The sequence below is a fragment of the Festucalex cinctus genome, chromosome 19 (assembly GCF_051991245.1).
Source record: "Festucalex cinctus isolate MCC-2025b chromosome 19, RoL_Fcin_1.0, whole genome shotgun sequence".
Classification (NCBI taxonomy): domain Eukaryota; kingdom Metazoa; phylum Chordata; class Actinopteri; order Syngnathiformes; family Syngnathidae; genus Festucalex; species Festucalex cinctus.
The window spans coordinates 7,594,338-7,738,516 of record NC_135429.1 but is presented as its reverse complement, the minus strand read 5'-3'; the positions used below and the strand labels follow the sequence as shown (position 1 = coordinate 7,738,516).

Here is a 144,179-nt window from a genome sequence, read left to right as displayed (position 1 = left end):
GGTGCGTCAAGCAAAACCGCCTCGAACAACAAACGACAATTCAGCAGGACTTTTAATTGAAATCGAACAATCACCTCAGGTAACTCTTCAGATGTGTGGCGGCCAACGCCGCAGCGCTTGCCGGCTTGTGGCAAAACAAGCCGCATATGTGTTATGTCACCCGGTGTGGAGTCATTGCAGGTGAGAAGGAAATCCGCTGATTCAGACCAGAAATAGATCTGGCAAGCAAGTTGCCTTAAAAAGTTGAATATTGTCCTTGTCGTGATGATACTGCAGCACACACTCACTGGACATTGGATTAAGTACACGAGCACAACCTAATATCATCCAATACAAGTTAAAGTTAAGTTTTGGTAGTTGAGTAAATAAACTTGAAGTTTTGAAATCAACGAGTAATCATATTTATTAATTGTGATTTCATTATCAATTAAAATAATCCTGATTGTGTTTTGAGAACATTGACACTTAACATGGCAGTTTTTATCAAACTGTTAAGCTAACACGATTGAAGGGTGCACTTCCTGTTAGTACTCTTATTTTGAAATCTATTCACCATTTGGAGTGCACTATTTAGCTGACCTACGCTAACTTTACAGCATCAATAGTAATCGGAAGAGGCTTTCGTACCATACTTTGTCTTTGTTTTGTTTTTTAAAGGATGATGCAATACCGATTTTTGGCAGGAAAAATTGATTATTACTCACTGGTTGATTGGTTTAATATATATAAATGCATTTTTTGTTTCCAGACAATGCATTTCAGTGTGCGTCAATTATACAGGGTCAGGCAAAATTATATGACACATTTGTAAGCCTAATAAAAGACAAATAAAGTAAAGAAACAAAAAAGTGTTTTTATTTTCGAAAAGTACGTATATTGCCATTTTTTTCCCCATATAATGCCTTTTTGTTTTGTTTCTGTATAGTGCCATTATTTTTTTGTTTCTTTTCCAGTTGATGCCATGAATTGGATTGGTAGAACATGGCGCTTTCATTGTGGAAACGTTTATCAGAACAAACAAATCTGTAACTGCAACACAACGAGCGTTCCTTTTGCATTTCAAACTTGGTAGACATGATCCCGGACCAGCTCGTAACACTTTACTTTATTTGTCTTTTATTAATAAAACTTACAAATGTGTCAGATCATTTTGCCTGACCCTGTACATCTATTTTCACTATTTGTGGACCAGCCTGGTCTAAATCAACTGTAAAAAAATATATACTGTTAAAAAACAACAAAAAAAAACTTTGCAGCGCGAATGTTGTGTCGCAGCCAGCAGGAATTTGCCAGAATGTCTCAGATAACTCACTCCAGGCTCACCCATGATGACCGCAATAAGGATAAGCAGTAGAGAAGACGGATTCTCGTACACGTGTACTTGTGACTATTTTTGCTTTTATCTGACTGTCTGCCAATAGAAACAGCTCACATGTGCACTGCAGTTTCTGGTGGGGACCAGTAAGAGAGTCAACCTCATCACATGAGGAAAGCGCTCCCATTTTCGACACGTCCCCTCCCTCTTTGCGCCAAGCTGCGCATTTACGTTAACGACACACAACTGTAGCACGCCGTTGCCTCAGCATCACATTACTGGAGCGTGATGTTCCCAGCTCCGGGGCCAAACTCTGTGACCGTGTGTGTGAGTGTGTGTTTGCAAACTGCTGAGCACAAGCCAGAGACTGGGTTCACACCGGATTAGCTGTGAGTTGGCTAAACACCAGATAGCAGAGATAACAATGTTTGTGCCCGTAGGTGTGTTTGTGTGCTGGATGAGAGGTAGCGAGTGGGGAGGGGTGACAGCTGATATCAGCAGGAATAAACCAAAACACTGATAAGGCTTTTTCAGCATCGGCACTTCTAATGGTCGGTTGGATGCTAACGAATAGGGATGCTGTTTACTGACCTTTATTTTTGATCGCCAAAGTGAGTGGAGAGTTTATAAAGAAAGAAGGATGGTAGAAGGGAACGAAAGAACCAGATTTCTTTAAACCCCCTCCCATGAGCTGAACTCCGGCGGGAGGACGCCGTCTTCACTTTCCCCCTTCCCCCCCACTTCCTCTTGTTCACCTTTCCTCCATCGTTCCTCCCCAGAATAAAGCCTGCGAGGATGAGGATTCATCCCGCCTCGCCGTGGGAGGTGAAGGTGAATCTTTTAAAAGGCTCCTCGTGTTCCCCAGCCAATCGATTGATGTTGAAGTGTTTAACTCGCAAAGGGGCCCTCACATAAACGCCTCAGCCGCCTCCTTTCATGCGCGGGAGCGCCGCAAATCTTCCGCGGGACCGCATTGATGTTGCTTGTTTTACCTGTGAAAGAAGACGCTAATCCCCTTGATGCTCGCCAAGGTGATGTATTCAGGGGGCGAGAGGGGAGGACCGCCTGTCTGTCAACGCCACATAAACAAAGATGCCGCTTCTTAGCCAACATGGAAATAAACAGAGGCAAGACGTCTCCTACAGGAAGCTAAATGGTACGCGGGTGTCGAACATCCTTCCTGACATTTGAATTGTGGGAACGGAGCTGCCCCGACTTGAAACAAACACTAAGAGGATTGGCAGCCTCTGCTGGCCTCTGCACCGCCGTACAAACGTTGCTGCAATTCAAGCGCTATTGCGAGTAATACAAATTGAGGATCATTTTCAATAAGCGGGAGATTATTTCGGTGGCTTTGGCATAAAATGATCTTCAAACGACCATTGTTGGCTGAGAAAAGCGCACGGAGACAGCGAATATGATATCAAAGCAAAGAAAGAAGCTTTGTCATCTATTTAAAGCAGCTGTTTTTAGACAAGCCCTTATATGCTTTTCAGTCTTGTGGAAGGAAAAATAATAAAGAACCTTTAGGTACATCTGTAATCTCCAATGCGAGGGCTGGATGAAATATTATATTATATATTGAAGTCCCAAGTGGGACTGGGCAGACTGTCCAAACTGCTACTTCACCACACAAGGAGAAGCAACACATGCACAATGAACATACCAGAACTTAGCTGAGAAACATCTCTCTCTTAATCCGCACTCTTACTTGCGTTGCATCTCTACCATTACAGCTCAGTGCTGCCAGGCATGTTGTGGCACAATATGGTACTACGCTGCCGGCAGAGTCACTCGTATATTTTAAAGAAAGCCATCACTTATAAATCTGCAGTACAACTGGGACACACAAAAAAAAATCAAAGAAATTCATCAATAAAAAAAAGGACAGTTTACTGTCAGTTTTCACAAACACAACTCACTGGCTTGCTAAGATTAGCAGCAAATTAAACTCTCCATCTTTGTCACCTTCACACATACACATTAATAAGCACACACACAAACACACAAGACTCATCTTCATGTGGGAGTGTGAAAAGAGAAGGCTCCAGTCTCCTCTAAATCCCGAAAAGCTGACACTGACTTCAAACATGCACACACACATACACAAGTCTTCACAGTAGAGTGCCTCTGCCAACGTCTGGCTTTATTTTTCTATAGGATTCTTTAGATATGGGCCCTACAGCCCAGACCTGCCGCACTACAAAGCACCACTCACTTCATTTCATCTCAATTTAATGTTCTATATACATCAAATAAAGCAGTGCCCCTAAAGTCACATTATTCCAAAGTTAGATGTGAAAATGCCTTCGTTTTTTTAATTTGACCTTAAAATGACAGAAGGTAAATCTTTTTGATGCAGTTTAAGTGGTTTGTATTAATCATTTTGGTTTCAGTGCCAAAATAAGAGTTGTACTTATATTTGATAACTACGTTTTTCACCAATCAGAAACAAGGTGGTGTCTTGAGATATTATTTTAATTCATTCCAAGACCATGCTTGTGCCAAAAAAGTATCTCAAATCATATTTCCCCATTGAAATGAATGGAAATGCCATTAATTTGTTCCAGTCCTCCCCCCAAAACGAGAAAATTTATTTTAATGAGTTTTGAAGTGATAGTATGACGAGAGTAAGACAGATAAACGGATACACGGTTTATTGAGAAGTCTCAACTACTCTCAGCTAATCAATCAGTACAACACCATTATTAGTTGTTCAATGCAAAGGATAAAGAATATTGCCCTGTGAGTCATATTGTTTGTCTACATGCGTTTTTGGGCCTGCATGTGTCCAATCACGCCACAATAGACACTATTTAGCATTAGCATTAAGCTACCAGACTCACTCTAAGCTATGTGGTTGTTTTAAATACACAAACTGCAATTCTCCGTTTTATGTTTCGCAAATTTCAACACAGAAAAGCCCATATCAGTATTTTTCCATTTTTAAATAGTGTGTAACTTTTCATGTCTGTAATCTTGCGGCCTGGGATGTCTTGTAGATAAGGTCTCCGTGTCAAAGTGACACAGTGTGTTCATGTGCATGTGTGTGGGGTGAGGGAGCATATAATCTATTCCGTGACCCACATTTATGTGTTGAAAGGCAACAAAACTACACCGCAGCCCTCCCATCCAATTTCATGGCACATCACTGTCAGCGTGCGTGTGCGCGTGTGTGTGAGAGAGCGCGATAAAAGGACTGAGTTATCCATCTTATCCAGAGGAGATGTTTTGAAAGAAACTATTAATAAATGTATGAGAGCCGAAAGAAAAGGGATCATTCTGCGGCTTTGCAAAAAATAATAGCAAGAACAGGAGGGAGGTTTAAGAAGAGAAAAAAGAAGAAAAAAAAAAATCACTGCTTGTTAGCATTCTACGAGCTATACGTCCTGACGGAAAGACGTTATCTGTGGTCAGCTTTCCGATTTATTATTCACAGCTCGGTGAGAGAGAATAGTGGCGAGATCAACAGCAGTCACTTACAATATGTCCCGCAGCGACGGCATCCTATTCATGCGCAAAATAAAGATTAATAAGCAGTGCCACGCACCGAGAAAGGCTGCAAAGTTGGCAAAAGCCGGCAGAAGCTCCCAGCTTTGATTTTGAAGGCTTATATCAAATGCAAACTAGATTATGGGAAAATACCACAAATGATTTTTGATGTATAATTCAATAGCAGGTGATAGACGATGACTAACCAAAATATTAGGAACGCTGAAAGCTCTGTCTTTTAATAAGAATGAGTTATTACGGAAATGTGGAACTGCCAATGTGGAGTAAACATTTCTACAGACAAGTATATTTGAATGTATTTAAATACGCAAGTACGTTCAAGCATACTCATACGTTCGAAAATAACGATGCAACAACATATTCTCCATAATGCCATATTCAGCCCCTTGCCGTATGGTAAAATATGATGTCTTTGCAGCATTTAACCATCAAGTATGTTCTAAATTTGAAGTTAGAACATACTCGCCAGTCAACATTTTTTTTACTGAGCATTGGCTGGCGTCCGTAAATTATAGACATTTTAATGTTTATAAACAGTAGATGAGACGAGTGTAGACGAGCATATAGTCAAATACTATACATTTGACTACTCCCTGATACAACACTTACAATAAAATGCCAATAAATGTCTTGCAATTTGCTGAAAATGTGTTTTTTTTTAATTAGGGATTCGCAAGTACCGATAAAGGTGTCAGTTTTGGGCCAATACCCAGCCTTATTCTAAGGTGTTAGTACCTGCCACGGCGGCTAATAACAGTATCGACTACTCTCATGTAGCTGTTTTACAATCAGGAACTATAAATTAGTAATTAGAAGAATACAAAATCACCATTAATTTCATGAGTCCAAGATTTTGGGTCCCAAATACATGAAAGAACTGCTGAATGAATATGCTATATATAATCTAACAGTGTGCTATATCTGCAAATATAAATGTAGACACTTAAATGAGAGTATTTCACTTCTTTGTATTCCTTGGCTACCTTTTGTTGGCTACGCTGTATGTTGCCGTCCATCACCAACTTGCAAGAGCTTTCTTCTCCTCTTCATCTTTTTTCATGTCTGAGAGAATGTGCGGACTTTGTTGGCAGCCTGAGGAGATTTGGCTCACTTTTTCTTTTTGTTGTTCCTCATTAGGTGAAAGCACCACTGAAAAAGTCTGGTCCAGCACAGTCTACTGTGTCAGAGGGGGTTTCAAACAGGTTTAAAGCCCTTAGCTGTTAGGTTTGACGTCCATTCGGGCATGCTATTGCCTTTTGATATTGCTTTTTTTTTTTGTTTTTTTGTTTTTTTGGTAATGAACGTGTGCGTGCGAGGGGCGTCAGTGGTCCAACATGTGAACCTTCTCCGCATCTGGCGGTGTCAGACTGAAGCTTAGCCACGCATACAAGCCTAGAAGGGCCTTTCGGAATCAGTAGACGGGATCGCGGAGACCTTTTCAAAACACATTAAAACAGGGTCACCTCACTGAGGTCCAGGTTTGTGGTAAAGCGACACATCCGAGGGGAAGCGGACGGCGCACATGGGGGGGGGCAGGGCTTTTGCATGTGAGTGCACTCTTCACTAAACCTTGGGAAAATGTGCCCTTTCACTGTATTTCCATGTGCATCTGTCCATATGTATTTGTGTTTGCCGGCCCTGGAGAAAACACGTATACCGTACATAGTCACGATATGTTGTCGTGTAGTAGAGAGGTCTGATGAGACTACACAGATCAATCAAGATGAGTGGTTCTTAACCTTGTTGAAGGTACTGAACCCCAACCAGTCTCCTACGCGCATTCACTGAACCCTGAATTTGTTTTCAAATTCAAGACATTGGTATTTACTGGTAAACAAAATGAACAGCGAGAGTAGCGTTTTCATTGAACCGGTCTCTCTTCACCTTGAACAGTAAATTACGTTGAGTAAATATTACTCTAAAGAAGACTATATTCGGTCCAACTCTAATCAGAGTAAACTTTACATTTGGAAGAGTGTAAAAGACTGAATAAACAAACAGCAACAAAATAACACTCAAGGGTTGAGGAACAATCCAACAACCTTCAGCATGGAAGGCAGCCACTCTACCACTTGAGCTATGCCAGACTTGTCTCCCAACCTCAAGGTTCTGTGATTTTTCCTAAACTGCTGAGTTTTTTTTTTGCATGTTTGTTTGTTGTGAATATTCCGAGTATACAGTTTACTCTGTCTAGACTGGAACCGAATACAATCTTTTTCAGAGTAAAATTTACTCTACAAAATTGACTGTGTAGTTGTGCTGGAACTAGAACTGCTCAACTCAGCAGTGCAAATCATGCAGTTTGGAGGCCGACTCCCATTACTCAAGTCAACTATATTTATAGAGCGCTTTAAAAACGAGCACCGATTTGTGAACCCAGGAGCAACAGATACAACGAAAACACAGAGGCGCCAGAACTGAACCCTGTGGCACACCATATGTTCACTTTCATTTATGTAAATTCATAATTGCATGTACTCATCAGACAATTTTCTTTAACTACTGGGTGTGTGTCTTGACGTCTGCTGAACCCCTGAAACTGGCTCACTCAACCCCTGGTGTGGAATGTTAACCCAGGTTAAGAACCACTGTTCAAGACAAAGCACCACAGTTAAGAGGATTTTGAGCACGCAGATATATTTGATTGGATTGATAAGAGAACCACCGCTCGTCCAGTCAAACCACTGTCCTTTTACTCCCTTAAATGAAAGCACGCATGAGTGAACATCTCCTACCTCAGCAACAATCTGTACGTGAATGTCTGCACATATCAAACTAGTTGTGTGTGCGTGTCTCAGTGCATCAGACTAGTGAAGAAAAGGATAACCCAATTATACAGACAGTCTGCCTCCTCACAGGCGTATACTACGGTAGGTAGAAAGTGTGTGCATGCATGTGTGTGTGTGCGTGTGTGTGTGTCTGTTCGTCTGCAGAGCAGACAAAGATGATCACAGTGAGGGGAAAAGTGATTTCTGATGAGTCGCGCTGAAGAGGAGGCGACCGGATGAATGCCGAATGAACACAATGTGCTCGGCACAAAGACGAGGCCATAAAGATTCAAGCAGGCTGCTTAAAAATGTGAGGAAATGTCAAACGCATCAAAATGTTGGAATTTCTTCTAATGAGGAATCTCCTGAGTGCACACCTCAATTCATGTTCCTTTTCTGTGAAAGGAAGGGTGGAGTAAAAGAGGGGGGAATGTAGCCCTGAACCTGACACTTTGGAGGATGCTGTTGCATAGCAACTGCTGAGTACCTAAAAAGTAAAAAAAAAAAAAAGAAAAAAAAGCAAGGCTATTTGGCTTGTTAAATATTCCCTGCCTGCCAAAGCATCTCTAAAATCCAAACGTGTTATCATAGACAGTAACACAAAATTGGTCTCCACACAAGCAGCACTTCTGCCTTATTTATTGACATGTTTATCTATTCAATATCGAACACGAATGCGACTCATACTTTCAAAGATGGACATTCTACACAATCTCCACTCTTCTCAGCGTCTTGTGCCGCATTTCATTGTCCGTGCCAAAGGCACATATTGCATTCACATATTATCTAATAAGCCCTTGCACAATGGGGAATTAGCATTTGAAATGCCAGTGGTGTTTTCGCAAGCTCCGACATGGGCCGGGGATCAAAGTTGAACCATTTTGTCATATTACAGATAAACACAAAGCAATTTCCCTTCGAATTTATTAACATTTCAGACAGGACCCATCATTCTGTGGACACTCACTGATGCGTACCACAGGTCGCACTGCTGTGTACATTTACAAATCTGTGTGTGTCCTGCAGGATGGACAATTTGAATAAAGCAATAAGCTGCAGCAGTTGTCGGTTGCTTGTAAAGTCGAGGAAGGCGGCCCCCAAAGGACAAACAGGTTTTGTTTTTATTGAACTTGCCTATAATAAACAAACACGCACTCGCTGGCCAACTCATTAGGTACACATGCACTCATCCAGGTGGGCCTACAAATAACATTTTTTATGCCATTATGTGAGATGGCGTGCAGGGCGGCGAGGTTGGGATGTTTCACTACTTGGCCGGCGTTGACTAAATTGAACTTTTGGAACCATCGCGTCAGCCAATCGGTGTCGAGATAATCCCTGTCACCAAACACGTCACACAGCAGGCAAAACACAGGAAGTGGTTGTGTGCAGAACATGTATCATAGCAATGGAGGATAGCTTGATCGTCGTGGTTTGCAGGCACCTGGCGCTGTAAAACACGGCGATATACGAGTACCGGGGACCGGGCCAAAAAGGTGATTGCTTGGGGGAAGAAGTGTGGAGGTCGGCTTATCTGGTGAGCTCGTTTGTTTAATTGTTGAAGTGTGACGCAAGTTAGCAATGGTACAATAAAGGTAGCACCACATACCGAAGCGGAAATCTCTCCTCTTCCTCCGCGAACTAACAAGCGTGAGACCAGCGTGGTGTCGCGATATTTTCGGTTCGGTCTTAATGGAGCATTATGGCTAACTTCATTTCTGTTGGCAGTGTATTCCATTTGTGTGTAGCATAACATCTAAATGCCGCTTCACCATGTTTGCTTCGAGCTCTGGGCCCCACCAATTGACACATGTCTGCAGACCTCAGACCACAAATGGGTATACGTTATATTTACATGCACGTACTGGAAACAGTTCAGTCAAAAGAATCGTGACATAATTAAGACTCATCACTGGTGGAAATAAGTGTTATGTTAAGATATTTTCTTCTGTGACAGCGCCAACTACTGGCCTGTTATACAAATTACAGTTTTGACAGCTTTTTACAAATCCGTACGAACTTGGATTGTCATGATGGCTTATTTATTTATTTCGTATTTAATGACTGTGTGCAACACATTTTACAGTATTTTACTTTCCATTTTTTGACGTGTAAAAAGTTTGAGAACACCGAATTAGGGCATACCCTCAATTCGTCCTTTGACAGATATGTGCAACACAGTGAGGGCATTAGTATGTATTAGCTCGCAGATGGACTGCAGCGTTCCCCTGGTGCTCCCTGTGATGATGAACCATGTTCCCGCTTATCAGACAGGACACACTCAACACTCTCCCTCATCTGCGTTGGTCTCAGTCACACACAAGAGAACTGCCTCGCCGCCAGCCGCGTGCCAAACACGCAGTACCCCTTTCAAACCGTCTCCCCGGTGAGCCAAACCAATCAGGAATGCATCGGTCTTTAACTTCAAACATGCTCATCAAGCATACGTGCGCATATGGGAAGTCTACCAATGCGGCCGAGCCTGCATGGCGACGTCGTCGGGCTCCAGGGAAGTCGCTTAGCTGCGCTAACAACATTATGGGCTGCGTTAATTACCGTTCGCGCTTGATGTGTTCCCGTCAGCACGTGTCCCTTAAGGAACTTAAAGTCTCAAAGTCCTAACACACATGGTTGAATTGCAGCAAGAAAAATGTGCGAAACATATAGCTGTGACAGTGTTGTCGCCTTGGGTCTGATGTTAATTTGCGTCTTTGTTAGTAAGCAAGAAAGTGACAGGCCGTAAATATTCCAATTTCAGATTGATACCTGTGATTGGCTGGTGGCCAACCGTGGTCATACTGAAGTAGATTTTTCAGCTAACTGTATTTTACTTGAGTATTTACCCAGTCTAAATAAATAAATAAATAAATAAACAAAGTGTACATGCCCGGGCAAGAGAGGGTACTTCTTTTAACAGTATCTCTACAAGTACAGTGTGAGTACTTTAGCTGCTGCCCTTGATACTGGATCAAAACCTGAATCTTAACAACCCCATTAAATCAATAACATCAGAAGCTTTTTAGCATCTAAAAAAAACATTGCGAAAATCAAAAGGAAAAAAGTGTCTTAACCTGACTTGGAGAAACTAATCCATGCGCTTGTCTCCAGCAGGTTCGACTACATATTGTAACTGCCTGCTCAACTACTCACTCAACAAGCTACAAGACAGCTGCAAAGCATTAGGATGCTGCTGAAAGGCGTCCTGGCTGCTCTACCAAAATTATGGTAGAATGAGCTTGTCATCTTTAATGTAGATCAATGCATTATTACTGTACATGTCACGGTCTCATCAATGACGCAATGATGAAGCCAAGCAACAACAGGATTTGTCCAACTTGATGCTTCCCACACTGAAATCTCATTTGTTGTCCACCGGACACTTTCTCACAGATTGGCTTAGAGGCAGTGCAAACATAGGCAGACTGATCTCCAAATAAAGTGTGCACCCTACAACACATTTTTTTTTCTTCTCACCCCTTACTCTCTTGACCTCCATCAGCTAACTATTCGGCAGGTTGACCACCCTTCCCCCGTTCCATTGCTCCGAGCAGCGGGTACAGCCTGGCTTTGAGTGATTATCCCGAGAATATCCTGACATGCCTCCCCGGGCTACGCTTGAGTCAAGCCGCGGAGCTCCTGAACCAGAATACCTTTCCCTGCACTGCATGCACGCCACTCCAGGGCCTCTCACTTCCAACCATCACAGAAGCCAGGAAAATATATATATTTTTTTGTTGTAGAATGAGAGGAACTGTAGATGGTGGGGAATTCATAGACAGTCAACTATAGTTACGGGGGGGAGCTAAATTAGCATCATACTGGGACAGATGGTGGATGTAGCTGCGGGTTGAAACATATGGGCATGCAAAAGCACGGCAATTGGCTATCAATTTAAACCTGTACACACGCACAGACATAAACAGGCCGGCGTGTGCATGCATGAAAACACACATGCATCTACCGTCTGTTACCTCATTTAAGCGCGCCGTAGGGCTTGAGAAATGTTGCGTGGATAGATGATGCAATAATGTCATATTATGGATCATCGATGTAAATGTAGGCCAAGAAAAATGTCACCGCTCTGACTGAGGAAAATACATGAAGAGAATATTAGTAGAAGTATCCTACGTTGGTCTTCTAGTTCTTTCTTCCCCCGTCACACTTCCTCATCTTTCTCCCTCAATTTCCTACATCTCCTTTTATAAAGCCTAATTGAGGGGAAGTTATCATAATCTATATGTCTTGGTGATTGACACAAATGCATTTTTCTCCGCAGCCCAATCCCACTCACACACACACACACCATTAAACACACAGGATCTATATATGTCACGACGATGGAGCAATCACTCCCCACCTTCAGCGTATACAAAGGAACGAGGTGGCGTTCTCAGCGAGGCAGTCATGGCAGGGGGCGTGATGCGTTTGGCATGTAAGGGCTGTCAACTAAATGGCTATATAGCATATTGTTATGTGCATTCATGGAAACTTCAGCCAAGTTGCCGCCACTTCGGAAGTGAAGATGAAATGCTAATCGGTCCCGTGAAAAACTATGAAAACCGGACATTTTCCGGACATTTGGTCACTCTATTTAAGGGTATATTTTGTGCCGTAGTATAAAGATCCTATTCACTCAAACGCAGCACTAAAATGAGTTCTGCCGCATTTGCCGTTCACCTGAAATGTACTGAAAATGCACCACTCGGTATGTATGAAAGTTTAATGAGCGTGTGTTATCAGTGAGCAGTATATTGCTCGCACAAACACGCCACAAGCACACAACATACATGAATTTGGCAGGCCATCCTGAGCATGAGGAAACACAAATAGAGAGACTGAGGAATCAAGGCCTAAATTGGGGTTGACACGCTTTTCCCTCACAATCCATTTCCCTTTTAGGAACGGAGACACCAGCAGCTAATAATCTCCCTCCATCTCTCCACTAGGTACAAATGGAAGAAGACACCAGCAACAATATTCATTTCGCTTCTGTCTATCCCACACAACCGGAGATGCGGGGCCACCGCTGACCTCCTGCCTGAATGCTGAAATGACTCCCGCTGTGCTGGAGGAGGAACGCCAACTGCTGAACCCCGTGGACAGTTTCAAATCCAGTATCATTAACACATCCCAGCCGGTTATGAGGAGCACATCTGCAGAGAGAGCGGCGAGCGAATGGGAGAGAGCGCGCGAGTAAACGGGAAACAGTAAGCGAGTCACGGCCTGGCAGCGCTCCCCTTTACAGATTAGGGCTTGACATTTGGAGTCCGAGCTGGTGAAATGTCAGATGGGTTATGACAGGAATGGTGATAGGCAGATTATGACTGACCTCTGACCCGCGACGTCTGAAAGGTCACAGCTCACTCAAATGCCGGCTAGCTAATGTGCGTTAACATCAGGAAACGAAAGGGGCGAAAAGAATTCACAGGGAACTGTTCGATGCAGATTGTTATCACTGAGGATTGACAGTTCAGTCAACTAAGCCTTGAACCATTTAGTTGCCATTGCCTTGTCAATCAAGCCTATTGGTACATAGATAGACTGACACGAGTGGATTTATCACTTGAGATAATAAATTTCTGCTTTAAGTAAGATAGATCAGACAAGAGTAAGTGGCAACTCATTTCTTTTATTGTCTGAAATGTCAGAACAGAGCCGAGACACGATTAATGGAGTGGAATCTTGGGACGGGCATTTGACTACATTTCATTGATTATGGTGAAAGTTACATAGTAGATCAATTAATTTGTACACATTTTTAAGGGGAACGGAGTTATCCTAATTGGAAAACAGAATTCTGAAATTGTGTTTTGATACCAGAGAACCAGTAGAAAAGACCTGCCCTGATCCATGTGGTCATGAGTAATCACTCCCAGGTCATGGTCGGCTAGCTGTCACGGTTGGCAAAAGCAGGTCCTGCACTGAGGTTTGAGGTTTGCCTTTTGGGTAGGCTGGCTGGTTGCTCAGCCGGAGTTAAAAAAAAAAAAAAAAAAAAAAAAACTCTCAAAAGGGGGCCACAGATGAACTCTTCCCCAATGAAGAAGACATCAATGGTGAATCAGGTGGCAGCAACCACTAGAAAGACAGACAAAGCCAATCCAGATCGTCTGGGCTTCCCACTCGCTGGGCCCGATAGAAGGCAGTCAAGATGGTGAGTTTCTCTGGGTGCAACGAGAACTCCACGTTAAACTGATGCACAGGCATCCCCAACGAGATATCCTTGGACTTAACTGGAGACCACTATCCTCAATTGGAGGTTTAACTAAAAGAGGTTCCTATAGAGAAGAACTGCCTATATGTAGCACAGTTTCCCAATCACTGCCAACGTCATGTCAAGTCGGAATTAATCATTAAATTCCACACAAGTGACAGAACTCCCCTAAAATAAGAAGTGAATCCATTATTTGCACTGCTGAAATGTAGTCTTCGGGAAAAGTGCTGATACTTCACTGAGTCTTCATCCAAATTGTCCTGACTGATCATTTTGTTACCGTAGATGCCCTTCCGGGATTTTGCCATGATGAATCTCTATCAGTTCATCAATCTTTCAACTCAAGTCCAGTGACACAACAGTCACCTTAGTGCAAACAAAAGCAGAAATCAATACCATAGACATTTTGGATGTGTTTCCACCATTCAGAGGAATGCCATACAAACTACTTTCTGTACACAACATAGCATCATTCCATAAGAGCCGATTAATATCCTTTATCATTGGCTGCTTGCTTGCTTGCTTGCTTGGCTTTGGTCTGCGGTAAACAACTAATTGATTAGGATTTAGCAGCAGCAACGCGTGAAGGACTAAAGAAAGAAATAAGGGAGCCTTAAAGCATTTTCAGTTCAGCAGAGTTCAATCTCTCCTTGGGTGCTATGATACTAACCAGATTACTTCTGCCATTGCATCAGCCTGCAGCAATCAATATGAACCATTAGTGCTAAACACACTTTAATTAGTGATGGATGCAAGGTCTCTCGCTTGCCGTCGTTTGTATCAAAGATATTCACAGTGAGAGGCCTTGCAGGAGACCCGAAGACGCTCTGACAGCAGCAATCCCTCGCCTTCATCTAGAAACGAAATTAACAAATCATTCCATGGTGAAGTCAGGAGATTCTCTTTCTCGTGGAACTAGACGTCCCTTTATAAAGATACAACAATGATCAACTGGAGGCTGGCTGAGGGTAGAGAAGGGAACGTGTCAGGCCGCTCTTTGCTCATTGAGAAAGGCGTTAGCCATGTCTTTTTATATGCTATGAATGATGTTGGGCTCACACCAAGAAGGGAGACACCGTTCGCCTTCGGGCGTGAAAGTGACAAGCTTTGATTATTGATTCAATGTTTCTTCTCGTTACACATAACGTACAGTTTTGACCTTAAACAACTCAAACACCCACACAAGACACAGAATGTGCAAATGAATGAATGAATCACTAAAAATCTAATAAACAAGGAATTCTCATCAAGATATTTTTCAAACAAAATCAATCGCTAGTCAATCTGGTTGTGTTATTATTTCACATCATATTAAATGCTATCTTGGTTGACAGTTCCACAGCTGTAAATATTCAATCCCCTCATCACACTATTAAACCTTATTTGTCCCAGCAGCATATTGGAAGTCAGTTGTGCAGATTACCTTGCGCCTGTCCCGCATTGTAACAATGGAAATATGCCGCCAGAAAAGCTCATCTTGCGTTGGGTCTGACCGGCGACCTCAGTATTAGGCTAGTACATTACATTTCCCATGATTCTTAGACACGGAAGCTGGAAGTAGTTCTAATTCTGATATGACGAAAACATGCCTGCTAGCGACGTAATAGCTAACCTTATTAATTGGTTTACCATACGAATAGCTATGACAGTTGTGACTGGCTGACTGGGCTAAAGACCTCCGTAAAAGTGGGACAAAATATGGAGGCTGGCGAAATCCGCCAGGACTGGTGGCATAAGGTTCAAAACCGGGACCGTCTCTGATAGCTCAGGACATCTGGTCACACTAGATATACTTCCATCTCTTAAGAGCATAAAACTTTTTTTTTTGCGATATTTGAGAGGTTTTTCGGAAATTATGTGGTACCAGTTTGCTATTGCGCAATTTGCATTTTGCACATTTTTTAGGGCGATGGAAACTGGAAATCTAGCTATTGTCTAGTGCCGACAATCGCCCACTTGCATTTTCTGGCAATGTGAGCACATGTTTTGATAGAAGACATAGACTAGTGTATCAGTTGTTGACAATGTGAAACATTGATTGAGCAACAGAAAGTGCGCCTCTGTGCTGGCTCATGGCCCCCGGTTAGACGCCAACACTATGGAAAAAGAATCAGACCGAAAAAGGCATCAGCAGATTTAAAAACTCATGCTGAATTGAAATTTAACAGTTAGGATGAATATAAATTGTAGCATAAATTCCATTGCACTCTTTTTGTAAGAATTACAAAACAAAAAATAAGCACGGAAATTCAATTCAGTTGCTCATTGGCATTTGTCAGCGTTGTGTATCCATTCTGTTTCAATGGTGTGCTGCATTTAAATGAGAAAACAGCTCAGCTCCCTGAAGAGGCGGTAATGATCTCTGGCTGTCTGATTTTATGTTGCTGCATTTACATAAAAATGTTATGCCAGGAGATGAGGAAAATTAGCCCTTTTTGAGGAGCATTGCTAAAAATACTGTGGATGTTGCAACACAACGGCAACATGTGTTGTTGAATGCTGATTTTAGATGCCCCGCAGCGCGTAGAGCAGTTGAGCTCCTTTTTCGCTTTCATAAAAACAATCGTACTAAACCTCTGAAAGAGAACTCTGAAAACTGACCAGATACCGGCGTCATTTTGTTGATCCAATTCAGCTGCTTGTTTTGAACGCAGTTGGAGGAGATTAAAGTGGCTGAAAACCACAAGATGAGCTCCAATTCATTCCCCTCTTTAATGTTGAGATTAAAATACGTTCTTGTATAAGATGATTTTTTTTTTTTTTTGGAGCGGTGCAAAATACTGTGGAAAATATATCCACGTTATGTTGGACACACAATGGCGAGCCCACGTTCTTGTGAGGTGTTAAAGCCAATTTTGAGGCCACGCTGGTCCAAAAGAAGGCTTCTAAATTCAATTTGCTTGAACAGAGATATTGTGTTGTCACACTGGCCTTGGTTGCATTTATTTCTTTGCTTGATGGTTCAATACGCTGCTGCTCAAGGTCACCGTCTTTGTGTGTCTGTGCAGGTCGGTCACTCGCTGCTTTCTTTGCTCCCTTTCTTTCTCACAAACACACACATTCCAAAACAAGCCAGGACCAGGAAGTGAGTGACAAGCCGTGTTGCTGAGCAGAATTGTGCGTGTAAGCAGGAGTTAGGTTCGGGGGTGGACGTCAGGGCAAAACCTATTAATATGTCTGAGCCTGCATCTCCAAATCTTGTTACTCTGAACTGATGCAAGAGGAATGCAATAGGACGACCCCCCTTCCTCCCCTCCATCCATCCTCCCTGACTCTCTCTCTCTCTCTCCCTTCTCCAAGGCTTTCTCTGCCTCTCTTGCCCACTTACTCGCCACCTGCACTATCGCTGCGCTTCTTTCCTTGCCTCTGGACACACTATCTTCCTCTATTGTTCCAATTCCCTTCTGAAAATCTCTTTCTCTCGATCCACAGCACTGTTGCTAGGCACCCTCAAAGCCTTTTCATTCCCTGTCTTCCTTAAGTAAAATGTTTCTCCGCTGTTTTTTTCCCCCCTGCATTTAGTTTCTTATAATTTCTTGGAAAGAACCTGAGAGGAAGCCTTTTTGTAGTGGTGTATTTTAGTTAGATGTGAGTATACAACTGCCAATGCAATTATGAGGTTCAAAGGAAGTGACACAAATCAAGAGAAACAATGCAAGGATAGATCAAAAGACTAAAAAAGTAATTTGCCAATGAAAAATAGCACGGTGGGAAATGACGAAACACAATGAAGAAATGTGGCTGAAAAAACTATTCAAGAAGAGACTCGGGACTGCGAGAAGCAGGACTGCCATGGCAAAATGGAGACTGCTGACTCCCCAGCCACTTCATCCAGTTCTTCTGCAGAGTACTGCCGACTACTTTTGTATACATGAAACACCTGAACTCACTTAAAAATTCATTGGCACCAAGATACCACATGCTGTCGGCAACTGCTTTAGTCGGAATGAAGCTCCTAAACATCCTTCACTTTAATGATGCCCCCAAAAACGTTTTTAATTGCTATAGATGCCAAGAGATGGAGAGCAAAGGTTTACGTTTGTCTAAATGGAAAATCCGCATCTCACTTGACCATAGATCCTGAGCACCAAAAGGCCTCAAGATGGCACTAAAGTACTTATTACTTTAGCCAAAGCACAAAAACAGTAAATAGTCATGACTGGGTCATGCCGGGGTTAAGTTTGGGTCATGCAAGGGTTACGTTTGGGTCATGACCCTGAGGTCAAGTGTCTGTATGGAACTGATGTAACCATCATCTGGTTTCAACTGGAAAAATGCTATGTGATGTCAGGAGCTATGTAATGTCAAGAATCTTTAATCTCTTTACTTGGTCAACAGCCAATCAGATAATTCCATGTCAGTCCTGTTAACCACATGTCTAGCCACAGCCAATCCGACCCATTCACTGTCTATTTAAGCCAAACCGAGACATGTGTATTTGTCGGATTATTACCTCTGTTCATCTCCACAGCCCAAGGGGGCTTGGCGTCTCTGATTGATTCTCGATGCATTCTCGTTGTTTCTGGTCAAGTCAAGTTAGTTCCACGCCTTTTGATGTTATGCGAATAAAGTGTTTTTGAACAAATCCTGATAATGTTGGATGAAAAGCACAGGTACCTCCACATCACCCGGCCATGTTACTAATATATGTCGGCTGCTATCTTTTAGCCTCTGTGTCAAGTCAGAGCGATGTCAAAGACACACTGGTGACATATCTTTCTTCCCAGTGGGGAAACCAGTCTGTCTTATTCCTCCCGCACTTACAAGAGACTTTGCCTCTTTGCCTGGAGTCTCGCCACTGTAGGGATTTCGCTAATACTCTGTATTCCCAACATGGATTGCCAGGGTTTTCCTTAAGGCACATAAATCCCCCAGTGGTGAGCGTATATGCGCAAGCTACCATCCATTGTCACAACACCACGAGACCGTTGCTCTCTCTATGGGGAGCAAGAGGGGCTTGTCTCACTTAGAGTTGGGTAAGTTATGAACAGTGCCATCCTCTTCTGCAATTAGAATGCACGGGCAGGGTTGGACACTGGTGAGGGCTATATCATTTTTTATTTTTTTTTTACTGATCTCAAATACTCGTATGCATTGAAATCCATTGTCCTGGCCAAAATGTGACATTTATTAATGATGAACTACTTCATCATGTTCGTAGAGGCTGTGATTAAATGTGTTGTTTTATGGCGATGGCATAATTGACGGAAGGGACGATAAAAGTTGCCTCAGGCTTCCTTTTCAATGGCAGAATGTATACGGTGATAAGTAAGACGTGGGCTGCTAGAAATAAAGAGCTCCTTACAACTCCCCTGGCACTCCTGCAATGCCGCAGCTCTGAGATTTGGAATGTGAGCAGGTATCACACACAGCAGCTGTAAATTGTGTCTTGTCTGGGAAATCACTGGAATAACGCGACTCCACATGTCATAAATCTGGCTCAAATTGGTCTTATATGCGGTCAAATAAAGCATTGGAGTGGCAGTGCCTGCACGTTAGAATGTCTGCTCACTCTTGGTTGGATGGAGGGATGCGGGGGAGCAGAATATAAAGAAAACAGACAAACGGAACATAATTTGAGACATGCATTATACATGCTGTGTGAGCAAGAAATCCATTTTAACAATGAGGCAAATCATTCTCGTATGTCGCCATTAATGTAAAAATGTTGTTTGTTTATTTATTAAAGTAGCAAAAAGAAAGTTAAAAATAACATAAAAAGAAACAAACAATCAATGACAATTTACATGTTCAAAGGGAGCAGGAATAAGTTGAAAACGTATCTAGTCCAAAAATGAGTGAAAATGCAGAAAAAAAAATAGTTTTACTCAGCTAATGAAAGTGACTCAATGATCGGCCGTACTATTAGTTGTTTTTCACTGAGGATAAAGAATATATGCTTGAACGGCATAGTTATGCAATTGGTTCAGTTATGCAATGTGTTTCCATCTTGTGCAATAATGCCACACGAAAAAGAACAAGTCAAAAATCAAAACATTTTGACTACTGTCTGAAGGTCAAAACTAGAACCATATGGAATTAAGTCTTAAAACCACAACATGTTAAAAACTAAAACTGGCTCCAAACCAAAACTCAGACTTTTTCCTTGGCTCATACCACATTCTTCAAAAAGTGGGGTTAATGTCTGACAAGGTAAAACATAATTATTCCTTTACAAAATGGAAGTTGAACTCGTTTTAAGTCAGGGGCCACTTCCATCCAGATTTGATTTCAATTGGGCCAGACCAGTAGCTAGCCAGGACTAATAAGCTATAAATAACAAAAGGTCTTTTTCTTGTGTACAAATAATTAAGAAGCACATTCTGACAATACCCTCATTAATTACCTAACTACAGACTAATCTGTCACTTCTTAAGGAAAAATGACCACAATTTATTTTTGCATCAAATCCTGAACAACATCCAGATTTTAAAACCAGTGGTCGTCAGTGCACCTTCCAGTAGAAAAAAAAATGAACAACAGTTCATTTGAGTGAAAAACTGCAGTTTGTGTTCTGTCCACCTGGGCCAGATTGGACCGCATGATGGGCCAGTTCTGTCCCCCGGGGCCATATGTTTAACACATGGAGGTGGTCATGTACGTTCCAGCATACATCAAAAAGAAGAGGACTTACAACCGGGTTATTTGGTTAACTCTGAGTTCTGTTCTCTTAGTCAAGTGAAAGAGGCAGCGGCTGCCGCCGAGTGCTGAGGTATAACATATTCATTCCTCATTACGGCAAGATTTTACGCCCCAGCCTCATGCACATCTCCACCTCTGCCTTTGACTTTACTGTATCTCTGCCAGTGTGTGCGTGAGTGTCGGGAGCCAAGCCTGTCTTCAATTATTCACCCATGATGGCTTTTCAACTCAAGACGATCCCCTGGCTCTTGCTTTGCCCCCCTCACGCTCTGCGCTCCGTTCTCCAACTTTCTTTCCTTTTTTCCCCCACCACTTTCCTCACTCGTTTCACTCTTGTCTGCCTGCCTTTCATGTCGCAACTCTCTGCATCCCTATTTACATCTCTGGCAATCTTGAGGTATCCCGCTTGACAAGTGATGGTTGCGCGTCTCTCTCGCCTCCTCCCTCGACCCCCTCCAACCTAGCTCGGTGAACTCTCCACCTTCCGCGCACACTATTTCCTCTCATGTCAGGGCGAACCTGTAGGCATCCGCGTGCCACTTTTGATCACTGCGTTTGCCGGGAAGCCTCATCGCCTTGCTCTGCCTCGGAGGCAGGGAGGGAAAGAAGAAAGAATGAAAGAAAGAAAGGCAGAAGAGAGGAAAGTCATTTCTAGTCTGGGGAGCTCTTGCCGAGCTGGCACATGCCGCTCTCGGGCAATAAACAAAACAATGGTTGACAGACCTGTACACATGTGGCGTGTTTTTGAAATGACAAACTTTTTTCCTCTCAGTTATTCAAAGCAATTGAAGAGAGGGAATGAATATACATTTGTTGCAAACATAATATTAAGAGGGACGTATAAACATATCTAATTGGTCTCTGAAGCGTCTGCCCACCCATCATGTCTCTTTTGTTATTTCTGAAATCGCATGGGAGTGAACTTTTCTGCAACAGTGTGGCTAATTTACATACCGGTTTGGGTGGGTGAAGATCCACAGCCACTTTCAAGCAAGTCCTGCTGCTGGTCTACAACATCTGAAACACAATCAAGCAGAGGCCAAAAGCTAAGCTGAGCTGTGTATGGTTTTGCTGAATGTATGTGTTAGCATGAGATAACAGTGTTAGCATCTAAAATGATCAGTCAGAATCTCCAAATGCTGCTTCAATTGGCCAATTCGACTGCATTCCATCCCACAAATGTTGCAAAATGTCCTAATCTATCTGTCTTGTCTGGCTTGTCAGCAAAATACTAAAAGAAAGAAAACCCATGCTAAAAAAAACAACAACAACAAAAACAATCACAATCCTAGCTTTGTTTCTTCCTTCTGTATCTACCACTCAAGAACGTGACACAAAATGACTCAAGTATAATTATACATCATTCCCAATCAGCGGCGCTAGTGTAATGAGTGGCATGCAAGACAGTCAAATGATTGCATGGGCGGCGACTAAAAAGCTGCAGTCAGGCTCAGTCAGTATGCGTCTCGTGTATTATTGAAAACATGACTCCAAACTCCAAAGTAATATGCGGATGGTTCAACAAATCGTGAACCAAAAATCCTTGAAATATAAAGTGATGGGAATTTTTGCTCTTGTCCAACTGAAACATTAGCGGCTCATCTGGGATTTCGGATGCGTTATTATGAGATTATGGTTTCCGCGCACACTTAGCCAGTAGACTAATTTGTGCCCGAAATGGCGCCTTGAGGAACACCACATCGCATGTTTTGAGAAAGCTGCCACAAAAAAAAACAAAAAAAAAATGAATTAAAAACATGTTTGAATGGTGCCAGACGGCCCAACCCGGAATGGATCATTATGTTTGTCTATTGCAACGCAAGGATAAAAATAATACAAAAATAACATAAGTTATGACTATGTGGTTGTCATTTCCACTCATGATGCCACTGCACGCACTTTATTTTCTCCACTCCTTTCAGGATTGCATCAACTACTGCCCCATTTCTGTACAAAGGCCCCGTCGGTGAGTAATCACATTACAGACTCGGATCCTTGTTCACATGCACATTTTGGCAAGGACTGACCATTTTAGGGGTGAATGGCCGTACATGCTGAAATGGTTGTTAAGAGCAGGATATCTGCCCGTTCAGACCAGAGCTTCATCAGTCACTCTGTCATTATGCCGCGCACACACACACGTCACTAAGTATTGCGCAGTGTGTTTTGGCAGGTCACACTGAGCCTCACAGGCCAACCCAAGTTGGCTCGGCGAGGGCTGCGAAACCTCACAGTGCAACCTATGGTCATTTAAACACATCAGCGTCCAACTGTGGTGCATTTACGCATGCAATTATGCGCATGAGGAGCCAAGTGCGAAGCCGTGCCATGTCACTGCCGCTGTCGATGCAACAGCAATGTCATGACTCACAATAAATTGTACATATCCGTAAGGCTGGGTATCGGTATTTTCTTGAGAATTTATGGGGAAACAAAGAAATTTAAATAATCGATTCATGGTTTTATGACTCGATATTGAGCTCAGAAATGAAAATCGATTTGATATTGATTATTCAATTTTTTATTCCGAGCCCTACATATCCACTGTAGGATTTTTTAACAAACTAAAGTCATTGCGCCACCTCATTAGATACACCTGCGCAATTCAATACTAGGGATGTAACGATATACAAATATCACGATGCGATGTTATCACGATATGAAGCTCACGATACAATAATCATCACGATATTGTGGGGAGGTTGGCGATATTTAAAAAAGGTCACAATATTGTAAGAAAAATTAGCTCATACTTTTTTTTTTTTTTTTTTTTAAACACAATGTTGTGCTTTTGTACATAACAGCAATACATATAAACTAGTGATGTTCCGATACCGTTTTTTTTTGTTTTTTGGTCCCGATACCGATTCAGATATCCAGATTTGCCGTATCGGCCGATGACGATATCGTTTTTTTTTTCCAACATTAAAAGCTGCCCTGCCATTGGTTCAGAGCATTCAAGGGCCAATAGGATATCTTGGCTCGGCAGGCAGTGAACATGTCACACATCAGTGAATGTCGTGCACAAGCAAGAGACAAGATGCTGCATCCAGTCCTATATTAGTGTCGCAAATAATGGTATTGGGCATGTTACTTGTTGATGCTTGCCGATACCGATACCACTGTTTTAATGCAGTATCAGGGCCTCTACCGATACCAGTATCGGTATCGGAACAAGACTAATATAAACTACCTCCAATCTCTAATACTTAATATTGAGGCACTTACTCGCTAATGCAAGCCCACATTGAGTTCCTCTTACTCGCTTCACAAGCATATTACAATACCCTTCATCTGACAATTAGTGTAGATTTTAAACATAGAAGGGACAAAACATCCCTAATGAAAATTAAACTGCACTAAAAAACTAGCCACCAGAGGTTCTAGATCTGCACAAATGGATATCAACCTGACTTTTTTTAAATAGATGTGTAGCTTTTAAATATTGTAAACATGACGACAACGATATTGTGGCAGTTTTAATATCACAATATCACGATATTGCCATTATCGTTACATCCCTATTCAATACAAGAGCGGGTTGAAAAAAATATTGCTCATACTGCAAGAATTAATAAAATAAAATAAATGAAAATGGTCAATAACACAGTCAAGTGAGTGTAATCAAGCAAGCTGCTCGGGGGAGTGCAGACACCACAGATTGCCAGATTTTTGGGAAAGTGATTCAGTCTCAGCTAAAGAAGGACTCTGCGCCTCTCGCTTGCTGCGCCAGGCTCAATGTGGCAGACAGATGAGTCATGAAGTGTCCCGGAGCCGCACGACGGCGACAGGCTGTGCGGACGGCAGCCAGGAGAGGCGCAACGAAGAGGTCGGACAAAAGGGGAGGATGCGATCGGCGAGGGGGGGCCGAGAGAACACCTGTTCGCTTCTTGTGGAAGACCATTTTCTTTTTGGATGTTATTTTCTGACAATGATGTCATCTTATTTGCTACTTTATTTATCCCAGGGAAAACAATCTGAAATATCACACATGGAGAAAAGCAGGAATGTTTGATAGCATTTTTTTTTTTTCAGACCGATAACAGGACGAGTACATATTAAATTCTGTAGAGTGAATTTGACTATTTAGATTGGGACAAAATAGACTCAGTTTTAGAGTAATATTTACACTTTGAAGAGGGTAACTCAACTCAAATTTATTTAAAAGCACTTTAAAAGAAGCGTTGTTGTTATCAAATTTGTTGTCGTTTACAATTTTTCCATCTTCTGCGCTGTCCGATCCGCACACAACTCCAGTAAATTGCATCACTGCTGAAGCTTTGTTTTAGCCTCATTGGATTTCATAACTGTTGTTTGGCACTTTTGCCTCATTATGTCTGCACGGAGGGCGGGGCGACTTTTCTGCATGAGCGTGCATATGTGAGAATGTGATTATGTGCGCTCGCTCGTGTGTGTCTGCTCGTTCTAAATCTTAGGGGAACGTGAATATGTGTGCTTCTCTCCAGCCTCTGGGCCAACCCCGCCGAGGTTTCCACACACCCCGAAACCTCCAGTCACATTTCCCCCCCGTCTCGATACCTCCCACCCCATCCCCTTTGCCCCTCCTTTTGCCCTCTTTAACCACGACACTTTGAATCAAGCAGAAATTAATGCAGATGACTGTCTCATTGTCTCCTTCATTCTGCGGATGGATATCAAGATGACAGCGGCATGGGGAAAACTCCTGACGTCAAGCTTTTAGGGGCGCCGCGGGCTGTTTGTAGTTCCTGTTAGCGTAAATGCAAATATGTGCTTAGAAGTCCTCAACTCCGGGCCCCATGTGTTTGTGTTAAAAATCATGTTTTGCTGCTTTCTTTTACATTTTGCTTTGCGTGTCTGCACATGTCGCACAGTAATCCACCACCTGGGGAGGGCAGAAAGGGGTTATGGGTAATACACGAGCTGCTGTTTGATTGATGAGCCAATCAGAGCAGCACAAAGGATTTCATTAACAGACACCCTGGCCCAAATCAGCAATCATCCACACGCGCTTACTTATCAACACTTAACAGTAGAAAAACATAAAAACTAATCCACAGTCACTTTTGCGACAGATGCATTAGAGTGTTATCACAAAGTCAGCAGTCACGTTTATTTCATCAGAACGGGGCCAAGGGCAACCAGAACGCTCATGGGTCACCGCTTTGCATTTGCAGAAAAATACAAAAATAATTCACTGCCCCTTAACTAAAGCAACAATTTGTGCTTTTGTCGTGTTTTGCAGTCGCATTCCATTTGATGACTAGAAACAGAGAAAGACGACAGAATAACTATGAATGTAAATTAGTAGTTACACCCTGTGAGCTATTTTTTTTTAAATGGTGCTGAAACACACTAGACTCGAACAACAATACACAATGCATGGTTATGTGCCATACTTTCTCATTAGTGTGACAGGGGTGTTATTTTAGTGCGTGTGTGTGTGTTGTGTGTGCTTCGTTATTATTGATTGCAATAATAAGATATGTGGACGTACAGATTATTTGCATCCCTGAGCAGAGTGATTGTTATTGTAGAACTGTGGGTGTGTGATGTGATTATGACGGTCATATCTGCATTGCCTGAGGCGAGATGCTGTCTGCTCACGTGTGTGTCGGGCGGGAGGGAGGGAGATAGTGGGGGAGAGTGACCGACCCCAAAAAGTGCATACCTGTGTCTGTCCTGCCATTTTCATAGCATGTCTACAACTAATTGGTTCGAGCCGATTCCACCTCTGGAATCTATTTAACACGGTTACCAAGGTGACAGCATCCAACGTCGGCTACTACCATGTCAGCTCACACACATGCGCGTACGCGCTGAAAACAGTGGTAAGTGTGCAGGCGCTCTAGTCCCTCTTAATTAGCTCCATCTATTAGCGGCAAATCCGCTAATTAAAGCCGAGCTAACAAACGACCCAAAGAACGCTATCTGCGTATGCCATATGGAGGCCGAAATGAGTAAGGGACCCAGAAATGACGACATGAATGCACGCATACAAAGACGTTTCTATTCAAGGGCGTTATATTGACATGTCGTCGGTTGTAGGACGCCTCACAATGAGCTACTTTTACGAGGATCTTTACGGCGCAGAGAAATAACGTTGTCCAATACATGGACGAAGAAAATGCAAATACGGTGTAAAATTGGAGGTGTAGGAGATCCAATGTCATTGTAACTAGATTAAAAAAAACAAACAAACTGACATTCAGTGACATTATGACTGACATTTTGTCTTCTCAGGGGAAGCTGAAACAGTGGCTAATTGCAAAATGAATATGTAGACTTCGGTTTCATAATGTGTGTAGTAACGTGTAGTCATGCTGAACATGTCCACCCTGTCATACCGAACGATCATTTTGTTTTGACAAACCTTTCAGATATGTGTAATTAATCATGCTGTCATTTTCATCATATGCGTCTAGCAATGTTTTCAAGCTTAAAATGTCCACCCTGTCATGGGGGGGGAAAAAAACAACAACAAAAAAAAAAAAAAAAAAACACACACACACACACACACCAAAAAAAAAAGAGTGATTTACGTCATGAACCAAACAATTGTCCTTATTTATCATATGTGTAGTAATGTGTTGTCAAGCATAGCGTGTCCACCCTTTTCATCGAGAAAGAGCAACTGATTTCATAAACCTTTCAGAAATGTGTACCTGTAATCGTGTGTGGTAAGGTCTTGTGCTTTACATGTCCACCCTATCATAGTAAAAGATCAATTGATTTCATAAACCTTTCAGAAATTTGTAAATTTCATCATGTATCTAGTAATGTGTTGTCAAGCTTAACATGTCCACCCTGTCATAGTAAAAGAGCAATTTATTTCATCAAGCTTTCAGAAATTTGTAGTTTTCATCACAATGACTGCATGTGTGGAGTAATGTGTCGCTGAGCACAGAACAGAACATGACCACCATGTCATAGTGAAAGAGCAACTGATTGCATAAACCTCTCAGAAATGTGCAATTTTCATCGTGTGTGTGCGCAGTTAGGTGTTGTCAGGCTTAAAATGTCCACTCCGTCAAACCTCTGTCAACTCTGCTTTAAAAAAAAAAAAAAAAAAAAAAACTTTCAGAAATGTTATTTTCATTCCGTCCACCTTGTCTTTGCAAAAGAACAATTTACTTTCAGAAATTTGAAATATATTTCTTACACAGGACAGAGTCTGCTCCCTAAAGGAATCATGGGGTCAAGTGAAGGTTAATCATGTGCTCATCAAATGCTAACATTTGCCAAAAAATGTCCACCCTGTCATCGTAGTCAGGGATTTGAGTTTGGTGGCGTTTAATGGTTGCTCTCGCAAGATGAATTCTTACGGTATTTGTGAGTTGACAAACTTCGGAGAATACATCTTGTACCGCTCCCGCTGATAAGGGGGGACATTGTGTTTGGGGGCGGGATATGCAACTGTGACGAAACCAGGAAGCCAGCGCCGACGCAGGTGGGAGAAGGAGTTTTCTCCCAAAAAATTATAGTCATTTACAAAAAGGTCAACTAAAAATGCTCAAGTCAAAAAAACAAACAAAAAAAACAAACAAAAACAGCAACAAACACTCGCTACAGCAGGAAACATGACACGACTAACCGACACAAACTAAAACAAGCCAAGCAATTAAATACAAACAAATTGTCAAGTTTGGACAAGATGAGGGCTGACGACAAACCCAAATATGGCAACACCTGTTTCTTTGAAAAACACTTGACAAACCGTGAATATCTTTTCATGTATACAGATTGTTTTTAACACCTTTTCTGCGGACGTATATTTTAAAACTGATGACAAAAAAAAGCAGCTTTAAAAATAAGAATCATAGTAATAACAAACCTCAAGGCCGCCGAGCTGAAAAAGCTTTTGTCATTATTATTCTATTAGCTGCCATCTCTTTTTAAAAGGAAAGACCTCAAGTGGCGGCAGTTGGAGAAGATGTGCAAATTGCGTTAAATGGAAAAGCTTTTGCATTTAAGTTCAGTTCATCTTGTTTTGTTCAGTGGGCGAGCGAAGACGAGATTATTTATTTATTTTTGAAGACGTCGCGCCGTGATTGAAATCCTGACATTGATAAATGGAACGAAAGCCTGCTGCGAAGCTTTTCTGTTAGCCCGAGCCGCTCACCCTGCCCGCCTCCATCCCCTTCCTCCGCCCTATGTCCATCTTTTTCAAAGAGACAAGATGAATGGGAACCAACCAAACAGCGGGAGACAAAAGGAGTCATCAAAAGTCTTACTGGCGAGGAAGATGAGGAACAACAATGAAGGCAGACGGCGTACAAATATGCACAACGCTACTCGCGTCACAGCACGAGGCCGCACATCAATTTTAAAACACTCACATTTTTTCTTTCAAGAATCATTACTGGAGTGATCTGCCGATAAAAGTTTGTTTTGAGGCTGTTTTCACGATGGATTTAGCATTTTTGTTTGTCGGCCATGTGTTGACTAAATTTTCATGACGATGCTGTGACTTTATGGACATCACGTGACGAGCTGATGAGCAAACTTTGCATGTTAATTACAAAGTTCCGTTTATTGAATTATGTGTGAAATGATAACTGCGAACAACTTTCACTTGAATATGGATTAGTATTATTTTCCCAAGGCGCTGATGGACGTCTTGAGACAATATTCTAAATATTTAGAAGATGCTTTTGAAACAAGTCACATTTTAAGTAACTTTTGGGTAATTGTCTCGTTAAGGTGATGATTTTATGCGTGGTTAAAGAGTGTGCATGTGTGTGCGTGTACAGTCTGGAATTGGACGGCTCTCTGCAGGGTGCCACTTATTTCTTTGTGCTGCACTCTCACTCACAGTGCCACACGTATTTTTCACACAATATACATTATTCATTAAAATAATGACAGGTCTCTACGCAGACCACAGAATTGTGATGATTAAAGAGATGCAATATATCGTTTGCGTTTACTAAATCTCAGGTTTTGATTGTCAGTGATGTGTTTATTTAATATTTGTGCATTATTGTGGCTGCAGCTTAAAGTGGTGATCACAATTTTTTTGACACTATTTCAACCAGCGCAGACGATTGGACGTTCTGTTTTATTTATTCATTTTGTTACAAAGGATTCTGTGTTTAATTGTAGTAAAATGGTAAAAAATAAAGAAATCCACTGTATGTAAAGCCCCGCCTATTTGAGGGCAAAAGCAACCATTCTGTGAATAGTGAAAGCTGTCATTGATGGCCACCCAAAAAGTCTAGCGCTGTAGCTAATGATTATTTCAGTCATCTTTTAATCTGTCAATTATTTTTTTTTGTCAATCAATCAATGAATCCTATTAACAATAACTAACTTTCCATCCCTTTTTTCAAAAAGAGGACATTATTTCAAATTGACAGTGTACAAACTGGATTCATTTTGATTCCGTTTCTGGTTTGGTGTGTAATATGTGGAAAATCGGCAAAAGAAAAGTTAACAATCCACTTTCATGGAGGACTACAGAAATCGGAGAATATTTACTGCTGAGGATCTGATACTCCAAGCATTTTGATAATCTTAAAGCTATCCAAACGATTAATCAATTATCAAAAATAATAATGACTGATGCATTTGATAATCGGTTAGCTATCAATTAATTGTTGCACCTCTAAAAGGTCTGTTACTGCCTGTAGCTCTTTTTCCTGTTGGACAAGGATATGGCCTTAAAAAATGAAGCTCCTCCCCTCATTCCAACATAGTTAATTGAGGACAAGATGCCACAAAATGGCAACAAAGCCATTTAAACAGATAATCGAGGATAGGTTTTCACGCCAAACACTGTTAATTGGCAAATTTCAAAAGACAAATAGTCACTGCACTCTAAAAGACAACCGATGTAATCATCAAGCTTTCACACAGTATTTGGTCTAATTATATTCAGATCTGGCTTACAATTCCATTTCTAGTCAATGGATGGCTCCACCAATTACTACTGTACTACGACATGACAGACGGGCACCAAAAAGGGACAAATAACCATAATTGTGCCTTTTACAAAATGGAAACTAACGTGACCTCGACATCACTGTGGCAACTGGACCTCATAAGAATGTCTTGATCCCACATCAGAGTATGCAAACAGGTCTGACATCCTCCTTGGCGACAGTGAATCGAAAATCTACCCGCCTGCCAACAGCTTCTTCACATCGCCGCGGGACACTTTTCCGAGGGCTATTTTCTGTCTTGTCGTATCGCCACTTTAGTTGTCAGTGGGAGAAGAAGGGATGTAAAGAATGTCGGGGAAGATTATAGGGAAGGGGCGCAGGCACCTTTCTGCCTCCTCCAGCCTGATGAATGTTGAGAAGCCTTTCAGAGACTTAAGATTGTTTATCATGCAGCCTCGCCACTCTGTCTAATGGGCTGTGCATCGCTGGCATTTATATGGCCCGCAACATTCAACACCATTGAACATGACCTGTCGTTCATAAGAGAGCTAACCTCTGAGCGGTCACCGGCGCTGAAAGAGGGGCGAGTGCGTAAGGAGGCTGGGGGCTTCAAGGTATGTGCTGTCCCCCCGCCGAGCCTTTTCAATTCTTTCCACTCCATTGCTCCGGCCCTCCCCTCTCCTTTCAGCAGGAAGAGCTGCACTCAGTTGCTCCCCTCAAATCACCGTCTCCATCTATAAGGGGGTTAAAAAAAAAAAAAAAAAAAAGAAAAAAAAATCAATACAACACCAAACAATGGCTTATAGGCCTTAGGGTGCAGCGTGCAAAAAAGGTCACCGCTATACATTATGTATGGCGGCCAGCTAATGGTCAGTGCGCTCGCAGACAAATGGACTGTGAGCTTCTCGCCAGTGCGATGAGTCCACCGGGGAGAGGTTTACACACGCACATACAAAGCGGCACGGGTGCCTATTGGCAGAAGTGGATGTAAACAAGTGTGCGTAATCGCCAGCATATTCACGCACACTCATGCAGCAATTTAAAGAGCTTGATGGGCGCATGTGCATTCACGGGCACGTTCAAACAGCCGCGCGCGCACACACACGGCGTTTGTCACACTTTTTATAATTTTGTCATGATCCTGCTCTCAGTGCTGTTTTGTTTTTTTCCTCCCCAATAGTGAGTGGGCGTTTCCTCCAGCACCACACCTGGGGTGTGTTTACTAATCAATTAGTGGACTTGAAAAGGACTCCGGGCACAGCAGTCCACTGTCGGATTATTCCTTGCTCACTGCTACTAGCGACAAGAATTCTCTGCACCCCTTTTTGATTCATAGCAACGTTCATAGTCATAGTCATAGTCTTATTGGATAGTGTTCTTGTGTTTGTATTTATATTTACGTGTGAGTATATCCACGGCATTTTTGGTGATAATTGATTGGTGGCATATTTGCCTTGTTCTATTTGGTATTTACTCCCTTGCATACTTTTTGCAAGCGTTTTCTGTTACTCCTTTGTACCTTGCCTTTTGCAAGTATTTTTCGGTTCGTGTTTTTCTCCAGCCTTTGTGCTCGCAATTGTTGTTTACTTATCCTGGTTGTGTTTACCAGCGCTTTCTGTTAAGGTTTTCCACGAGTTCTTCTGTAAATAAATTTCTAAATTGTATTTTCCTTTCTGGGTCTGCCTTTTTGGGAACCTCTTTCTGTCGGCTGAGGTCGACGTGACAGAATAATCCGACCACCATGGATCCCGTAGACCCAGTAAAGGTGAGATGCGCTTTGGACAGCCAAGTGAGACGGGTTGGGCAAAACGAAGCCTCCTTGGTTGAGCTTCAGACTGTTGTAAGCAGGCTAGCTGGCCAGTTAAATGAATTGTGTTCCCGGTGTGAGCACCTAGCCCCTGTCAAGACCACAGTTGGGGCGTCTTCGCCCTTGGTCACTGTTAGAGAGCCCGTTTTGCCCCACCCGCCGAGGTATGATGGACAACCTGGAAGTTGTGGTACTTTTTTGCATCATTGCTCTCTTATTTTTGACCAGCAACCGTTGACTTATGCACAGGACAATGCTAAAGTGGCATTTGTAATGAGTCTCTTGGCTGGCAAAGCAGCTACTTGGGCTATGGCGGTGAGCAATGCGCAACCTGATCTCCGGTCTTCCTTTCCGACGTTTGTTTTGGAGTTTAGACGTGTCTTTGATCACCCGGTAAAGGGAAGGGAGGCTGGAAATCAGCTGCTGGACTTGGTGCAAGGGCGGCAGTCGGTGGTGGATTACTCTATTTCATTCCGCATCCTGGCTGCCGAGAGTGGCTTCAATGACCGAGCACTATGTTGTCTGTTTCGCCGTGGACTAAACTCGGCAGTTAAAGATGAACTAGCAGTGCGGGACGATACCTCGGACTTGGAGGAACTAATATCGCTGACCATCCGCCTTGACAACCGACTGAGGGAGCGGCGCAGGGAACGTGCATGGGAGCGGCTCGTCGCAGTTGGGAGTGCCCCCCTGGACAATCAAGCACGTCCTCTCACCCCGGACACCGACTCCTCAGCCGCCCTGGGATCACCTGCTGCCTTGGAGGAACCAATGCAGCTAGAAGGAGGTCGTTTGCGCCATGAGGAGAGACAACGGCGCCTCCTGGCAGGAGCTTGTTTCTACTGCGGTCAATCAGGACACCAGGTGGCTTCCTGCCAGGCGAGGCAAGCACGCAAATGTCATCAATCCACTCAACTAGGCAACCGGCAGTCGGCGCAAGCCACCGATGAACAGTGTGAGTATGAGTGTGAAGAGCCCAAACCAAGTCCAGACTCTAACATAAGCCAACAGAGTAAGAGACTAGAACTGTCAGGAGAAGTGTCCGGCTACGGAAAGAGTGTGAGAGTAATTGCGCTGGTTGATTCTGGGGCTGATGACAGTTTTATTGATGAGTGTATGGTAGAGACCCTGAACTGTCCTGTGGAGACGCTAAGTAAAGTAAAGAGAGTATTGGATCTTAATGGGCGTCTCCTGGCAGAAATTCGTCTAATTACTAGCCCACTAGTATTGAAACTTTCAGGTAACCACGTGGAGCAAATTAGGTTTTTTGTTATGCCCTCTCGAGCTGCTCCTGTTGTTTTGGGGTTGCCGTGGCTAAAATTGCACAACCCAGACATCGACTGGGAAAAACCCGCCTTAGAAAACTGGAGTCCTTTTTGTTATGCTCACTGTCTGAAATCGGCCGATGGTGGATCGGTACCGCCAGTCGACCCCAACTCCGAAGCTATTTGCTTAGATAATGTACCAGCTGAATACCACGATTTATGGAAAGTGTTTAGTAAAGCTCGTGCACAGTCATTGCCCCCCCATCGACCTTACGACTGCGCCATAGATTTGATTCCTAATACCCCACTACCAAGTTCTAGATTGTATCAGGTGTCTCAACCTGAACGGGAAGCCTTGAGGGAATACATCACTACTTCCTTGGCAGCTGGTATCATCCGCCCTTCTAGATCACCCGTGGGGGCAGGATTTTTCTTTATCGACAAGATAAGACTTTACGGCCATGTGTCGATTACCGGGGCCTAAATGAAATTACCGTCAAAAATAAGTATCCCCTGCCCTTGTTGGATTCAGCATTTGCACCGCTGCAGGCTGCAACTATTTTTACGAAGCTTGACCTCCGTAGTGCGTACTATTTGGTTAGAATACGGGAAGGAGATGAGTGGAAAACAGCATTTAAGACACCCCTGGGACACTTCGAGTACCTTGTTATGCCATTTGGATTAACTAATGCCCCAGCAGTGTTCCAGTGCCTTATCAATGACGTCTTGCGGGATATGCTGAATATTTTTTGCTTTGTTTATCTTGATGACATACTTATTTTCTCCCGCGATCTAGAGGAACATCGCCAACATGTGCGGTTGGTTCTTGAAAGATTATTAGAGAATCGACTGTATGTCAAGGCGGAAAAGTGTGAGTTTCACGCTACGTCTGTCCCGTTCTTGGGCTTTATTGTAGAAGGGGGTCAGCTACGGGCTGACCCCAGTAAAACACAAGCAGTAGTGGACTGGCCAACCCCAACAACGAGAAAACAGTTACAACGGTTTCTGGGGTTCTCCAATTTCTACCGCCGGTTTATTAGAAACTATAGCCAGAAAGCCGCTCCCCTTACACGTCTGACATCAAGCAAGATGCCTTTTAAATGGAATTCGGGTGCAGAACAGGCCTTCAGGGAACTGAAACGAATGTTTTCTAATCCACCAGTTTTGACTCATGCTAATACTGATTTTCCATTTGTGGTCGAGGTTGATGCATCCGATTCAGGAGTGGGGGCTGTCCTGTCCCAGCGCTCTCCGTTCGACCAGAGGCTCCACCCCTGTGCCTACTTCTCCAAGCAGCTGAGTCCCGCCGAGGCAAATTATGATGTGGGAAACCGGGAATTGCTGGCTATAGTGCTCGCATTACAGGAGTGGAGACACTGGCTAGAAGGAACAAAGGAACCATTCACAATCTACACTGATCACAAGAATCTGGCATACCTTCGTTCTGCCAAAAGACTCAACTCTCGTCAAGCCAGGTGGGCCATGTTTTTCACCCGATTCAGCTTTACGCTCTCATACCGCCAGGGGTCCAAGAACCAGAAACCGGATGCTCTGTCCCGCATTCATGAGCCAGCAGCCAATGAGCAGCGGTCGGAGACCATCCTGCCAGAACATTGTTTTGCGGGGGCCCTTCAGTGGGACGTGGAGAGGAAGGTCATAGAAGCCCTGGAGGGTGCACAGGTTCCGGGTGAGTGCCCTACTGGGAAGCTGTTTGTGCCAGCAAATTTACGTCCTGAGGTGCTGCGGTGGGGACACGAGTCAAAGATCGCCTGCCATCCCGGGATAAACCGGACTCTAACCCTTCTCGGACAAAGATTCTGGTGGCCTGAAATGCGGAGAGACGTCGCAGACTTTGTGGGAGCCTGCGCTGCCTGTGCCAGTGGAAAATCATCTCACCAAAGGCCAGCAGGTCTGCTCCGCCCTCTGCCTGTCCCATCGCGACCATGGTCTCACATCTCTATGGACTTTGTCACTGGCCTGCCAACATCCCGAGGAAGATCTGTCATTTTGACTGTTGTGGATCGATTCTCCAAGCTAGCCCATTTTGTAGCCTTGGTCAAACTCCCATCAGCCTGGGAGACTGCACAGCTTCTGGTCAAGCACGTTTTCCGACTACATGGACTTCCGCTTAACGTGGTGTCTGATCGTGGGCCACAATTTGTCTCCCAGGTGTGGGGGAAATTCTGTCGGGTGTTGGGAGCCACCGCAAGCCTATCATCAGGATACCACCCCCAGACAAACGGTCAAACTGAGAGGGCTAACCAGGACCTTGAGGCAGCCCTCCGCTGCGTATGCCTTCAAAATCCGACAACCTGGACCTCGCACTTGCCATGGGTGGAGTATGCACATAATACCCTTGTCTCCACTGCCACAGGTCGATCACCGTTCATGTCTGCATACGGATACCAGCCACCGTTATTTCCGTCCCAGGAGGGAACGGTGGACCTACCCTCGGTGCAGCTGCATCTCAAGAGGGCCCATCAGGTATGGCGTGAGACTCGTGCAGCATTGTCCCGAACCGCAGCACGAAACCGACAGATCGCAGACCGTCGGAGGCGCCCGGCACCCAACTACCAGCCCAAGGACCGCGTTTGGCTGAGCACCCGGGACCTGCATTTGGCTGGAAGCTCTCGGAAGTTGGGCCCCCGCTTCATCGGCCCCTTTGAAGTGGAATCTGTTGTCAATCCTGTTTCGGTGAGACTTCGCCTGCCTCCCAACCTTAAGATCCATCCTGTTTTCCATGTGTCCCTACTCAAGCCAGACACTCCGAGCCCACTGAACCCTCCTGCGGCACCGCCACCACCTCCTCGACTGGTTGATGGAGACCCGGTATACACTGTGAAAGAGATTCTAGACTCTAGGCGCCGGGGAAAGGGGTTCCAGTATCTGGTCGATTGGGAGGGCTATGGGCCAGAGGAGCGTCAGTGGGTTCCCCGCTCCTGGATCCTGGATCCATCGCTTCTGCGCACTTTCCATGAGGCGCATCCGTCAAAACCAGGTGGTCCGCCAGGGGGCGTCCGTTGAGGGGAGGGTACTGTCATGATCCTGCTCTCAGTGCTGTTTTGTTTTTTTCCTCCCCAATAGTGAGTGGGCGTTTCCTCCAGCACCACACCTGGGGTGTGTTTACTAATCAATTAGTGGACTTGAAAAGGACTCCGGGCACAGCAGTCCACTGTCGGATTATTCCTTGCTCACTGCTACTAGCGACAAGAATTCTCTGCACCCCTTTTTGATTCATAGCAACGTTCATAGTCATAGTCATAGTCTTATTGGATAGTGTTCTTGTGTTTGTATTTATATTTACGTGTGAGTATATCCACGGCATTTTTGGTGATAATTGATTGGTGGCATATTTGCCTTGTTCTATTTGGTATTTACTCCCTTGCATACTTTTTGCAAGCGTTTTCTGTTACTCCTTTGTACCTTGCCTTTTGCAAGTATTTTTCGGTTCGTGTTTTTCTCCAGCCTTTGTGCTCGCAATTGTTGTTTACTTATCCTGGTTGTGTTTACCAGCGCTTTCTGTTAAGGTTTTCCACGAGTTCTTCTGTAAATAAATTTCTAAATTGTATTTTCCTTTCTGGGTCTGCCTTTTTGGGAACCTCTTTCTGTCGGCTGAGGTCGACGTGACAAATTTATCCATCAGTGAGCACGGAGACAAGTTCAGAGAGCTGCACAGATATTTATATTTTATAATACCAGTGATGATATATAGCACTTAGGGTGCATGTAAGTATTTGCTATTCTTCTATTTCTAAATATTATTAGACCTTTTTTAAACATTATTTGCGAAGCTTATAAAGTTTGAAAATCTGGAATTTAGTGTTCTTCTGAACCATATTTGAAGTTACCTTGTGTTTATCTTGACATTAGATTTTGGTTTCTTCAATCGGAGTAACATATGAAAAGATTAATATGCAGAATGGTGCGGTGCATTTACAAATGCCCGACCCTGTGAAAGTACCCTGAATGCACCATTTTGCTAGCACTGCAAGCGTGTATGTGATTCTGTCCTCCTGAGTGTACTTTAAGCTCTTTAATGACACAACAGGAGTTTACTGTAAATCTAAATGCGGAGTCCCACAGGGGTCTGTACTTGGCCCTCTCTTGTTTAGCACCTACATGCTTCCGCTTGGTGATACTTAAAGGCACAATCTACACAATCTGTGAAAAAACAAGTGGAGTATTAGTACACTATTGAATATTTTTAGAATCGATTAATCTATTGATTCTATTCAATCAATTAATCAACTAATCAGATTCATTTTAACTTTGCATTAAAGTGTATTACAAAAACGGTTTGGTCATTGTTTTCCAAAGTAAAAAACGATGTTTTCAAATGTTTTATTTTGATTAAAAATAGAAGATGATAATCTTTCATCAAGGACTACAAAAAACAGTGAATGATTACTGTTATGCTGAAATTAGAGGATTTGTACAATTTTACATAAAAAAAATGGCTCCAAACGATTAAACGATTATTAAAATAGTTGTCGATTGATTTTATAATCGATTACTTGTCGATTAATTCATTTTGACAGCTCTAAACAAGTGATATTAATAGAATTATATTGCAACTTTCTTCTGTTCTCTGTGTGTACTTAATCCATGATCGGCACCGCACTGCCCGTAAGAAGCCAAAACACGCAGGAATCGCTGGTAATTGTTTTTATTGTTTTTTTTTCAATTGATATGATTTGATATTGATATTATTCTGATTTTAATTTCTTAATAATTTATTTTCAACTTGTATTTTCAGTTATATTTCAATTGGAGTTTTCAAAGATTCAAGGAAATGTCCTATCCTCAAAATTCAAGGATGCGAAGACCCAAAGTTTTTTTTTTTTTTCCCCATACCAACACACATTTCCACGAAATATAATCCCTGAGGTCGCAGGTCAGCCCAGTAAGTCGTAGTAGTGTGAAAATAATATAAAATAAATAAATAAATAGGATAGAGAGAATGAAGAATGAAAACATGAGAGGCTTGAATTTCACATATTTATAAGGTCAAAAGAATAGTGTTCAAGAATAAAGTCTTCATGAGGCTATGATGATCGTTTTGACTCATTCAGTTTTAGTAGTTTAAGGAATAGTAAGTTTTGAAATCAATTCATTTTATTAATCCTGGTTTCAATCTCAATCAAAATCGTGATTATTATATTTTCCATAATCGTCCAGCCGTACTTAACAAGAAAACTGAAATTAAAGTAAAATAAAACACCAGTCAGGTGGGCCTACCAGCTAGTAGACTACACGGTGACCACGGCAACAACAAACAAGGAAACTATTTAAAAAAAAAAAAAACTGAGGTGACTAAATCCATAATTATTGCCCGGTAGGAAAGCGGAGAAGATACATCAGTATGATGTGGTAATTGCCTGGACACGCGAGTGGGGGCAGAGAGCACATTCTTTTTTTTACAGGAGAGGGAAACAACATGACGTGTGTGCGCGCTCGAGACAGAGTTTGACCTTCATGTAGTAATGCTGGAGTTGACACAAGCACGTCTGCGCTGGGACAAGAGCTCAGGTTTAACAGGCATATTGAAAAGGTCAGAGCTGTCACTCAAACTCCCTCGCACACAAATGATGCACACTCCACTACAGTGTGCGTGTGCATGTCCATGCACGGGCCACATAATACTTGCAAAGTACACAGAGAGAGGCGCGCACTCCGAAATTGCTCACCATGTCAAATTAAAATAAGCCCTCTGCTTATTTTGCTAGAAACACTGATTGGGCAGCTGCCAAAAATCCCCCCAACTGCCAATTTCCAACCCCGCCTTATTCTCCTCTAGCTTTCCACACCCACTCACAAACAAACCCAGTCAGGGTCATTGGTGAATAAAGTTGTTTTGGTCCGTGTCTGGATTTGTGATTGGTTGCTGTGTTGCTAACCGGAGAGGGGGATAGAGAGAAAAAAAATGCTCCACCTCTCCTCCCACCTCCAAGCAGCCCCCTAATCTTCCTCCTGATTGGATGATTAAGATCCTCACTTTCCTTCTTCGGCCTATACCTCTCCAGCATGCAGATTAGCTCCACTCTGTTGACACATGCTGGCATATCCACACTATAAAAAATAATAATATATCCATCCATAAAATGAAAAAATATCCATGGAGAGAAGCAAGGCTTGTAAAGTTAACAGTTAGACAGAGAGTGATATTAGAGTGCAAGTCCACACATGTTCGTTGAAATGCAGTGCCACTCTCGCAAATACCTTCCTCTGTAATAATCTGTTGAAGGTGTTAATTTATTCTGTTTTGTTTTGTTTTTTACCTCCCTTTCACGCCACACTTCCCAGCAGGCAGCAAATACCTTGCACCGTGCGGAACGTTCTCAGTTACCCTGCCACAGATGAAAGGTAACTGGCTCAACGAGAAAGTTGAAAGCAGAAATATGTTCTATTTTTTTCAGGTAAAATGACAGCCTCAAAGTCGTTTGGATCTTTTTCAGGTCGGTGTCATTTGCCGCTTACTGGTTAATGGTTTAAAAAAATAATTGGACCAGTCCGAATAACCGCTAATGCTACCGTTCTGAGACGCTTATACATAGCTGTGTCCCAATTCATGTGCTGCCTTGTTTGAAGGCAGACGTTGCAACACCCTATTCAAAAGGTACACATGTACCCTTCTTTTCAAGTATTCGTGTCATGTTTTGGTTTTTTTTAAAACAAGGATAATAGCAGACTATATTATTCAGAGGTGGGAGTGTCAAGGAATTTTCTTGTTGAAATGACGTAATTTCGCCGTGCGGACCTCGTGGACGCATCTAGCATAAACAAAGCTTCAGTTGTCAGTGAAACGGGAGTCAGTCAGTCGGTTTATTGCCGATTACATTGGCGGACGAAAAACCACTTCCGTCATTGCTTAGTCTGTCAACTTTTCGAAGTTACCAGTCATTCGTAATCCTGAACAAAATGGGTGTCATTGATGGAGATTCCGTCAATATTTACGGAATGCTCACCTTTGATATTATTATTGTACTTTATAAAAACACAAGAAGCATTGTGATTAACTCATTACAGTTCCTTCTTGACTTGGCCACTGGGAGCAGTATAGTACAGCAATGCAAACACAAAGAAGAGATTCACAACTACTGTAAGTGACTCAGCTGTAGTACTAGTTGTTTTTCACAGACGATAGAGAATATATGCCAGTGAGTATTGTTACATTGTCTTCTCTACCTTTGCACAATTGTCTCACTTTTATCTTGGAATTTTGTTTTGTTTTTCCTTAGCTGTGTTTATAAGCAAGTCATAAAACACATTCATGCCGTCAAACTGTTTTAAGTTGGATCAGTGGATATTTTTACTGGATCATATAAATAAAAATGAAAGGCGCGAGACAGGCGGGCCGGGCGAGAAGCAGGAATGGAAATGCAATATTCATCAGGTGATACCTCCGGTATCAGTCTATTATTTATTAAGTCTGAATCAGCTCTGTCATCATCCACACTCGAACAGGCACAGCCTCCAGCTCTGCCACAAGCAGGCCGTGTGCCGTATAGAGATAGATTTCCCAAATGAAAATCGGTGGACACGGCGCAATCTGGTCAAAACAGAGCTAATGAGAAAGCGGGTTTCATGTAAAATCCGCTGTGAGGGGATTTACAGATTTGAGAGCAAATATTTCATTTCTCCAGCAAACTCATCCAGGTGAACTCCAATAGTCCGACTGAATAATTTCTTTCTATTCTTGCGAGTGACATAGGTAGCTCCAACGCACTTCCAGTGAGTTCACGCTGGCTATTAACACATGAAATCTCATGTCCAAATAGTTCATGCATGTGGCTTTAAATAGCTATCAGATGGATTAATGATGAAGGTAATCATTTAGAGTATGCTTTATTAATCTGTGGTAATGTTACCAGGATGGTTATCAAGGCTGTCAGTCGTAATGGCTTTGATGGTGGTGGTGCGGGCCACTGACTCATTTTGACAGTGTGGATCTTTACTATTGATCTGATGTAATATCTGACCCATCTGCTCTTTCACTTTTTCTCACCGTCATGTAATTCCTGCCCATGAGTGCCGACAACTTCAACGATGCGCTGACTTGAGTAACATTGGCTTACTCAGAGGGAGAGAGTGACAGAGGGAGGGTGCAGGTAAGTGCTACAGACCAGTCGAGATTGATTTGTCAGGTATCAGGTTCACCTTTACTTTTGGGGGAGAAAAAAAAAATGTTTCTCGTTAGGACAAGAAACAAGTTTTTTTTTCTCCTCCCATGTCTCTTCAGTGGCTCCGTATGAATCTGAAAGCCTATGCACGTGATAAAAGAAAAAAAAAAAAAAAGGTTTGGTGAATGCGCATAGGAAGCTTGGAGTTCAGTACCTCCAACAAGGTTAAGAAGCACTTTTTTAACACTAGTACAATTTGACACCCAGCTGCCCCCTTGCATACCAAAACTGAACCGAACCAATACTTCTTGGCGAAAACGAGGCATGGTTTCCTGCAACTTCCTGCTTCACTGTTTGCACTTAACAATAATTTGTATTTCTATAGTCCCTTTCCAAGAATGCTAAATAGAGAAAATGTGGGATCAAGAGAGACATGCCACAAATACGGGCCCCCGTTATATCTATTGGAATTATGCAATTACTTGTATCATATGGAAAGCCAGCAGGACCAAAGTGGTTTAGAAAAGTGCTGAATTTGCTTCAAGATCAAGCTGTGGATAATAACACCCTTCCATTGTTGATAATAGGCTCAAATTACTAAGCAAAGACTTCATCCATTAACATCACTTTTCTTTGGTTTAACGACACCGCACTTTTCCCGCACATGAGACGAATCATCTCCTTCCAGAAATAGACGGAGATCTGATCGGGAACCAACGGCAATAAAAACCTCAGGAACAGGATCGCACTCGCATCCAGTGTTTTATTGGCGCACCGGGCCAGGAGCAGTCCCCACATCTGGATGAGTAACTTTTCGCCAGCTGTGTTCAAATGAAAGAGACGTTGGAAGCTATGCGATAAGATTGATAAACGCGATCCATAATTGATAAGATAAACGATGTACTGTTGCACGGCGCACCTGAATGCCCAGCGAGATGAGGCCAATCAAGTGTTGACGTTCGGGCTGCTGCGCGCCCATTCACTATGCATGCGGTTCCCCTTCAGTGCACGCACACTTATTCCAAAGCTAATGAGGCCTTGGGAGGTCGGACGCAACCGAAATGGTTTCACTGTCTGCTTGCTTTCCTGCATGCTTAACGGCGCGTGAACCTTGCGGGTCGCATCATACAGCTACTGTACATGCAGGGCGTATCACAAGCCTCGCGTATGCATTCGCCACACTCGTGTACCCGGTTTGGCTTTTTTACCGCATGCTATCTTTACCGCATGCTATCTTTTCATCTTTCTATCAGCAGACTCAGTGAAGCATGGGCGGCAGTTAACAACATTCGGAGTCTGAGGAAAACATGGGCTACCTCCTGAGCGGTATCAAATTAAAAGAACACAACGCAACTTCTTGTTTATCATCGCAAACGATAATGTGTACTGATGCACATCCAAGTTAACTGGCGAGGGGCGCTTTAATGTGCCGTTCGCTCAAATATCCCATACGAGTACCAAAAAATGTATTGTAATATAAGTTTATTTTGTTCCTGTCTTTTACATCTGGACACAGCTTTGTAATCAATTCATATGTTTCAGGATTATCCTTGTTTTGTATTACTGATGACTTTCTTTTACCTTTGAAGTCGTCATAGGTTAACTAGCCTCAACTATGAAGGTTTGTCTTTACGGAAAGATGTGACCTTAACTTTCAATGTTAAAAATGATTACACCCCATGATGACATTGGCAAACGTCCTTTAATGTTTTTGTACGTGGCAGCTAAAGACGCTCATCCTGCATTTTCTCCATTGCCCCTTGTGACATCTATTCATCTTTTAGAGAACCTTTTACTCAAAAGCAACTCTTTGTCCCATCCACAGACAAGACTGTAATTATTCTACATTTGCATGATAAGTGTGTCTGCCTGTGTACTCATTTGTGTATGCATGTATGTACTGTATGAGTGCTTAAATGCACATTAGCCCCAGTCTGGCATGAGCGCTCATCTTTTATCTCTGTAAAAGACAGGAAGAGGAAGGTTTTTTTTTTTTTTTTAAATGCAGAGTCTGGTTCGGCGTCTCTCTGCTCTCCATGCGAGTGTTTATCATTAGCCACTGTCAGGCAGAGAGCTTTGAAGTGGAGTCAGGGATTCGCCCACGATGTGGAATGCTTATGACACTTTGGTGCTGTTTGTGTTTTTCTGCTTACATTTTCTGCGTTTTCCCGTCAGGTTAAGACCTGCAATTTCTTTCTTTAATGAGGATAAGCGATTTAGAAGACAGATGGATGGATGGACAGAGTGACTGACTGATTGATTGATTGACTGATTGATTGGTTGGTTTTCTGCAATTTTCTCTCCTTACTCCAAATGTCTGCATGTGCGTGTGTGTCAACAACACACAATCAACCAGCACGGCAAACTCGCTGATGCAGCACTGCCATTTGTTATAGCTTTTGCTTTTAGACTTTATTCAGGAGCCGAACTCATGGTCATGGGTTGGACTAGGACTTGACCTCACGGATCGGACTCTTTTTTTTTTTTTTTTTTTGTATTATTTTATACAAGGTCAATGTATAAAATAAGGTATCCTGCCTTACATTATATTGCACTTGATGTTATGTTCCTAAAATCTAAATGGCCATAGTAGACAATTTGAATGTTTTTGTTTTTATGAAGCTAGTGTTTTATAAAATAATTATTAAAGAAGGCAAAGTTCTGTTTATTTTTTAATCATGAAAATACATCTAAGCGCAATTTAAGGCACATTCCCTTCGTTTAAACAGGGTTCGTGGATTACAAAGTACACAATAGGGCCACCATATTGAAAAGAAAAAAAGAAAAGCAAGAGAGCCAAGCAACAGCTGTCAAAACAACTGTTGCCAGCCAGGCACCCGATGCCACGAGGTTCCATCTTAAGAAAACATGGAATTTCATTTAACTGCTATGCGGATGACAATCAAATCGATTTCGCTGAGCAAAAAGGACGCTTTCTCATTTATGTCCAGTCTACGCTGTAATTTGTTTTGTTTTGCTTTTTTGCTTCATGTGCCAAATCAATTTTGGTGACTTCTTTGCTTTATTTGTGTGCCTTGTGACACATTAGGCAATCATCTGTCGCAGTAGAACCATACCTCAAGTAAGTAATGTGTCGACAAGTAATATATTGCCACTTCTTTAGGTACAAGACATTCTCAGTTGAATGTTCTACATTTACATCCGAGAAGTGTTTTTCAGACAAATATTTACACTAATCACAACTTTACTACTGCATAAGTGGCAGACTATGCCATGTTCAGGCTTGTGTACAAATTTGGTTTGCAATGGAACTCCAGCGAAAACTAAGGACCTGTTGGATCAGGTCCTGTTTGGCCAATATAAGTGTTGGGAGTAGAGACATGTTGCCCCAAGTATGCAGTGTAAAAGGGAAATATGAGTACTCTGCTGAGAGGTGGCTACTGCTGGTTGTTTTACTGCCTCTCATGGAAACGGTAAAGAAAAGGCAAAGGGGCGAGGACACATGCACACATACAAATGACCAGGCGGGACCTAAAAATCAAACCCAGGCACGCACACACACGCATACACTCACACCACAGACAAGCACACAAACTAATTGGCCACCCCATTAGTAATTTATTAAGCTTGTCCTTGTAAATTTTATCAGGTATCCAGCAGGGGAATAGATTTATTGATTCTCTTTGCATTCATCAGGCCCAGAAAACCGAGTGAAAGAGAGAGCGGACGAGTGCAAGGGAGGCAGAGGAGGAGAAAGCGATGGAGTACATTTATCAGGACGGACAGCATTGGGTTCCAAACAGATTTGCAGGAGATCAGGCCCGAGTATGTTGTGATTCCCCCTGGGCCGCCACTATATCCTGCTTCATTCACAACGCCGCCTCGCCTCAGCTCATCAATGTGCCCCCCCACCCCCTCCCCCCCCACCCCCTCCCTCACGATCAATGATTCTCATAAAACAGCATCCCGGCTTCGCCTCATATACTTGGCCCCCAAAACAACAACCACACACACACATACACGAAAAAAAAAAAAAAGTTCAACTTCATTTTAACCCAGAGGAGCCACAGATAAGCATTGGGGCAAATAGGCAGGGTCAAGGATATACTGTCAGAATTAAAAATACAAAAATAAATACACCTGCTGGAGAAGGAGCTACGTTCAATATGTATAAGGTTGTGACCTCATTATTGTACCACCGCAGGCTCACTTGTTTCCAGGTTTATTTTCTCCCCTTTTTTTCCTCAGGTATTGGCAAGTATCGACAGGGTGGACAAGCATATTGTTATTAGGATAGCATCAGTCTCGGTGGGTCATGTTTGTGATGCTAGTGTAGTCCAAGGGGGAAAAAAAAAGCTCATATGCACAGTTTTCAATCATCCTTCCAGGAAGAGAAAAAAAAAGTAGGAAACAAACAGGAAGTAGAGCAAGTCAGGGGCTACATTGAGGAAAAACATTACTGGAGGCACGACGCACACGAGATGCTGTAACTGTTTCAGCTACCAGAATAAACACAGTAGAGGCAATATTGTAGGCCTATTGATACTGATTAAATTTGATTTGAGCAAATGTAAATTTAAAGAATATATCATCCAACCATTATGTAAAAAATTGCAATATTCAAGTTTTTTTTTTTTTTTTTTAAATAGCTTGTATATAAGTTGTTGGATCTCTGTCCAACCATCAAGTGTGAAATCACATAACCAAGTAAACACACAATTTAGTTTGCTGCCTATTTTACAAAAGTGAGTCAGTGTGAATTTTATGATGTCACAATTTTATCTTATTTACATAATGCCAAACTCAACTTGCCAGCTAAACTGGGCGAAGATTACATTTGGATACAAGGATTATCTTGTTGATAATATTGTGAACAAGAAAACAGCAACAAAAATAACACTATAATTTCATACATTTAAAAAAAAAAAAAAAAAAAAAAAAAAAAAAGCTCTGTTAATGTCACAGTTGAGCCAACTGTTAGCTAGTTACTAAGGTTCCTGCCAGGTTTACGTTTTTAATAGAGACTCCAATAACGTACAATAATGATGTCATTGTGATGTACATCTGTGTTTGCTTTTAGCTAACACGTGTGGCTAACGTATATCTGTGTTGATACAGCGACTGCAAAGTGGCTAAAGTGTGGGTACTAGTGGTTGAGGAAGATTGTACGACTTGATTTGCGAGTTGTCTAACCAAACTCAAAATTCAGTGGGCATTGACCTGCCTGATTTTTGTGACAGTATCTTGGGACTTGCTTGAAACTCCAAGTACATATGTGATTTCTACATAGGCTACAGTGAATTTAAATCTCCAGAAAATACAGATTTTGGTCAAACCGATTCCAATTGGACAATGAGAGAGCATTCTTTAACATACTTTGGAAAAGGGGCTTTGAAGTAGTCTTTCACAAGTATGCATCATGCTTGTGGTGTGCGTGGGCGTTCAAGTTAAATTGACGTGACAGCAGTAGAACTCGGCTGTAAACACTGCTTTCTCAAAGGCAATCCTCTATGAAATGTGTTTTCCCTCTAAAATCGACTATTTTCTTGCTTGTGTGCGAATGCCGGCGTGGGGAGCTAAATAACTGCGCACCAACATCCCTTTCCCCTGGAGGCAGAGCCTTGACTGGTATTGTTCCAGGATTCCCCAGCATCGCTCACCAGGAGGCTAGCGCAGCTTGCCGCGTGATTGGTGGACCGAGCCATCCGTGTCTGGGATTTGGGAGGCTCTAATCCCTGGCATGACTTCCTCTGTCTATGGTTGTCTCAGGTTGGAACATGTAGGTGTAGTGCTGTAAACACATATGGATTCAAGCGATAAGGCCCATGGATGTTTTAAGTAACTAACAGTATGGATTGTTAACATTTAGCCATGGGGCAATTAGACCCTTTATTGCCAAGTAAGCACCAAATATGTTTGAAAAGTTTGTTTTCCCAAATACGCCCTCAGCAGCATATGAAGGCTTCTCTTTTGTTATCTCCATATTGAGCGAGAAAGTGGATCCATTACACTGTACATTCATTTCTCAAAGATCCCGTTTACACACTTTAACATGATTATACATACATTTCAAAGTCAATTTGAGATAAAATATGTTTAAAAGTAGTGTACTATTGAGAGGCCAGCTTGTCTTAATTATTCTGCCAGTGCATCTGAAGTCAGGGGTGCCATGTGTTCTACAGATACAAATTTGCACCCCAAAAAAAGAAAAAAAAAAAAAAAGAAAAAAAAAAGAGAGCTATACACATTTAGAGCAGCTTTAATTAAGCCCTCTTTTCCGCACCTGCACACACACTTCCTGGGAGTGGCCGTGCGATTTCCGACGTGAGAACACTTGAGACGAGCTAATTGACATTCACTATTCATGTATACAGAGGATTCTAGGGTGTGGGCAGATGGTGTTTGTAAGCCACCATTTAAACCAGCAGGAAATTCTGAGTCTGGAAAGGGAAGATAGGAAAAATCAGCTCTTTTAGATAAAATGTGAAGTGTGAGCATCTGATTAGAACTAAGATGACTTTGGGCGAGAGGTTGGGTAACTAACGCCATGGAATGGTTGCCAACCAATCACAGGGCACGGAGACAAACATTGACACTCACACCGATGGACAATGTGGGGTCTTCAATTAACTCAACATGCTGGTTTTTGGAATGCAGGATGAAGTTAGTGGTTCCAACCGGAACCACTAACACATGCACATACATGCACTATAAAGAAATAAGTACTGGCTATCATTTTACATACATTTGAATGCACTTGTAATTACTGTAAAATGTAACATTTGCTTCAAAGATATACATATCTCTCCAATAAAAGACGATTTGATATGTATCTTGATTTATTTCAAAGTAGAATGATTTAACTAAATGAATACATCTGGTCTTTGTTATACCCCTCTTGACTTTGATTTCAAAACTAGCTAGCCATCAATTTGTTGTTTATGTAGTAATATGATGAGACTGTTAAACATGTATTTAGTTTCACCACCATAACGGCCCAATGAAGGAAGCCGTCACTCTAAAGTGGTCCGCAAAAAAAAATTAGTTTGACACCTTTAATGTATATTATTGCTTCGGTCTTGTGATGAAAAAGTTAAGGAAACCCTTGTTCAGTTTGCTCAGTCATGTTGTAAAATAGCCAAGATATTCTACAGTCACAGGCACTCTCTGACACGAGTAGCTCTTTGTGTCATCATTTTATACACCGTATATTATTTCCCTCGTTAACTGTCCTGTAGTGATTTCTGCATGGCTGCCATTCTGCATTTTACTGCTGGCAACAAGGACATTCATTTACAATCCTTCCATCCTTGACTGCTCTTATTTGCATCGTGTTCTGCTGTGATATGTCCCGTTACTACTTTGATGTGACATTTGGTCTAATTTAATGTATAAAACAAAGCTGTCGCACCTCTGGAGAGCGCTATGGATGCAAGTGGGGCTTTTTCAGGGTGCTGATATTTGTCGGGTAAAAATAGTCACTGGACGGAGCTTTGATAGTCTTCATTAATGCCTAACTGCTTATTAAGTGCGCAGATTCACTGCTCGGCCTCCCGAATGAATGAATTAAAACGTGCCGTTGTAAAGGGCATGCTGCGATAATGACGCCGGGACGCAGGCGCGGCTCTTGGAGTTGTGAATGATGGCGTCAAGCTCAGGCTGCTATGGAAATGACTGTGGCACCTCCAAGTCGCACATTTTCGCTTGCCAAGGGGGAAGCTATCACCATGGTAACACAGCTTTTTGGCTTTGCGGGGTGATAACAAGGTGGAGATGTGCTTTAAGTGGGTGGGGGGGCCAAGGGGAGGTGGTAAAGGGGGGAGCGCACAGGGAGATAACTCAAAATGGTTTCATGAAAGCATTCAAAATCACATTTTCTCTGGAAATATAGAGTACACATAAAGAGTACACACATTTTTATTTTAATACAGTGTTGGTCAATTGTTGTCTTTGAATAATTTGTAAGGACCACTTGGCAGATATTCTTAAGCTATGATAGAATTTCAAATCTCACACTTTCTCACTTACAGTCGCACCTACACATGCACTCACACACCTCTCAACCCACCTCCAGTGATACAATCTGAGTCTTGTCATTCTAATCAAGTTTTCATCTCACAGGCAAGGGTGACGCGACCAGCAACCCAATGAACCGACGCTTTCTCAAAAACTCGCGCACTTACATCAGCTAATCAAGAGACCGCGGGGGTGGGGGAGGACGACGGCGGTGTCGGCATCCATGAAAACTGGCCAACAGGAAGTTACCGCCATGTCACAGGAAATAGGATGTGTCTTTTTTTTTTTTTTTTTTTTTTTCCCCGGGGCCGCGGTATCCCCGCGATTAGAGGGAGCAGATTGAGCTGTCTCTTTGCATTACACACGCGCAAATAAAAAACACGTGTGCGCGCGGACACGGTGGCACGCACATCCAAGTGAAGGGGGGAAGGACTGAAGATGGAGTTTTTTAATATGTTGCAGTCAGGACGTCTGTGGAATGGGACATACGCGGTTGGCGTAGGACGTTAATGATATGTACATGGAGAGCAGGGATGTCAAACTCATTTTCGACATGGGCAGCTATGGGAATGTGGTTTCCCTCAGAAGATCATGAGGACCGGGAAGACCATATAATACAATCACCTCATCATTATTACATATACACCAGATTGGAATTGGATTTGATTTGTTACTATGTACATTGTCTTTTGACAACAAATTGAATTCGAAATCTGAAGTCTTGGAAAAAGGTGGTAGTCCCTCACTACTTTGCAGTTCACTTATTGTGGATTCATTGTATGGCGGATTTGCATTTGGGTTAAAAATGTATATATTATGGGGTTTATCTTTGGTTGTACTGCGCTGTATCCCGGGTTTTTTCAGAGATTACGCCAAACTGAAAATAATGAATAACCACAACAAAACAGTGTAGACATATTTTTAATTACATCTCAATGGGTGACAAAATAAATAAAATTAATTAATTCAATGCATCTACACTTGAAGTTTGCGGTGAATGTTGTATATTGCAAACTGTCATCTTTCAAGTGTCTCGCAGTGAGGAAAAGGTGATTATGGGTCTTTATTGAATCATCTGACCTAAGCTGTTTTGACAGAACATAACTAGATTAGGAACCAGATCCAGTGGATTTTATTCCAAAAAAAACATTAAATACTACTTTGGGTTTGATTGAAATAAAAACAAATAAAATGGGCTAATCCACTGGCCAATGAGTCAACACACATACCTGATACAGCAATGAAAGCTAATTCTCCTCTGATTCGTTTCATAGTATTAGGAAGAATCTGATGAGCATTTTAGGAAATTATCTTGCAAAGAAAGCATCCTGTATTTATACAATGCTGTGGATCTCTTGCACTGAGAATCCAGATTAAAATAGCAAAAAGGGATCGGATGGAGAAATGTCAAGGTAACCAACGAGTCAAGCACACTGCAGTGTCGTCATGTCCCACTGATGTCCTTCCTTGTCAATGACTCAATGACCTTATTGATATTCAAAGTTATGTCCTCATGAGGCCTCAGACAGCAGTCTATAATCTGTACATGCAGTTAAAAAAAAAATGTGTAAAGATATGGCCACTGTGTAATGACAAGAAAAGACGCATTCCTCGACAATCATGGACAGGACTTTTTGTTGGTAAAATATGTTAATTTATTCTGATTTTCTGTCAGATTTTAGTCAAAGGACTGTCTTCATCACTTTTAGATCATATTGTGCGGCTTGCAGTGCTTGACATTGTTTATGGCGTCCATTGTTTACGTGTTGATGCCTCAGGCGTGACTAATAAAAGAATATGCGTTGGTACTTTTGACTTTAAAAGAACAGCTCTCCAATCATGGATGCTACACTGTTCATACAAAAAGTCAACACACCCCTGCTTAAATGCCAAGCGTTTATGATAATAATAATAAAAAAAAAAAGAGTAACATTTTCAAAAGGGAAGGAAAAATAAATAAAAACTTCTTTGTTTTTTTTTCTTTCGAGCAAGAAGCTTGAAAGTTTGGTGCAAACATTGACTGATAATTTGGACTGCTCATACTTTCTTCCACATCGGCTAAGGCCCAAATTTCACCTGAAGAAAAAGGGCCTTATGTATGATTCTGCCCCATGGTTCACTCCAGGGATGATGTTTTCTTTTGGTGATGAGCTGGATGTTGTGTTTGTGTCAATGATACCGTTTTTAAACCACGTTCAGGAAAATGTGATATGTTCTACTGAGTTGTACATATTATAGGTCACATTAATGATCGAAAACATTTTTGAAATTATTTATCTTGGTACCTTATATTTTCACAAAAACCTACCAATTGAATGGGTGTATAGACTTTTTACATTTGTTGCACTTTAGTGGCCTAAAGTGTTGATTGACTAGCCAATTATGAAACTTTTCAATGTCAATCCTAGTGTTAATTTAAAAAGTCATTTTTAAAATTTAGTCTCCATTTTTGTCCAGTTTCAATGTCATTCTGTTTTCATGTAGTAAAGTTTTAGTCGACTATTTATCCTTTTACATTTTATGAATGATGGAAGGCGTATTATTTTATTTTATCTAGATGAATCATTTTTGTTTGTTTTAGCTTATCATTTTTGCATCCGTGTGTAGCTGCCCAGGTGAATTGTGTTATCTATAGTTTGCTTGCAACTCCTAGATTAGCTCATACTTCGGTCTTCTTAAACCAACCTTGCAATCAGAGTGAAACCGTATCTCAGTTTGCACAATTTCAACTTCACATACAGTTATATCAACAAGTGGCTCCATATTACAAACTACTAAGTTATCTAGCATTAGTTTGTGGAACATGATAGCTTTTGGTTTAATGTGAGGTTATAAACAACTAGGGATGTAACGATAATGGCAATATCATGATATTGTGATATTAAAACTGCCACAATATCGTCGTTGTCATGTTCACGATATATAAAAGCGACTCATCTGTTAAAAAAAAAAGTCAGGTTGATTCCCATTTGTGCAGTTCTAGCACCCTCTGGCGGCTACTTTTTTAGTAGTTTAATTTTCATTAGGGATGTTTTGGCCCTTCTATATTTAAAATCATTCATTGTCAGATGAAGGTGATTGTAATATGCTTGTGAAGCGAGTCAATATGTGGAGGAACTCAATTTGGGCTTGCATTAGGTGAGTAAGTGCCACAATATTAAGTGCTATTAGAGATTGGAGGTAGTTTATATGTATTGCTGATTTTACAAAAGCATATATGGTGCTTTTTTTTTTTTTTTTAGTATGAGCTCGTTTTTTTACAATATTGTGACCTATTTTAAATATCGCCAACCTCCCCACAATATCGTGATAATTATCGTATCGTGATATTTGGATATCGTTACATCCCTCTAAACAACGACCACTAAACTTTTTAATTTACCACAAACTGTGACATCTCTTCATGTTTGTTGTGCCCACATTCCTTCCCTTCGACTAAAATCAAGCAAAATGTTTTTTTTTTTGGTTTTTGTGTCCATTTATCACGTCTTCTCTTTCTCCTGGCCACCGTGCAAAGCATGTCCATAAATGCTTTACTTTTAACCTGTCATCGTGAATCAACCTTTTGTCTATCCCACGATCCTCACTACATTTTCGTCTCGTCTTCATTAGTCCATGAAAATCCGAATTAGTTTAGTCCCAGTTATTGTTTATTATTAATCAGGGTTTTGGTCTCTTCTAGTCAAGTTTTCGTTCAGAGTGAAATGTGAGCTGATGAATTTTTTTTTAATACAACGAAATTAACACTTAAATCCATTCCTAGGAAATCTCAATGTCCTATTACTGGTGAGCTATATTAAGAACAGGCTCGTCGTCTACTTGTGGTCCTTAGGGGCTCCATATGGGGTAGTCGAGACACCATGTTTGTGACCCCTGTGTTGGACAAAGTAAGTTATAAGCGGCCCTCGCCGCTGCACTCGTATAATTAGCACGGTGTTATGTGGCTGCTGGCTAATGAAGGGAGCTTGTTACATGGATGGAGAGACACTTAAGAGGTGCGAGGGCTCTCATTGGGCTCTGGTTAAAGTGATTGTTAGGCATGCTGGCAACTGTTAATTGCGACTCAGGAGGCTCAAGTCGACAGTGTTAACCTGCATGTTTGCGAGTGCACAGAAATTCAATGTGAAAATGACTACATTAAAATGGATTTAGAATCTTATATGCTTCTATCGAGTTTATATAAATTTAATCAGACACCAAGATGGATGTTTAGTTCCAATAACAAATCGTGCTAACATCCAAAATATTACAGTTACGACTATTTTTGGCAAATGTAGTGAGAAAGTTACAGGATTTGTTTTGTTTGTTTGTTTTTTAAAGAAAAAAAAAAAAGTACCAGATTGTGGTTTTGAAATTATAACTCAACTCATTGTTGGAAAAGTGAAAGTCGCGGTTGAAAATGGGAAACAGACATTGCCATGATGCACTAAATCAGTGTGATTGGTGTCAGGTTTTCTAAAGGATCCTCAATTGGCAGTGTTCCCTTAATCCTGTACAGTAGTTTAATGCTACCCGACTACTTTTAATGTGGTTATGGTTGTTTCAGGGATCTATATAAGGTTGAGTTGATTTATTGAAGTACTCAAGTATGCTTTAAACCCCCAAAACCTTTGACTAATCTTGACACTAAAAGATTCATCTTGTGCAAAAACATTTTTTTTAGTCCTCAGGCCTATTGCACGTAAGTACATGAAGCAATATATCAAGTAAGGAAAACTGAGCACATTTAACTCACATGAACATCATGCATAAACCCAACAGTTAATCCAATAATCCATGACAGACTGCGAGGAAACTGCTTTCACTCAGCCACCTACTCACTGTCAGATTGCATGTCAGTTACCTACAATTGGAATTTGGAGTCATCATGAGCCAAACGTCGCCTTCCCTGTCCTAGTTGCTCTCATCTTTTTCCAGACTAATCTCTTCTGATCTACTCTGCAGTTGGCTGGTCAAAGGACTAATAGGTTTTCTGTGTGTGAAAAGGTAGCGGTGGGGTGGGGTGGGGGGTGGGTAGTTGACGCCAGTGCTTCGCCCTGTGTGAGCATTTTCTCTTTTTTTTGTTTGTTTTCATTTTCCCAAAACCCATTCTACATAATTTATTTTTTTGGCCATGATATGTTCCTAATGTGGAGCACGGGGAGTTCAAATCGGGGTCTAACCCAGAATGCGAAACCCACAGTGACAAGGCCTAGACAGGCAACTTTGGGGTAGGTCTCTGTACTTTCACAGTGACACCAGATGGCTGTAAAATATGTTCTAAGGGGATGCTAAATATAAATTCAAAACTGCCCATAAATATCTTAACAGGAGCAACGTTAATGTGCTGCAGCCAGTAAGTGAAACATAGTCGAGGCCCTAACATCAAACCATTTGGAGTTCTAATATTTGGGAAAAAAAATCAGCTCTATAGCCATCTAAGTATGAACTCTGCATGTGTTTGCAATGGCTATATAGGGTCAAAACTGTGATAACCCAAGAACCAGAACTTACTGCATCCTAATAAAGCACTGACGTTTCTGCCCTTGCTGCAGTACAGTATTATGATGGCAGCAGATTGAGTGTCACGAGGTTCTGTCAAAAACGTATGGATATTTTTGTTCAAAAAGCTAATATGGCATTTTCTATTGACCAGCGCTTCACATTTCAAATTGTATCAAAACATGTGGCCAACTGTCATTGGATGAAAACCTGTTGGTGAACCTTGCACACTTCATGACAATTGAATCGGGTTTGGTCGTATCGTTTGGTGTAAAACGAGTATTTGGTGTATAACGAGTATTAGGGTCACTGAAGACTTGAAATCGTTCATAGATGTGAATGTGAGTCTTGATGGTGGTTTGAGCCCAGAGATGGAAAAAATGGCTTACAGTATAATTATAAATAATGGAAGTACGTTTGTTACATAGTTCCCCGTATGTTGCACAACCCAAACATCAGTGAGCGACTCATTTCCCAACACGTACAGAAATATAGGAACTTTGCAGATAACGGTTCAAATATTAGTATTAACCGGAAAATAGGCACGGTCCACTGCTCACACTCGGGCTGTAATTACTTTTGGAAATGTCTCAAAATGAATAGGAAATACAGTCGTAATCTTTGGTTATTCAGCTTCAAACAAAATGGACACCATCCAACTAAAGACAACGAAAGATGCTATTGTTGCCAAATGGTCAAAAAGTCATCAAACTCACTCTTTCATTGCAATGTTTCTGTTATCTAGCAAGCAAAGAACGTCAAAGGGGTTGTCCTTTGTGCAAAGGTGCCAATTATAAAGATTATATAGCAAACATCCTCACCTACAGTAGGTGTGATTTCATTCCCAGCTTGATTACAGTTTCTGTGCAGGAGGCTTTCCACGGGAGAAAGTGTTGATGTGATTTACATTATTGAAACAGGTCATTAGGAGACCTGTGTTTTTTGTACAGTAGATATATAGCAGAGAGTGAGAGAGGAGTACTTAAAATACACATGTACAAATGTAAATACAACTCTGAGACAAGAACAATTTATGCATGACAACATGCATAATGGAGAAGCTACACAAAAGACGTATTGCTCATGCTGGAATACATACATAATGCAATATAAACCCGTACGCACGGCATTGGAAATGTGCTGAGTATCCAGAGTCACCTTGACGGAGTATCTCTGACTCATAATGACTTAGAAACACCAGCGCAAGTAGCGTACGGTCGTAAATACAACACGCTGAGACACAAACACACAAAATGGAGTTAATGCATTGCTGTGATAAGGAAAGGGCCGCATGGTTTCAACAGCCACTTAATCCCTATCAAGTATGAAATGAGGAACATAAAACGGAGCAACAGAGAGTCGGCTGATGATTCGAGCTGCAGCTTTATCTCACTGGTGTTGTTTTGGACACAAACACTATCAGCACTAAACATTCAGAGGCAGACTGAGAATAAAAACTTGCTCATCCCCATGAGAGCATCTCTGAGTGGATGCAGACTTTGCTTCGGCAGTGGAAAGTATTGCCAAGTCTTTCTTCTTCTGCTTTCTTCCATATGGTTCATTCGCGCTCTCTGACCCCACTTGCTCTTATTTCCCCACCTGACTTTCTGCATCTCTCTTATAATCTCACCTGGCGTCACCCCGTTGTTCGGCCACCTTACCCAGTCAACTCTGATGTTGGAGGGAGGGGTGGGGGCCAAGAAAGAAGGGAGAGAGGGGATGATGGGAAAGACAAGGGAGGAAAAGCGGAGGGTGAGTATGAGGAGGGGCAGGAGTGTTGTGAAGCGGAAGACGGTAAGGTGGGAGGGAGGGGAGGGAAATTGGGGACAGTTGAGTTTACATCAGTCCAGAGCGAATGGAAATAAAACAAGATGCATGCTGACTTGGTGTGGCTGAACAAGATGGATTTAATGGTACACAAGGGGAAGCAGAACACAGGCACACTTTTGCTATTTTTATTGGATTGCCTTTTGATGCTCTCCAGATAGCGTCAGTTTAAAAAAAAAACTATAAACTAAGCAAAGGGAAGAACAATTGGATAAAAGAGGACGAATTGACAGCGCCTCGCACTTGAAAGCACATTTCCGTCTCGCATGGTTCTGCTGGGGATTCATCCGAGGTGACTTAGTTTGCTTGCAGTTGAAGCAAGGACATTCTATAGCCACATGACTCCCGAGGCAACCAGTCAGGCAGCAGAAGCAGGCTGTTCTATAAGCGGCACGCTGTATGAGTCACTGCAGTAGGGATGAGGGCCTATGCACGCATAGCGGATTCACCTCGTATGCTCCTGCTGCATTGACATGTGATGGGGATAATACGCTTTTGAAGCCGTTCATTGAGCATGAAGCCGAGTATGCAGCATGTGGTTAGCCTAGCATGGTAGAAAGAATGGACATTGAGGAAAGGCCTTACTTTTTTTGATCTCGGACAAACAACCATATCGACATAATTATCGTAATCCGTCAGTGGTTGACTTAGACTCATTAATTCCTCCAAGACATTCTGGATAATTCAATGTCGAGCTACAGTGTGAAATATATTTTTTTTAATCAATTATTCTACTTATTATCCCATCAATTAATCAAGAAATCAGTTATAAGGTCCGTCAATGACGGACGTCCATTTTGTTGATGATTAATGATTGGCAGGCAAGTTTGAAAATTGACAGACTAAGCATTGCTGGAAGTGGGTTTCGTTGGTCCATGTAATCAGCAATAGCCGTTACTGACCAGGACTAACAGATCTGTCATTGACGGATGACGGAAATAATGACGGACGCCCATGTCACTGACAAATGAAGAATGACAGACTGACAATTATAGTTTGGCTCGGCTTGAAATATTGACGCATTGACGATGAGGAAAGGGTGTCCCGACTGTTGACGATTGATGAATAACGGACACTCAAAATTCATTGACACGCCCACATCTGCATGTGATGTGCAGGTAATATGTGACTTGAGTGTGTGTGTGGCTTTAAAAAAAATAAGGCCTGGCCTGGTGAGTGACATGGGTGTCAGTGAATGAGAGTGGAGAGTTAGGGTTGCCAACTCCCTGAAAAATAAATGAGACACCTCATTTACAAGGACAGCCGACCTGATTGCCTTCAATCTTGTTGGTGGGATTTTTTGATTTTTTTATTTACTTTTTTTGTAGGTGAAACAATTTTTTGACTATTTAAACCCAAGTTGAATAAGATGCATGTTTGAATGATATAAAGAATAATTCTTTACACACCATATCTATTGCTGGCGTTGCCTGGTGGAACTAAACTAGCCTCCTCTAGTTTAGTTGTACCTTGTACAGTATTCCAATATATTGCGCTTGATAGATATCTTCTCGCACTTTCTCGACCCATGTGTTTTTCTTCCCAGTCCTCTCGGTATTTGCCCGCCATTTTTCGGAGTAGTACTTCTGCTGCGAGTTGGAATGCCACTCTTCTACTGTGTACTTAAGCAAACAATATTACGACGACAAATAAGATGAGCGGATTCTGTATTGTCATACATGTGATTGAATGTGCTGTCAGATAATTGGTAACAGACCAGGAGGTCCTTGGATCGTTACCATAAGTTGTCAGATAAAGGGCGCCGTTATTCATTTATTTCATTGACATTTTACGGACTGTTCTTGATTCTCACGGTATTACGGGACAAAGTGCGTTCTTTGACAGGAACGATTCCGTATTTCAAGGGAGGGTTGGCAACCCTATGTAGAATTGAATGTTGTGAGCTAAGGTTAACGGCTGGCTGTCAGCTAATCTGCGGTTTGCTGAGACCCCGGGCGTCATTTGTGGCTGGCAGTTTGCGTCGTGTTGTACTTATTGCATATATATCTTCTTACCATTTGTCCAATAAAGCGATTGAAAAGGCACTGGTGTGTGTTTATCCTTGACCACTTAAGGGAAAAACTAGAACAAAGATCATCAGCCAGGAACTTGGCACACTCTGAAGTTTTGTTAAAGCAATAAGTCCCAACATGTTGCAATAAACATATCGTCATTGGGCTTAATGTGAAACTACTACTACAACGTTGAATACAATGTATTCTCAGGTTAACCATTAATGACACCTTGCTTACAATAGAAGACGAATGAGCCTCCCACAGGAGGTTTGCATCGCCCATTTGGAAAGATGAGAACATATCTGCAGAAGTCATTACCAGCACTTTCACATGTGACCAAGAATATTGCTGATATTCAGCCTGCTCACAAATGTGCATGAGGGGCCAGCACACATTTCAGTCAAGCCCTGAAAAAAGCAGGCCTTAACAAATCCTAAATGTAATTTGGCCTTGCAGGTCAAATGAACATTCAAGCCAAGTCAAAAAGATTCTAACAGTAAAGAGCTCCACTGGTTTTAGTGCATGAGATTTCAGTTGCCATTTATGCTTAGTCAGAAAAAGCATTTTAAAATATATGTTCAGTTTTTAGGTCTTTGGTCAACATTGAAATTTAACCCTTCACTCTAACTGAGCATGTTTGTGCCTTGGGTGTGGTCGCTGCCACTTATACTGTACCTAATTCAAATTCACACACTCAGCACAGAGCCCCATGAACCATTTTTGCCCACCCTCTAGTTTGTCTAGGGGGGGGGACAAGGGGGTGGGGGGAGTCTGTTTCCACGACGACTGGTTTCCATGACGACAACGGCGCCATCCTCATTTTGTCTTCTGGCTCGCTCCCTAATCCACTCCACCCCATAGTCACACAATCCCCACCACACCCCATTATCTCTCCCCGTGACCAATACGAAAACAGGCAGGCATCATTCACGACATGAAGCGTTCATTCCCCATACCCCCTAAAGTATTGGAAGTATCTGTAAGCAGAGATGGAGAGCTGGGTGAGGGCAATTGGTTTGATGAAAAGATGGATGGCGGCCGTAATCCTCCGCACACCCCGGCAACCGTGACCCCGATTTCTAATCCTTTGAGCAGGCCGGAAAGGTGGGCCCTTTTGCCAGAAACACACACACAGATGCACAGTGTGAGATGGCAGTGCGACTGTAGCTGGAGGGCATACATCTGGTGGAACGGTTAGCCAATGGACAAGCGTTAGCAAATGGAAGATGAATCAGGTCGCTCAACGTCCCCCTAATGACATCCAAGCGAATATCTATCCTTCATGTCAGCGCCGTTCAACCTGGGGATATGGCGGGATGTATTTGCACGAGCGTGTGTCTCGAGGCGTTTACCGCCACTAATCACCAGGCTCAGGTGCGACACCCCATACCATGTGCTCACAGGGAACCATGGGATTTTCCCCTCCTATGCCAGATGATGAGGGCTGATACAGGGAAAGTAGGCCAAACAAACAGCCATGGCTGCTGCAGTGTGCCGTTACGTCACTGAAGATTAAGAAAAAAACAACAACAACAGAGGCACATGCGGGCTTAACACCGGGTCAGGATGGGATATCCTGTTTTTGTTGTACAGTATTTGGAAATGAACAACTTAAGCAAACTCAAGTGAGAGACAACTGGCTCTGAAGGGCAACTTTTGACAGATTTTAAAAGGGAAATTTTATTTGGTTTCTTTTAGACGTCATCACCAGCCACCTCCATTGCCGTGTTCCAAAAATGGTGCCATTTCCAAGAAACAACGGAATGCGTGAGAAACAGATGGGAAATGGTGGAAAGAATAACAGAAGACTTGAAATATTAACCTTTGACAACAGTGCGCACGTGTATTTTTTAGTTCTACTCGATCATTTTAGCATGTTGAGTGATACTAATTGCATGTTAGGAGGCCAAATAACATATGTGACGTGCCTTTTATATTTTATATTATATATACACATACACACGCACGCACGCGCACAATTATTCCATTCATGCAGAACATAAATATACCAATTTGACAACACTAGGAAAAAGAAATCACAAAACAGCTGTTGTAAAGCTGAAAACAAGCATTCCTGACCATTTTTTGGGAGGAATGTAAACATATCATTGCAAAAGCATGACTTCTGTGATTGGCACAAACACAGCAAGCCCTTTCTGCAGCCCAGCATTGAACATTTAAATCAAAACCAACAGGGAAATGTATATAGAATATGGAGCTACACACACAACATGGCACTATTATGCTAAAAGTTCATGCTAACTAGCTGCTAGCCATCAGACAGGTCCACTGAGTGAGCTGGGATATGCAAGATCTTGTTAGTCATCTGCTTGCTCCATGCAGTAATACTGAATAACAATAACATGTACGTATGGTTCCCACATACAGTACGTACATACAAATTAACAGCCAATTATTTATCACTGCTCTTTGAAACAGTCAGGTTTAGTTTACTACCAGGGCTCAATTATAGAAAACTGATAAAAGACCTCAAAATGCAAATTATCACCATACCTACTACAACATCTCTTCCTCTAGCTGTACTGGAACACAGCAAAAGCCTATTTTGACCCGATTTAGAAGCTTTCAAAGATACATGCCTTCTTCTATAGCTTAATGCTATCACAAAATGCAAAATACCAATCTATTACAATCAATTATGCACAATATTCATTCATTATGCCCAGCACTCATCCCTTGAAATGAGATAAATAACTTGATGGTCTGATTCTAGGTCCGCTCTGTTTGTTTACATAACGTGTATTTGCGTATTTTAAGTGTTCTTCCTTGTTATTTAGAAACAGTTTGAGTTTGTTTATGGCCCAAACAAATTGTTTGCGTACTCTCAAGCAGGTCATCTGAGGTAGCAGATATTGCAGTCTGTCCGTGGACAAATCGTGAATCATCCTCGGGCCTGTCGCTGTCATTTCTTCTGCTCACGTCCACAGCACTGCCGCCGTTTACATAATTGCTTCCCTGAACGCATTAATTCCAGCCTCCTGTGCTCATTCTGTGCAGTCACAGGCTTTCTCTCACCTTGTGCTACCTGCAGAGTCTGCTAATGATATACTGAACTTGTTTATTAAATGTGGCCAGGTATGATTACAATCTGAGTGAATTAATGCTTCGTCAACAATCCAGAGTTTGTGTCAAGCCCTTTCAGAAAATAATCAGCAATTTATCACTTTTTTTTTCCACAGTATGTACCATTTAACGTAGTCCTGGTCAACACACAAAGACAGCGGGCCTAGCATTTTTCTGTCCTTACTTTGCAATTACAAATAGGGTTTAAGACTTCCTGTTTCTGAGGTTGGTCACAGTGCAGAGACAGCATCCTGGAATTCTTACACACACACACACAGTGAGTGACAGGTGTAAACAGTTTAACAGGCACGCCAACAGCTGGTCTTTAAGCCCACAGTGACTCTGCAGCGATAAAACCTTCCTATGAGCTCATATTCACGGTATAAGCACGGTTCTGCACCAGCGGCTCTGTAGTTAAAAAAAAAAAAAGTCCTTAAAGGCTTGCAAATTAAAGTAAATGGCTGTTTTTTCACTCAATCCGTGAGCAATGGTTTCCTGATGAACATGCGGTAAACAGTGCCAGAGTGGAAGAACGCAAGGCATGCTGGGAAGGAAACGAAGGTGTATTGTTCAGTATGGATGTTTTGATTCAGGCAAGATGGAAAAGTTGTTGGGGCGCCATTAGCCCAAAATTTCCACGCAGAGAAAAGCAGGTTAGGCATGACAACTGATGATTTGGGTCGGGGTGAGGACATAGGAAACAGCTGGGACAAGAAAGGTGCAGGTGGGGGAGAAAACAGGGAGATGCCAGAACTGAGCTCAAACTTCCCGAAGAGGACTAAAACAAACAAGTTGCAAGAAGCACAAAACGGGGGAGTGGCATTCTAACATTTCATCACCTGATCATGATCCAAAATTTCTAAGTTGTTTGCAAAACTCTACTAACTCTCACTAGGGCAATGCACAATTCTATATGACAGAACAAAGGCTTGTATGACAATATAAAAGTGATAAATACATAACCTGAAATACAGGACCTAAGAGTGACGGTCATGAACTCTACTCAAACTTAACCCAGGCGTGACCCCAAACATGAGACAAGACCCACAAGACCCAAGCATTACTCCTGCACGAGTCGAGTCATGACACTGGAAAAGCATTTCAAATGAAGAAAGCAAGAGTCTGTGAAGTCAATGTGTCGCAGGCTTGACACATGTACTAAGTTAATAATGTCCATTCCAATAATTTTGCTCACTTGAAAAGTGGGTGGCAAGTTTTTAACCCATCTAGATGTACTGTAAATACCATGAAATAAAAGCTGGAATGATGTTGTGTGATCTTTCGATCGGAAACGCAATTGTCTTCAATATACAACAAAAACAACGGAAACGACCTTGCTGCATGTGCACATGAACTAGCATAGGATAATATTATAGAATTACTAGCATAGGATAATAGTTGCTTAGAATTGGATTGATAGCATGCAGGAAAATCCTATTGATCCTATAAGTGTCCTTGGTCATCTGGCTACACACTTTCGACTACACTATTGATTGACTTTGATAAGGCAGCTTGTTGACCTATTGGAAGAGCAAAGGAGCACGTTTAAAATGCCTAGCCTACTCTAAATGTGAATAACAGGAGCAAGTGACAGTAGGCAGCGTTGGACAACGACTGGCCTTGAGGGCGGACTTGTTAAAGGCCAAAACTGAAAGGATCTTGGCGGGCGGACGGAGCAGCAAACACGGCCATGGTAATACATGTGTCAGTATTGTTGGAGGATGTGTGAGTGCGTATGTGTGCGTGACCGTGTCATGCCTGCTTCCATCTCCCAAATCTCAGCGCACCTCTAATTCATAGTGACCGCTTCATTGTTGCAGAGCAGATGAGCCGGCTGCAGCGCCATACTGATTGAATGGAGTACTCCGGAGCCGTCTCTGTGTTTTCTACACTATTCCCCTGGCTGTCTCCCCTCATTCTCGTCCCGGCGTACTGTTAGAGCTGAGAGGCCCGGGCGACACATACGCACACATTTACAGAGATAGCCCAGGACAAAGCAAAAGGGCAAGGGAGAGGGGTCCTTCTTTATTGCTCTGATCAAAACAGTCATCCATCCTATCCATCCTTCTCTCCCTCCATCTATTCCAGCCTCCTTATTAAATCATTCCTCTCCTATTTCGCTTGGATTTATCCACGGATATTACCCTTGCCCCCTGACTCGGTGGGAGCCGCGCACCAGCTCTGCACACAATCATACGCGCAAGCGGCAATAGTGGACACATTTGCACCATTTTCCTTTGAAATAAATGAGATGGAAGTCGAAACTTAAGGGGAGAGTGTGACCTTAACGTTCGTTCTACATGATTCGGTCAAATGAAACACGCACTTTCATGTTTCTTTTTACTTACATAGGTCAACGGAAGTAGATTAGTATAAGGGTGGTTCTCAGAAAGTATGGCCCAGGAGTGTGACATGAGACATTCGAGGATCACGTGGGCACCACAAAATATATCCATCGATTTTATTGTACGCATGTTTACCAATAAAAGTGGACACCATGCTTGACACAAAGCATGCTCAGACACTGGAGAATAAACAGTTTTCTTGTTGTTGTTTTTTTTAATATGTCAACATCGTATTTTACAGTGAACTCATTGAACTTCCAGTTCAACTTACTAAAGGTGTTCCTGTGAAATATAAAGTACAGTGTTCCCTCATTTTCCGCTGGGGTTATGTTCCAAAAAATACCCGCAATAAATGAAATCTGCAAAGTAGTTAGCTTTATGTTTTACATTTATTATAAACGTTTTAAGGCTCCAAAAGTCCTCTCCACACAGTTTATACACTTTTCTCATCGAGACATTTACATTTTGTCACATTTTTCTCTTGTTTAAAAACTGTGAATGCTCAAACCTTCATTGATCTTCTAAAATAGATTTGTAGTGAGGGAACACTGTACAATACAGAAGGTAATGCGATTTTTTTTCTGCAGACACATTGTCACATTATGGACAGCATGAGGCTCGATTGAACGGATTGCGTTGTGTTTTTAAGGTTATAAAGGGGTACTAATTACTTGGATGTGTTATGACACGAAGAAGAAGTGGTCGTGACGGCTATTTTTCACCACATTCTCACACAAATGACACCACAAATCTCAGTAAGGTTGGTTATTTTATCTCTGCAGTATGTTTGCAATAATGTAAGCAGTGAAATCTGGTGATAGATTATAAAAGGGAAAAAAAAACAAAAAAAACTAAAAGCTGGACTACACTTCCTGAGAACCAACTGAAGTAGGTTTACGTCCATAGGTCCTGGTCAATACAGTCCGTGTATTTTTTTCACAAGCTTCGCATCATAAAGCACTCGCCAAAAGGTGGATATCCACAATGACGCTCCAATGTAACAACTGTTTTGCACACCACTGCTGAGAACCACCCATAACCTAGCACAGGACGTTTTAGAAGGAAGGATTTCTAGCTTTTTTTTTTTTTTTTCCTGTGGAAATGGGTCAAAGAACTTGAATTAGTTGCAACTACTTGTCAGCGCTTACTTGCAAAAATCGACTGCCTCTATTGAGAATGTCTTGGGGAAAGTTAGAATTAGAGCAAAAGGATAAAGCAGGGAGCAGCGAGGATGCTGAGGAGGCATAAAATAGCACTCCAAGGGGAGTCGAGGGGGGGCTCAGTCGTCGCGTTTGAGGAATTCAGTAATCCAATTACCAAGTTGAGAACATATAGTACTTAAGGGTGCAAGCCTGCACAGATGTTTGTGAACATGCACACGCACAAAACACTTCAAAGCCACTAGTTCCCAATGAGAGATAATGGTACACATGCTCCCTGTGCTGTTTTAAATGCATGCATTATCTATACTCAAACAGGAACGAACGAGTTGCGTTTGATCAACTTGTGTTTGTCGGAGAGGACCAAATGGGTCTGTTTCTACTTTCCTCAGGAGATAAAGGAGGGCAATTAACTGCACAACACAAAGACAGCCACTAATCTAGTTGTATGGCAAGACATGTTTGACTTTAATAATCCATGTTTGGCAGAGCAATAGAAGCGCGGAGGACCGCGAGGTGTGTTGGAAATCCGGCCAGTCGATGGGCTTGATTTGTGGCTCGTGCCACCGGAATCAATATTAATTTAAAACAGCTGATAAACTTTGGAAAAAAATAAGGAACCAGGATAAAGCACTAGATCGCCCTTCATTTGATGAGGGACCGCCGGGCTCAGAGAGGCCGCGGGTGCAAGATTACAAAGGCGGAGGTAGTGTTGTAGTTCTCTAGAGTGGTTTTGATCTGAAACCCACATTTTAAAGGTCTTGATTTTGTCTCGGAATTTAAAGGCATTTTTACTCGGCCTTGGATAGGGCGGACTCTGGATTTTTGATCAAGACCGATTGAGACCAGGCCAGTTCTACTGAGATCAGTGAGAAACACAGAATGCAGGTGATGTGCTGCCTCCCCAGTGTACTATTTTAAAAACAATGTAGTAGAATTTGTATGTGTTGCAAGCACAACGGAAAAAAAAAAAAAAAGATACTGGTAATTTTGCTGGGGTTCTTTTGTGATTTTTCTTTGATATATACATTCTTGGTCTTGTTTCTGTCTCAACCTCCAAAAGTCTTGGTTTCGTCTTTTCTCGACCTGCAAAAGTCTTGGTCTCGTCTCGACCTGCAAAAGTCTTGGTCTTGTGTCACCCTCCAAATGTCTTGGTCTCGTCTTGACCTCCAAAAGTCTTGGTTTCGTCTCAATCTCCAAATGTCTTGGTCTTGCTTCTGTCTCGACCTTCAAAAGTCTCGGTCACTTTTCTATCTTGATGCTATTTAGTCTCGATAATGCCTTGCTCTCGATTTGGTGTGGTCTTGACTACAACACTATGCAGAGGCCATTGTCACAAAAAAGGCACTTGGATGATTCCCAGGGAACTTGGAAAAAAGGGACACGATGGCCTGACATGTTGGGGCACATTATCGGTGCAGGTGATTGTCATCATTTCAGAGCTAATCATCATTATTGACTGCCGCTAATTTGAGGTCAGCGGCCTGTTATATAAGCGCAAATGCCAACCTGACCAGGTAGTCCATAGGCTAAATCACAGCTGCTCACCGGGATTATCTTCACACACACGCATCTTGACTAACGCTGCACTCAAAATCACACACGTGCATAATTAAGAGAGGGGTCCGATGTGACTAATCTCATCACCCAGGGCAGATTTGTATGTTGTAGACACATCTGTCACGCCGAAATAAATCACTCCCACACAGTTTCCCTGAGTCATACGCACATAGATATTGACTATGTGCGAGTGCGTGTGTAGATGGCCTTCCACAAGAATGAAGGGGCTCAACAGAAAATGTCAGTGATTGATCTTTTTACCATTTGGCCCTGATTTACAGAGTGCTAAACATATGCAGGCCGGGTACACACACTATATAAGCACCTGCAGATTTAAGAGACAATAGGTTTTGGCTGCATGATGCAATCAAACCTTTTATACTAATCCATGCCTGGTCATCACATTACAGTACTGCTGATTAGAAGCTTGTTGTCTCCATACATCCACGAAACCCTAAAGTCCTGGCTCAAAATACACAGCCGAATGATCCAACATCGCAGCCGCATGCAGTTCTCTATACAAAAATAAGGATTGGGAAAATGTGACTGACGCAAGGCAATCCTTTACATTTCAAGCTGGGTTCATCTGGATGCACAGCCCTGCAATTTGTATTAACCGCAGTGTACCCGTATAGGAGGAGTAGGGATTTAAGGAAATATAAGGGATTTGGAAGCTGGAAGTATTGAGTGAAAAGTAAATGTGAAAAGGTTCAATATAAGTACTGTGTTACTCAAGGGAACATTTTCACTTTGATTGAACACTGGTGGTTTACAAAAAAGAAAAAACAGCTATAAATGAGCATCCGGATCATTTCGGTATGAAGTGGGACACGGCCCACTGACTCTGGAACAGGGCCTTTACTCATTGGACAAAAAGCACTGCGAATGGGGTCATGAGAGCCACCCCAGATGGCGCAGATGAGGTACCCCCGCCCCTCCTCCTTCCATAGACCACGACCAATGTGCCTTGACTCCCGACCCCCTGATGCAGCCATCACGCTGAAAAATGAAACCTTAATGGGAGGCATCATGGGATATTGATCCGCATGCTTGAAGCATTTCATCAAAAGTGTCACATGTTTAAACATGTATTTAGGGGGAGTAAACATCTAATTAGCTGACATTTAGCACAACATTGAAGGGCATATGTTTGTATGCAGTCAATAACGAAAAGGCCATGTAAATGCGCTAAAACACGAATATGCTCTTTTTGGGGATTTAAAACCCGAATAAGACCCATGGGTTACTCCTTTTCCAACCTAAATATTTGTTCATGTAAATTTGATCGGGGTACCTCCTTTGAAGGTAACTTTGCTTTGTGTTCTCACAAGGAAAATTGGTCTTTTAAGTACAGGAACTTCTTGTATGCGTATTGTGTGGCGGCCATCTTACGTTGCCACTCACTAAGTGAGACTAACTTGAATATATTGATTTCTATGAGGTGTTTTCACGTTATTTTGTGTCACTACGGCCGTAACTACTACCACCAACTCCGCCCCCCCACCCCACTGTCACCAAATGCAATGTCATCTGTCTTCCGCCCCAGCCCCATGGACATATATTGTCCCGCGTCAGATTTTGTTCCCGGTACGTCCCTGCAAGAAGAGGAGCAGTTGTTTCTTCCATTGTTTCCACAATGCGTCACTAATGAGTCACTTTGAAAACTTTGCTTCCGTGTGGGCAAGGCCACAAATCATTTTAATGTGGTCATGTGACTACCGGACTCTGTTTAATTAGTGAAACAGTTACATGACAGAAATCACTCTGACCCCAAAAATTTTTTTTAAATAAAAACGCACGAACAATAATTGATAACAATAAAAGTCGCCAGTGGAATTTGGCTTAATGTAACAGTTTGTTATGAACACAAATACCCAAGTAAAATTGAAAAGTCGGTTGTGCTTCAACTACTCTTACAATGCAACTTAAATGCTTCATGTAACGTAGTAAATATAGCTCATTACTCTGTCATGTGTGTCTAAAAAAAAGTTGACCACTGTAAATAAACAACTTTCTAAATGTATAATCAACTATGAAAAGATGAGGAATATTTTTCCAGAAAATTTTATCTACAATTTGGATACTCTTCAGCATTCCACTTAAAATTATATCAAAACTACATGCAACACATTACATGGCTTGTATGCGGCTTGATTGACAGATTGTATACTGATCTAATGTACTTAACTGGTCATCTGGACTCAAAATGCGCCAATAAAATTTAAATTAAAAAAAACAGTCCTACTGAAAGAAAATCTGGCTGAGTTTCCTCAGAATGTCATCAAACAGAGTCATATCAAATGTTTGGACATGCTGATAAATATTTTATTTGTAAAACTAACACCAGCAGGGTGTCATGCTGTCACACCAGATTTAATCCCTCCCACCATCATTTTCTCCTCAAAACTTTGACAGTTTATTTTTTTTTCCCTTTCTGTGGTCTAAAAAAGTTGAAACCCTTAAGTGACCCTGATCATCACCATCCTCCTCCTCTTCATCGACCACCCCCGGCTCGCCCCTTTCTATGCTCACTGGGAACTCTGATCTGATTAAGGCATTAGAGCCTGCTTCAAACAAACAAGTACAGCGGGAGGTCGTACTCACTTGTATTTGTATGTTTTCATCAAGTAAAGTGCTCTTCCGAATGAATAACATGGCACGGAACATGGCATGGAACCTGACCTGCAGTGCAAAACTGACCTCCCTGACATCAAGACTTTGTGGACTTGATGATGATGATGATGATGATGATAAGCCACTAATCTTGTGTGTTTAGGTATGAGACTTCAATAAGTTAGCAGTGTGTGTGTGCGCGCAAGTAGGTGGCATCTGCCAGCACTTGAGTCATGCAGCCTGAGTATTTAAATATTTGGGGAATATTTACAGGAAAACACAAGCAAGCATTAGAGTGAGCACTTGCGTGTGAAATCTAATCTGAAAAAAGCAGGCAAGCTGAATCAAAAAAAAAAAAAAAAAAAAAAAAAAAAAACACGACAAAACAACAACCGGCTGATGCTGAGTCTGTTATAGTTTGGATTGGGGACAGATTAGTGGAATATTAGGATGGGATTGACTGGCCAGGTTAAGCTATTTGATCGTCAACTAAATATGGCTTAGGAGCTTCAGACGAACTGATGTCACATAGAATTAATCCAGCCATGATTTCGTTTTAGAAACTCGGCGCTAATCCACTCATGATTTTAACATACTGTCACACTAGTTGGGGCTGAGGATGAGGGTCTGTTTGTTCTGATTGATCATTGGACATTAATCAAACTCTATATGGCAACCCAACATAATTTAAAATGAAATCCTTTGACAAGATTTACTGTAGCTTCTCCGATATTTCAATGGACAGAAATAGTCGCTAACATGATGTGGAGGTTGGGATCAAATTTGCATGCAGCCTGGCCTTTCACTACATTATTGAATTGTCACAATAATTACATTTTTCAGCAATTAAGTGCCAATTACTTTAATAATTTGAGAAGGATTACACACGTAACATTGGTGCGAGGGATTAACAATACAGATTTGATTCTTTGCCAGTATGGCAGAAAGCATTAATGGATAGCCAAGCCATTATTTATTTATTCCAACCCTTTGTGAGGCTTTGGTTGTTTTTAACCCCCATAAAAACACACATTTTTGTAGTGTCTTTGGATTCTGGATGACAAAAAAAAAAATACTGAAGACATACTGATTACATTAAATTGTTATAGGTTTACCATATACACATTAGATAGCAGTTACACTCAATTGATATATGACATTAAATTTGTTTGAGGCTAAACACATTTATTTGTGTCTACAGCGGATGGAAAAAGTCTAAACACCCCTGTTTAAAAGCTACATTTTTATGATATAAAAATAATGAGACCAAAAAACATTTGCTACCACTAGTGTGACCTATAAAACCACATATAAAATAACATTTTTAATGCTTACATTAATAAAGATACAGGCACAGCATTTGACTGTTTTACAATGTTTAAAACCTTACAAACAGGAAGAAATCGGCAAAAAATTGACCGATTTCCTGCATATTTTGGCGAGGTGTTTGAACATCATTATTCGAGGTGTTAAAATTAGTGTGTTAATTTTGAGTTAATTTAAAGTTCCTTGAACACCACAAATTTTTTAATGAGCGATTAATGACCACCCCTTACTTGGCAAGCCTGTAATTGGAGAATTCCAGTCGAAATGTAGCAGACACGTCAAAATTTAGCAGTAATAAATGTTATAATAATGCATATAATTTTAGAGATTGGGGTCAAGTTGTGGATTACAATTTTAAAAATGTGCAGAATTTCACAAATTACTTCATGTTAAAGATCAGCGACCTCTTAAGAAAAATGCACTGAGCTGTCACCAACAACAAATACAATTCTGCCATCTAGTGGCAGAAAAATGACTTAAACGAATCAATATCACACTAATTTTTAATTTAACTCAACTTTATGAATTATTATGAAATTACTTTATCAATGACTAAAAGATGCAGCCATATTTCTATGACCGGTACTTTCACATTTTTATGCGAAAAAAAATTTATTGTATATGTTATTGTACATTTAGAACAGATATAAAATTTGCGATTAAGTGTGAGTTAACTATCGATATCATGCAAATAATTACGATTAAAAATTTTAATCGCTGACAGCCCTATCATTATATATTAGATATACAAAAATAAATAAAAATCAGCCAACTTTTTGATAATTATTGTTGATCGTTTTCAACGTGTTATCTGATAATTATATAGGTCAGTCCCTAATAATGACATTAAAAGTGAATTTGAACACATTTTGCATTTTAGAAATCGGTAATGGATGGATGGATGGATGGATTAAACTGGTAGCCCTTCACATTAATCAGCCCATAAGAAGTAACTCTCAGTTACGTTACAAAACGGTTGGCGACCCCTGAGCTTTTGTTGGCACAACACCTTCAGAGGCGCTTTAAATGACTCCCATTCAACATGAGGTTGAATTTAATTGGCTAATTCTAAACACAACCATAACCCAAGGTGGAAAAAGTTTCAACCAAAATGATTCATCTTGGTCTCATTTTGCATTACAACAATTTGGACAAGGGTGTGTAGACTTTTTATTTCCACTATGTGGATATTAAAAAACCACAACGCACAAATAGAAATGCTGGATATCAAGTACCATACAAATTCCAAAAAAAGAATGATTTAAAAAAGAAACATATATATCTCAATGTAGCAGTTGTCCTTAAAATTGTGTGAAATTACTGGCAATTTTGTATTCTACTAATTTCTGACTGAACTTGTACTGTAATTGTGAAGTTGGCTGGAGCTGTGTGTTTACAGTAAATGTGCAATAGTGTGGAAGGGGTGTGCACTGTATTTGTTTTTCTATATTCAATCACATCTGTGTCAAAGCCCCCTGGACTCCTCTTCATAAAAATAAAACACATGCACACTCACACAGACTCGAGCTCCAAAATCCCTTTAAAGCTTTTGATCCGGCATGAATGTGGTACTACCCTCCCCGCCCCCGCCCCCCTCAAAAGTGGGATTAAAACTTGCTCATATCAACACTGCCACTGATTGGGGGAGGAATCTCTTCCCTTAAAAGAGTTTGACAGCATGTGAGGATGCCGCGTGGCGCTTATAGGTATGCGCGCGTGTTTGTGACAGCTGTCTCATACAACCGCAGCGTCGCTGTCTTCAAACGGCAGCCGGCGAGAAGCGTGTGCGGGAACGCGCCGGAAGATCACCGTTTTCCCCCCGGGGGGAATTCTCCCCGCATTTCACCTTGCGCGAAGCAAGATGTGCGTACAGTGCGGCGCCGTGGAGATGATGAAAGTGAGCGAGGGGTGACCTAAAAATGTCACCACAGGAAACAAAAAGAGGGCAAAACTGTAATGAGAACAAGACATGAAGAGATTTAAGGGAAAGAGTCAAGGAGAAGAAAAAAAAAAAAAAAAAAAAGATTCCATTTATGGGTTTTTTTGTGCAAATTATCTTCCTGGTGTGCACATGTTCTGGAAGAAAAACAGGATTTCTTTTTGCGGCCCCTCCCACACTTCTACATATAGAGCACTTTTGCCACTTTTTCTTCTGCTGACTTTGCATATAAATGAGAGTGAAGATTATCCAAATGTCTGATGCTGAAGGCACGCGCCATCCTGCGCCCGGGATGGGATGGCTCATTACGTTGCCGTGGCGACAGACAGTCAGCGAGAAAGCACAGCAGGAGGGAGGGCGGGGTACATTTGGAGTCAAAACATTTGATGCGTGCGGAAAGCAGGTAGGAATTGGAAATGTGTTGGCACAAGCGAGACGCCATACGTGGCCCCAACCTTATCGTCACCTTACCACCTTCCTCTTCCATCTTTTCCTGTATTTCTTTCTCTTCCTCTCCTGGGCAGAGAGACGGAGCAGAAAGTGGCGTGTAATTACATCCTAATCTTTCCCTGGTATCTGCTCTGCTACGAGCTGTGTGGTTCCAGAGAGCTGTCAGACGCACACACCCACGGGTCTGCCGAGATTTTGTCCACAATTCTACACATTTAATCTGGTTAAATAGCTGCGGACGCCATCCAGACATCACCGCTTGACTGATGGATCAAGACGTTCTCAAAGACAGATGGGCGACTGATTTCACTTCGGTATACACTTTATGTATGGTTATATAACGGCACTTTTAACAGAGAGCAGCAGTGTTGCGATTTCATAAAGACCGATAAAGTCTGGCTCTGTTAGCGCATAAAATCTGAACATCTTGAATGTGAAATGGCTTGTTATCAGTCTACTTTATAAGCCATCAAGTGCCTCGCTGCCTCTAATCTGTGCCAAGTTCTATGTCTCCCTGAGTGATGGAGATCTCAGTGCCAAACGGGGTCACACCACAGGGCCATACATCTTCTACATACGAGAGCAAACGTAAGCTGTCACTCGCGCACATAAAGAGAAAGTGCAGTCACGTCTCCGGGAACACGCAGCTAAAGATAACCGACTTCCCCCCAAAGCATGACAGTATATGGACCCATAGCCAAGGTCTTCTGCATTATACATGCAAAGCTAATTTGCAGCGCGTACATATGTAGCGGACAGTCCCTCACACAAACATGCACTTAAGTCAGTTTAAAGTGCAAGGAAGTCTGTGAAAGTAGGCCAGGACTTGCTGGGCCTGGAAAGTGTAAACAAGTAGCGATCAGTTTGGCTTCCATACAGGGTAAAAACTGAATTAAACATAACATTTACGCAGGGCCCAGGCACAGACCTGAGGCTATGTTCAATCAATCCGGTTGCAATTCTAAATCAAAGGTTTGCTTAGAATATACAGTCCTGCCCGTTACAATTTTAGGTAATTTAATCTTCGATTTAAGCGGGCGGCTGTGAAATATCAGCATCTAAGTTTGTAATTAGTATTCTGATTGGGCACTGACAGGCTGCAATGCAGGAGGTAAAAATCACCAGGGATGTTACATGAGAATTACAGTACAGGTGGTTCTATATTTTGATTCATTATTAATCAAGGCAGGTCAAACTCAATTTGTGAAACATGAAGAATAGCAGTAAACGTTGATCTGCATTTTAGATTATTAGAATTATATTATTATACAAGCAAACAATGTTTAACGTATCATTTATTTGACGTACCAAAATCAGAACAGCTGCAGGGCCTACAATTTTTTTTTTCAGGGGTAACATCTTTGCTTTGACTCATCCAGCAATGTGGAACTGTCAACCAAGATAGCATTTAGCATAATCTAAAAGCAATAAAACAACCACAGGTCACCAGATTGACTAGTGATTACATTTGTTATAAATCGTTGCTGGTACGAATTTATTGTATACTTGGTTTTCAGTGAAATTGTATTGTCCCAATTTTAATTTTGAAAACCGGTCACCTTATTTTATGGATTAGTTATAGCCTATTCCTATCAAAACAAAACCTGTTTTAAAGCCAAAACATTAGATGGCAAACGTAAGCTTAAATGAGGGGGAAAGCTAACAATAGCACAATCGTTTACACCCGACCAAGTGAGGCCAAGAGCATTGAACCAAAGAAAACAAAAAAAAAAAGTCATGCATAAACATAATTAGAGCAGCACCATTTATGTTATGCAGCACAAACAACATATTTCCCCCTCGTGGCAATAAAACACTGGAGGTCAATGTGAGGTCACCTGAACCAGACTTTTCGAGGCGTGTATATCCTGAGTTGACGTTGGCTCAGTCCTCACACGTTGGGTCTGCAAGACCAAGCCCAAGGCTGAGACATATTTTGCCAGAATGGAATGAACCCAGCTATTTTGGAGCCGCATGTATTTGCTGTTTGACCTACAGACCCTAGTTGGAGACATTGTCTTGCACTAAAAGTATACGGTAGAACTCATGCTTTTATCCACTGTAAAAAGAGGTGAAAAAGTACAGGTTTTATAACTCCATTAGAGACAGACGAGAGTGAGAAAAGTCTGTTTTCTAACAGGGTGGCTCCAGTGCAAGTAGGGTCAAAGTGTTGATTAAACACACCAGCAATAAAGAGCAATGAGTCAGAACAGATGAGAGCCTTCCAAATATATCGCATGGATGAGACTTTTTCAGCAATGTTGATCACAGCTTTCCCTGCAGTATTAAAAATTAGTTTTGGACAGGCAGCTATTTAATCACGGTAGCCTTCACAAAGAATGCAGAATCCCTGGCTCTGCATTAATTAAGATTATTGATCATAGTTATTTCTTGGGTGAAATTAACTAGTACAGGAGGCTAACAGTTACCCTACTATATTCAGTAATACAGTTAATGGGAAAAGGATGAAGTGAATTTCTCCAGGCTAGCAAAAAGATACCGTACTTCTGCATGCAAGCAAATTGGATCTACGGACTATTACATAAACGGAAATAAATTGAGAGCATCTGTCCTGATATTTACAAAATTCGGTGAAAAGCTAATCCGCACACTCATTGTATTGTCCAATCAACACTTAACACCATGAGAGAACGTCACTGCTGACGTGCCGAGCAGCATTCCGTTGGGTCACGGAGCAGCGACTCGGGTCATACACAGTCACTGCATGTTTATGCGACACTATCGACTGCCTTGCTGTACTTTCCCTTATTATTTGGGCGAGTTTTTCTGTGTTGCTTATCACAGCAAGCTGTAAAATGGTCCGTTGAAACTAATCAGGTGAAACTCATTTGGAATGGGGCAGCACAATTTTTTTGGGTACAAAGCACTTATTGATTCTCTGTGCTGGGAAATGTGAAAATTGGTGCAAAAGGGTCTCCTTCTTGCTTGCTCGTCCGAGCTTTTTTTTTTTTTTTTTTTTTTTTTTTTTTTGGCGCCGTATTACAAAAATAAAAACAAAAATATTATTTTTCAATAAAGTGTTTGGTGAATGTGTATAGAAAACTGGTGGGGTTAAGTACCAGTCCAGCAAGGTCAAGAACCATTAGACTAGTTCAACAACAATAAGTCTAGTATAGAATTCTGCATGACTATATTTTAACTCTGTAAAGGCCTAAAAACAAAACAACATGCACATATACTTGTACAAGAGATTACAAACTATCCAAATGCAGCCAATGCAAACCAGACACTGCCTCTTAATCCCGGCAACGCGGTGAGATGAAAAACAACGATAACAGCGTGGAGACCAATAAAAGATTAATCTAATAAGTCTGACTCACTCAGGCCAGCACATACAGAAGAACACTGCTGTATAAACAGACGTGGCTGTGGTTTATGTGCGTGCATGTGTGAAGGCCTAACAGACAGAGAGGCTGTGCAACACTAAAGCTGCCCTCACCATCTGGCCTTGGCAAAATGAACACAGTGTTCCTCCAGTCTCTCTCACTCTCTCTCTCTCTCTCTCTCTCTACCTCAATGTTTCGCTGGCGGATTTGATACTCATCCACCCGCAGAGATTAAGGGGGTCCATATTTCAGTCATACTCCCTGTGTTGTTTTTGCTTTCTAAAAACAGTGAGTTGTGTATGTGCCAACATGTTGATGGGACGGTTGGGAAGGCTTGTAACTAGGCAGAAAGACAGTGCCGGGGGGGGGTCACATAAAAGGGTGTGGGGAGGAAATATTTCTTCAAATCAGGGTGTGGCATTCACTCTCTATGGAAACGTACACGATCCGTTTTTCAGACCGATACCTCGAGTAGTCACCAATATCAAGTACCATGGGTACTTTTGAAACACAAAATTTGCCCCTCGCCCCGCCAAAAAAAAAAAAAACTAAAAATAAAAAGGGCTGACTGGGTATCACCCTGATGACGCAATGTGATCTTGACATCACTGAGGGAAAAATCGCCTCACTTGTACAAACATTTAACCCTCCTCTGTTGTTTTCCTCATTTTCTCGTCATTTCGTTTCCTCCTTGGGAGGTGCTAACGTGTGAGCATGTAGTGTATGAAGCATACAGCACGGCTTCATCTGATACCTGCAGGGAGCCTTGTGAGTGTTGAAAAAATGTGTTTGTGATCATAAGTTCTATGCTTCTGGGAGTGAGGTTTGGTTGACGTGTCACAGTTTCACACACTTCTAGAACGGTGGAATTCATGTTAACTATGACTAAAAGAATATTCCTGAGGGCCTCCATTTACTGATGGCATCCAGAAAAAATAACAGGAAATCCTCAAACACAAAAATGTAAGGCATGGCTGTCAACGAAATGGAAAAACATTCAAAGATTCAGATCATCTGTCTATACTTTTGAGGTCATTTAAGAGAGAAAAAAACATGCATGCAAAACCCTAAATCACTTGACACGGGTGTAAATCCACAGTGCTGTAAGAGGCTTTACTGGAAAAGATCACACATCCCTACAGTGGCCAAATCAGCTTTTGGACAATTGCACTTCAGTCTTACTGATGATCTGCCGCCACTTTTCCGCACATTTTATCAGTTGCCAAGCTAGATTGTATTAAAAAAGAAAAAAGGAAAAAAAATGCATATCTTCATTCAAATAGTCTCCCTCTGATTCGAGGTCTTCCTCCGAAAGCCTGGGTGAGCATTCACGCTGGCACTAAATAATTCAGGGAGGACAACACGACTCACCCCCATCTCGAGTTTTAACCCCCTGCTGTGCCTTATCTCTCCCTCTCGCACAAACACTACAGTATTCACTCTTTCCAGGAGATCATACCCATCCAAGGACACACAACACTGCTAAATATTCCATGATGTGGAGTTGCATGTTTTCCTGTGGCTCATTACTGAAAAGCATAATGATGATGAAAAACAGATTGCCAGGTAGAAGAGAAAAACAATTGCACCCAAATCTCAAGTTACTCACGCATTAACTTTTTTTTTTTTTTTTTTTTTTTTTTTTTTAAAACAGCTGCATATTGCATTTGGACGCATCCTGTTTCAATTGTCACTTATTGTGGTTCACTACCTTCCACATCCTAGGTATATTGTTTCGTAAAAGCTACTGAAGAGCAGTCGTGATTATACTTACAACTATTTGTACAAAAGAAAACTATTGACAACATCTGGGGATGGGCAAGTACCAATACCAGGTATCAGGCTGATACAAAGCTTTATTTCAATGTGCAGTATCGGTATTTGCAACGGTGACAGATCAGGAGCTAGAATTTAGAAGAACAAAAAAATTACCTTTAATTTCAAGCAATTTTAGGGAAATTGCTATCTTGTAATATATAGGTCTTTCTTAAAAATGACCTGTCAAATATTTATGTACCAAAAGCATTAGTAGCGTCTGTGTACTTGATACCAGTAACAGTGACTACTCAAGACTCGGGTACTCATATTGATAATCGGTCTGAAAATAGTGCAATACAACATCCCTAACAATAACTATTTTGTCCGGTATAGCTTAACTGATTACATCTAAAAGTATTTAAGTGAATAATTGCACAGAATCAACACACAATCATAAATGTTTTCGCCAAAAAAAAAGGTGCTACAACACATTTAACACAAGTTTTAACAACCTAAAAAAAAAAAACCTTAATACTTATTACTTTAAAAAGTTTTGTACTCTTTAGCAAAAATGCTAGTCTCACTTGAAGGTCTCCACATGTCTCTCACTCTCACGGTCACGCACACGCACACAAGGTTTAACAGCCTGGCTGAGATATCTCAATACACACCAGATGACCAACTGTTTTGCCGGTTTGTGGTTTTGAGATCGCAACACGACTTCCAGACATTAACATGAATCACTCGTTGCTGCAGTCACGAGCATCCAGAGTGTATACACAAACACACGCGGCACTCTGACAACACTGGACGGGCTAAAGTCTGTCCATAAAAACGCGAGTTAGAGAGAGATGGCGCAGTCATGCTGCAATATCACGTAATGAACGAGTTAAATCAAGACAGTCTATTTTTACGTTTTTCTTTATTTACACCGCCTCTTGCTCATAGTCAGCTGGAATTTGCACAAGCTCATCCTAAAGCGGCATAAATGGATGAAAAAGTAACGTGAAATTTCATAGTAGGGGTTGAATGACTAAAGATTTTTTGGAGTTGACTTTAATGTGATCTACGTCTATTGTAATCGTTGTATTCCATAGCATAGTGCGTTCAAAGATGGGACCTGGTACCAACATAATTAAACAAAGCTAGCAAGATAAACCAATGTTCTCATTGACAATCATCGTATTTTCACACCCTCACAGCTGTATTTAAGTAATAATCTAGCAATTACAGCAGACAGGTGAGTTGAAAGTTATTTGTAAATTGGCCGACTGGAAGGTGAGACACCAAAAACTCGTGATCAGCTATTAATTTTCAAGTTTTAATTGTGACGCGGAGTGGCCTCATCCACTCAGTCAACTAACTGGTTCACTTTATAGGTGTTTCTAATAAGTGAAAATATTAGCATCATTAGGTGGGTTTCCACTTTCCATCCATCCATCCACCTATTTTCATTCAAAATTTTAAGGATTGCGAAAATAAACATGAATGGAAACGCTAGGGGGGGGGCTAAAATTCGCAGAAAAAGTTTTTAAACTTGGAAGGGGGGATTTTTCAACATATTGTTACAAGGAAATGTCAATTTTGAGAGACGCTCTCATATGACATTTCATGGCGTCGTCCACTCTCCACTCAATAGTCGCAAAATAATACATTGAAACATTTCATTTTGCACATTTTCACTAATTTTGTTTAAAATTTTCAAAAACCTTTGGATGGATTCCCCATTATTGTTACTCCTGTATGACTTCTCAAGATGTCACCTTGCGCTGAATTTCTGACTGCCCAGGTAAACCGAATAAAATGGCCTTTAAAATGTGTTGGCTTAAAATGTCACCCTTCTTGCCTCACGTTTTACCAGACTTGAAGGATGAAAGATGTGGATGAGTGAGAGAGACAGCAAAAAAATACTTTAGGCCCTCTGTCATACACGTTCAGGAACTTTGAGTTGAATCGAGGCTGATTGAATGCTGCGCGTATCGTCTTGGCTTTGTCCCTCCGAGCTCGGTCTAAATATTGAAGCAGATCGCAATGAAAAGAGTCGGCTATCCAGAGGATTCCACCCAATCTGCATATTCATACAATTAATTAGGATTCCTCTCTCGGCTCTGTGATGTTTTTTTTTTTTCTTTCTTTCCTGCTTTATTTCTCGAGAGGCAGCTGTAAAACAATGGCGGGGCGGTGATCGGAATCAGCCGTTAGTGAGGTGGAGGGGGTAGACGGAGGAGCTTCGCGCCCACACACCTTTCTTCTTGAGTTGACTGTCTGCATCAGATATGATGAAGATGATGAGGAGCGCTTTGCCTCTGCAACTCTCTGTTGATGCAAACTTCTGCTGCTTTGTCTCACTTTGTCTTTTGCCTGCATTGTCTGGTGCTTAAGTGACTGAAAGCTGCCATTGTGCGGTGGGGCAGACTAACCAAATGGCTCAGTATGCTTCTCGCAAGGCTAACTCCTAATTGCAAAGATGAGACATTGTGGGGAAGACAGCATGAGTTTAAAAAAAAAAAAAAAAAGTTTTAATAAATGTGTAGTCTGGTATCACATTTAGAATCAAGTTTTGAAGTCTTTCTGCTTCTGTTGTCACTGGAAGTACTACTTTTTAACTGGTGCTGACTGAGCCAAATCACAGCCAAATTGTGTTGTAGTGTACCTTAAATTGGGCACACAAGTCATTTTAATCATCTCTAAAGTAATAATAAAGCCATCAGCTCAAGATAATGGGCAGCAATGGCACATCTTAGACATCAGTTCGTGTAGTTTAAGCATTCCTGGCAAAGAACAGATGTTCTTATTCACTGTCACGTCTATAAAAGTGAAGGTCTATTCATAAAAAGGTGACCGGCCAAGACTCCACTGGGGTTCTTGCTATGCACATGTGACATATGCACAGCATTTTATTGGCATCAGTGGTGTATTAATGGAGTGTACTAAAAGTGTCACACTTGGAGCGTTTCAGAATGACCGTTGCATAATACTGAGAAGCATTTGTAATGATTTTGCCCTTTTAATTTGCAACCAAAACAAATTAGGGGTGGCATTATGTTTGTAAAAGCAGAATGTTTTCATGAAAGGAAATCTTTCCCATTCTCTTAAACATGTAAAAGTTTCAGAAAATAAAATGTAAATGTTTTTGTTTAACAACAATAAGGAGTCAAAGTATTAATACCCTCAGAAAGTCAATTAATGTTCAATAAATACGAGCAGATTTAGAATATTTGTTGAACTCTGTTTCCACCAAAAGCAGTTTTGTGAAGCTTGATCCCATAGTTCCTGAGATCCAAGTGTTCAAAAGGAAAAAGATTTTTGACAAAAACTCAAATTTTGCAGGCAGTAGCTCCCAAACCACTGCTCCAATTGACCTAAAATTTCAGATTTTGTGTTGTGCCATCTCTGTCAACAAATACACTACGTTTCGTTAAAATGGAAATCTGCTTTAAACTTACTGTGTGATTTGGCATGGAACGACCCACTTAATAAAATATAATTATTCTGCCAGTTGCTTCTTTTTAACACAGCTTCATCCAAGACCACCGTCAGCCTATCAACTTAGATATGATGTCAATGTTTTTTAAGGACCAAGCTGACTGCATAATCGAGTTAAACAGCACCAACAACCAAAGCCATTTCAATGACCATTAAAACATACCAAGTTATACCTCTCTCAAGCAGATTAAACATACATTATCATCTTCAGAAGATTTAGAAAAATGGCTGTCGAATTAATTCTTCATCCTAAGCCTGTCAGCATGTGTACAGTTGTGTCCGATTGGTCTGTAATCTAGTGAATTTAGTGTGGGAGAGGGGTGTTAAAAACACAGAAACTCAGGAATAAAAGGGGGATCAAGCGTGTGACAGATGACAGAAGTTGTCCATTAAGCCGGCGGAACAATCCTGGCGTGAATATTGCATTTCCATGTTTACCACAATTACAGGCTTGTTCGCCGGTTCACCTCCTCCAACGGGCTACAACTAGGGGCCAAACAACAATCCTTTGGGAGGAATGCAGGCTCTACCCTGTCAATCTTACACACACCCTTTCTGTGGTGTTGTCTTTAAATGTTGACTTTCAAGCCACATAAATGATTGATGTTGCTTTGGCCGAAAAATGACTGTTTCCTTCTTTGAACCCTGAGGCAATGAGAGAAGTGAAACTCATCAAATAAAAGAAGTGAAAAGAGAGAGTTTTGAAGTTGAGTATGACAATAGACAAAGGCTGTCACGCAAGGCTGACTCCTACACAAACCTTGCATGCGGCCGAATGTCCGAAGCCACGTAATGGGCCTTTTTGTTGCCACGGAAAAGCAAGAAGGCTTTGGAGATATACACGCAATTTCCGAATTAATCAGCCCTGCCAAAGGCGCCTGTCAGGGTCAAAGGCCAGTGAAATGACAACTTTGAACCTAAGGCCAAAATGCCCTCGCCCCCCTGCTGGTAATCTCATCTAATGATGTCCTGGTGGGCTGACATCTTTTATGCCAACTTTATTGTCCTACTGTGTGCTTTATTTTTGCTCTGTTGTGGCGGAATGCATCATTCACATCTTTCTAAAGGAACTGAATTGTCTGTATGTGTTTGAAATGTTCACACACTTACAAACTAACTCCATTATATGCTCAAGTTTATTTCTGCAACTTATTTTCTTGGGTCAAGATAAAAATCAAGGGCGTTGGTGCATTCCAACTTTAGATGAAATTGTCTGAGGTGCTGATGGTGTTAAATGCGGACCAACTTTTGAGATTAGCTCTCATTTCTTTCATGTTGCCGTCACGTAATTATCTTTTTAATTATCTTTGACCTTGCGTTCATGAATGTCTCTTTACGTTTCTTTCTAACCTTCCTTTCACAGTTTCCGTCTATACATCGCGTGATTTGTTCTTGGCCATTACTTGTGACGTCCCCTCCTTTTAAAAACTGCCACGAATGATGAACAAACCAACGTATGAAGTTGAGTTAGTAACAACAATCCAGGCTGTCAGGAAGTGATGAAACGCTGCGTTTGTTATATGGGGAGAGTTTGACCACACTTGCACTAGTAGTGAGTAAACAAGCCAGACTGGGTTGGATAAGGGCAAGCAATGTCCTTATTTATGGACCACGATATCCTTACGACGAGTGCTATTTACCTGTGGAGGGTAAAATCACCTGCTTGATAGTCAGCTGGTGAAGTTTCAAACCGTCATCATAAATCTTCCTTACTTCTCTTCAATAGAGGAAGAGGGGTCCCTGCAGACTTGCAACACATTGTAATCCCATTGCTTAAAGGGTTTACTCGGGAATACATTTAAAATGAGCTGCTAACAAGGGGCTGGTATAAAAGATTACAACGGAACACAATCTGTTCTAGTTTCTAGATCATGTATTAAGTAACATTTAAATATTCTTAAAGATTATTAAAGTGCAAAAACTGATATACAATGTAAATGTAATACATATAAAACTGGAATTCCAAATTTGAGGTCCCACTTTATGTGTCCTTGTCCTAGTCTTAGTTTTAACTATAGTGCTAATCTTAGCCTTTATCGTGTTTGTGTGTCATGCCAGGCTGCTGGGTCATGTTTTTTTCTTCTGTTTCACAGCTCAGCCCAGCCCTGTTAATGTGGCCCCCATGGCTGTCGATTGCGAGCAGCTAGGGACATGCGCACTGTGATTTGATTGGCTTATAGCTTAAACACGCACTCATAGGGCCAGCCCTATTTCAGTTCTTCCTGTTTAGAAAGTTAGACCATTGAACTTGGCTTTATATTACACATATATGTTTATAATGTAATTACCTTACAAACATAATGGCATTCATTTGAATATTATTATTCTTGATAAAATATTTTTTTTTATAAATTATTAGCTATAAAGAAGACCAATTATGAGCTTACATAGTGCTCAACAGAGCCATCTGTTTAGTGGCGGTCTTTTATTTTTTTTGGAGGGGGCTTTACTGATTTTATTTATTTAACATGCACTCTCATATCAAGCATTTATAGTTGTCTTATTACAAGGAAAATCAAGACATTCTATTGTACTGTATTTTTAATACCGGCACAATCAGTTTGCAATTTTAGAAACAATCAATACCATAATAAAAAAACACAATAGCACTGCATGCCACGTTCTGTATATCATTTGGAAAAACTCAATCAATATTTACTCAATAGCATGAATTAAAGATAATTAATTCTAATCCAGGCAGGAAGAAAAGATTAAAAGGTGCTGCCTGTTGGTCTCTGGTAATTAATAAATATAGTCCGACAGCAGTGTTTATACAATTATTGCCAAAAGGGAGTCCCCATAGTGACAGTGATAATGACATATTGGTGAATTAAGATAAACCCCATGTGCACAGCATAAAAACAGGTTTGTATGCATAATATTGCACATTGAATGTCACATTTAAAACTGAAAACACACATTGAGGGACATGAATATGATTAATAGGTATACTACATACGCTAATATGCACATTATTGATTGTACTTGTTTTGACTAACCAATCAGAAGATGGACAAATACTGACGTTACTGTTGGGCCAGCTTGCTGGCCTTCCGAGGAAAAATGTTATTGCATTAGTATATATTGTACAATGCTACATTTCAACGCCAGTGTTGTATCCATTGTGCTGCGATACTTTGGAAACGGTACTGATGCTCTTTCCTCCTTGCATACTTAATATCATGGATAGTTCCAAATTCACAGCATGCTTCTGGTGAAAGAACCAGCTGCTTTCTAGTACGCGTGCGCCACACACACACACACAAGTACGCACACGCTCACGTTGCCAGGAAGAGGTCATATTAATGGCTGACTTTGTAGCTCTCGGGCAGACGTTCAAACACACAAACAGCCATTTGTGCGCACACACTCCAACACGTGCGCACAATAATTTCCATTTCACTTCTCCCTCTTCCCCACCCTTCTGCTCACTGCCACCGTGGGCTCCAGCCCCTCTCTTTCCTAATTTGCATAATATACTTTCTCCTTCTTAAGCTCGGTGTGCGCACACACGCACAGATCTGACAGATGGCACCACTGGCTCCAGAAACAGCAGAGAGCGGGAATATGAAGAGAATGAGAGGAAGAGGAGACTGTTCTGGTAAAGTAAACAGACACACACGCCATAATTATCCTGGGCACTGGCCTTGGCACTAACCTGGGGAAAACCCTGATGTGCCAACTCACTGCACCCAATGACCTACTAAACCCAGCAGGGGAGGAAACACACGCACACTAATATATATGCAAAGACATGGCTACGCAAAGTCAGTAAAGGAGAGCGGAAATCTTGTATATGAAGGAAAATAAACATCCATTTCTCCCAATCAATCCTCAGCAGCCACTTTCACTGGATTGCTTTTTAAAATTCTTTCGGAAGGATGGCGATGGTCGTTAGAGCGTGTCTGTGCTGTCAGGCTGAGTTATCCTTGTATAGCTCTGGGCCTGATTATCCCGTGATGACTCATCCAGGGAGAAGGAGAGGTGAACTCGGTGCACAAGAACCCAACAACCAGGCCACTGGTTACATATAGAGGGAAAGGACTAAGTGAACATTGTTGGACAGGAAATTCCTGGCTGTCGCATGTGACAGCTCAACAAGAACCACCACACTTTTTCGGCCCATCACATTTGCCATTTTGCCAACTTCTTGTTTGACTTGTTTATCATCGGGATGCAAAATTGTCTCCCTGGCTATCAAGCGGCGGCGCTCCCCGAGCGGTTTCTCACCAAGCGGTACATGTCATGTCATATCATATCATTAACTTGATAATGTAGTCCAGGATTCACAGCACCAGAGAGGGAGATAACAAAAACAACAGGCCCATCTGCAGCCGGCAGCCTTTGTTGACACACTGATGTCTTTGGTAGTTGAGGGGGGGGAGAAGAGAAAAAAAAAAGTTGCATAACATCGACTGCAGTATTTATAGGGAGGAGGGGGAGGGGGGTTGACATTTAGGATAGGCCAATTGGGAGGGGGTCCTCGGCGGTGGTGACAAATGTATTCTGATGTGAGCATACATAAATGTCTTCTGATTAATTATTAAATTTCATAGGCTTCATATACTTTGCAGCCTTAAGGCTTCTATTTTCTGTGACACAGCAGGCTTAGTTTAAGAACATCACACGCATATCCACATGAGCTTTCACAGAGTTGTGCTGCTTTCCTTGAAATTCAAGATTATTTAAGTTGCGAGGCACTTCGGGTCAACTTATAGTTTATCAAGGTGGAATATGCACAATTTGAGCTGAATGTTTCAGCCAACCTTCCGCTAATGTGCGCACACAAACAAAAACAAACGCGCGCACAGACACACCACTTGAGGCTGATAGAATGGGATTGGGCAGTGTTCTCGCAGCACCAACTGTCACCGCAGTGAGAGGTCAAGCAGAGACAGTAACACAGCTTATATAAGTCACAATAATGGGGGTGGCGTGAGGGTGGGGTGTGGAGAAGAGAGGTGTTTGTGTATGGGATTTTTTTTAATTTTTTTTTTATATATAAACCAACTTATATATTAAAGTTAGTTTTTATACTTGTCTTGCTGGATGGAATTAAATTAAACTATCAACACAAACTGCTCAAACATGTTTGGATTGATGGATGAATGACAGACAGACAGATTTACTGCCTGTTGCCTTATAATGGCAATCAAAGCAAAACCAATGGTTGTCCATATCCAACATAATGTGCAACATCTCAGAACATTTTGGAAAGAAGGCAACAATAACCGCAGGACATGTTTTTGGGATTTGTTCAATTTTAGAGGTTTTGCTGTACTGTACTTCATTTGTTTCTTTTGCAGTGTTGAATCGTGATTTTAGGGTTTTGCAACAACAACATTTTCACAATGGAGCTGAATGAAGTAAAGCACTATATTTGCAACAATTGGAAAAAGCTCCATTCTGACTGTTTGCTTAATATTTGTGATACTTTGGCTTTTAGTTATACAGTAAATCACCAGCAGCCAAAACTATACGGCCTGCCAAAAAAGTATCAAAGACAGATGGTTTAGATCCTACCAAAAAAAAAAAAATGATTCCAAAGATCATCATTCAAAATGTTGGAAAACTGAGAGAAGAGGAAATCAAGACGACTAGCAGCATGACCCAACAAAGTTATATTTGGTTTGAAGGAAGAGGGGCAGGGAGTTGGCAGAAACTGCATTATTTGAAAGGCAAACTTTTAACACTGATTGGAAGGGGATGCAACATCTGATGGAGAGGACATAAGGACAACAGAGGGAGAGCGCGGGCGAGAGAGAAAAGAGAGAGAAGGCGCTTTTCTATAAGCAGAAGCTAAAGAGGTCAGACTGCTAGTTTCTGGGTCAGGGCGCATTAAACAGGCCGCCGCGCTGAACTGTCGTCCCTGTGGCGACACAGCAATGTGAACAGGCCTCCTCCAACTGTGACCACATATTAGGCACGTCCTGGAAGCTATACTGTACAAATACCGCTCTGGGCGTCAACACAAAAAGTTGCCCTTTACTCTAATCAACAGCATATAGGGACACACACAAACCTACAACTGAGAAGCTGACAGCTCGTGTGAGTGGGCGCTGATTGGTGGGAGTGAGCGGCCATGGCCATTTTGCCACTTTCTGTAGACTAAAAATGACATCCCAGCTGCCCAGGACTCAGGTACATGACCAATCATGGCTCAACTTGTGAACATCACAAGACCAAACTCAGAAAACAGGTGAGGCCAAATTGGTTGTTAACTGAGCAACTGTGATGTCATTTTCAGTTGACAGCAAGTTGCAAAATGGCCGCCCGCTGAGATGGTTAAAACAGGGTGGCTTTTGCTGCTTAATTCAAATTCCACAAAGGCCTTACAAATCATAATATTATGTTTAGACTAGTGGGGGCGCATAGAACATAATATTGTAAAGAAAATGTGAAAATGTTTGGGTTGATTTCCACTTTAAGAACTGAACAAGATCATGATATATTTAGGATAAGACACTTGGTTAAGTGTGATTTGATGCATCTCAAACAAGTCCATGTTCCAATTCAACATAGTCACATATTAACCCAATGATTTGAGATAATCTTGCACATTTGGAAACATAAATAACATTTGGGATAATTCTAAATGACTAAATCAGAACCAATGTAATGAAATGGTAAAGGGGATGATAAACTTCAACTTCAGGTTTCAACTGAAGTTACTTTGGGAGCTTGCTGGGTCTCATACATACTGTCTTAAGTTAAAGTCTTATCCACACATTGAACAGCACTCTCTCTTTATATAGTGATATAGGCCCACACATTTTGTCACATTAACATGATTACATCAAATTGTTGATGCCTTACCTCTTATTTTGTTCCTCTCTTTTATTTCCTTTCACAGTCTGAGGCTGACATTTGAAAGGCCCAACAAGAAGTCCATAAACTAAGCATTACTAAAGAGCCAAATTATGATTGGGAAAACAGGAAAATAATCTTTCATGTGCAAGTAATAGTTCCAGCTGAAGCAAATGCAGCCATTAGACAAAAGAGACGAGAGAAAGCAATAGAAAATGGGCAGTATCTTTCCAATTATCAGCATGGTGCATGTTCTTTAGAGCGAACTGAAAGGACAGGTTATTAAGCTTTAATGCTTCAAAGCATGAGGACCATTCAAGGCCTTCTTTCTCATTAGACCTACCACCAGGCTCACCGTGCGTGTGTGCGCCGGCGAGTACATAAGCACACATGTGCAAGTACATGTCCATGGTTAAGCACATCACACAACACCAAACACACAGCCTCGTAATCAGAGTGCGAGTGCTGCTTAGTCTACGTTCCAGATTCAGTCAACAAGGGCATTTCCCTATATAGGCTATATGGCGTTAATGCATCAGCAGAGAAAGCAGCCATACTTTCCTAACAAAACACTCAAAAGAAAAGCATGAAGCATCCTATAAATCCTTGAGCAAAAGGGAGAACATTTGATTTGATTGATTTTTCCAGGACGTGCAATTCGTTGAAAGCGTGTTACAAAAGCACCACAAAGCAGAAGTGCAACGATTCCTGGTAGAAAATGGCCGGTAATGTTGTTGCAATGCAAACAAACAGCCTGATGAAATTTCAGCGGTATTTCGTGTCTTAGCATTGGTACGAGCTGAGTCGCCAAACTACGAAATCCAACATATGTGAGGTAATCCATCTGCTCATAAAGCTTTCCTACCCCGCTATAAATTAAAAAAGGATAAGAAATGAGGATTGCAGAAGGCAGGGGAGGGGGAAACTGCGGTCTCCACGGAAAAACAGGCATAGCTAAACGATTTGGCCCACGTGTGAGACCGTTGAGTCAGGTGCTGCCATGTGAACACATTAGCGGGACAGAACACTGTCTAACAGCCAGTCCAAGTTCCTCGGATCAATGAAGAAGTATTGGCTGCAGTGCTTCTGCTCAGTCGGCCACTAACTTCCCTTCTGTCCACTTCTGCATCCGCAGTGCGCACTTGCACACATACACAAATACACACACACACTGGCTCCAATGGTCCAATGAAGATGATTTTCCATCGATGGGATGATTAATGTGGCTGCCTGAAGATGCTGATGGAGATTGATGCTGCCTGCTATACTCTCCATGCCTAATCTTTCATCCTTACAATAAATATGGCACAATGTCCATATGTATGCAAAAAGTGGCTGATTACAAACAGCTTGCAAGCCGTCGTCCCTTTTAACGATTACATCCAAAGGCACTCTCTCTGTCAAACGGCTGTTTCCCTTAATGAAATTAGCCCATCTCTCTGTCTGCGGGCCATGAGCACAAGGTAAGGAGTTTCCACGAGGGTCAGCCATCTAAGTAACCCTCATTAAGTAACTCGAATGCAAATGAGATGCAAATCTGACTAAAACAGAACACTGGTTAATTTGCCCTCCTGACATTGCAAACAGTCACATGGGGATCAAATGCAAATGGCATGCAAATGACGACTGACAGCCCTTTCTTCCACTGGCTAAAAGGGAAGGAGTCTGCAGGTTCAGGTCAGGGGCGGAGCTACATGGTGGCCACAGGTGGCCATGGCCACTCCCTGTCACTCTCTGGCCACCCCCAAACCTTGGGGCAAATTTTGATATCTGTGATTTTTCTGTTATTTATACACAAAATGCACATATATCCCATAAACTTGCTCAACATTTTCATAATACAAGCAGGAGCAAACATGAGTAAAGAGCAGCATTTACAACTGTGAAGAATGAAGACATTGTTCTGTCATTGTGCATTTTAGACATGATTTGAATGAATGAGCCATTGCTTGCTGTATGCAAAATGGAGTCGGACGTCATGACAATTGATCACTGTTTAGCTTTTAGCTAGGGAATCAGTGGATGAGAAGAGGATATACAAAAACAAATGAACAGCAAAGAAAATGGCAATCTAAAAAATGAAGATCAGCAAAATTTTCTTTTTTTTACTTGGACTTAATCCTGCTGATATTTGGAGTGTGTTGAGCGAGTTTCTAGATGATGTGCATGTTAGATTGGCCCTCTTAATAATTAGGTGACTTGAGTTAGGCTGTTGTGTCGCTTCGACCTGTCCTGGCTCGGCATTTTCCTATGTATTTTTACTCTTGCGTGCATATATAGTTGAAAGCAGAACATTGGGGCACACATTGTCACATGGGCAAGGCAGAGCCACCCCAAGACAGAATAAGAGTAGAAACCATTTTTGGACAAATTAGACCTTCTTCCGCATTAAGAGAAAAAGGCTCCACAGCTGTGTACTCAATCTTTTTGGCAGACTACGCCTCGGTTCAGGCTCACGCCTGGCTCCGTCTATGCAAATATTTGATGCATCCAAGTGGATGCGAAGAAAGTAAATGCACAACTCCATTGGCTGGAGAGGGGTGCAGTGGTGGCTAAAGGTTCACAAAAGGCCTCGCTGTGCTGTCATCACGAGCGCTAATGCGGCAGCCTGGAAGAGGGGAAAACACAAACCGCAAATGAGGAACAAGAAGGAAGTCGACATCACATTCCGAGCTCTCCGCATTTACCAAAGCCAGGGCCCAGCTGTGCACTATCCGGCCAAGTCGACAACATCATCTGGCTTCTCACATTCACCCCTCCAGAGAGTCCTTTCAAGCCCATACAAATAGGGCAATGTGCAAAGTTGACAGAGGGCGCATCTTAAGCCAAATACTCTTGCGAGGAGGTCAAACCTTTGTACAGAGAAACCTCTAAAGACCACGTGACAGGGGGGAAAATCACTTCCTCTAATGACCAGCCCATACACCTACAGTATGGATTTGTGTGCTTCATCGATCCCCTCTTTCAAGCGTTCACTGGGGTAGAAAGTAAATGAACCACAGCTTCTGCTAAGTACATTATATTACTAACACGACTTATCTTCTATTCCATGAACAGTACATTGCTACACTTTTGTTTCATCTCCGTTGAGTCAGGCCTCTCCAGTCCTCGAGGGTTTGAATTTTAAGGACATGCCAGATTTCCATTTTTCAGTATCCTACGTGCTGCTGCTCATTCGGGATCTCTGACTACAACTTAGTGGTAAATCCCGTGAAATGTCTCCTGAAGAGAGAAAGAACATCCAAGGCCTTCGGATCTCCGGATCCCCCCCTCTCTCTCTCGCCCTTAAGATAAAGTGTATAGCATAAGTCATCTGGATTCTACCTCAGATAACTTCCTATTGTGCTTTTCATGTGCTTGCTTAAAACAGAGGAAACAACCACTTGAAGTGTTCTAAAGTAAATCCCCAATGGCCAATGACAGTGTGAAAAGATAAACAGAAAGGAAGAAAATATTTCTCCTTTTCTTCTCACTTGGCCTTGCATAAGTATGCGTTTTGGGGTCCATTTCGGCAATTCGGGTGTTATTGGACCTTGCATATGCCATCAAATTAATCACATTGAAAAGGGTGGAAAAGAATACATCTCTTTCTGTGCAGTGTTCCCCAGTAATACAAGCCGAAAGGAGAGTGTGATGAAAGTGCAAAACCTTGTCTACTTTCCCAGCTCTACGCAGGAAGCCAATTCCAGCATGAAGTGGGTGAGCCTGCGGGATCATCTGTTTTGGGTCAAGAAGTTTCAAACGCTGTTGGAGAACACTTAAGGTACTTGGTTTGAGGCCTACTTGCCCACCCCCCAGGATGCTCTTTGACCCCACATACTCTCCACTGCTACACACTCACACGCACACACACACCGAGTTTTAATTTTATAGCTATGCCATATGAAAATAATTAAAAATACACCGCACTGATTACTTTGTCGTTTTGTCATCTAAGCAGATAGTCGATGCCTTTTCAGACTGGCTTTTGACTTCAGCTTTTGTTGTGTTTGAGTGACCGTGACTGTTAGCAGTCTTACTTTAAGCCTTTTCATCGAATCTGGCCCTCCTTAACCTTCTAATTCAGAAAGTGTTGTGTTCTTGTATTCATCATCTACATGCAGCTTAAGGAGGTGTTCCTTTAGTTTTACTAGACAGGTCGTTTTGCCAGGCTAGAATTGCTCAACTTGCCATTGCAAATCAACTCTCAATTTATAGAGCACTTTAAAACAACCACTGCTGCTTTCGTCAGATGGAAACCAGGGGCGGCAGATACACTGAAAACAGCAGAGGCCCTATAATTGAACCCTGTGGAACGCCACACGTGTTCCACAGCATGTTCACATGCATGTGAATTTATATTGCACATATTCGTCCGGCCGCTTTGTTTTTGCTCGACATGGTTAGTATGAAGGGAATACAATAATAAAGAAAATCAAATTAACCAAACTGTTGGGTTAGCTGTTATAGTCTGTCTTCCTAAATGTTGTTCACATGTGAATGAGGCTGGTCTGTCCACTTCAGAAAAGATTGTTTCACACACTAATAGACTAATCATGACAGGTAGATTTACACCACCTGAGACTCATGTAGCTCCATCAGTGAAATGTGAAAAGAGAGGCGACGGGTTTCTTTTAAAGCATCATGTTGCTGATCCAGGAATTGACAGTCGTAATAAGCCCTCCAGGGGGTCTTCACTGAGCACATTTTTCTTTGGTGTACTAAGGCTTGATGAATCAAACTACACCCGTCCTGCTCTCTCACTTTCCACTTCATTCATAAACCCAAAATATTTGGGAAGGAGCTGATTGGTCAGCATCATGCGACGCAAAAATACGATGCTCCCTTACTAGCCAATGCGAGGCAAGTAGTACGTTCTCTCCCACACACTCTCTCTCTCTCGCTCTCCTACTTTCGAGCTCCCATTTTAACACAGACTCATTTTTGTGTTGTTTCACTCACTGCTGCGTGCGTTGCTGAAGTCGAAACAACAGGCCGGCTTCGGGAAGAAGTCAGCAACGACCCCACTTGCGACAGTATGTTTTGGACAACGGGGACAACCTACATGAGCTGCATTTCAAAACCCCCGAGGAGTGGTCTTAAGTCGTGACTTAGTCCCATTTCCCTACAAAGCTGCACCGTCTGTTAATTTTTTCCCCCTTCTGCTGTTTGTTTGTTACCGACAAGGAGATGCATTCTAAAAATGAAACTCCATCGACAGATTGATCGGGTGATTGACAGCTTTAATGAATGATCTTTAACCACGTCCTAGTGAAGCAGGGGTCCGAGGCTAACGTCAGGCCCAATTCAATAAGACCAGGTTCAATATTCGCAGTTGTTTTGTTTCTCCCCCACCCCCTCACGTGCAAGATCTTTACGACACACAAAGTGAGACAAAAAACTGAAACACACATAAATCAATCACTGCAGTGATCCAGTGACTGTGTGAACTCAGTGTGTCTATAGGGAACTGGGTTGATTGGGTTTACAAGGGTTTGGAGGAGCAATAGTGCCATCTATGGACGAGTGTGGGTACTCGATTCTCCCAATGGATTACATCATCAGGTTGAGGTTGCTGTTTTGTTTTTTGTTTTGTTTTTTTATGTTAACGTTCTTTTGCCGACAAAGAAAAGCAGGAACAGATATATTTGGATTATGAGCTGAAGTGATATGAAAAAGGTTTCAAATATTTATGTTTGTTCTAGTCCAAATTTACATGAGCACAGATCAAATCTAATTTAATTTCCCCCTAAGTATTCCATGTGACTTGTCAAGCAGTGTCTATTAAATAAATGTATAAGTGGTAGCAGTGAATGACAATGTAATTTTTAACATTCATAAACTCACCCTCTCATCATCATGGCAGCAAAATGAAGGTTCTGTCCATCCTCTCAAAAGGGTGCTGAGAACTTCTGCAGCTTGAACCAAGTACTGCATGTGGGAGAGCGACAAGGTGGTTGGTTATGGTTTTGTTTGAAAACACCACAGCTTTGGGTCAGAATGTCTGTGGGATTACACTACCATCTAGTGTCAAGAGAGAAATGTGCAGGCCACAACATACCGTCAATAATAAATGCTCAATTTTGATTTTAGTGTTAATCAGGCCAACGATAATGAGGGCCTGAGTGATTATACTGTGATGTGGCTGAACTGACAGATTCTTCCTCCACAATCTACTCAGAAATTAGCATAAGAAATTGTTATTGTCAATATTGTCTAAACAAAATGTACAACCAATACATTTCCAAGAATGTTCACTACAATACCTTTTTGTGACTCCTCCGTGTGTTAAACAGCTCATGACACGCCATAACACGCCTAAGGCCTGGAAGATACAGTAAAATCGTCAGCACCAACCCGTTTGTGAGCATATTACGAGGACAAATCAACTCTTAGCACACTTGGGCCAGAAGTAACCAAGCTTTGCAGAAGCCTGTTAATGATTCTAGTCATGAATCACGTGTGTTGGTGGAGAGAAAGATATCCAAAACAGGTTGGATAGAGGCTCTCGGGACTAGACTTGGGTACAGATGCCTTTGACAGAAGGACTTTAAGAACAATCTTAAAAATACAGTCTGGCATTTGATGTGCTTGGCAGGGGAATCAGGTCAAAAGGGGACAATTATTGTTATGTGTGAACGTGGTCTATGTTCAGTGTCCACTTATCTCTGGGAGCATTCTGTGACTGCCTATGGCCATAAAAAAAAAGTCAAATAAACATTATCCAATCTATTTATTTCAGGTAATTATTATCACTGCAATCTATGTACAAGAGTTTATTTCCCCAGTTTTTTTTTTTTTTTTTTTACTTGACTAAACGCACTCTGACCTTTGAGAGCTTTTTGTTTGTTTTGTTTGTTTTTTAAATGTGCGTTTTATTTATTTTCACTCGAACATTCTTATATGTAGCTTTGTGTAACATTCTATATTTGGAATTAAGTTTAAGGTGACAAATATCGTTTTAAATGTACAGGGAAAAATAAAATAAAAAAATACTAAAAACATCCAAATTCACAAGTAGTTAAATGTTACAATATAACATGAGTTATTTCCAACCTGAGGTGCTTTACAAACAGCAACCCAAAGGCACTTTGAAGGTGCTGAAAGAACGTTTGCTTTTATTTTCTTAGCTGTTTTGTATCGTCATAACAAATTTAGCCTCTTATGTAGCTAGCCAACAACAAGCTCAACATTGAGTTGAGTTGCCAATGTCTCGAACTTAATTAACCACTGACCTGTTAATATGGTGTTCATTTTGATGATGAAATGAGACGACACGACGTATTCAATGTGTGCATTATTGTACTGCATACTAATACCACTAGTACACTTTCGTAGATATTCTAGTCGTCAGCTCACCTGTACTTAATTGGCATTTGTGTTCCAGAAAGGGTTGCATACTTTGGGGCCTCACACTTCAGGTGTGTACACAATTACACGTGTGCTCAAAAGGACCACTTTTGATTTAAAAACGGGACACATGGGTCATTTGTAGAAATGAATAAAATACGTAGCAGGCCATATTGATGTATCGAATACTTTTCCGACCCATGAAAGTGTAATGTACCTGTCACCTCTATGGACAATTCCGGGATGACGTCACAAGTCAAAATGGCGGTTACTCGGCGAAAGGATGCACCCTCATTGAAAAGCATTGAACTTTTAATCACTGTAATCTAATTGTGATTATTATTATTTTGATTTCAAACTGTGATTTGTCATCTATTGCAGGCTAACGAACTGCCTGGTTTGTATGCTGGTCCCAGGCAAAAGCAATACAACACACTGTTTGTTTTCACCTTGCAAAGGTGTTGCATTGTGGAAATACCAGACATGCTCAGATGTTCAGAATTGTCCATAACTGGCTCAAACTATTTCATTCATATAGATAAAACACAATTATGTCAAGGCACTTTATTTCAAGCAGGCGTATGCCCCACTCTGTGCATTACAGATGTGATACATCCAAAATAGCGGCCTTAGTAAATTGACCATGATGGTGAACTAAAACAAAAACAAATGTATTTTTTGTTCTCTTGAACCAGCGAAAATCAACCTTAACAAAAAAATTAGTTTATTTGAAATCATATTAAATCTTTAAACATTCATGCATCACATTATTGCAGATAAGTTATGCACGGTACCGTTTTTGGTCAGAATTGAGAGCAGTGCATCATACTGTTGAGTTGACATGAACTGCATATTATAGTTAAACTCCTCAAGTCATACAAATACAAAAACCTTATTTAAAAAAAAAAAAAAAATCATATGAATAACGTGTAGAACATGTCACTTTAAAACAATTCAAACAAGTAACGTGTGATGCAACCAACCCCTTACATATAATCAGTCAAACCAGTGACTACATTTCACATACGGGGTACATTCAGTGTCATGGAGTTAAATAAATGGCTCTTTTTTTCAGTCTAACATTTGAACATAGATGGCCAAAGGTAAAAGGTGTGTATCAGCATAGGAAAAATAGGTTCAGTGATGCATCATCTTTGGGGAGAGTTTGGTTAATTGAGGCATTTTGAGTGTTAGGAAAACAAGCAAGATATTTCTGTGCACCCTTAGAAAGAAGGTTTGTTTTTAAGGGGCATCTGAACAAGTGAGGTGTATGAGTCATTGGTAGTGGCGGTGGACACGTGGCTGCTATTGGTGTCGCTGTCCACACCGCCACTTGTGACTTCCATTGGAAGAGGCTCATCCGAGCAGATCAACACGTCAATTGGACCCCGGGTGCTCTTGAGGTGGAATTGGAAGCCCTGAGGACAGACAGACAGACAGGCATTTTTTTTTATTATTTTTTTTAAAATAATTTCAGAATACAGAATAAAATGAGTTGGTCTGCCTATCTCCCATCTGGTCATATCCTTTAATATGGGTTAAGGCAATGAACAAAAAAAAAAAAAAATCTGATATTACCATTCAGTTACCAGAATTTTACCGCTTACTGTTTTTCATTTGCTTACTTTTTATGGCCTAGAAGTGAACCTACTTCATTTGGGTGTGCAACATCTAGTGTGGTGTCTTCGGGGCCTTTGACGACAAGCACAGTTTGCTCTCTCAATATGGGGATTGTTTGAATATCCTCATAGGTCACATAGGAAAACGTGAAGCACTTTGTCAAGGAACACAAATCAACAAGGCATTGGAATTCTGCAATCCTGATAATGCAGTCTAAGAATGCTGGTCAGTGTGTGAGAAGCATAGTCAAGGAATTTATATAAAAAAAAAAAAAAAAATTTAAAAAAAGATATCTGCTGGTGTGTTCATCTACACATATGTGATGAATCTCTCCCGTGCAGCTTTCAATCAGCTCATCGAGTTTCCTCTCTTTTTCAGCAAGCTCATTCATCATTTTGATTGTCTCTTTGTTGAGCCAGCTACCCCTATGAACACATACAGCAAAACAAAAACAAAAAATGTTGATGCCAGCATAAACTACTTGAACCATTTGGCATCACCACAACAGTGTGGTTATAAAAAGTCTACACACCCCTTTTCAAATGCCAGGTTTTGTGACAACAAAATGAGACAGAGCAAAATTGACTCAAAACTTTTTTCCACCATTAATAAGGCCTATAACCTGTACTTTTCCTCATTTATTACAAAAACCTGGCAACAGGGTTGTGTCATTTTTATATCCACTACATGTTCAATCACACACACTTGTACTTACAACCACTGTACATGATTCTTATATATCTTTCTGATTAGGTTAATGCCCTCCAAGACATTTGTGACATCATAAACACGTCTCTTGGAGGACTGAAGTTCCTGGCTCACGAGGTTCAGGTCCAAAATTCCATCTTTCGACTGCTGCAGCATGTTCAAAAATTTCCTTGTCAGCAAAACAAGTGATGCGTCGTTCCGCGACCTCCTTAAAATGTGTGGATACATATCAACAGGAAGAGCTGGAAAGGAAATAAAGAATGAACAACTATTATTGAAACAGCGCCTTTTAATTTAAAAATAAATAAATAAATGCATTTACTGCTAGTGAATATTTTGTTGCTGTCAACATGTATTACAAAACAAAAACTTGCCTTCTTCTCCGAGTGAGTGTAATGCGTCAGGGTCATTGACAGCTGATTCCACGGCATCATCCTGACAACCGGGGTCACCACCATCTTCCATGCTCTCATTTTGCTATGAGGAAAATTGCACACAAACTTAAAGATATAAACAAAATATTGTGGAAAAACTGCCTGCAATATTTGTTGGCCTGAGAAACACGTGAAAAATCCAGAATATTTTTGATCTGGAAAAACGCGTGAAAATCACGAATGTACAGTATTTGTGGATCAAAAAAAAAAAAAAAAATCTAATTTCATCATCTCTACAAGTATGAACACACACACCTACTTGGAGTGAGCGCCCTTGCTCACTTTCCAAGATGCATTGTGGGCATTTGCTTACTTGCATTAATGCACATTCGAAAAGAACACAAAGGCGACCTCACTATATAATGCACCATATTGTGTAGACCGTGACTTAGAACACGGCCCAGTTCTTGTTTGCTTTCAAGATTACCTTGGCTGATTCATCAGAACTTTGAATCGGCCAGGGTAAGAACGGTTCGGCCTGTGGCGCCTGCTGCGATTCTTCTAACGACTTCAATGGCGCTTGCTTTATGCCGGAGGAAACATCGGGTGTCCCATCTTCTAAACTTCCAGTAGCTTCCATTGAGTCCTCGGTTGTAACCATTGCGTCGCTCAGCATGTCCAGAAGTACTTCAGCGGTAGTTCTGTTAACAGTTAACGTGCTTCACGAGCACACATGTTGAGCCTACCTTGACCATACCAGTACAATTATCTGCACGCGTACTAGTGAATATGTTTACGCAATGTTACTTGTTGCATAAAACGTAATTCTAGTCGTTAACATCGACTTTTGCACAATTCTGACCTTGTATCAGCATTAGTAGCGTACTAGCGACCCACAAGAAGCAATGCAGCTAGCTAGCTGATGTTATGTCGTGACGTAAAAACAAGAACCAATGAGCAGTGAGATATGGACACACGTGACTTTTGTTTTCGATTCTCTCAGTACAGTCAGTATGTGTTGTCTCTCACGAATGAAATACTACAATATATATTAAAGCTTAGCATTGTTTTTTCAAAGGTGGCAAAAGTATTCACACTATGTACTTACGTAGAAGAAGAGATAGCACAATGAGTAAACAGGTTTTAAAAAATATGAATTACTGTACTGTAGTCTTTCTTGATATGAATAGGTCACTTATTTTTAGGCTTTTTTTCCCCCTGACCTATTAATATAATCGACTGTACGTAATGCATTACAAGTTTCGAACATTTTCATGACAAGAGCGCAGCAGATGGGAGAATGGAAATACAGTACTTTTTTTTTTTTTTTACTGAGAAAATTGACAAATAGTAATAGTGACTTGGATAAATAACTTTAAACTGATTACCAGTGGAATATTAAAGCCCCATAACCTTTACCCTGTTTGAGTCCGAGGAGAGGTGGCGTCTGAACCTGAACAGTGGAAGCATCCATCCATCCATCCATCCATCCATCGATCCATCCATCCTCTTGACCACTTATTCCTCACAAGGAAGCGGGGGGTGCTGGAGCCCATCTCAGCTGGCTTCGGGCAGTAGGCGGGGTACACCCTGAATTGGTTGCCAGCCAATCGCAGGGCACACAGAGACGAACAACCACTCACATTCACAAGGACACCTAGGGACAATTCAGAGCGCCCAATTAACCTGCCATGCATGTCTGGAATGTGGGAGGAGACCAGAGTACCCGGAGAAGACCCACGCAGGCACTGGGAGAACATGCAAACTCCACCCAGGAAGGCCGGAGCTTGGACTCGAACCGGAGTCCTCAGAACTGGGAGGCGGACGTGCTAACCACTCAATCCACTGTGCCGCCCACAGTGGAAGCATCTGTACTTAAATAGAAAATAAAATTAAAAAACAAACAAACATCTAATTCAAAAGAGTTTACTTGCCCTTCCACTAACTGTTTTGTGATAAACATACTAGTTTTTGTACACCGGTAATTCTGCTTTTCATACAATCAAAATATTTGCTTCCCAAATCCTCACAATGTCCTTCCATCTCCTACAACCACATTTAAAAAAAAAAAAAAAAAACAATCCTAAAACTTTTAATTTTGTCTCCTTTTCTGGAAAAAAGTCAATTGATCCAGAAGTAGGTCACAATTATTCTCCCAAAAAAGAAATTTAAAACAACAACACTTAATTACCAAGAAAAAGACAAAGAAATGTACACATCAGTCATCATCATCAAACTTGATCTTCTTCCCTTGGAAAGCCAAAATTTGCCCTTGCTGCTCTTTTCTTTTCTTACTGGCCTCCCACGATGGATGCAGGGCCTGTTGTGTCGCCTGATGAGAAACGCCGCCAGGACCGCGACGAGCCTGCTGCCTCGTAGTGTCGCCTCGGCCACGCCCTCTAAAGTTTGTTCTCTCTGAATCGGAACGTCTGGCGTCAAGCCTGTTGAACTTGCTGTTCCCCGTTGGTCCTCTCTCGTCTTTTTTATCAAAATCTCCCCGGCCTCTGCCCATCGCTTTCCCTTGACCCCTAAACAGCTTGCCCCTTCCACCCCGATTAGGTTTTGTTTGAGACAACGAGCAGAAGACGGTCTGAAGTTTGGGTGTTTTCGTCTTTAACCGTGATTCAAGTTCTTCGAGTTCCGATTGAATCTTGTCGGCAGTCTTTAATTTTCCTGTTGAATCCTCTTTCGCTGTGTCGTCTTCTATGTTTTTAGTCTTCTTTTTCTTAAATTTGCTGACTTTGCCCACGAAAAAGTCATTATCACTGTCGCTCTCCTCTTGGGACGACTGCTTGTGGAATCGTTCCTCAGTACTGTCATCAAAGTACGGTTTGTCCTCCTCCTCAGATAAATCACTTTCTCCTTCTTTTTCTTCTTGTTTTGTGGGCTTGGACACCATTTTCAGTTTATTTTCCTGAGCCTTGGCTTGCACCACTTTCGGTTTATTTTCCTGAGCCATAACTTGCGCTATTTTCGGTGTATCTTCCTGAGCTTTAGCTTGCTGTTTTTTCCTTTCCTGTTCTTGTGGCTCACTCTTTTTGGCTGAAATTGGTTTGAGAATTTCAGTCTCAGCTGTTACTTTCTTTTCAGAAACAGGAACAACATGAGTAGATTCCATTTTGTCTTCATCAGGTTCAGAAGAAATAGTTTCATCTTTGGTGCCTTTCTCATCGTCATTAGTCATTTTCTTCACTTCTTTGGAGCTTGTTTCTTTCTTTGCCTTCTTCCTCTTTTCTACCTTTTTAGCCTTAGCATTTGATGAGTGCAGAGCAACATTTTCCTCATCCTTTTTCTCCATCCGTTCTGTCTGCTTCCCTCCTTTCCTCCTCTCCTCACTGAAAGCCTTCACAGCGGCCCGGATGTCCTCGATCTTTTTCTTGAACTGTGGGTGGGTGGCGATGCGAGCTATTGCTCTGTCGGACATGGTCGACTTTGGGTTCTTGCACACCTCGTTAAAGTTGAGATTCTTCTGCAAGGCGGTCTTGGTAACCTACAGATGGAAATAAGCCTGGTTAAAATGCGTCTTACGTTTTTAGTAGTTTTTCATAATGTCATGCGTAATACATACAAGGTCTGGTCGGAGCACTTTCATCGTGTGGATCTCCTCCAACAATCTGGTGACCCTCCGTTTATTCTTCTCAATGGCCTCCTCTGTCCCCTTCTTCGTCTTCAACCCAGCAATCTGACGAATGATCCTCCGGCTGAGCAGTGCCCTCACTCTCTTCACCTCTTTTCTCATATGCACCACCTCATTGTTCAAGTTCAGGACCTCAGGCTCCTTCTTGATAGGAACTTGGTCAGGCTTTTTCTCCATTTCAACTTTGGGCTTTTCTGGCTCCTCCTCCTCTTCATTATCATCATCATCATCATCATCATCATCATCATCATCACTACAGTCCCTTTCTTTAATGTCTTCTGAATCACCTCCATCTTCTTCGACATCACTTATTTCCCCTTCGGCTTCTCCTCTCACACTCTCCTGCTCGTCTCCATTGTTTGACTCTTCTATATCTTCCTCTTCTTTATCCTCAATATTTGATGCCATTGTCTCTGTTGTCCTTAGAAGTGGTCACCTGTAAAAACAAACACATTAGATCAGAGAAGAAATAAGTGACATAAAGAATTAACCTATGTATTAATTATTACTTACCGCTAAGTATATCTGTCTATAATAGCATAACTGTCACGCAATGTCACAGTTAGTACCCCGCAAACTATGAATTGAGGTAACCAGACTTTTTTTTTTTTTTTTTCCTCTTGTTTGTTGATTTTGTTGTTGTTTCTTGCTTTCTGAAATATGCTAAAAAATTACTTGGAGAATTATGCTTAAAAAAAATAATAAATAAAAAATATAGGTCAATTTCAGTTGATGTGTTAAGGTTATGCATTGCTGGCATTACAAAAGCCAAAATCCCTAACTAATATTGTTATTGTCTATTGTTTGTTTGTTTTTATATAACATTGAAGAAATCAATGCTGTAAAATGTTTCTTCTGTAAAATATGCGCTGCTACTAAAAAAAAAAAAAAAAGAAAAAGTAAAACACCAGTATAGGTAATTAGGATGCAAATATTAAACTACAATAATGATAATTTTCAACAGTTTTTATGTAGAAATGATCCAATTTCATGTTCAATAACTAACTAATTAACTACAAATACAGTATGTTTCTTTGCTCACCCATGCCTGTGATAGTAATAGTGAAATTCAAAATAATTAATTGTACTTAAGTTAGAAGGTACAATCAAATGGTCTATCAAACATTATTCCATTACAAATAATTCACTTCTGGTTTCATTGGTTGGTGGTATGCCGTGTGACCCCCACCCCCCCCCCTCTTATGTCAGGGTAAAAGTTAGTTGCGAAACACTGGTGGTAGGTATTTCAGTCCAAATACTGTCTTACTAAAATGCTCTAAAAATAACCAAATAATGCCACTTTGCAGCGTAGATTCGAGGAGGACTGGTATTTTATTTAGGAAAGGTTGGTGAAAGCTTCGTGATATGCAACAAGCGCACAAACGTGGCAGCGTACCCATCGGCACGTTGTGCCGTGCTGAATTGAACTAAATCACTTGAAAAAAGCTTCTGAACGGCGTTAAACTAGCAACCGTACACAATTAATAAAGAACGATGAAAGTACTTCGAACCACTGCAAACCTTACCGTAATTAACAGGCAACACGCTGTCAAAGTGAAGCGAAAGCTGCATACGGATAGAGGGCGGCCATGTTTGACGTCGCTACGTCTCTGATTTCGTCATTACGTCAGGCGTCGCGACAGGGAAGGGAACGCGGCGTGTCGTGAAAAGGGGAGGGGCCATAGGCGCACTGTTATTAATTATTTCTTTGTTTCATGTGTATTTAACAATAACAACGGTGGCTACTTTACGATCTGTGAATATTAGCGTGAGCGAATGACAGTCCCGTGCTCCTGTTCCCACACCGACACATCGGGAAAATCATCTGGGGGAGGATGAAGCGGCGCAATGCGGACTGCAGCAAACTCAGACGGCCGATAAAACGGAACCGAATCACCGAGGGTATATATAGCAGGTACAGGGGGAAAAAATGGGTTGGAGGGACGCTATTGTATAACAATGGCGCCTCTCTCAATGTCGACATTGCTCTTCCACGCAGTGTCTCATTTCATGATGTTTTACGATTGTGTACATTACGAGCCATTCAAAAAGCTAAATTGACATTCTGGTTCATGTTTTGGGGGGGGGGGCGAACGTGTGTTATTTTGTTCCTGGCTAGCTAACGGTTGTTCATTCAAATCGAGCTCCACATTTAAATAACGTTTGCTAGAAATCGCCCAGTGGCTAGTGTGACTCATCCAACAGAACATGTGTTCCCTTTATATATATATATATATATATATATATATATATATATATATATATATATATATATAAAATTATGTTGACAACGGATTTAGTTGAAAGAATAATCCCAGATTCATGTTTTGTGATGCAGATTCAAAGGTCTGAACATTGTTTAATAAGGAATGTGAGCATATATAAAATTATGTACTTTCTTTTATTTTTGTTACACAAATGTGTGTGCCTTCTATTACATCTCATGATCTTTAATGTTTGAGGCAATTTTGTAAAATTTTGAGCATACAGTATTTCAGCTAATCACAATAAATAATCACTCCGTATAGAACTATTACAGTTGCATAATTGGCCTATATTTACTATTTACACTTATTTTTTCTGAAAAATGTCTATCTATCTATCTATCTATCTGATCATTTACTGTATCACAAATAACCTTAATTGCTGCAAAACTATTCGCCATTTGGCCCACTTGCACGTAACAGAAATCCACGCTCGACAATTTTAAGCAGCCCGCTTTTGTCCCAAATATAATTATCTCCGATGTGTCTTTTGTCCTCCTCTCCCTGCAGTACATTCCTGTATCTGAAGTTCCTGGTCGTGTGGGTGTTAGTTCTGCTGGCTGACTTTGTGTTGGAGTTCAGGTTTGAGTACCTGTGGCCCTTCTGGCTTTTCCTTCGCAGCGTCTATGATTCGTACAGATATCAGGGACTGGTAAGAATGCGTTTTAATAACAAAAGATTACAATTCATTGCAGCCGAAAAGGAATGGAAGAAGCTTATTTGTAAGTGCACATTTTAGAGCGCGATTAAAGTCTCCTTTTCCCCTTTTTGTTTCAGGCGTTCTCATTCTTCTTTGTGTTTGTGGCACTCACATCAGACATCATCTGCCTCCTCTTCATCCCTGTGCAGTGGCTGTTCTTTGCTGCCAGCACCTACGTTTGGGTCCAGTATGTGTGGCACACAGGTTAGCTCACAGTTTTTATTGAAATAGGTTTATTTGACATAAAATCCATTAAAGGGTTGAATCCGTAATTTACCTAATGACCCAGTTGCTGGTTGAACTGCACGACTGAGTGGTAACCTTTTATGCGGGAGCGCAACCTTGACTTTGTATGTGTGTGACACTCAGAGAGAGGAGTGTGTCTTCCCACTGTGTCGTTGTGGATCCTGTTTGTGTACATCGAAGCTGCCATCCGCTTCAAAGACCTGAAGAACTTTCATGTTGACTTGTGTCGACCTTTTGCCGCTCACTGGTAAGTCTTTCAATTATTCTGTATCCACATGCCATATAGCAGAGGCTCTTCAACCGTTTGCTGTGAAGTGCAATCTTAAAATGTGCTTGTAGGTCACCAAGGATTTTTTTATTTATTTTTTTTTACTTTATTACAAATCAAAATGCCAAATATCGGTGGCTTCGGGCAGTAAGCGAGGTACACCCTGAACTGGTTGCCAGCCAATTACAGGGCACACAGAGACGAACAACCACTCACACTCACAAGCACACCTAGGGACAATTCAGAGCGCCCAAGCATGTTTTTGGAAAGTGGGAGGAGACCGGAGTGCTCGGAGAAGACCCACACAGGCACGGGGAGAACATGCAAACTCCACCCGGCAAGGCCGGAGCCTGGACTCAATCTTGCGTCCTCAGTACTGGCAGGCGGACGTGCTAACCACTCATGCCACCATGCCACCCGCGCCGATCATCAGTCTCTTTGCATCCAGATACAACTGAAGGACGCAAGCCCAAAGCCGCCACAGGCTAAATTTAACCGTATACCTCCCAGGATTCTAAATTGTCTGATATATTTCACAGAGTAGGACATATTCACTTGCGGCATCATTCTGAACCAGCATTGGATTCATTTGGACTTATTTATTCTCATAATTTGTCTCTCCCATACTTTCCTTAATGAAATCAATAATGATGAAGACAAAGCACACCTGGTCCAGTTTAATATCAATATTTGTCTTATTGCTTCTTGACAGTATTGGCTACCCAGTGGTGACGCTAGGCTTTGGCTTCAAGAGCTACGTGAGCTACAAGATGCGGCTAAGGAAACAGAAGGATGTGCAAAAGGAGAACGAGTTCTACATGGAGTTGCTGCAACAGGCTCTACCACCTGAACAACAGATGCTGCAGCGACAGGAGAGGGAGGCAGAGGAGGGTGAGATGTGTAAAATTGACAAAGAGCATCCTTTTACAATAATCCTTTTCATGTCTTTTAATATTACTCGTCTACATTCATCCTTCTACTTCAGCTAAAGGGATTTCAGAAACAGAACCTTCCATCGGGTCTCAAAACGGAGGACCCCCCAGTAAGAAAAGCTCATCAGTCCCATTACCTGAACTGGAGTACCGAGAAAAAGGGAAGGACAGCACTGCAAAAGAGCGCGAAGGCAAAAAACAAAACACAATTGGAATCAATAACAACATTATACACTCACTGGACTCCAAACTTCAGGAGACGGAATATATTGAGAACTACATCAGGGCAAAGAAACTGAGCCACGACGCGGCAGGTGAGAATGCGCACAGCGACTCCAATACCCTCGCCGCCTCCAAAGAGGACGCGGCGGCGAGTGGGAAGAACTACAAAAATGCCGCGGGGGGTGGCGTCTGCAACTCATCGCCGCGGAATCACAGTTTCAGTAACGGCAGCATTCCGACGGGTTCCTCGTCCAGTAAGAATGATAAAAAGCAGAAGGGGGGTGGGAAAAGTCCAAAGGATCCACTGGAAAACTGCATCCCCAACAACCAGCTGGGGAAGATGGACGCTTTAGCACGGTAAGAGATGAGTGGTGGTTTACTTTATATAATGGAACCCCGCCAAAAAAAAAAAAAAGTATGTTGGATTTAGAAACCTGCTTGCCATGTACTCCAGTGAGACGTAATTAAAGACAGAAACTCCTGTGGATGACTGCGTACCCTCATTGTCTCCCCCCCTGGTATGAAAAAGGATGGAGCAGGACGTGAAACGCCTCAAGGCGGACCTGCAGGCCAACAGGCAGACGGAGTCGGATTTGCGGAGTCAGCTGTCCACTCTGAGCAACCAAGACCGCAGCCTTCGCTCTGAACTGGGCCAGCTCCAGCAGGACAACGAACTGCTCCAGAACAAGTCGGTGTTCATTTACAATGCACGAGTACTGTCACGATTGAATATTTTTTAGCATCGATTGGATCCATTGATTATTCAATCAACTAATCGGATTCATTTTAATTTTGCATTAAAAGTGTATTACGAATGCATTTTTTAAACCAGTGATTAGATGTTATTTCATACTTTGTATAGTGATTAAAAAAAAAAAAAGAATGGTTGGGGTTAATGTTTGTCCTCTGCTTAGGTTTTTTTTTTGTGTGTGTATTTTGGGTGACTTGGAAAGGTAAGCAGTGTGAAGGAATGACATTTAAACTTTCAAATGCCAAAATGCGGCAATTTTCACTCAATGTAAGGTTTAATGTTCCAACCCACCGCCACAGGCTCCACAGCTCCGTCCAGGCCAAGCAGAAAGATAAGCAGACCATCTCCCAGCTGGAGAAGCGGCTAAAAGCTGAGCAGGAAGCGCGGGTCCTGGCTGAGAAACAGCTGGCCGAGGAGAGGAAGAGGAAGAAGATGGAGGAGGCCACGGCTGCCAGAGCGGTGGCATTAGCCGCAGCCACCAGGTACTCAACACAAAAAAACTCAACCTTGAAGGACACACAAGGTTGATTACTGCTACGATGCTTGCGTCCCCTTCCAGAGTGGAGTCGACTGATTCCCTGCGTGGTCGGATCAGAGAGCTGGAGACGGAGTGCAAGAAGCTCAGCATGGACGTGAAAGTCAAAGAGGATCAGATTCGTGATCTGGAGGGCAAGTGCCAGGTAGGATGGAGAAGTATCGAGTCATATTAGCGCTTTGTTTACATCACGTGAATCTTGTCTCGCAGGAGTTGCGCAAGTACAAAGAGAACGAGAAGGACACGGAGGTGTTGATGTCCGCGTTGTCAGCCATGCAGGAGAAGACGCAGCACCTGGAGAACAGCCTGAGTGCCGAGACCAGGATCAAGCTGGATCTGTTCTCCGCACTGGGCGATGCCAAAAGGCAGCTGGAGATAGCGCAAGGTTTTTTTTGTTTTTTGTTTTTTTTATCTGTTTCTGAATGCGTTAATGAATTACTCTCAACTTCTTTCTCTCTTTCCTGTTTATTCAGGCCAGATCCACCAGAGGGAGCAAGAGATAGCAGAGCTGAAGCAGAAGATAGCCGAGGTTATGGCAGTGATGCCAAGTCTCTCCTACTCGTCTGACAGCAGCAACTTGAGCCCGGTGACCCCGCACTACTCCTCCAAGTTCATGGACAATAGTCCCTCCTCCCTGGACCCCAACGCCTCAGTCTACCAGCCTCTCAAAAAATGACTGGATTGACTCGTTTTTCTTTGAAGCTTTTGTTTCTGTTCTGGTCATTCTGAGTTTACAAGCCTCTGACAGATTTTGCACTGAGGGACTCCTGCATACATATCTACATTTGAAGGGAGTTTTTGGAGAGTGTTGGCCAAATGAAGAGAAAGCCATCGTGTGTCACTTTTCGTCAGTGTTTTTCTCAATAGGCTTTTTGTATCTTGAGTCAAGTTGGGCTTTAATTTATCTTGAACTTAAAGGCACCTGAGACATCAAATTGAGAGATACATGAATGTAAAACTGTTCATGCTTTGAAATCCCTGTTCACATGAAGCAATGATTGTTTGATAACCTCTTAAAAAGTATAAAAGTGTACACCCACTATTAATCGATAATCTAAATGCTGCAGTTGAGAGCTCCAGGATTAATCACGGCACTGCCAAAACAAAGTACATCACCTTTGTGTGCTGCAAAAACCTTTCCATGTGGACCAAATTCCAACCTGTTCGGCCATATTCAATAAAGTTCATGATGTCTTGGTAACTTACTGTTTTTTTTTTATTCTAATTATTTTGCAGATTTTCAGTGCCTTTCAATTCTGTAATTTTTCTAAACGGTACTGCTTTTGGCGATTTTTTCCTATCTAAAGGCAAATACAAGGATGTCACCAGCTCAACCAAGAACTTGTCTTTAAATTTCCCAACTTAAAATTACAACCGCTTGAGTTTTGTCTTAAAGGGAAACAGTACATTTTCATGGTGACTCAGTCTTGGTGTGCCAAACATCAACCAAACTGTCCTCATGCCTAAAAATTGCATTTCTTTGTTTACAGCAATGTACATTAACTTACAGAGGAATGTTGTTTTGTTTAGTTAAGTGCCAAGTGTTTTGTGTTGTACATTCTTACATTAATTGATGTAATTAGCATAACATTTTTTTTTTTTTTTTTTTTAAAGGGGTGCTGTTCACTTGTTTTTGTGTCACTAGAACGTATCTAGACGGTGTAGAGTTTACACGGCCGATTGTGATGATGAAGCAGCAGGTTGTCACTTGATTGTGTTATTCATACATGTATTTGTTTGTGGATTTAATTATGAGACAGTATTTTTGTATTTCTCATAAATGTTCAGTTGACTTTCTATTTTCCAACCAGGCAGGATTTTGTGAATGTGAACCATTTTGATCATGTTTGTGCTCTCATGTGACCTACCTGGAACACTTGTTGTTGTGGATCGCTCTGACTTAGTACATTCAGTTAACATTGTGAGAAAGGAAACAGGGACAAGGAGAGGTAAAAGTGATTTGTGTTCTTTCTTTTTTTTTCTTCTCCATTTCCCACAACTCATTTTACTCAGTGACGGTGTCACACATTTTGGTTTGACCATCACTATTAAAGTCTTGTTGGAGGCAGTGCAAGCCTTTCAAACTTTGCGTGATCTTTGTGTCTGACACTAATTAGTGTTTCTATAATCTGAAAATTTAAAAACAATCTAAATAATTTGATATGCAAGGGTCTTCTGTCCACTGAAATTTTAGATAAACTGCACACAAAAAAGTACAACAGCAAATGACATTTGTAGGCTACTTTAATAATGCAACCATTGCTGAAGTAAAAGTGATATTTTATTTTTACATACCAAATCACTGTTGAGAACATCTAAATTGTGACATATATTAATCATTTATAACATTTGAAGGTGAAAGTATGCTATATAACTCAACAGAAATGGAATTATACAAATCGCTTGGTATTTTATTATTCATATCAGAAAAAGATGTATTTATTAGTTTTCTTTATTAGAAACAAATTATGTTTTTGACTAGCAGCTAAAACAGCTGAAAATAGCAAGGCAGCATCTTGAGCAAAAACGTATTATTCAGGTTATTATATTCAGTTAAAATCTAGTTTTATTTCTTTTTGAAACAATGTATTCAGTAATATTTTTAACATACGTTTTCCAGGTGCATAAATAACTAACAGGTTTGCGCCAAACACAGCAAAATACAAAAGTGTTGTTGTTGCTGTTGCTGTTGCTGTTGCTGTTGTGTTTTGTTTTGTTTTTCGAAAATGTTAATGCAAAAATTGTCCTCAAATTTTGGAATGACCCACAAACGGTTAAAGATACACAAAAAATAAAAACAAAAACAAAACAAAAAAACAATTGACGAACGAACCATGATAACTTAGTTTTAAAATCTAAAGTAACTCTGTTGTGTCTCTCACTGTGGGTTGTAAGATTTCTGACAGTCCCTGAAGGCACCAGAAGGACGCGCTTGCCCCCAACAGTTCTCCGGCCAACATTTGTGAAACTTCTCCGGACTTTGCTGCACGTTGCGCGCCGATGGATGCCTTCAAGTCAGCTGGGAGAGCCATTATCCGAAGACCTAGTGCGGCTAAACAGTCTTGGACTGCCAGAAGACACAGAAGTAAGTTGTAGCCTACATTTTTTTTCCCACTTGCATGCATAGACAGTAACCCCCTTAGTCTTTAATGGAGAGTGCCCCTTTAAATAATAAACAGATTTTCCTGATGTAGTCACTTGCTATTTATTGCCTAGTTGTTGAGTTTATTTTTTTCAATTACAGATGCATCTCATTTGACTGATACAAGGTCAGAGGTGAGGGTCTCAAATTGGGCAGGCATTGATTTTATTGCCCTGCTCAGGGGTCCCAGTCCAGTTTTGTGGGGTCAGAGGTCTGTCCAGTGAGCTAAATCTTACTTGATTCTCACTGGGAATAAATATTAACCGGTATATAAACTGGCACAACCCTGGGTCAGATTTGCAAACAGATTCATCCCCACTCAAAATAAATGCTGTTGGATGAAAAGTTTTACATTTCCAAAAGCAATACTTGTCAAAAATTAAAAAAAATGCCATGTTGACACGGCATCATTAAATTCGATCATATCTCATCAACACAACACCTCAACTTAATCATTTGAAATCCCTACTAGTTTAATTTGATAGAAAAAAAATGGCACATCAGTCTTTCATCATGCCAAGCCCATGACCGCGACAAGATAAAAAGCTTTCATTAATAAAAGTAATCAAAACAAAACACATACAGACTGTGACTCTTGAGGCGACATAATGCTGCAAGGCCCCCACCAAGTCGTTAATAATCAATATGGTTTTTGATCATTTCTAATAATAATAATAATAATACTAATAATAATAATAATAATAATAGCACTGTGTTATTCAAATGCCAGTACCACGGTTGCAAATCAACCCCTTATGTAGCGTTTTCCTGTAATTGGCTGAATGTTCTCATTTGAAGGAGGCGTTTTGGTGTAATTGTGTTGTTCAAAGAGATTATTAGAGGAATTATGGATTCCTGGTAAAAGCGGCAAGTGACCCACTTGTTGTCGAAGCAGCACATTGTGGTATAAGATTACAACAGGATTGGGCTTCTGGGAACGCATTCCTCGCCAGCTTCGACCCAAATTGACCGTAGCAGACTACCTAGGTGTGAACTGAGCCCAAGTTGTGTAAAGTTACAAAGTACTTGTAGTGTTTTGTTTTGTTTTATTCATGGTTGGCTCATTAACGCATATTGAACAACACCGACTGTTTATGAAGTTCAGTTCCAGCATTTCAATACCGGGATTACATTAGTTCACTTGTAATCCACTTTCAGTGGTAAATATGTGTGTTAATCTGTACTTTGTGCCTTGGTAGCATACATTTACTTTGACTTATGGCATGTTTGAACGTTTGTTTAAAAAAAAACCAAAAAAAACGTTTGGCTCCAGTAGTGTATAGACACAGTTGATGGTTGCCATGACGATTGTGTGTTCAGCCAAGTGTCTGCCCTTTTGGACCAGCAAGGAAATAGATGCTCCAGAGTCAAAATTGATGGAGAAATAATAGTCGCTTGCTTCTTTTTTTTGTGGTGTGAGTTTATTTTAGCTGCTAGCACATGTATGTTTACACTGGTTTGTGCTGCCGCTGACCTTCAGCTTCCTGTAAGAGGATGTTACTAAAGTGCTTCTGCCAGTCTTGTTAAAAGGATTAAAAAAAAGTTTGATCCATTTGCTAAAACGCTTACCCTCATTAAGATGAGAATTGTTTGTTTGAAAACATTTATTTAGGTACAATTTATCTTAGCTTATCGATAATCACGTCTCTTTTGCTGCCAGCTGATGTGATGACATAAATACCATTGATACATTAAAGGTCGAGATGATGTTTGTGGCTTTTCACCCCTTCATTTGTGTGGAAAAAACCCTCTTGTTTTTCTCTTTTTTTGGGAGCTTTGTTTTTTTTTGTGTGTGTGTAATTTTTTAATTATCTGTTTTTCTGAATATTTTTTTCCTGTTTTATAAAAAACAAACAAACAAACAAACAAACAAACAAAACCGGGAAAACATTTATTCAGGAAAAAAAAAATGAAGAAACATTGCTCAAAAAGAGAAAAAATATATTCAGAAGAGAAGGGGGGGCAGTTAGTGATATAGTTGAAGGTACATTGGAGTTATGCAGTAATGTGTCCGCCATTAACGGATCTGAAACAGAGGTAAAAAAATATATATAATAATAATTTCTCCGAAAAACAGAGCACCAGCTTCTGTTTTTTTGGAGTAATTTTATATATATATATTTTTTAATATTCTCCTGCCCCCGATTTTCTGAAAATTTTGTTTTTCTGAGTATTTTTTTTCCTCCTGTTTTTTCTCGAATATCTGCCCCATGTTTTTCCAATGTTTAATGACAGAAAAAAATACACTAAAGCAAGAAAAAAAATCAGAAAAGCAGAAAATAATAATTAAAAAAATAAACAAAAAACAAAGTTCCCCCCAAAAAGCTGTCAGAAAAACAGGAGTTTTTTTTCTTTCTTTTTTTTCTTAAGTGAATGCAACATGCTTCCATACTTCTTAATTTGTAGCTGTGAAGAAACATGCACCTGAGGAATTGGTAATGTCATGGTACTTAATTGGGTTGTTTTTCTGCTCAAGCCTACCCCCCCCCCCCCCCCCCCCGAACACCAGTTTCCCCGACTCTCTTGCTCTGAGGAAATGTACGTAAACACAGATCCAAGGTCAGGGCCAGGCGGTACCAGAACAGATAAGAAAACACACAGCTGCTTCTTCAGCAGTTACTACATACTTCTCCTCACTCTTTTGCCACTTTGAGACGCCCAATGTGTTGATTTCAGAAATGTGATAACACGCATCCTACATGCTCCCAACTCTTTGACTTTAACTGTGCTGGTCTATATGTTGTTTTTGAAGGTATTGACTTTACAGTACACTGGCAAAACCTCTGACCTAGATATGATGTCCCCGCTTCCTCTAAATTGAGTAGAGGGAGTAGATAAATTAGCTCAACTCAAGCTGTTTACTACTACTACAACTTAAAAAAAATGTTTCTGTAGGTAGGTGAAATAATGACAAATTTATACTCCGGGTCATTTTCTGAAGTAGCCCCTTTCGTTAATGGATTGCTGATTGATTTTGCAAGGCCCACAGAATATTGTGTTCTATTGCTATAAAAACATGGAACCTACATAAATAAAGATTAGAGTCTGTTCTTTCATCCTGGAAAAAAAAAGTATATTTGTATCTCTTTCAGTTTTGCAGCATTTAGCATTAGAAAATACCATTAAGGTTAATCATTATTCGCATTCCTGGTGAAAACACTGTCAAAAAGAGCTTGTTACAACGTGACCCTGGCTGATCTCTTATACTCTGCTGCCACCTTATGGCCATTTTCGTGGTAACTACCATTGTGTTTGGCCACCTCTTCATGTCAGAAGCTGCATCAAAGTCTTTTGTATGCTCTTGCATAAATAAAATAAAATAAAAAAATGTGTAAATACATTTTTGGGAGTGAATGACAAAATATAAAAAAATGTATTTACGCATTTTTTCATTCAGCAATCGCTGTTATAGAGGTGGGGGGCTCAAGTTACTTACTCAAGCTACTGGTGACTTAAGTCACCAATTTTAAGACTACAGACTTGCTCAGCAAAAACCATATGACTTAAAAAGTTGTATTCTGTTATGCATTTGATAAAAAGATTAAATAATACACACAAAACATCTAATTTAATCTGTCTCTACAAAAACAAAGCTCATGTCAGTGATGTGTCTAATTGAGAAAAACAAAGTAATAAATACCATGCAGATTGATTTTGCACCAAAAATATGACTTGTTACACGTTGTCTTCATTTTACATTGCGAAGAGCTTCCAGAGAACTGGACTGACACGAAAGAGGCCATCCTGGATGGGATGACCTTTAGACTCCGTCACCTCGGCATGACCTTAGTTGACCAGCCCAAAGGCGAGGAACTGGCAGCCGCAGCAGTGAAGAGGATTGTTGCCACGGTAAGAGTGAAATATTTGAAGTCAACCTCTCAGGTTGGGCGTGTGCTGCTAGTTTTTTAATTGCATCCCTTTGCGCACCAACTGGAGAAAACATTTTAGATTGTTTGTCAATAAAATATAAATTTACCGTTTTCTCATTCGCGTTTCTTTGGTCAAATGGTCAGAAAGGTTATGGCTCTTTGTCCTTTGCCACCAAAATGTATAGTAAGACTGACATCAAAGTGTAATAAAATGTTTTGTGTGGCAGGCTAAAATCAGTGGGAAGAAAGCAACCAAAGTCTATCTTAAAGTGACTCCTCAAGGGATCACTCTCTATGACAGTTCCACCGACAACTGTCTTGAAAACATCTCCATATACAGGTGTGTGCAGAACTGCACAAATTATCATGCTGTGCTATTATATTTGTCTTAACTTCTCACCACGGGCCTGCAGAATATCCTACTGCACAGTGGACAAAGTGCATGAGCGAGTGTTTGCATTTATCGCCCAAAACACCTTCAACGGGACACTCGAGTGCCATGCTTACCTGTGCTCCAAGAGGAAAGAGGTGAGAATGGTGCTTTCGTTATGAGTTATGTTAGTTGTCATAATTGGTTGACATAAATGTGTTGTTATACAAGTGTGTGTATGTTTTCTTCCGTAGGCTCAGGCTGTAGCTTTGACAGTCGCTCAGGCCTTCGGACTCGCTTTTGAACTTTGGCAAGTGACCCGGGAAGGTAAGCCTGAGACTCGTTGGAGTGGACCCGTAGCACTGCCAGGATCAATGATCTTTAAACTTAACTCTTTTACTGCCACACTTTATTAAAAACAAAAAAAAACCAAAAAAAAAAACCAATGCCAACGGATTTTGAGCATTTTAACTCATTTTTCGAAGCAAACAGAATATTGTGTTCTTTTGCTACATAAACAACATTTTTTCCACAACAGTGACTTTGATACTATTTTTTGTTTAGTGACGCGCCATCAAATTAGGTTTAATGCTACAGAGGCTTTGATCATTCACGTCAGCCTTGAAAACGTTCTATTTCATCAGATTTCGTCATGTTTCATTGTAATTTGCAGCTCTAGTTAGGGCCTGAGCAGCTACCGCTGCCATCTGCTGGCCATAGTTAGTGGGTGTTTTGGATTTCACAACTCATTGACCCGGCTGCGCTGCACTTGGACGTTGCACTGACCACTGATATATTGAGAAAAAAAATAAATAACGTTTATGGCGGCATACATCATGATTTTACTAAACGTTATTAAACGTTTTTGGCGGTCAAAGTGTTAATTATGTATTTTCATACCGATAGTCAGCGGCACGGTGGGAGTGGTTAGTACGTCCGCCTCGCAGTACTGAGGACTCGAGTTTGAGTCCAGCCTTCCTGAGTGGAGTTTGCATGTTCTCCCTGTGCCTGCGTGGGTCTTCTCCGGGTACTCCAGTCTCCTCCCACATTCCAAAGACATGCATGGCAGGTTAATTGGGTGCTCCGAATTGTCCCTAGGTGTGCTTGTGAGTGTGGATGGTTGTTCGTCTCTGTGTGCCCTGCGATTGGCTGGCAACCAGTCCAGGGTGTACCCCGCCTACTGCTCAAAGCCAGCTGAGTTAGGCTCCAGCACCCCCCGCGACCTTTGCGAGGAGCAAACGGTTCAGAAAATGGATGGATACCGATAATCAGGTAATATTTGAGCATTTTCACCAAATTTTGAATATGTTTGTCAAGACTGATTTATTTGATCTAATCTGCTAAAAACACCCCAAAAACAACATGAGTGGATTTTACAGGTCTTTCTTGTCTATGTTTTAGAGAAAGGAAGACGAGTCCAGTCCGGTTCAAGCAGTAGTTCCCAGACCGAGAGATCCTCCAGCCCCAAAGGTAAAACTGCGTCCACCAAACACCAAAACATTAAGACGCATTGGGCTCTATTTTCCTGACCGACATTGTCAATGCTCTTGACCGGTGTGGCAGCAGACAACGCAAGCGTGTACGAAATATGAAATAATGATTTTTAGTCTGTCAAATTCATTAAAATGTTTATTTCAGAATAAAAGTTATTTCAAACCAAGAGCCTACTGGGGAAAGTATCCAGACTGTGTGATGCCACAAGGGAATAGAAAAAACAAACAAACTTATTTTCTGCATTTTCTTGTCTATCCTGCAAGACGTTGTTGCCATGGTCAACCTATTGGACAGTGAGGACAGGTTGGTAGCAGAGACCAATGGGAACGTTGACCAGATGGACAATCAAAGGACGTCTAAGAGTAATAATAATCCATCCTGGGTAAAATATAACGACACAGTTACGCACAGTTACTTTGTGATGTCCAAGCATATAAAACTGTTTTTTTCTTCTTCTTCTTCTCTCCAAATGTAGGAACGAGAAGATGATTTGGACGAAGCCTTTTCCAAGTGAGTTTAGCGTGTTGAGTGTTTTAGTATTTGGCAAAACTAACCCTTGGTAATTGAATCTGAAAATCTGCTTCAAAATATTCTCATGTTGGATCTTATTTTGCTTGGCCCCAATGCTGTTGATTTTTCTGTGTACTACTGCACAATACATAGTAAATAATTTTTTAAAATTCATTTTAATTGGTAATTTCAAACTGCTGCTTTGTCAAAGAGGCACAATTGAAGATAAGAATTGTACAACACCACCTCACAAACCATGAAATGCCTTTCCGAGCTAAACTTTGGTATGTTTGTGTCTTCAGCTGTGCTCTGGACAGCTCTGGTTCAGTTCCAGGTGACGTTGAGTATTGTCAGCAATGTCGCGTCGTAATCTCAGTGATCAACACAAATCACTTTGTACCTCAAATTTGTGCATCTTAACTTCGCTTTTATGCTCTGATTCAATTCATTTTTGCCCTCATTTCCTGAAAAATGAGGAAAAGAATCTGAAGTAAAAGAATCCTCATTGTCACATTTTGAAATACAATCTGATTTGATTGCAGCATATTCAGTTCCCTTCAACAGGGACTCAATGTTTTATTAACATGTGACGTTTGCATTGTCCCCCTCAGACTGGCCGTGTCGCGTACTAACCCCCAAATCTTGGACGTTGGGCTGATGCCCCGAGACTGACTGTGGACAATGCCCATGGAAACAAGCCCTGCGCCTTCTTTGGGAATGACGTCCTCGGCTTTTGCACAAGGGTCATCTTCACGTGTATGCACAGTGACTTCATATGGCTTAATTGTTTATTATAAGCGCTAATATGAATTGTAATGTATTTCTGGGCACGACATGGGATGGCGACATTAAATCACCCAAGTAAAAATAACTTTGTCTTGTTTTGGTGCTACAGACAAAATAATCATCTCCATCCGTGTCAATGCAAAAATGATTTCAGTAAGGATGAATTTTAATATTACTGATCACATCGGGGTCACCAATTGTATCTTTCCTTGGCGAATGTGATCACATAATGGTCACGGGTGCCACAAGATGGTGCCAAAACGTTTTATTTTTTTATTTTTTTTATTTTTTTTTTTTTTTAGACAAGGCTATGGCCTGACTAATTGAAGCTTCTCCGCTCAATTCAATCTAGTTTCTTGGCCTCAAGAAGCCAAACTTTTGCCCTAAAGCATTTTGTTTGTAATTAGACATGGCTTTGGCCTAAGCAGAAAATCAGAATACTTAAAAAAAAAGTTCTCAAAATGTTTTTGTATGATTAACATGATTGAGACATTGATTTGTTTATCAACTAATAAAAATATTTCGGAAAAAAAATGTTGAGTAATTCTGTCAGTAATCTAATAATGCATTTTTTTTCTCTCTATTATCTTCGATATATAATTACTGAGGTTACTCCCCCCCTCCAAAAAAAAAGAAAAAAAGATGAAGATGAACAAAAGTGCAGCTCACTTTTTGACCTCCAGGTGGCAATGTTGTACCGGAGAGATGGAGATCAAACAAAATGTGAAGTTGTTTTTTTTTTTAAATCACTGATTGACATTATACTTACCTTTCACTATTATTAACTGTATTGCAGCAACTGGAGCTTACCAGTAAGTTTTACTATTGTTCTCAAAAGTGGCTCTAGTAGTTACTGGAAAAAACATAACTATTGCACTGTAATGGCAAAAGAAGACAAAGAGCATACTAACACATGGACCTTTCCTTATAGAAATCATGTTGTCTCGTCAAGTTATGGACTCGATTCTGGGAGGCTGGAAGTCACGTGATCTCTGCCTCACACATGCTCAGTCTCAGCCAATCAGTTTGTCAGGGACATCGTGTCCTAACCTTCTTACTTAACCACCTGCATTATTTAACATGCCTCCCTCACGCTTGGTTTAATGGAAGGCAAAGCGGGAAGGAGCAGAAAGACCAAAAAGTGCACTTTTTCTCTTAAGAGGATGGACAAATGCTTACTAGTCGTAGCTGTGTGGTGCATTTAAATGTCGATGAGGCGCAGAGGCCTCAAAGGTCAAGTGAGAGACGTGTTTAAAAATGGTACAAAGGAAGTCCAAAAACATCAACACAGGTGCCTTGTAGTGTTTTTGTTTGCTGGCAACACTGACATTTCTCGTCAATCAAAAAAAAAACAAAAAAAACAACAACAAAAAACACAAAAGGGTACGTTGAAAATATTTATTTCTTGATCATGTAATACAGTACATACTTGGACATTCACATTTTCTTGGAAAATAAGATGGGCCTTTGAATTTAATTCCTCACTCGACAATGGAGAAAATTAATTCATTGAAATTGTTTTACGATGTTTAAAATTCATACCGATTGCTATGCTTATGTCAAGAGCATTTTTTAAAACTTTTTTTTTTTTTTAAATAAGTGAAGTGTTCTTTCTACAACAGCAGTTCCTCTGTAGTACATTCCATTTTGCCTAACTTGCTCCAACACAATGAAACTTCAACGAAAAATCTGTACCAAAATTTCAAATTTTTGAATATATTTTTTCGAGATCAATACTGTACCCCCCCCCTTTCCTCATGTTTCCTTTTTTCTATCTAAGAAACTTGGGGCACTACATAGTGGACCGCCAGGCTTCCCGTTCTGTCATAATTGTGCCTTGACAAAGATAAAATCACTCAAACCTGCCACTGAAAAAACAAAAACAAAAAAACATGTATTAGCTCTTGCCATGGCAGATTTTGTTGACAACTACGTGGTCAGTCGGTGCGAAAAACAACAAAAAAAGGACTTTGGCGCTGAGGGCAAATGAGGCAGAAAAGCGCTGATGTGGAGGCCAGAGAAGGCGGCTAATGGGAGTCGCAGTCCCGAGTGGCGATAATGAGAAACGGGAGGGAGGCTGAATGGTGACTCACAGAGACACAATAGAAAGTAAGCACGAGGTGATGGCAAGCCACTTCAGCATTTATTGGGTATCCTACTAGCGCTTGTCCATGTACAAGTATGCTATTTGACCTCACTAGTAAGCCAATTCAGCGCACAAGTGGAACGACAAGGGGGCTCTAGTACAGTGTCTTACTAGTGCTGTTTTTCCACTAATGTATGACAATTATTTACACTAGTAGAATGTCTTGTGTGCCATAGATATACTAGGGCACAATAGTAGACTGTCTTACTAGTGACTTTTTGTACTACCATATGCACACTAGTAGAATAACTGGGCTGCACTAGTAAAATGACTTTAACAAGTGCATCTAGTGGAACTAGTTGATTAAGTAGGGCACATTAGCAAGATGATTAGCAGACACTAGTAAAATGTCTCAAGCACTACTGCCTTTTTCCAATTTTGTATTATAAGTGTTTTTTTCCCCCTACTGAATGACAGTAATACGGACGAGTACAATGAATGACGTGCACTAGTAAAACGACTGTCTTACAGTTGGATCTAGTGGATGACGAGGGGACACTAGTAAAATGACTAGAGCACCAGTTTCTTTTTTCTAGTACTGTATGACAGTTATGCCCACTAGTAGAACAACTGGGGATACAGTAGTAAAATGTCTTACAATTGCCACTAGTGCCATAACTCGAGCACATTAGTAGGGCAACTTAGGGGCACTAGTAGAATTTTCCACGGCACCACCTCACCCTGTCTTACTCATACAGTTTCTTCCAGTACTCTATAACTATGCTAACTAATAGAATTATTTGGGTTAGGTGCACTAGTATAATGACTATCATGCTCTATAGCAGGGGTGTCCAAACCACGGCCCGGGGGCCATTTGCGGCCTGCCATCCATTTTTTGGCGGCCCGCGGCAAATACTAAAAAATGTTTTTTTAATGCTGTTTAAACAGAAAAAAAAGGAGGGTGTATTAAACATTTCTAGCTATGCAAAGACACAAATTTGCAGCTAATAATTCAGTTCCAGAAATAAAAATAGTTTCATCTACTTGTTTCTTTGTGTCAACGTCCAATTTGTGAATACATCACATTAATTCATGGTTAATTATTAATGGGAAAAAAAAAAGTGAAAACATCACATTAATGGTTGTTAAGTGTGGTCAGTTGACGACCGATTGTTCAGAATGTCAAGTTGGGATCAGCTGCTGCTCAGTGGAGAGGCATATCTATTATAGTGGCACACAGGGGTCACTATTTGCCTTGTGACTGTTAGAATTTTTCAATAAGTAACATTATATCAACAATTTATAATTGCTTCATTGATTTTTACCATGTTTAACTCATTCACTGCCATTGACGTAAAAAGACGTCAAATGATACATTTTTTGCAGTTCAGCCCACTAGTAGACAGTAGTAGACTAGTTGACAAGAGAGCACTAGTAGAATAACTATATACTACTTGGAGTGTTTTTCAATACTGTTGACGAGGGTGCACTAGTAGAACGACTATCTTACTGGTGACTTTTTAGTCTTCTGTAAGACAACTGTGTGCATTAATTATTCTATTAGGGTGCCCAAAGGAGCAACTGACTCCCCATTTCAGTATAAGTGAATATTATTTGGTATCCTCATAGCACAATTCTCTACCGGCTTCTGTAAATACATTTGGTTTCACTGAAGAACAAGAATTCATACACAAATATACTGTAGATAGCATAGTGTTGATCATATCAATGCCACAATGTAACAAAAATAAAAACTGAAATCATTGTCACTCCGTTTTCTTTGCTGTTTGGATTCCTTTAGGCTGCAAAGTGAGGTTGAGTGCATGTTCTACATCCTTATTAAGCTCCATCAGAACTTTTCCATTATGCATAGCCTATCATGCCTTTTGAATGAATTATTCCCATCCCGATCCCTATAACATGTCCTATTGCGTTGAGAGTGCAATCAACCTCCGTCATTCTCCATCCAGTGTGGGCCATTCAAAAGTTTATAAGCGTAGAAGTTCACTTCTGGACATCAAAGTGCATTTAAAAAGTAGTGAGACGTCACTTTATGACGGATTCCCTTAACGATCATCAGAATCGGCGTGAGTCACGGTCGCCGTCGGACAGCCGCTCGTAGAAGGGAAATACGGTGTGCTGTAAAAAACCTTGTCACATTTTATCCCCCAAATGTCAAGGGCTCCCACAAGCCTGAAAGATGGCGAGGAGATGCATCACCCTCAGTGGCGACGCAAAAGGCCGATGGAGGGCAACAGCCCAAAAAAACAACAGATGGGGCAATCAGGGATTGGATTTTGGATCCAAGTCAAACGGTATGCAACCGTAACAGCTGCTTTTGATCACAACAAAATGTGATTTATCCTCCATTGTTCCCCTGTTGGAAGCGTTTGCTTCCACTTGTTCGGAGGTTTGCCCAACAATTCTTCATTGTGCCAAGAGGAGTTGAACGTTGAATGTGTATTCCAGCATGTTTGGCTGCAGAATGGCTCTCAGGCTCTGAAACAGAAGAAAATGCACTGGAAGCAATTCTATAATCATCTTTGAGTTGGCTTATCTTTTTTTTTTCTCCCCTTAAGCTTATTCAAGGGTTTACCATTAATCCTGCTTGCAAAGATAACGCTGGAATATTTATTAAGTAGACAGTGAAGGATTGTATTACCTCAGCCAAGGAGATTGTTTCCCTCCCAATTTGCTTGTTACAATTACGACCCAAAACGGGTTTACACGAAACGGGAGGAGAATAAAATTCATTACATTGTGCTGCAGAAGTTTTTTTTTTTTTATCTTCAGGCAATGACTTTCCATAATTTTTCATATATTAATGCATCTGAATATGAATGTAACAAACAAATCGATTATCCTCAGAGTAAAAACTGGCGCATCTTCATTTTCTAGTTTACCATGTTTGGGAATTTGGCCTCGCTAAGCGTTCCGGCGGACCTAAAGTGTTTTCTTTTAGCCCCGCCTACCCTTGCTCTAGCTCAAAGCAGGTCTAAGTTGTGGCGCAGGGAGTGTAACACAATTTCTATGGATTTAATCGAAGCGCAGGCAGTTAGATTGTGAGCTCTGTGGACATGTCTGGTATAAATTACTGTAAATAATGTTTTGTTTTGAAAATAAATACTTGTGAAAATAGAAAATATATAATTTTATTTTCTTTGTATTACTTTAATTTTTTTATAGATTTTTTTTCAAGACATTTTAAAAATAATGTACACTGTTTCTAAAAATATGCAATTGATTTAAAAGTTAAGAAAAAAATAGCTTGTGCTAATCATAATGCTAAAATTACAACTACTGTACCAGTTTCTGAAGTTTCTGATAAAAGACTGAAACATTTCATGCTAATTAGGATGCTAAATGATTTGCTACATTTAGATTCAGATGACAAGACAACTCCAAATGTGTAGGTTTTTTTTCTCCCCCCTACAGTGCATGGATATGTGTTACAAGTGATTGTTACGAAATAGGCAGGGTTAAGGGCCCAAATGTAGGAAGCAGTCAGGCAAGGAAAGTGTGCTCACAAAAACGTTTAATTACCAAAGCGCAAAAGGAAAACAAGGCTCTTTGAAATGACGTTAATGAAAGCCCAAAACAAATAGTTCATGGACACATACACACGACAACTGACAGCGACTACGAGTGAAAGCAAACAAATGATCAAAAAAAAAAAACAAGAGTGAGCAGAAGGAGGGATTTAAATAGAACCAAACTAACGATACATTGAGAAACACCTGGACATGAGACAAGTGGCTGAGGGAGCTGATTGGAAGACATGAGGTAGCACAGGTGCAAACAATAAACTTAACAGGACAAAAAGAACCATAACAAGAAACAAAACCAAATGCAAATCTAAACAAAAACACAAATCATGACTCCGACTTTATTCTTAGATGATAACGTTCATCAGAATTAATGTATACTATTTTATGGTGGAAACGAGCAGCAGTCCTCACCTGTCCTGAGGTTCGAGGGGTTGACGTTATTGCAGGGTGAGCGGATGGCGAGCGTCTGTTAAACGTTACTGCGCAGGAGACCGCCCTGCGGATGCTCGGGAGTGCTGCACTCCGACGAATTCTTGGCCTTGTCCTTATTGTTGTTGGGCTCGTTGTCTTTGATGATGTCATACTGACGACAGAACAGCGCAATCACGCCTGGGACACAAAAGGAAAGGGGTTGACGTGTGTCAAGAGTCGACCATGCAGACAGAGAGGCGAGATTAAAAAACACGGCAGCGGAGAGAAGATGGAATGTGTATGGGGAGATTGATGCAAGGCGGCGCGGAAGTGGAATAATTCATGGGCAGTGGAGGCACGAGGCCAAGTTTCTCCTGATGCATCCATCCATCTTCACCTCCATGTGCAATTAACACTCACAGGACATTTTGCATTGTTATATATTGCTTTTTATTGACACTATTGATATACAGTCCCCTCCAAACAGGGAGCCCAATTCCTGTGTTTTAGTTGTATATTTGGTCATTTATCATCTAGATGTGTTAAACAACTCAGTAGCTATTGGAATGTGACTGATGGTTGTTTATAGTTTCTCAGGTGCTGCCTTTTAGATTGCTTCAACATTAGATAGTGCTTATTTTTGTCTTTGGGTTTCACCTGTGAAAACTGCATTTGCTCAAACATGAAGATCAGCGAGCTGTCTATGGGAGAAATGCAAAATTAAGGAGAGATACTGCCAATAATTTGGAATGTCATGAAAAAGAAATAATCTACAACCGAGCAACAGAAATCAAACGGATCAGTCAAGGTTATGTGTAATCCTGTATGACGACGACCGATGGCAGAAACTTAACCCTTTGACCGCCAAAAACGTTTAATAACGATCAGTAAAATCATGACGTATATTGCCATAAACGTAAAATAACGTCAACAATTTTTAAAAATCTTTTCTTAGTGCAACGTCTAAGTGCAGCGCTGCCTGGTCAATGGGTTGTGGAATCTAAAACACTCTAAACTATGGCCAGCAGATGGAAGCATCGTATCTCTTTTCGTCAGTGATCAAAGCCTCTGTCATATCAAAGTTTTTCTTTGATAACGTGCGGCAGTAAAAGAGTTAAGAAAAGTAGAAAATGAAGCTAAACAGACTTGACTGTACGTGTGGAATGGTTACCTGCCCACATGACAAGAACCACCGCGATGATGATGACCTCACCAGCTCGCAGCTGAGCGGCCTGTCCAATTTCCTCCAGTGTGAGCTCGTCTGGGAAGAAAACGTAAAAGTAGTGGGACACAGAACCATTTACAGGAAGTGAAAATGGAAGAATAATGTACCATGCACAATGTATTTATGCATTGCTTTTAGAGTATATTTGAAACGTTAAACTATTCTCCTCCCTCAGGGATGTTTCTTTGAGATATGTTGCTCCCTACTTCCCTCTCTTATCACCCCGCTGCTGATGAGCGTTTAATATTTGCAGGGTCCCTCTGAAGCGGCTGCTCTTGACGTTCTAACTGGGTCGGCCCTGATAAAATTGGAAGCACTGCATGCGGCGGCTGCAGATAAACCGTTTCCTCTGCATTTGAGAACAGTACGCCGAACCCGAGGGCGGGGGTTACAGACGCCAATTATGGTGCTTTATTGTGTCGGGAAATGTCAAATAAGACTTCGATTGACAGCACAGTGCAAGTATATTTATGTCCCCAATTGTAGCCTTGGAAACGGTTGGAAGAAATACCGTCGTTTTTATGTTCCTTTTATGGTCTCTCACCGGGACTCTTGGACGCCAGCTTCTCGGATTCTTTGGGGGTTCGGAAGAGAACGGGGTCACTGGGGGGACTGCTGCCGCCCATGCTGATGCTCTGCACGTGAACGATGTACTCGGTGTCCTCGTCCAGACCCCACAAGGCGCAGGAGCGCGTGGTGGTGTTCACCTCCTGGATGAACCGCATCATGCGCACGTCCTTTTTCTGCGGCAAACACAAGAGCGAGGTTCTTACGTGCCGGCGAGGCAAATTATTACAAATGTTGTACGTAAAGCAACAGGATACTCAACTTGGTAACAAAGCAACAGGAGCAACACAAAGTCTTTTTATTTTTACTTGATGAAAGTAGAAACAGTACGTCTACTTTTAACAGAATATTTTTGTATATTTTTTATAATTATCTGTACAAAACTGTAATCTGTCTGTACAGCGTGAGTTTCGTTATTTTAGTGAACGAAAACTAGTGAAACATTTTCGTAAATGAATGAAAGAGAAATGAAAATGCTTTTAAAAAAAACGACAAACTGACATGAAACTACGTTTACAAAAATAACTATAATTATAGTGAAAATGTCCTTAATTGTTTTGGTCTCTGTCAATTAATTTAATACATGAGCCTTTTAGGTTATATACAGAAGCGTGGAACTGCCAATGCGGAGTAAACATTTTTTATTTATGTTTGAAAATAATGGCAAATATGTTCAAACATACTTGTAGGCTAAATGCTATAAACAGCATTTTTTTTGGGGTATTGCTAGAGCATGCGCGAGTGAAAAATAATACTAATAATAATAATAATAATAATAATAATAAGCATTTGGCCCACATTTACCCATTTTTTTTTTTTTTTTTTTTTTTTAAATACGTACTCGCCATACTTCCATGCTTCTGTAGTTATGCACCACAATAACTGTACTCCAAAGTTTGTGGACAGTTCTACAGTACCTGTATTTGATTTGTGGATGTGTTTTTTTTTTTCTTTGTTTTTTTTTTATGTTTTTGAAATCTTGTGCACAACAAATACACAATTAAAATAAAACTAGTAACACTAACAAAAAATAAACTAAAACGAAACATTTTCAAAATAATAACAAACAACGCTCTGAAAACTAATTCAAACTAAATTGAAAAAACAAAAAAAACAAAAACAAAATTAAAAGTAATGCTAAATATAATTCCCAAACTATTTTAACCCTAGTGAGAGACCAAAGAGTCATAGATAACTGTGTCTGATATACCTGTTGAGTGATGGCGAATCCGATGACAGGGTCTCCCTCCAGAGTCTCCCATGTGACCACGGCCGAGTTGACCTCGATCTCCTTAATGGTCACATTGAGCGGAGCTGACAGCAGGCTGTCTGATACGGCAACAAAACGAGTGCAAAAAAAGGATGGAATAATATGACATGTAAATTTCTGTTCATGAACAATATGAAGATCTTCGCCTCCCTGCCCACCAGGTGATCTTTCATTTCCGTTCAGCGTAATGAAGCACTCAGAGACCTTTTGGCGAGTGCCGGCTTTCTCATTAGTCTTTTAATCTTCCTGCTTCTCTACTGCAGTCACGCACCATGCTGAACATTAGACTGTGCTATACAGTCAGCGTAGTTTCCCCAAAAGTACAAATATGCAGCCAAGGAATGCAGTTGTTGTCAACAAAGAACAATAATTGTATGTTCTCCACTTTGTGGTTGCAGTCAGACATCTGTGAAAAGTGGACTTCACCACCCCAAGCACTTAATTCTGGTGTTAAATGTGCAAGTCTTAAGTTAGCTTAGCGATGAGCATGGCTTCTCCGTTTTTCTTTTGTGAAAGTTATACATGTCAGAACACAAGTGTAGTTTATTAGCCTAGCCACCACAGAGTTATTAGCCTTACTACTAGCCTTCTCGGAGTCATTTTGCAAGATTCAGATCCATTAAAGCACAGTGTGTTACCTACAGTAACCGTTTTCTCGGTGACTGAGGTCCCACTTGGATTAATTTCAGATCATCAACAAGTTCCTGCCGTGTGCTCCCTTGGCGTTCTCATGATCTTCCTCGCTACACAAGGCAACATCTTGTACGGAATTCCAGACAGAGGCCACTTGATTGTCATTTTGTGAGTTTTGAAGTTGAGAGTTGATTGATTTGATAATGGATTTTTTAAAACACATTTTTGACTGACATTCTCTCTGTTTACCATATTCGATAAAACAAGCAATCAACAATCTAAATGACCAGAGAGGATCAAATAATTAATCCCTCAGCTTGATAGTCACCTTTAAAGCTCTCAAAAGGGGACAAATAGTTCCGATCATGTAGTACATGCTGCCCTTGACGTCAGTGTAAAAGGATTACTCGAACCGTTGTTTGCATTGCAAGCTCCGCTGAACAAACAGACGAGACTTTCCCCGACAGGTGATTTTAAATCAGACAAAAGGGATCGCAGATCTACAATAAATATTAAAAGTTTGAATAAATGGATTTGGGTTACAAGGTTGATGATTTATCTCTTGCTTGATGGCTTTTCCCTGCCTGAACCACACAGCAATTGGGCATGTCATCTGTCTTTCGCACGAATCGCCATGACGACGGCATCATATCACGACACTGCACGCCATATGATGAGGAGTTATTGCCTCACAAGCACATGCAGCTCCACTAATGGTATTCCACAAAGACTAATGTACTGTCGCCCAGTTTCTATTCTCTGTTCGATACTAACACCATCGACACAGCACAAGAGGAAAACTGGATTACGTAACACACAGGCAATTGTATTTTTTCAGGGGTGACAAAACGCCATGTGGCCCCCCAGAAGCCTTTCTAGCGTGCGGATGCAGTGTTCAAGCATGCATGTGATACGTTGAGAGTGCTGATCTCAGCACACGGTAGAAGAAACAGATTTCCTCACATTTACTTTCACGATTATCACTATTACTACATTGTCACCAATTGCATGATATTTAAAAATATGACATCACAATCTATTATGAACTGTGCAAACTGTCTGCTGAGTGCTCATCAGAAATTGTATCTCATTTCTCAACACATTTGGACCGAAAGAACAAAATGTGCAGCTCGCTCTGGATGAGTCAACGGTTTATATATTATGCATTTATATTTTCAGCTGTGACGTACATAGCACAGAAATATAAAGGAGTATTAGTGGCACATTGAAAAGCCAAAAAATATACAATTATTAGCAGGGTATGTTATTTACAATAAGACTTTTTTTTTTTTAGTTATTCTCATTCTTATCGATTTTTTATTTATTTATTTATCTTGGCTCCTCACAATACAAAAATGTTATAAATTTACAAAATATTTTCCCATGCATTTACAACTCTATGTTGAAAAAAAAAAAAAAAGATCAGATGAAGATGTGCAATATGACTTCAAATGTAAAATAACACGTATGGCGTTCCACAGGGTTCAATTCCGGGGCCTCTGCAGTTTTCATTATATCTACTGCCCCTGGGTTTCATCTTCGGAAGAAAGTGTTAATTTGCTATTTTTTTTTTATTAATTAATTCATAATTAATTAATTAATTTTTAAAATTATTTAATAGTGTTTAACTGTTTTGTTTTAGTGTTTAAATGTTTTTATTTTATTTGCTAGTTACTAAGTTTTTAGCTCCAGTGTTTTCTCATGGGGGAGCCTCCACACTGGTAGGGGTGGCTGTTCTCCTCCTGCGGGTGGGCGGTTGTCCCGGGGGCCCCTTGGCCCCCGGGGAGCTGTGGCTTGCTTCAGTCTGTTTGGAGCGGGCTGCGGTCACTGTGGGCCGGCGGTCTCTGGGATGGCATTCCTCCCTGTGGTGGTTGGCCGTCATCCCTCTCAGTTTGGATGAACTCCTCCTGGGTGCCTCTCCTCACAGGGTTCTTCTGTGCCCCGCCATGTTATGGTTTGTGTGTGTGTCTGTGGGTACGATCATGGGGATATGGGGGAGAGGGATGGCTTTCTCTTTTTGTTGTATTATTGATGTTTTAATTGTTCAACACTTTGAGTTGAATGTATGAAAGGTGCTATATAAATAAAGTTTGATTTAATTGAATTGTTTTAAAGTGAAAAATAGTTGAGTGTGATTTTGTTGCCTTATACGCACTTGAATTTGAAAAATAAATCACATTTTATTTTTCAATAAAGAAGCGTTCGATGAATGCGCATAGAAAAATGGTGTGGTTCAGTGCCTCCAACAAGGCTCAGAACCACTGTACTAGTATGACTGTTTTCATGTTGACTTTTCTCTTTTATTCTTGTAGTTTTATGCGACTGAACCCCCAGTTGACTTCTTCTTACCGAGGCACTAACCAGCCATTCCAGTTTTATGATATCAACGCTGTTTACAACCTATACAGGGCACATTTGCATTGTATCTGGAGATTGCTGTAATAGGCTATGCATCGACTTTGCCTCAAATACTAAATCCAAAAGGAATTGCTTCAAATAAACTGATGTGTGTATCACTCACTTTGGCTTACCAATCATTGTACACACACACACCTTCCTAAAATCCATTTTGAGCCTTGGACATGTGCTCCCTCGAGCAACACGTGTTGTAGTACTGCACGACCGTCTGCATGTGAGGAGCGTCTTGTACTCACCAGCTCCAACGGGTGACACGCACAGGAAGCCGAGCAAGACCAAAGACCGCCACAGAGACCCGACCATCCCTCCCGCTTCCTCTTCCTCTTCTAGCGTCTCTTTCCACGCTGCGTGGCCCATCTAGAGCATCCCCCGCGGGATGCACCCATCATCCCGAGCTCCTTGCGTTTGCGGCGAAGACGTCGACTGAGGCTCGCCGCAGCAGGAGAGTAACGAGGTGCACAGGAGGATGAGGATGATGATGGGGATGAGAATGAGGAAGAGGAGGAGGAGGAAGAGGAGTGTCCAGCTGTTGGAACGTAGCACTGAGTAAAAAGAATGTAAGTGGTGCAGTCTCTCTCTGTCTCTCTCTCTCTCTCTCTCTCTGCTCGTTTATGACAAGTTTAAAATATGAAGTCTTTCGCCAGGTCAAAGGAGTGTGCAAAGTATGGTGAGTTTTTGTTCATGTTTTGGCCCTCAAAAATTTGATTTATTAGAGAGAGAGAGAGAGAATAAGATGTTTTTGGTTCCTCAACAGGCTCCTTTTTATTTTTATATAATATAAAACAGGCTAAATGACATTTGTGTGGCTGTTTGAGTTCTACTTTAATCAAAAATTGACTCAATAAAGGTTCATGAGTGGGGATGGGTGAGTACCGGTATCGGTATCGGGCCGATAACAGCCTTTTTTCAAGTAATCGAGTACTCGTGATGCCGACGAGTACAAGCGACCGATGTTGCATGTCACCGGATTGGAAATACTTCAAAATTGTGAATCCTAAACTAAAATAGCATTTTTGCGTTTTATTTTGAGCGTTAACACTACTGCAGAGTGACTATGCTGTTTTTTGTCAAAAACTAAAGAAAGTATTTTTGTTTAAAAATATTTTTTAGTGATTTTTTTATTTATTTATCAAATGTACTAATGGTATCGGCACTTGGTATCGGTATCGGTGAATACTGAGGGTCTGAGTATCGGTATCGGTCTGAAAAAAGTGGTATCGAACATCCCGAGTCATGAGTGAAGGATATAAAAGCTGGTTGAGTTACTGGCAACAAAAATGAGTCCACCCCTTGATGAAACTGTCCAAATTAGCCATTTTACTTCACCGAATGTGGAGAAAGTGTGTTAAATTTGATGCTCAGCCAGTGGAAATTCCGTCGAACATATCCAGTTTATGAGGGATTTAAAAGAAGGATACAGCGCCCTGCCGTAATGTGAACGAATGACCGTCATTGCTCACACGTAGACATCCAGGGAAACCAATTGGGAGGATCGATAAATGATTAACATTCCTAACAGAGGCATCTGAAAGTCTCTTGGATGGCCTCAAGGAGAGGAAAGGCAGCAGAGACTCTTCCCCACCTCCTCTCTGGCCTCAAGGTTGGAAGAGCGATTCCAGATGAGCGCTGTTATACGTCTTCACTCGGCTGCTGACAGTTTTATGAGTCATTTGAACTCAAATGTGCAAAATCTCCCCTGATGACCACCGTCCGACTATAGCATGTAAATACGACTGACGGTTAGACTCATTAGCTGTGGTAATAGGGGGTGTTTATCTTTCAGGAAAATGTGACATTTTTTGGAAATAACTATCCGCTGCAAGTATAAATCAAGAAATTGCATCAAGAGAGAGTTTATAGTTGATACCTTCGGGGCAGTGACTAGGAACCAAAACAATTAGAATATGACTTAACGTCTTGCAGAGGGCTTCAAAACACAATAAAAAAAGAACTCAGATTTAAAGTAGTATGCCAAAGGAAAAACATCACCAAGAAACTATTCTCACATAGCTGCACTGTTGCATTATGGGATGGTGACAGCAAAGAGAAGTGAAGAGGTGGCAAGGGCTTATTTCCCTAAGTGGTCCCAAAGTGTTGGCATCACTTTGAGGGTGTGTCCTCACCAGGAGTAGAGGACACACTTTCGCACTCATTCAGAGTGGACGGCGAGAGCAGACCAAAGAGTCACGTTGGTGACGTTGACATTTTTTTTTTAATAGTTCATCGTACAAGGTCATGTACAGGTGTTGGTCCAAATCTTTGTTACCTAACGCTGATAATGCTTCTTGGGGTTTCATGTGTCCTGTGCACTGCCTCGTGACAGACTTGCAGACAGTTGCTCTCTGTAAAACACAAAACAAATTGTGTAGAGTCTCTTAAATGTCATGCTTGCAAATAAAAGAAGCATCTGAATAAATTAGAATTGTGGCTTCTCCAATGATGGTTCGAGCCACCACTCCGACTGTCCACTGTAGCTGTGCCCTTGATCAAGACACTCAAGTTCAGAGCATTTTTAGCTACGAAATTTAATATGATAGTTACTATAATTTCACATCATCTATCTAATATCTTTCAATATCATTCTATAACTAACAGCAACTTTACTCTTGATTCCGCATATGTGATCACCATTGATGATCAAGGAGTGGATTTTTCAAATTCAAATATCTGTTGTCCAAGTATCCTTGCGCAAGACACTAAAAATGGGCAAAATGTTTACCGATATCTCATTCAATTATATTCAAAATCACTTCACATCATTTAATGTCTTCCACTATCTTCTAATATAATTCCATATCATGCCACATCATTTTTTCATTTTTTTTTTTAGAAATGTCCAATAATCAAAGGGCTGGTGGTTTGAATCCTGGGTCTGACTGTCTATTTTCCAAGTGTCTTCGGGCAAGACATTTTTACGGATATTATATATCATGACATGATATTAAAAATTACTTCACATCATTTAATATCTTCCAATATAATTTCCAATCATTCTGTAAGATTTTAGTTTTCCACACTTTTCAACACACCTTTAAAGCCTTTTGGGAACTTCATAGTGCTGATGTAAGTCTTCTTCGTAGTACTTTAATGTTTCTCATTTATACACTCTGTCATTCAGTCAGGAGAAGACCATCACCAGGCCAAACAATCTTAATTTGGATCAGAAACTATTTGTGTACGTTCACAAATTGGCACCTCCTTCATATGCTTGAATGTATTGTGTGAATGCTAATAGCACTTTTGTTATTCTTTTTTTTAAATTCTGCCATTTTTTTTGCCATTCAACTACATCTACATTTCTCAACTGAATCAAACCATTCCAAATCCAACATGTTGTAGAAATTCATGTTTTGTATGCTGTCACTTTTCTCATTCCTAACATTCACATTTTACCACTATTCAACAGTTTTCATCACAAAAATCCCCATTCATTTCCAATGAGATATTCAACAATTCACTTCAATTTGAAATTCTCAAGTTTCACCTCATTCAATTGACCTTCGGATCGAGTTTCAACAGTCCCCCAATTTCCACATTGCAATAATTCAACATTTTTCACTAATTTATAACAAAATTCCTCAATTTGAGGACGTGTTCAAGTTCGAGTTTATCGGGCTCCTATCATTCCTATTCAATTAAATAATTTAACCTAATTCAACATAATGAAATTATTCAATTCAAAAAGAGAAAATGTTTACTCTCATCTGTTGTTTCTACTTTTTCCTCTTAGCGGCAGCGGCCCGAGTGTGATGTATCAGCAGCTGTATTAAACAGAACTCTCCACACCTGTAGCTCTTCTTTATCCACCATCATTCAGTGGGGAACAGCTGAACTCACGGAGGGTGTCACCAAAGATGGTCTCCCAGATGAATTACAACAGACGAACCTCATCGTTTATTCCACTGATGCGCTTGTGTGCTGGAGCTGAAAAAAGGTGCGATGGCCCCAGATGCCATTTTGGAAGGCGGCGCCACTGTGACAGCAGACAGCTGCGCGGCATCATAAAGCACAGACACACACTCGCTGAGTGAAGAAACACAAGACTGAACCTTCCCCAGCTTTTACCGAGTTTAGCGCAATAAATTGTACTCACTTTAAATTATACTCAGACTTTTTGTGTCTGGCTGACTGGCAAACATAAGATCCGCCTCATGGTGGGGTTTGCTCAGTGGCAGGCAGGTTTTCCCGTGCCAACCAGATGTCCTTTTTGACAGGTGAACCATGTGACGCGCGCCCTTCTGTCCCCTCCATCTCTTTTCACTAATTACAACAGCGGGGATTGTGCGTGCTGGCTGCAAACTTCTACCCAATGTCACAAAAGGACACAACACTGTGGGCCTGATCACATTCGTTAAGATCCATGAAACAATCATGATTTGGAATTTAAACAGTCATGACAAATTCTTTGAACTTACATGTAAACAGCATGCACTTGACTGTGCAAAAAAAAAGTCATACAGGTACTGTAACTGTCACCATTTGATTACATATCATGATCTATGACACCTGTGATTTCATTTACATGCATAATAAACAGCAGATGCTTTATTTAGGAAAATGGTTCTTTAACAATATAGTTCAAACGAGAATTAAAAGTTGTTGTTGTTGACTTGCAACTCAGATGAGTGAACCTTCACCCCTACATGATGCCATTAAGACGAGCTCCTTCACAGTTTGGAGTGAAGAACTAAGTAAGGGCCCCCTCTATCGACCAAAAAGCGACATTGCACACAGGTAGCCGTATGCTAAAAAAACACAACTGAAACCTATTTATAATAATAATAATAATAATAATAATAATAATAATAATAATAATAATAATAATAATGGGATAATTTAATAACACAACAGTGGCCAGTCAGGTTTTGTAAATGAATTTCATTGGTTGAACACCATAATTGAAATAATTGGACTACCAGTGTCAGGCCGTGCAGTTAATATCAGCCACAATGATGTTGCGTTTATAACTGTGTCTTCATTGCATGACACATGCAATATTAATCCTGACACGAGAGGGCAGTGTAGTCCTCAAAATACATCCCAATTCCCCAGCCGTGCCCCCTCCTCATCCTCATCCTCCTCTTCCAGCTCAGTGGGTCCGGCGCGACAGTCAGAATCTCCTCGCCATGCCGGTCACGCCCCACACAGATATCAGCTCGTTTCTCCACAAAGACACCGTGGCATGAACAGCGTGCGCACGCCATTATGTAAGCGGGCACACGTTACTGTAGTGTCAATCATACACGGACTCAACTGCACCGATGGGCCTTATTGTGCACACCCCCACCCGCCTCCCTCCCATACCCCCCTCAATCAAATTGCTGTGTTTCCAAGCTCATTGGAGACAGATGAGCCCACACATAACTATTTTTAACCATTATAACAGTCATCAGTGAGTGAGATCTTAATGGTACCCAAGTGAAGAAAACACTGGTTCCTTATGGCAGATAAGTCATTTCAATTCAAATGGAAACTTACTGGTTACTACGGATGAAATTCATATGTATATATTAGAGTCATTTGATGTGAAATAAATGTCAATGTTCTGATGTCGTGACAGTAGCAAGAATTGAAATTCAATGACGTCTGCATGCCGACAACCCCACCCAGACCACCTTAAAAAAAAAGAAAAAAAAGGCGTGTAGTAAAATACACCATTAAAGCCTCTCGGAATACATCCTTGGATCAATCGCAGCAGTTCTTATTTACTGCTGTACCAAAAAATAAATCATGTTGCTGGAAAAGGCTCAGTTATTTATTGACGAAAATGCCATTACACAAACACGGATGCAAACGCGCATTATTTTTTTTTTAGCACCATCTCCGTACGTGCTGGAGACAGAGAGACCATCACCATGGAAACAAACGTCACGTAGCTGTGTCTCCTTTCCTACTACCCTCCCCCCCTCCTCCTCCCACCATCCCCCTCCTCCCCAATATGAACTCGCCCCTTCGTCTTGCTCCATGTTGCTGCTGCCTGCATTTCTCTTCATCCATCCATCCATCCATCCATCCATCCATCCATCCATCCATCCATCCACTTCTCCATTTCTCCATCTATCCATCATCCGTCAATGGGTATCGAACCAGCGGCCTGGTTTGGGCGATAATTGCACTGCCAGTTGCCATTACGGAGCAACAGATGGACCCCATTTGGCTTCTGTCAGTCCGCGGAGGTCAGAGCGGTCAAATGGGTCTAACACGCTATACTAGAGGTTCTCAAACTGGGGTTCACGAGCCACTAATTTGCAATAAATGATGTCACGTCATCTTTAACACATTCACTGCCAGCCCAGCAAAAATCCATTATTTGACGTCTTTTTCCGTCAATGGCAGTCAATGAGTTAAGATGAGATGTAACCAAAATTGATGGATTTTTAAGCAAAATTTGCCTTAAAAGGTTAAAAAAAAAAAAGAGGAAAAAGGATGCTGCAATATAATCACAAAATATATTGGCACATTGTGTTTAACACATTCACTGCCAGCCCAGCAAAAATCCATTATTTGACGTCTTTTTCCGTCAATGGCAGTCAATGAGTTAAATGTAACGGGGAGCAGCGCGCCAATCAAAACATACAAGTTCTATCTATGCAGTCATAGTTTACTGTTGAGAAGCTGAAATGGAGCTGAATGAAGAAGCATTTGGACATGTTAAAATTAAAAATGTAAACGATTATCAAAAATTATTATCAATTACTTTGACAATCGTTTACATGGCGAGTAACCTAGCGCGTCGCAGGGTGTATCAGCAGTATAGTGAGACTGGAAGAGTCACAGAAAGTCAATGAAGTAGACATTCTTTGAAAGAATTGAATGCTGCCATTCAGCTCCTTGCCAAAACGACTGAAACATTTGGACATGTGAAAAGTTCATCGTAATATTTCACTCTGGCTTTTTGCGAGGAATGTAACGGAATGTTTATTGTGGCCTACGACGAGGCGACTCAAGATGACTCATTCCTTGTAAATTTTAACCACAGAGGGCTTCTCCATTGGGATAACATTATAATCCACAGCTGTGCTCGACCAGAGAAATGGAATGCGGCCATCATCCATTTTATTAACAACTCATGCTTTTTTTTTTTTTCCTTGACACCACATGCACAACGCTGAGCCGCATTCACGGTGATTAAGGCTTAACGTCCCGTTGTTTTATGACGCCCAGACTGACGTTCGCCGTGGGATTTATTTGCATTGAAGCACATATTGTGTTACTCCAATAAACAGAGCAGATGACTGAAAACGGAACGTCAGGTGGTTTTTGTTTCCAAAGTGCTTGTTCGGCAAAAATTACTTGACGGATTTGCAAAGAATGTTTTGGAGGAGTGGATTATGAGTTCTCATTTTTTTTTGAAATAGCAGGTTTAAAAAAAAATAAAAAATAGACCAAGCTTTTTTCGTTCATGAATGTGACTTATTTTCTTTTCTTTTTAATATTTATTATGCCAACTCTCATTTAGCCCGACTCCCAGTCAGAAGAGGGTGTGCACACTTATGCAACAACATTAATTCATCTATTGTACTGGTGATAGGTCACATTAATGCTGCAAAATGTTTTGAAATGTTCTCCACATAGAGCTAATTTAATGCCAACTAATAACTTGCTCACCTTGTTTTGATTATGGTCATTAAAAGCTGTCATAGCAATTAAAGATACTCAATTAATTGATTATACTGAATTATATGATTCTCTACATATAATTCAATGCGAATGAATCACAACATGTTTGCCTATATCCCATAAAGTAGAATAGCACCAAATTAACCTTGCCAAATACGGAAAGAAAATATTGCAAAAAGGTGCGAGTCATATAGTAATTGAACCTATTTGGCCGCTTTTGGCCTCATTCCCCCCCATGAGCATCTCCCATCTCTTCTCTCCGACAGGTTCATCTCGTCCGTCCTGATCCATCGCGAGCCCTTTCAAAGGCCATCAATATCCTGTGGCAACGCTCCCTTGTCCTCCGTTTGGCTGTCAGCTCTCTGAGATGAGGAAAGATTCAAACAGATCAAACTCAGGCAAGAAAGAAAAAAGAAAGAAAGAAAGAAAGAAAGAAAGAGACACGTTTTGCGTCGTTAGCAAAATTGGAACAGCATTGATGATGTGCAAATGTGTTAAATACTTAGCGCATTAGCACATTAGCAGAGTGTGTGAGGCATTATTTTGATTATTGTTTTTTTTTTAATTTACAGGCAAGTCCAATTGTAGAGTTTGTAGGCTTTTTTAAGCCCTTTGCAACTCTTTGTTGAGTAATGACTAGATACTGTAAACAAATTTTACTTCACTTAACATAACATTAAGCTAGTCAGCTGTCGGATAACAAAATTACACGATCTGATTGAACATTTTGGTATTTAAATATACAATATTCATTCTCTTTCGTTTTTAGGTCAATTTTAAGGTGGACTTCAACTTGTCTCTTATTTGGAGAACCGTGTGAGTCTTCTTACCCCGCCTACTGCCCAAAGTCAGCTGAGATAGGCTCCAGCACCCCCCGCGACCCTTGTGAGGAATAAGCGGTCAAGAAAATGGATGGATGGATCCATTTCACTTTAATGGCTTGTCAATCATCTTTATAACCTTTGGAGCAATCTGCCGGGTTGATTTTTTCCCCCCCGGCCAGTGAAATGAACGGGGAGAACAGTGCAGCAGGCAGATGTAATACGTGCTAATGCCTCAACGTCAGCGTTCATGTTGACAAGGCAACATTCCCTCATTCACATTTAAGTTCCCATTTCATTTATTTTGTGGAATGTTTTTCATTCAAAGATGTAATCTAAAGTTGGTGGCAGATGCTGCTGCTGCTGCTGTGTGCGTGTTTGCCATCTGTCCTGACAAGATTACTGGAGTCAGACAAGAAGACAGACTGGACCAGATTAGAGTATGAATATAGGGCAGGAGAAATGAGGAGAGCGTGAGAGAGTGAAACGGGAAAAGCAGCGTGGAAAACGGAGACAAAAAAAATGATGTCCCGATCACATACGGTGTGTGCGTGTACGTGTATGTGCAGGTATGTTTGTTATCATGCAGACGTTGACATCGCCCAGGAGGAGACGGGCTCGGACGGAAAGCTGATTCCTGATTGCGTCACCATGGCAACTGGGTCCTACTTTCTCTTCCCCTCATCCCCCTGTCTGTTGGCATGAATGGCGGACGCTTTGAGACAATCACAATCGGCTCGCACAAAAATGCCAGCACATGGATGTATGCCCCCCCCCCCGCCAACACACAAACACACCAATATGTCCACTCTATGTGAACATGTTTTTACTGCAACTCAAATCTCCATCAGGTATCATAAATCATATCAACACCGCCGATAAACATGCACATATGCATTTCATCATCAAAAAAATCAAATAAAAAAATCATTAATCACTCTGCTGTCCTCAGACCAGTCAGTGGCAAGGCTGGCGAAGCGTTCCCCAAGCTGTTACCTTGGCAACCCTCAAGAATATTCCCCGGTGGCCATGACAACCAATGATGCACATCCGGTATGGTTGGCGGATTTTTATTTAGATGCCTGCCAGGGGGTCGGAGCATGTGTGTTGTCATTTGTCAGACTTGTGCACTGTGGCATGCTGGGAAATGGACAATCTGCACACTCCGTGCTAAAAAATAACAAATTCTTATACTTGGTTTGTTGAAATTGTTTTCATTGCAAGATGAAAATTAGAACAATATTGAACACTTAGTATATTAAACAAAAATAAAAATTTAATTTGGTCAAAAAAACTAACTTTTGACCAAATTTTTAATTTTATAAAACAATTCCGAAACCTTGTTTGTTTTGAAACAAGGCAATATTGGATCAAATTCACCCCAGTAGTGGGCCGGTCCATTTTTTTTAAGAAACAATATTGGTTTATTTTTGACCCAGGAGTTTTAAATTGTAGCGTCCAAAATGAATGGACCTAACTTTAACTTGGGTTATTCATTGAACAAAACAATTCTTAAAATTCGGCCATAGTTTAGAGTATTTTAGATTCCACAACCCATTGACCAGGCAGCGCTGCACTTAGACGTTGCACTGAGAAAAATAAAAATAAAAAATTGTTGACGTTAGTTAACATTTATGGCAATATACGTCGTGATTTTACTGATCATTATTAAACGTTTTTGGCGGTCAAATAGTAAAAAAAAATAATCGGGCTGTTTTGTAAAATAATCAAACATTTTTTTTTGTCAAAAATTACCCAAAAGATTGCATGCAGAAATTTGGGTCAAAGTGACCCAAGTTGGTCCATTTTTTTTTTTTTTTTTTTTTTTTTTAACCCAAACTCGGTTATTTATTTATTTTTTTTTACATGTTTTAGGTTTTTATGAAAAACATCATATCTTCACTACAGATAGATAAATAAATAAATAAATAAATAAATAAATAAATTAATTAATTAATTAATAAATAAAATTCAGCTTTTTTCTTGGAATAAAAAAAGGATACTGTATTAGTAAACGACGTCAAGCGACCATCACATGCATGAGAAATCTGTGTCAACATACAACATTGAATGTTGCAGATATGCTTTTCACACCATTGCAATGCAATTAAAATTGTCACTGGGCTACAGGAACAGTCCTGCACTGTGTCTGCCGCTGCTCGGCCCCTTTATATTGTGAAAGTGCGTCGAGTCCATCACACATCCACACATCATCAAACTTCCAAACTTTTTCAAGTGTAAGAAAGAGGAAGTGTTGGGTGAAGCAAAAGGCTCCAGGCTTGATGGAATATGAAGTGACAGAGAAAGTCGACCTTTTCGGCAACACCTGAGTGTGTACGTGCGCGCGCGCAAGTGCGGCTTCCACAGGGCTTGTCAGCGCACACCTAATGACATGATGACAAGCTACAAGCTAAGCGGCATTATCAACAAGTTTGAGCTTTGAGCTTCAAAAACGCGCCACTTGTGCTATTCCTTTTCCACTGCTTTTAACCCGGCCACAGTCCGACCCGCTGTGTTGTGACGCTGAGAGTCCTTGACAGCCGTATAAATAATCTATAAGTTCAGTCTCCCACTGGTGTGAGCTTGTTCGCCAGCAAGCTCGCATCGACTGTCACGCTCTGCGGTCGACATGGCAACACGCATCAGCGTACAAACGTCGCGCCTCGTCTGACCACTTGTGACGGACGCATGCTACAACTCGGGATGCGGACACACGTCGACTGGAGGTGCCTTTAGCTTCGAATTAGAAATTCGACAGCAAAAGCTCAGTGGTGAATGAAAGAGCGCCTTATTGACTTTTAGATGGAGCATCGAGCGCATGGCTCCATTTGAGGCAGCGAATTTTGAAGGGGGACAATCACCAGCTTAGTTGAAATTGAATCAAACTATCTTTTGCAGTTATTAGAAATCAACAAAAGCAATAAGCAGCAGGGAGTTTATTTCAATTCCAGGCAATTACAATGTGGATCATATTCAGGTTAAACTTGGATAGCGCTTCTGTTGACCCTGCTTACAAATGTCGTGGATCAGATTTTTTTTCCCCATTATTAACACATTCACTGCCATAGACGGCTTTAGACGTCAAAGATTCATTTTTTCCTGCACACGCAATAAAACAATGTGCAAAAAAGCTTTTTCGTTATGCATCAACTTGGTATTAAAGCAACAACAGTAAATTGCAGCGTTTTCTACACATAGTTAAAAAAAACCAACAACTTTTGTGTAGTCTCCAAGAATATTCAAAACATGCGGACATCCAACTTTAACACATTCACTGCCATAGACGGTTTTAGACGTCAAAGATTTTTTTTTTGTCCTGGACTGGCAGTGAATGAGTTAATATATGCGCTTTAAAAAATTTAATTTAGCAATTCATTTTAGTTTGTGAATATTACATTTATCAATTTTATTGTAAGTCAAGTCAGGTAGGTCAGATTTATGTATAAAGAGCTAATTCAAGTATCTTAAGGTACTTTACACATTAAGTAGGTCAAGAACCACACTCGTCATACATTATATATAGGATGTATACAGTGTTTAAAAAAAACAAAAACAAAAAAAAAACAATTAAACTTGTTGATCAAGCACTTCCCTCTAAGAAAGAAACCTCAAACAGAATCACATTCTGTAGGGAGATCGTCTGCCTCAGACGTTTTTTTTTTTTTTTTTTTTGAGGGACTATACAAGGCACAGCAGCAGCCATACCAACAACATAAATAGTCCCACTATAAAAAACAATAATGACAATACTGTTCTGTTTCAAAGTACAAAATCTGTACGATCAGTTTTGCAAAGGGGAGCAAAGCGTCATGCTGTAGACAGGAAGATGGACCTTGACGAAGTGCAATCAATTTCGTTGGGGTTGTAATTATAAATCATATTCATATATTAAGACAATTAACAATATGTATTTTTTTTTATTAGGGTTTTAGATAAAAATCAAAGGTAGGAGTTAGTGTTAGAAAAGTTAGACAATGGTGAGGGTTAAGGTAAAAAAAGGACGAGGGTTAGAGTTCAAAATAGAAAAAAAAAATCTTATGCAACAAATCTATTGTAATGCATGGTAATATTCAAATCTTCATTAATTTAATCGCCCAAGAAATAGCGATAAGTGGCCTGTAATCACGAGGTTTTCAAAATAATTCTTTATAAATTTGCTGAGATTGCCAATATTTCCTGGCACGGAGGTGAAGTGCAATGAAATAGCTTTTCAGTGTACATGCAACTCCACCATCTATTGAGCGCAATTGAGGCTGGTCCATTCGATCCAAATGTTTTCCTCTTTTGACGCCGTGAAAAGCGTCATGTCGAGTGAGCGCTTGGCCTGTGCGATCTGTTCAATTACGGCACTTTTGACTCTAATTACATTACGCAAACGGCAAAATATAAATGAGAATAAAACAAATCAATAGATGAAGATGCATGTTGATAACGGACGCAAAGTCCACAAAATGAAAGCCGAGTGGTTCGAGTGTACAAGATGAGGGGAGGAGAGAGACACAGAGCTACGCTTGAGCAAGCGATGCTGCGTTGCTATGGCAGCGGTGTCTCTCTGGTCTCCGTGGCAACGGCTGAATCCTATTGCAGCTCGACTTTGCCCCTGGGCGAGAGTGTTAGAGCGAGAGAGAGGGAAAAGGGAGGGTGGGGGGACAAAGGGAGAAGAAAAACAGTAACAGACTGGCCGTGAGTTGAGCCCGGGGCATTTGGGCTGACCTGGAAAATGTTGGGCGTGAGCTCATTCTCTCTCTCTTTGTCTCGCCCATTGTCTCCCTTTAATCTCTCCCTCTCGCCGTTCCTTGTCAATTGTGATGCTTCATAAGACAGACGGTTTAAAGCCGAGGCATCGCCGTCGTCAAATTCCAGTTTTGCTTCTTCTAAAAGCCAACACGGAAAGGCATCACAACACATGGTTTTGCTCCGACATGAATCATCCCAAAAAGCTGCATATAAGAAAGCCTTTGGGGATTGGGGCTCCTACTGTCACCGTCGCAATTTGAAATGAAAGCTTCCATGACAGTAGGTGATATCAGCTGTCACCGTGTAGCACTAAACGTGCTTCACGCATGATTTACGTGAGCTCTGCCGGCAGTGGCGCCTAAAATGTAAGCGCTCGTGTTAGCGTGTTGGGGATAAAAATGCAGAGT

At 41.1% G+C, this 144,179-nt stretch overlaps 5 protein-coding genes and 1 long non-coding RNA gene across 7 annotated transcripts; 2 read left to right on the top strand and 4 right to left on the bottom strand.

Moving 5' to 3' along the window:
* Positions 1-30,821: 30,821 nt before the first annotated feature.
* On the bottom strand, positions 30,822-95,978 carry LOC144007155 (uncharacterized). The gene is made up of 4 exons (XR_013280096.1): positions 95,894-95,978; positions 94,925-94,983; positions 94,506-94,589; positions 30,822-31,046 (listed from the first exon to the last, which is right to left on the bottom strand). It is a non-coding gene; the product is annotated as an uncharacterized LOC144007155 (long non-coding RNA).
* Positions 95,979-96,557: 579 nt separating this feature from the next.
* On the bottom strand, positions 96,558-99,893 carry LOC144007259 (transcription factor E2F6-like). The gene is made up of 6 exons (XM_077506707.1): positions 99,198-99,893; positions 98,711-98,813; positions 98,344-98,578; positions 97,922-98,053; positions 97,660-97,774; positions 96,558-97,426 (listed from the first exon to the last, which is right to left on the bottom strand). Exons 1-6 carry the CDS (start codon positions 99,384-99,386, stop codon positions 97,232-97,234), a joined length of 969 nt encoding a protein of 322 aa, XP_077362833.1. The 5' UTR covers positions 99,387-99,893; the 3' UTR covers positions 96,558-97,231.
* Positions 99,894-100,620: 727 nt separating this feature from the next.
* On the bottom strand, positions 100,621-104,040 carry srfbp1 (serum response factor binding protein 1). Its single transcript, XM_077506706.1, has 3 exons — positions 103,874-104,040; positions 102,279-102,783; positions 100,621-102,200 (listed from the first exon to the last, which is right to left on the bottom strand). Exons 2-3 carry the CDS (start codon positions 102,753-102,755, stop codon positions 100,929-100,931), a joined length of 1,749 nt encoding a protein of 582 aa, XP_077362832.1. The 5' UTR covers positions 102,756-102,783; positions 103,874-104,040; the 3' UTR covers positions 100,621-100,928.
* Positions 103,980-110,333, top strand: LOC144007257 (macoilin-like). Its single transcript, XM_077506705.1, has 11 exons — positions 103,980-104,262; positions 105,122-105,263; positions 105,389-105,515; positions 105,681-105,804; positions 106,538-106,716; positions 106,811-107,336; positions 107,509-107,667; positions 108,030-108,212; positions 108,290-108,410; positions 108,476-108,650; positions 108,739-110,333. Exons 1-11 carry the CDS (start codon positions 104,183-104,185, stop codon positions 108,939-108,941), a joined length of 2,019 nt encoding a protein of 672 aa, XP_077362831.1. The 5' UTR covers positions 103,980-104,182; the 3' UTR covers positions 108,942-110,333.
* An 876-nt stretch (positions 110,334-111,209) lies between these two features.
* Positions 111,210-118,970, top strand: LOC144007430 (low density lipoprotein receptor adapter protein 1-B-like). 2 transcript variants are annotated; one of them, XM_077507094.1, is made up of 10 exons: positions 111,210-111,350; positions 115,114-115,256; positions 115,504-115,616; positions 115,690-115,804; positions 115,901-115,973; positions 117,048-117,116; positions 117,404-117,522; positions 117,616-117,650; positions 117,953-117,984; positions 118,262-118,970. In XM_077507094.1, the coding sequence occupies exons 1-10, from the start codon at positions 111,266-111,268 to the stop codon at positions 118,306-118,308; spliced, it is 831 nt and encodes a 276-aa protein (XP_077363220.1). In that variant the 5' UTR covers positions 111,210-111,265; the 3' UTR covers positions 118,309-118,970. The 2 variants fall into 2 exon arrangements, with proteins under 2 accessions (XP_077363220.1, XP_077363221.1); XM_077507095.1 differs by lacking the exon at positions 117,953-117,984.
* An 872-nt stretch (positions 118,971-119,842) lies between these two features.
* Positions 119,843-131,139, bottom strand: LOC144007656 (fibronectin type III domain-containing protein 5b-like). Its single transcript, XM_077507475.1, has 6 exons — positions 130,831-131,139; positions 127,484-127,602; positions 126,251-126,449; positions 125,653-125,742; positions 124,482-124,679; positions 119,843-123,021 (listed from the first exon to the last, which is right to left on the bottom strand). Exons 1-5 carry the CDS (start codon positions 130,949-130,951, stop codon positions 124,540-124,542), a joined length of 669 nt encoding a protein of 222 aa, XP_077363601.1. The 5' UTR covers positions 130,952-131,139; the 3' UTR covers positions 119,843-123,021; positions 124,482-124,539.
* Positions 131,140-144,179: the final 13,040 nt, after the last annotated feature.

What these genes read in the sequence shown, in the direction of transcription:
- LOC144007257 (XM_077506705.1), top strand. Translation starts at nt 104,183, where the DNA reads ATGAAGCGGCGCAATGCGGACTGCAGCAAACTCAGACGGCCGATAAAA. An exon ending in CGTACAGATATCAGGGACTG is followed by an intron (nt 105,264 to 105,388) that starts GTAAGAATGCGT and finishes TTTTTGTTTCAG; the next exon opens with GCGTTCTCATTCTTCTTTGT. An exon ending in AAGATGGACGCTTTAGCACG is followed by an intron (nt 107,337 to 107,508) that starts GTAAGAGATGAG and finishes GGTATGAAAAAG; the next exon opens with GATGGAGCAGGACGTGAAAC.
- LOC144007259 (XM_077506707.1), bottom strand. Translation starts at nt 99,386, where the DNA reads ATGCTGAGCGACGCAATGGTTACAACCGAGGACTCAATGGAAGCTACT. An exon ending in ACACTCACTCGGAGAAGAAG is followed by an intron (nt 98,579 to 98,710) that starts GCAAGTTTTTGT and finishes TTTCCTTTCCAG; the next exon opens with CTCTTCCTGTTGATATGTAT. An exon ending in AAGAATCATGTACAGTGGTT is followed by an intron (nt 98,054 to 98,343) that starts GTAAGTACAAGT and finishes ATGTGTTCATAG; the next exon opens with GGGTAGCTGGCTCAACAAAG.
- LOC144007656 (XM_077507475.1), bottom strand. Translation starts at nt 130,951, where the DNA reads ATGGGCCACGCAGCGTGGAAAGAGACGCTAGAAGAGGAAGAGGAAGCG. An exon ending in GCTGGCGTCCAAGAGTCCCG is followed by an intron (nt 125,743 to 126,250) that starts GTGAGAGACCAT and finishes TTTTCTTCCCAG; the next exon opens with ACGAGCTCACACTGGAGGAA. An exon ending in GGTTCTTGTCATGTGGGCAG is followed by an intron (nt 124,680 to 125,652) that starts GTAACCATTCCA and finishes TTTGTGTCCCAG; the next exon opens with GCGTGATTGCGCTGTTCTGT.
- srfbp1 (XM_077506706.1), bottom strand. Translation starts at nt 102,755, where the DNA reads ATGGCATCAAATATTGAGGATAAAGAAGAGGAAGATATAGAAGAGTCA. An exon ending in AAGTGCTCCGACCAGACCTT is followed by an intron (nt 102,201 to 102,278) that starts GTATGTATTACG and finishes TTCCATCTGTAG; the next exon opens with GTTACCAAGACCGCCTTGCA.
- LOC144007430 (XM_077507094.1), top strand. Translation starts at nt 111,266, where the DNA reads ATGGATGCCTTCAAGTCAGCTGGGAGAGCCATTATCCGAAGACCTAGT. An exon ending in TGTGCTCCAAGAGGAAAGAG is followed by an intron (nt 115,805 to 115,900) that starts GTGAGAATGGTG and finishes TTTCTTCCGTAG; the next exon opens with GCTCAGGCTGTAGCTTTGAC. An exon ending in GAGATCCTCCAGCCCCAAAG is followed by an intron (nt 117,117 to 117,403) that starts GTAAAACTGCGT and finishes CTATCCTGCAAG; the next exon opens with ACGTTGTTGCCATGGTCAAC.